The 110,000-nt window shown below is 48.8% G+C and overlaps 1 protein-coding gene across 5 annotated transcripts; it reads left to right on the forward strand.

Moving 5' to 3' along the window:
• Positions 1 to 2,913: 2,913 nt before the first annotated feature.
• Positions 2,914 to 89,744, forward strand: LOC132208377 (pregnancy zone protein-like). Of its 5 annotated transcripts, XM_059643982.1 has the most exons (10): positions 2,914 to 2,983; positions 4,295 to 4,459; positions 8,873 to 8,985; positions 33,316 to 33,386; positions 33,500 to 33,709; positions 54,410 to 54,571; positions 72,683 to 72,819; positions 74,597 to 74,755; positions 81,123 to 81,392; positions 85,501 to 89,744. In XM_059643982.1, the coding sequence occupies exons 4-8, from the start codon at positions 33,369 to 33,371 to the stop codon at positions 74,703 to 74,705; spliced, it is 636 nt and encodes a 211-aa protein (XP_059499965.1). In that variant the 5' UTR covers positions 2,914 to 2,983; positions 4,295 to 4,459; positions 8,873 to 8,985; positions 33,316 to 33,368; the 3' UTR covers positions 74,706 to 74,755; positions 81,123 to 81,392; positions 85,501 to 89,744. The 5 variants fall into 5 exon arrangements, 1 of the variants encoding a protein (XP_059499965.1); XR_009444453.1 differs by lacking the exons at positions 2,914 to 2,983; positions 33,316 to 33,386; positions 33,500 to 33,709; ... (2 more) ...; positions 81,123 to 81,392; positions 85,501 to 89,744 and adding exons at positions 42,840 to 42,976; positions 61,197 to 61,433 and having other exon boundaries at positions 4,306 to 4,459; XR_009444451.1 differs by lacking the exons at positions 2,914 to 2,983; positions 4,295 to 4,459; positions 8,873 to 8,985; ... (3 more) ...; positions 81,123 to 81,392; positions 85,501 to 89,744 and adding exons at positions 41,144 to 41,261; positions 42,840 to 42,976; positions 61,197 to 61,329 and having other exon boundaries at positions 72,683 to 72,783.
• Positions 89,745 to 110,000: the final 20,256 nt, after the last annotated feature.

Here is a 110,000-nt window from a genome sequence, read left to right on the forward strand (position 1 = left end):
ACACACACACACACACACACCACACACACCACACACACACACACACACACCACACCCACACTTCATTGCTCAGGTATTCCATGGTATCTGAATTGTTGATGAATTAACTTTGACTCAGAATGGATTTTCTCCCAAAGTTGTCATGACCAAGAGAGAACCAATTCTGCCCGGGCGAAGAATGGCAAGAGCCACGATGATTAGGGATTATTTAGCTAGCGGAACCGTGCTGTGATATGCATCCAGATAAGATGCTTTCTATGGTACATCAACGGACGTTGTCCTTGTGGACACACCGAATTGCCTTAGCCTCCTGGGAAGTTGAGACATGGGTGTGCTTTTTTTGCCCATTGCGACAATCTGGTGGACAAGATTTTTCACAGGCAGCGGATGTGACTCCAAATGGCGTATTAACCAGGTCAACAATGTTATTGAGGGTATCCTGAAGGAGGAGGTCCGTAAGACACAGCTCGATGTACACCTTGGTAAGATGAGTAATGAGGTCTTGCATCAAGTGTTCCGAGATCTAGGCAGTGGATTACATAGCAGGACCTCTAAAGATGTAATCTCTGATTATTCCTGTTGTCACATGCTGAGAAGACAAGAAAAAGGGGAAGAAAACAGATGAATGCTTGCTCACGTGTTTTGTGTTCAGGGAAGGATTTAGACTCCCGGATCTGAAGGGAAATGTGCGGGGATGGTGTATCCTCTACAAGTGGGCTGTCTGCAGCTGAACCGGAAAGGAGCCAAAATCTTTGCACAAGGGTTTGCTAATGTTGTGAGGAATTTCAGCTATGGACTCCAAGCAGTGGGCAATTGCAGGTAATTCACTGAGAGGTGAGAACTAATAAAATAAAAATTATATCAGGGGATTTCAACAGACGCAACATGAATTGAGATAACATAAAAGGTTGACTTGGGAAATAATTCTTGAAATACATTTGAGAGATTATTTAACATCACACGTAGACGAGCTTGTAAGGGACAGTGCAATGCTGGACCTATTTCTGGGACACAAAGCCAGTGTTCAAGGTGACAGTGGCTAAGTGCTTTAGTGATAGTGACCATGACAACAGACTTTTCAACATACGTTCGGAAAAGGAGAACGTCCGTCTGTTTAAAAAAAAAACCAAGTGTCTTTGGTTTGGGAAAAGGCAATATGTTATTTAAACAAGGCAGGATCTGGGTAAAATATTTTGGGAAGTTACTTGAGGGCGAATCTGCAGCAGAATAGTCGGATACGTCCAGGAAAGGAACTGGGAGAGTAAAGGCCAGTTATATTCCATTTATGGGTGAAATTTATTATCGACAAGCCTGGAAAACCCTGGAGTCTTGAGGAATGTTCAGGACATGTTTACGACAAGTGCGAAGGAAGCAAATGAATGGTTGACTAGTGGCGTATAAAAAGGAAGTGTGGAAGAAACGGTGGTGGCCAATATTGGAGAGAATATCAAGATATTCCACAGGTACATGAAGCAGGAGAATAACCAGGGAAAGAGTAGCTCCAATCAGAAACGGGATGTACACGGGGTGACGGGAGCAATCTGTGTTCAGAACTGAAGGGCATTGATACAGGAGACAAGTCCTCCCATCTGCTCTCCCTTCAAGGAGGAGCATTCACGTCTATAAAGCAGGAAGATGCAGTGTGAAATTGAAATTTTGGCTGGTTTAGAAGTGAACAAATCCCCACGCCCAGATGAGTTGTTTCCAAGACTGCTGTGGGAAAAGAGAAAGAAAATCTCTTCAGAGATAGTAGCAACTGCAGATGCTGGAGAATCTGAGGTAACGAGGTGTCGAGCTGGATGAGCGCAGCAGGCCAAGCAGCATCTCAGGAGCGTAAAAGCTGACGTTTCGGGGCCGAGACCCTTGTCCTCCTGTGTGTTCATCCAGCTCCACACTTTGTTATCTTGGACTCTCATCTGCAGCTCCCATTATCTCCGATACAAATGGAGAGAGATGCCAGGGTTGGCTTGTCAGTAAGAAATGAGGTCTGCGCTGAAGGAACCACAGCTCTTGTGCTTGTTTATTAATGACTTGGAGGAAAGAGGTGCATGTGCTGCGGCTAAATTTGTAGATGACTGAAAAAATATTTAGAAAGACAAGGCATGGCACACAAACAGAGATTTACCAGGATGTTACTTGGATCGGAATGTATGAGCTATAAGAAGGGTTTGGTGAAATGTTGTGTCATGATAAATGTAATGAGATCAACGATGATCTCACCGATGGTGGAGGAAATTCAATGGGCCAAATGACTTTTTTTGTGAGTCTTCTTGTTTGACAACGCATTCATAAAGGTGTTTTTTTTTCTCATGCTTGGATAGATGTGAAAATGAAATGTGTGCCCTTCCTTTTCATCTGGGAATAAATAATTGTTCTGAACGATTTCCATTGACGAATAGCAATCTGACAAGTATCACAACGTAAAGAGATTTTAGCTTCTTTTTAATTGTAAAGGTATTCTTTGGAATGTAATTTGGCATATATTATTTGCATCTCAGGAAGTATGTTCATCACTGCATCTCAAAAAGGTGCTCTGTTGTATGACAACAGCTTTTTAAGATCACTTCAATGGTTGTGATTTTGAGTTGCCATAACACACATTAAATTACCACTGTTGGCCAATCTGTCCATGATTATTTCATTACGTTATGCTTCAAACAGACAAGGAAATATTGGTGATGCAATGAAGAGTTTGACTCTCAAATATAATTGCTGTTTCTAGTTTCCCACTTGGAAGAAAGATTCACATCAAGTTGACTGGTCAAGGAAATGGGACACTGACTGTGAGTACTTTGAATGTTCGAGTTGTTCCGAAAATGAAAGTTATGACCTTGATGATTTCTCTTTGATGCAGATATGAAGAGACTATTTTAAATATCCTCCAGGTTCGTGGTTCAGGCACAAAGTGTTAATGTATATTTATGTATATACATGCACATGCGTAATCTGAAAAGAAAAATGACGAGAAATCACTTGTTGCAAGGTGAGAATGAGTTATCCAGATGGTAAGAACTGCCAATGTTGGTGTCTAAGAGAACACATTGTGGAGCTGGAGGAACACAGCAGGGCAGGCAGCATCAGAGGCTCAAGAAAGGTTGAGGTTTTGGGTCAGGACCCTTCCTCAGAAATGGAGGGTGGAAGGGAGCTCAGAAACAAGGAGCGTGGAGGGGGAGGAGGTGCTGGGGAAGGTAGGTGGGATGGTGATATTTGAGTACTATCCAGATTGGAACAGATTTTCCCCAGAGTGCATTGAATACGAATTCCAATCACTCTCAAAATCTTAGTGACTGTTAACATTCATGTTTTTTGTCTGTGTGTTTCAGTAATTGCATGACAGTTTGAATGGTTCCTTGAGAGTGAGGAACCCTAGTGGACTCTCACACACCAAGATGGAATTTAGTTCCAAGAGTGACTTCAAAATAGTTTGCTTGCTTTTAAAATCTTGACCGTTTTGCTGCCTGTTGAACGAATTTAGCTTCATACTGCTTCAATAGGAATTAGTGTTTAATAGGAACATATTTGTGAAACTTACAGTTCCGCAAGTTTTACCGTAAACTGGTGCAGCCTTTCGGTGCTTGCAAAAAGGCTCACCTCTCCGTTAATACCGAAGGAAAATTGGAGTTTAAAAGTAAGTTCACCCGCTGTCAGGGAATGAAATGTTAATGTTGACTCGAATATAATTTGAAAAAAAGTAATATATTTGTGAAACGCTAAACTCCAATTAAAATTTGGATTTGCCAGTTTTACAGATGGTTGGATATTGGATTCATTTTAAATGAGGGTGAAGATCACTTTAAATCCAGCATAATTGTGAAGAAAGGAAATAGCATGTCAAATAAAATTAACTGCATGACTCTACATAACCCTGTATATAGAATTTCATTCCGAACTATGAGACAGTTATGACCCCATACTACCTCAGTGCTCATGGCAAGAGTAAGACTCCTGTTTGACGTGCTGTGCACTGCATGGAATGGCGGCGACATCAGATTCATTGATGATTGAGAATCAAAAGAATATGACAATAAGATTTAAAATCAAAATCTCATTGAACACTTCAAGGAATGTATTACAGGAAGAGGGGGAAAGCATGTATGACAAAAAGAAGGTGGTGGCGCAGATCAAATAGACCTGTGTGCTAAAACTTATCACAAATTTCGCATTGAATGGAACAGTTTAAACAGGCTGGAGGAAGCAGACATGCCAGCTCAAACTTTTTGAATTTGTGCATTCTGTTCGTAAACATCAGCAAAATTGTGGGAAACATGTTTATTCTTTCTCTTTTATTGCACAGAACCATACAATTAGACTATTTTGATGAGGAATTCAAAGATTACGAGTCCCATCCATTTGACTCACAGTTTGGTACCATGGGTTGGTACGATCTTCGTTCGAGAAGGAAAAGGGATTTTCCAGATACAGAAAATCGTCAAACCATTTACGACAAAGTCCGTTTCTGGTTGGTATTAATTAATGCAGTTAACATTTTTAGATCGACATGATTGCACAATGGAGTCAATAAGAAAATTCCATCTGATATTCCACATAAATTTTAACCGGATGTTAAAGCAGCTCATTTCTTTTTCACGCTGTCTGCTGCTTTTAAGAATGGTTGTCTTATTGTCGAAATGTTTAGCTTTGACTCCATGGCTTCTTCCATTAGCTCACATTGAAACACATGTTTCTTCAGCCAAAAATGTACGGTTACCCGGTGTAGCTTGACCAACCTTTCCCTGCGGTCGTTCCCCTGAAATCTCCTGCGGTCGCTCCCCTGAAAAATAAGTATACCGTTTTGGGTACTGTTCCGGGGGACGACTTATCAGGGGCACGCAGTCGGGTGCAGGTCTCTGGCACAGAGTCTGTCCCTCTTGCACAGAAGGGAAGCAGGGATTGGAAGAGAGTGATAGTCATTGGGGACTCACTCATTAGTTAGAGGGACTGATAGAAGATTTGCCGGGAACGAAAGAGACTGACGATTGGTGTGTTGCCTACCAGGTGCCAGGGTCCGTGATGTCTCGGATCATGTGTTTAGGGTCCTGAGGGGAGAGGTTGACCAGCCCCAAGTCGTGGTCCACGTAGGCACCAACGATGTAGGTAGAAAGAGTGATAGGGATGTCAGGCAGGATTTGAGGGAGCTAGGGTGGAAGCTGAGAGCTAGAACAAACAGCGTGGTCGTCACTGGTTTGTCACCCGTACCACGTGTAGGCGAGGCAAAGAACAGGGAGAGATTTCAGCTGAACACGTGGCTGCAGGGATGGTGCAGGTGGGAGGGCTTCAGGTACATGGACAATTGGGGCTCATTCTGGGGAAGGTGGGACCTGTACAAACAGGACGGTCTCCACTTGAACCAGAGGGGCACGAATATCCTGGGTGGGAAATTGGCTAGTGCCATTTGGGTGGATTTAAACGAGCTCAGAAGGGGGATGGGAAACTGAGGTGTAGTCCTAGTACACAGGAGGATGAGCGTAGGGAGGACATGGTCAGGACCTCACTGTCACAGAAGTGTGCTGGCAGACAGCAAGCTGGATTGAAGTGTGACGACTTTAATGCCGGGAGTGTCCGGAATAATGTAGGTGAGCTTGCAGCTTGGATAGGTACCTGGGACTTCGATGTTGTGGCCATTTCGGAGGCATGGATAGAGCAGGGTCAGGAATAGATGTTGCAGGTTCCATGGTTCAGATCTTTGATTAAGGTCTGGGAAGGTGGTAAAAGAGGGGGAGGTGTGGCTTTGTTGGTCAAGGACAGTATAACGGCGGCTGAAAGAACCTTTGAGGACTTGTCGACTGTGGTGGTATGGGCTGAGGTTGCCAAGGAAGGTTTGTCGACTGAGTCAGTGTGGGTGGAAGTTCGGAACAGCAAGGCAGCAGTCACCTCACTGGGGGTTTTCTACAGACCCCAAATAGCAGTTGGGAGATCGAAGAACTCATTGGCCGGCAGATTGTTGAAAAGTGCAAACGTATCAGGGTTGTTGTTATGGGTGACTTCAACTTTCCCAATATAGTTTGAAACCTCCTTAGTGCAGATGGTTTGGATGGAGCCGTTTTTGTCAGGTGTGTTCAGGAGGGTTTCCTGACTCAGTATGTGGACAGGCCGACGAGGCGGGAGGCCATTTTGGATTTGGTGCTCGGCGATGAGCCAGGACAGGTGTCAGATCTCGTGGTGGGAGAACACTTTGGCGACAGTGACCACAACAGCCTCACATTTACCATAGCCGTGGAAAGGGAAAGGAGCAGTTACCAGGGAAAGATATTTAACTGGGGTAAAGGAAACTATGACGCGATCAGACAGGAGTTGGGAAGTACAGATTGGGAGCAATTGTTCCACAGAAAGGGCGCGGCAGACATGTGGAGGCTGTTCAAGGAGCAGTTGTTGCGAGTGATGTATAAATTTGTTCCTCTGAGACAGGTAAAAAGGGGTAAGATTAAGGAGCCTTGGATGACGGGTACAGAGGTGCTTCTTGTCAAAAAGAAAAAGGCAGCGTAAGGTGGAGGAAGTGAGGGTCTAGCACAGCTTGAGAGTATTACAGGCTTGCTCGGAAGGAGGTCAAAAGATATTGCCTGTACAATTGTTACCTGTTACAACCTTTGCGTCCATGCTTGCTCATTCAATCGTGTCAAGATGCCAGCAGTGCATGTACCTTCTCCATCCCGTAATGCCGTCAGCTCACACAAGACATAGTCCTTACTTAAAATCTTCTGATCAACCAAAGTTCATTGTAATGGACATTTTAGTTATCTGTCATGAAACGAAAACTGATTCTGACTGGCATGACCTGCAGTGCAAATGAATATAATCTGCGAAACAAGATTCCTTATGGGCTTGCATCCACTACAGATAATTGGTTTTCAAAGACGTTGCATACATACATTTTTTTCTCCTATCACCTTAGATTTTTTTTTTGTTTATGCATGTTGTGTGGGTTTCCAGTCAGGCCCATAAACACAGGTTGATGCAGTCACTGTTATAACATGGTATTGAAGGAGAATTTGTGATCTTTGGAGTTTCATTCCAGTGTCTGAAGGAGTGCACCATCAAGCCACTTCAGATCTCTACTGGCGACGAATTGTTGCAAGTTTTCGAGTGTTACCGATCGTCACATAAAATATGGCCTTTTTGTTGTTGCACTATTCATCTTAACTGCATCTTATCTAGTATTTAGGCTTGGAAACTATTTCAATTTTTTTGATTTACTTGTTCAAAATCATTTATGATTGTTGTCATGATATCTACAATATGTTATTTTGATTGGACATAGAGGATTGGATCTGTCTTAATGGAAATAATGTATGCGCTTATAAAACCCCTTCTGGGCAAGGTAGTTGCTCAGTGGTTAGAGCTGCTCATGCACTGGGGAGCCAATTGAAATTCCAGTCTTGGGTAACTATCTGTGTGGAATTGACACGTCCTCCCCGCGTCTGCGAGGGGCTTCTGCCAGGTGCTGCAGTTTCCTCCCATTGTTCAAAGATGTGCAGGTCCTTATATGTGATTTGTGAAGCATTTCTTAAATGTTTCAATCCTGCCAGCATCCAGTGCCTTGGACAAAATAACTGGAGATGAATAAAAGATACTGGGCCTTTTGACACCATTTCCTGCTGGATTTTCATCAATCCTGCTTAATAGCAGTGACAACTTCCATGACCTTTTTGATGCTATGTCTGAATTGACAGTCTAGTTCCAAATATTTGTTGTGCAGTATTTCAAGGTCTCTGTTACAGCATACCCATGAATGTCCATTTCAAAAGATACTTTCATATCATAGAATCCCTACAGTGTGGAAACAAGCCCCTTTTGACCCAAGAAGTCCACAGCCACCCTCCAAAGAGCATCTCACCCTGGCCCATCCCTCGACCCTTTCCTCAGTAACCCTACATTTCCCATGACTAACACACTGAATCTACACATCCCTAAACACAATGGGCAAGTTTGGCATGGCCCATACACCTAGCCTGCACATCTTTGGACTGTGGGAGGAAACCAGAGCACCCAGCAGGAACCCATGCAGGCATGGGCAGAATGTACAAACTCCGCACAGAAGATCGCCCAACGGTGGGATCGAACCTGGGTCCCTGGCGCTGTGAGTCAGCAGTGCTAACCACAGAGCCACCGTGCTGCCCTTGGAGTTAGACAGAGCTTGCTTGTTCCTGGGTGGCCTCAAACTGCCAACCTCCACTTAGTGGCAAAAGTGCTGACCAACTGCACTCATCTTCACTGGTTCTTGCTTTATATCATTGAATTCAATCCTTCAAACTCTATGATAAATATTTAAATTTCCATTGATATTTGAGGGTTGTTTTTAGTACGCAGTATTGGTTTATTATGTTTCATTGGTACATAATGAATATTGTATGTATATGCAAATGGGCAAGTTGGTAACGATGCAGTCCGCAGACCTGGAGGATAATAACACTGTCCTTCAATTGCCCACGATGCCCTCTGCAAATTGGTAGAAAACAAAAATTTCTATAAAATTCATCTCTCCTCCCATCAGTCGATCAAAATTAATTCAGGATTTTGTGCAGGCCAATAGGCGTAAGATTACGTGAGCCTAAACAAAACTACTGGCTCATATTAGTTCAGTAAAGTGAAAGGGCAACAATAGAGGCAGTAGGAACTGCAGATGCTGGAGAATCTGAGATAAGAAGGTGTAAAGCTGGATGAACACAGCAGGCCAAGCAGTATCATCCGGCTCTACACCTTGTTACCTCAGATTCTCCAGCGCCAATTTTCTGAAGTAGGGTCTCGTCCCGAAACATCAGCTTTCTTGCTCCTCTGATGATGCTTGGCCTGCTGTGTTCATCCAGCTCTCCACCTTGGGCAACAATAGAGTATGTTTTAAGTCACTAGATATGTTACGTGGGTTTGTCTTCCTTAGGGTGGAGTTAGTGGAACCGAAAAAGATGTCTCCCTCACAGTGTTTGTGACAAAAGAATTGCATCGTTCCTTGGCGGCCTTTCAACAGAAGAATATTCAGAGATTTCACGAGTGGTAAGAATGTAACTTCTTTTACTTCTCTTTATCTCACTTTTTCCAACAATTGGAAAATAGATTTTAGAAGTAACGTTGAGCTGATGAAGTGTGAAAAGAATAATAATTTCAAGCAGTGGTGGGAGTTGGTCAGTGAGGTGGGAGGAGTGGATTGGTGGGAGAGAAGGCGGACAGGTCATGGAGGCGGGGATGAGGGGAGGAACTAGTCTTGGGATGAGGCTGGCGGGTGGGGAGATTTTGAGGGTGGCAAAGTCCATATTGAGGCGATTGAGTTGGAAGCTCCCGAGGCGGAATAGGAGGTGCTGCTCCTCCAGTTTCTGGGTGGTTTGGTTGTGACACTGGAAGAGGCCCAGGATGGACATGTCGTTCAGGGAGTGAGAGGGGGAGTTGAAGTGATGCAATGATTTGGATATGAAAATAGAAGGTGTGGTTAGTAAGTTTCCCAATGATTGAAGGTATAGTAGCCAGCCAAGAAGGTCACCTCAGAATGCAATGGGACATTGACAAGGGCCAATAAACTGAGGAGTGGCAGATGGTGTTGAGGTTAGATAAATGTGAGGTGCTACATTTTGGAAAGGCAAATCAGGGCAGCACGTATACACTGAAGGTTGTGGGGAGTGTTGCTTAATAAAGAGACGCTGGAGTGCAGTTTCGTAGTTCCATCAAAGTACAGCCACCGGTAAAAAGGATATGAAGGAGACATTTGGTGTGCTCACCTTTATCGGTCAGTGCATTGAGTATAGGAGTTGGGAGATCACTTAGCAGCCATATAGGACGTTGGTTCAGCTGCTTTTGGAATACTGCAATCGCTTTTGGTCTCCTTGCGAGAAGAAGGATGTCGGCGCAACATTGAGGGCCGAAGGGCCTGTTCTGCGCTGGATTGTTGTATGTTGTAAACTTGAAAGGGCTCAGAGAAGATCTACAAGGATGTTACAAGCATCGGAGGTTGGAGGTATACCGTGGGCTTGAACAGGCAGCTATTTCTTGGAACTTTGGAGTTCAGGGCTGACCATATAGAAGTTTCTACAATTACGAGGGATGTGAATAGAGCGAACAGCCAAGATCTTTTCCCCGGGTTGCTGGAATCCAAAACTGGAGGGAATAGGTTAAAAATGAGAGAGGGAAGATTTAAAATAGACCGGATTTTTTTCATAGTGGTGCATGTATGGAATGAGCTGCCAGAGGAAGTGGTGGAGGCTTGTACGTTTAAAAGGCATGTGGATGGGTATGTGAGTAGGATGGGTTGAGAGGAATATGGGCCAAATGCTGGCAAATGGGACTAAATTAATTTCGGATATCTGGTCAACACAGACAAATTGGGCCAAAGGATCTGTTTCCCGACTGTACATCTCTCTGATTCTCAGTTTCTTTTTTCTTAACCACGTGGCCCATAATTAGAAAAACTTGAATCAGGATTTGGGAATGTGACAATTCTAATTGGATCTGTTTGATGAAATTAACTCTGTAGGTAATGGTGGTTGAATTATGATTTATCAAATTTGAGTTTATTGCAGCATCTAATAGAATAGAGGAAACACATGTAATCAAAGTTGAAAATGAAAACATGGTAAAATTTTGCACTGGAAATACATGAGCAGCCATTGGAGGAGATTCATGACCATTGCATTCAGTTGAGAACAAGAAATGCGATTCAGTGACTCAGTGAAACGGGATGCAGTGACTCAGTGAAATTGGATGCAGTGACTGACGAAAGGAGATGCAGTGACGGTGGGAAATGGGACACAGTGACTGAGGACAATGGAACGCAGTGATTGAGGGAAATGGGACGCTCTCAGTGAGTGTAATGTGAAGCATTGAATTCGTGAAATGAGATGCAGTGACTGTGTGAACTGGGATGCAGTGGCCGAATGAACTGGGATGCAGTGGCCGAATGAACTGGGATGCAGTGGCCGAATGAACTGGGATGCAGTGGCCGAATGAACTGGGATGCAGTGGCCGAATGAACTGGGATGCAGTGGCCGAGTGAAATGGGATGCAGTGGCCGAGTGAAATGGGATGCAGTGGCCGAGTGAAATGGGATGCAGTGACTGAGGGGAATGAGATGCAGTGACTGATGGAAATGGGATGCAGTGACTGATGGAAATGGGATGCAGTGACTGATGGAAATGGGATGCAGTGACTGATGGAAATGGGATGCAGTGACTGATGGAAATGGGATGCAGTGACTGATGGAAATGGGATGCAGTGACTCATGGAAATGGGATGCAGTGACTGATGGAAATGGGATGCAGTGACTGAGGGAATGCTGATGAAGTGACTGTTGGAAATGTAATGCTGTGATTGAGGGTAATGGGATGCCGTGTCTGTGTGAAATGGAATGCCGTGTCTGTGTGAAATGGAATGCCGTGTCTGTGTGAAATGGGATGCCGTGTCTGTGTGAAATGGGATGCCGTGTCTGTGTGAAATGGGATGCCGTGTCTGTGTGAAATGGGATGCCGTGTCTGTGTGAAATGGGATGCCGTGACTGTGTGAAATGGGATGCCGTGACTGTGTGAAATGGGATGCCGTGACTGTGTGAAATGGGATGCAGTGACTGTGTGAAATGGGATGCAGTGACTGTGTGAAATGGGATGCAGTGACTGTGTGAAATGGGATGCAGTGACTGTGTGAAATGGGATGCAGTGACTGTGTGAAATGGGATGCAGTGACTGTGTGAAATGGGATGCAGTGACTGTGTGAAATGGGATGCAGTGACTGTGTGAAATGGGATGCAGTGACTGTGTGAAATGGGATGCAGTGACTGTGTGAAATGGGATGCAGTGACTGTGTGAAATGGGATGCAGTGACTGTGTGAAATGGGATGCAGTGACTGTGTGAAATGGGATGCAGTGACTGTGTGAAATGGGATGCAGTGACTGTGTGAAATGGGATGCAGTGACTGTGTGAAATGGGATGCAGTGACTGTGTGAAATGGGATGCAGTGACTGAGTGAAATGGGATGCAGTGACTGTGTGAAATGGGATGCAGTGACAGATGGAAATCTGATGCAGTGACATGGAAAGGAAATGCAGTGACTGTGAATGTGGGATGCTGTGGCCGAGGGAAATGGATGCACTGTCTCAGTTGAATAGGATTCACTGTATCTGTTAAATGGGATGCAGTCCCTGAGTGAAATGGGATGCAGTCCCTGAGTGAAATGGGATGCAGTGACTGATGGAAATGGGATTCACTGACTGAGGCAAAGCAGATGCAGTGCCTGTGGAAACGGGATGCTGTGACTGAGGGTAATGGGTTGCAGTGACTGAGTGAAATGGGATGCAGTGACTGAGTGAAATGGGATGCTGTGACTCAGTGGAATGGGATGCAGCCGCTCAGTGGAATGTGACGCATTGACTGAGGGAAAGGTGATTCAGTGACTGTGGGAAATGGCATGCTGTGACTGTGGGAAATGGGACGCAGTGACGGAGGGTAATGGGACGCAGTGACTGAGTGAAATGGGACGCAGTGACTGAGTGAAATGGGATGCTGTGACTCAGTGGAATGGGATGCAGCCGCTCAGTGGAATGTGACGCATTGACTGAGGGAAAGGTGATTCAGTGACTGTGGGAAATGGCATGCTGTGACTGTGGGAAATGGGACGCAGTGACGGAGGGTAATGGGACGCAGTGACTGAGTGAAATGGGACGCAGTGACTGAGTAAAATGGGACGCAGTGACTGAGTGAAATGGGATGCCGTGGCTGAGTGAAATGGGATGCCGTGGCTGAGTGAAATGGGATGCCGTGGCTGAGTGAAATGGGATGCCGTGGCTGAGTGAAATGGGATGCCGTGGCTGAGTGAAATGGGATGCCGTGGCTGAGTGAAATGGGATGCCGTGGCTGAGTGAAATGGGATGCCGTGCCTGAGTGAAATGGGATGCCGTGCCTGAGTGAAATGGGATGCCGTGCCTGAGTGAAATGGGATGCCGTGCCTGAGTGAAATGGGATGCCGTGCCTGAGTGAAATGGGATGCAGTGCCTGAGTGAAATGGGATGCAGTGCCTGAGTGAAATGGGATGCAGTGCCTGAGTGAAATGGGATGCAGTGCCTGAGTGAAATGGGATGCAGTGCCTGAGTGGAATGGGACGCAGGGACTGAGAGAAATGGGATACTGTTATTGAGGGGAATGAGATGCAGTGACTGAGGGAAAGGAAATGCAGTGACTGAGGGAAAGGAAATGCTGTGACTTAGGGTAATGGGTTGCAGTGACTGAGTGAAATGCAATGCAGTAACTGTGGGAAATGGGACGCACTGACTGAGTGCAATGTGTTGCAGTGAATGATTGAAATATGATGCAGTGACTGCGTGAAATGGGATGCAGTGACTGCGTGAAATGGGATGCAGTGACTGCGTGAAATGGGATGCAGTGACTGCGTGAAATGGGATGCAGTGACTGCGTGAAATGGGATGCAGTGACTGCGTGAAATGGGATGCAGTGACTGCGTGAAATGGGATGCAGTGACTGCGTGAAATGGGATGCAGTGACTGCGTGAAATGGGATGCAGTGACTGCGTGAAATGGGATGCAGTGACTCGGGGATAGGAGATGCAGTGAGTCAATGAAATGGGATGCAGTGAGTCAATGAAATGGGATGCAGTGACTGATGGAAATGGGATGCAGTGACTGAGGGAATGCTGATGAAGTGACTGTTGGAAATGTGATGCTGTGATTGAGGGTAATGGGATGCCGTGTCTGTGTGAAATGGGATGCCGTGTCTGTGTGAAATGGGATGCCGTGTCTGTGTGAAATGGGATGCCGTGTCTGTGTGAAATGGGATGCCGTGTCTGTGTGAAATGGGATGCCGTGTCTGTGTGAAATGGGATGCCGTGTCTGTGTGAAATGGGATGCCGTGTCTGTGTGAAATGGGATGCCGTGTCTGTGTGAAATGGGATGCCGTGGCTGAGTGAAATGGGATGCCGTGGCTGAGTGAAATGGGATGCCGTGGCTGAGTGAAATGGGATGCCGTGCCAGAGGGAAATGGGATGCCGTGCCAGAGGGAAATGGGATGCCGTGCCAGAGGGAAATGGAAATGCAGTGACTGTGGGAAATAGGATGCAGTGCCTGAGTGGAATGGGATGCAGTGCCTGAGTGAAATGGGATGCAGTGCCTGAGTGAAATGGGATGCAGTGCCTGTGGGAAATAGGATGCAGTGACTGAGTGAAATGGGATGCAGGGACTGTGAGAAATGGGATACTGTTACTGAGGGGAATGAGATGCAGTGACTGAGGGAAATAGAATTCAGTCACTGCGTGAAATGGGATGCAGTGACAGTGTGAAATGGGATGCAGTGACTGAGGGAAAGGAAGTGCAGTGCCTGTGGAAACGGGATGCTGCGACTGAGGGTAATGGGTATGCAGTGACTGTGGGAAATGGGATGCAGTGACTGAGTGAAATGGGACGCAGTGGCTGAATGGAATGGGACGCAGTGACTGAGGGAAATGGGACGCAGTGACTGAGGGAAATGGGACGCAGTGATTGAGTGGAATGGGATGCAGTGACTGAGGGAAAGGAGATGCAGTGACTGAGGGAAATGGGTTGCAGTGACTGATGGAAATCGGATGCAGTGACAGGGAAAGGAGATGCAGTGACTGTGCATGTGGGATGCTGTGACTGAGGGAAATGGAAAGCATTGGCTGATGGAAATGGGATGCAGTGGCTGAGTGAAATGGGATGCAGTGGCTGCGTGAACTGGGATGCAGTGGCTGCGTGAACTGGGATGCAGTGGCTGCGTGAACTGGGATGCAGTGGCTGCGTGAACTGGGATGCAGTGGCTGCGTGAACTGGGATGCAGTGGCTGCGTGAACTGGGATGCAGTGGCTGCGTGAACTGGGATGCAGTGGCTGCGTGAACTGGGATGCAGTGGCTGCGTGAACTGGGATGCAGTGGCTGCGTGAACTGGGATGCAGTGGCTGCGTGAACTGGGATGCAGTGGCTGCGTGAACTGGGATGCAGTGGCTGCGTGAACTGGGATGCAGTGGCTGCGTGAACTGGGATGCAGTGGCTGCGTGAACTGGGATGCAGTGACTGCGTGAACTGGGATGCAGTGACTCGGGGATAGGAGATGCAGTGACTGCGTGAAATGGGATGCAGTGACTGCGTGAAATGGGATGCAGTGACTGCGTGAAATGGGATGCAGTGACTGCGTGAAATGGGATGCAGTGACTGCGTGAAATGGGATGCAGTGACTGCGTGAAATGGGATGCAGTGACTGCGTGAAATGGGATGCAGTGACTGCGTGAAATGGGATGCAGTGACTGAGTGAAATGGGATGCAGTGACTGAGTGAAATGGGATGCAGTGACTGAGTGAAATGGGATGCAGTGAGTCAGTGAAATGGGATGCATTGACTGAGGGAAATGGCATGCTGTGACTGAGGAAAGGAGATGCAGTGACTGATGGAAATGGGATGCAGTGACTGAGGGAATGCTGATGAAGTGACTGTTGGAAATGTGATGCTGTGATTGAGGGTAATGGGATGCCGTGTCTGTGTGAAATGGGATGCCGTGTCTGTGTGAAATGGGATGCCGTGTCTGTGTGAAATGGGATGCCGTGTCTGTGTGAAATGGGATGCCGTGTCTGTGTGAAATGGGATGCCGTGTCTGTGTGAAATGGGATGCCGTGTCTGTGTGAAATGGGATGCCGTGTCTGTGTGAAATGGGATGCCGTGTCTGTGTGAAATGGGATGCCGTGTCTGTGTGAAATGGGATGCCGTGTCTGTGTGAAATGGGATGCCGTGGCTGTGTGAAATGGGATGCCGTGGCTGTGTGAAATGGGATGCCGTGGCTGTGTGAAATGGGATGCCGTGGCTGAGTGAAATGGGATGCCGTGGCTGAGTGAAATGGGATGCCGTGGCTGAGTGAAATGGGATGCCGTGGCTGTGTGAAATGGGATGCCGTGGCTGAGTGAAATGGGATGCCGTGGCTGAGTGAAATGGGATGCCGTGGCTGAGTGAAATGGGATGCCGTGCCAGAGGGAAATGGAAATGCAGTGACTGTGGGAAATAGGATGCAGTGGCTGCGTGAAATGGGATGCAGTGACTGAGGAAAATCGGATGCAGTGACTGTGTGAAATGGGATGCAGTCACTGTGGGAAATGGGATGGAGAGACTGAGTGAATTTGGATTCAGTGATTGATTGAAATGGGATTCAGTGTCTGTCAGAAATGGGATACTGTGACGAAGGGAAATGGGAAGCAGTGACTGACGGAAACGGGATGCAGTCGCTGAGTGAAATGGGATGCTGTGACTCAGTGGAATGGGATGCAGTGACTTGTTGGAATGTGACGCATTGACTGAGGGAAAGGTGATTCAGTCACTGTGGGAAATGACATGCTGTGACTGAGGAAAGGAGGTGCAGTGACTGTGGGAAATGGGACGCAGTGACGGAGGGAAATGGGATGCAGTGGCTTAGTAAAATGGGATGCCGTGGCTTAGTAAAATGGGATGCCGTGGCTTAGTAAAATGGGATGCCGTGGTTTAGTGAAATGGGATGCAGTGACTGAGTGAAATGGGATGCAGTGACTGAGTGAAATGGGATGCAGTGACTGAGGGAATGGGACGCAGGGACTGAGAGAAATGGTATACTGTTATTGAGGGGAATGAGATGCAGTGACTGAGGGAAATGGAATTCAATCACTGCGTGAAATGGGATGCAGTGACTGATGGAAATGGGAGGCAGTGACTGAGGGAAAGGAAATACAGTGCCTGTGGAAACAGGATGCTGCGACTGAGGGTAATGGGTATGCAGTGACTGAGTGAAATGGGATGCAGTGACTGAGTGAAATGGGATGCAGTGACTGAGTGAAATGGGATGCAGTGGCTGAATGGAATGGGATTCAGGGACTGAGGGAAATGGGATACTGTTAGTGAGGGTAATGGGTTGCAGTGACTGAGTGAAATGGGGTGCAGTGACTGAGTGGAATGGGATGCAGTGACTGAAGGAAAGGTGATTCAGTGACTGTGGGAAATGGCAAGCTGTGACTGAGGAAAGGTGATGCAGTGACTGTGGGAAATGGGACCCAGTGGCTGAGTGAAATGGGATGCCGTGGCTGAGTGAAATGGGATGCCGTGGCTGAGTGAAATGGGATGCCGTGGCTGAGTGAAATGGGATGCCGTGGCTGAGTGAAATGGGATGCCGTGGCTGAGTGAAATGGGATGCCGTGGCTGAGTGAAATGGGATGCCGTGGCTGAGTGAAATGGGATGCCGTGGCTGAGTGAAATGGGATGCCGTGGCTGAGTGAAATGGGATGCCGTGGCTGAGTGAAATGGGATGCCGTGGCTGAGTGAAATGGGATGCCGTGGCTGAGTGAAATGGGATGCCGTGGCTGAGTGAAATGGGATGCCGTGGCTGAGTGAAATGGGATGCCGTGGCTGAGTGAAATGGGATGCCGTGGCTGAGTGAAATGGGATGCCGTGGCTGAGTGAAATGGGATGCCGTGGCTGAGTGAAATGGGATGCCGTGGCTGAGTGAAATGGGATGCCGTGGCTGAGTGAAATGGGATGCCGTGGCTGAGTGAAATGGGATGCCGTGGCTGAGTGAAATGGGATGCCGTGGCTGAGTGAAATGGGATGCCGTGGCTGAGTGAAATGGGATGCCGTGGCTGAGTGAAATGGGATGCCGTGGCTGAGTGAAATGGGATGCCGTGGCTGAGTGAAATGGGATGCCGTGGCTGAGTGAAATGGGATGCCGTGGCTGAGTGAAATGGGATGCCGTGGCTGAGTGAAATGGGATGCCGTGGCTGAGTGAAATGGGATGCCGTGGCTGAGTGAAATGGGATGCCGTGGCTGAGTGAAATGGGATGCCGTGGCTGAGTGAAATGGGATGCCGTGGCTGAGTGAAATGGAATACTGTTACTGAGCGTAATGGGTTGCAGTGACTGATTGAAATGGGACGCAGTGGCTGTGTGTACTGGGATGCAGTGGCTGTGTGTACTGGGATGCAGTGACTGAGGGAAAAGAGATGCAGTGTCTGTTTGAAATGGGATCCTGCGACTCAAGTTAATCGGATGCAGTGACGAAGGGTAATGGGATGCAGTGTCTGAGGGTAATGGGATGCAGTGACTGAGGGTAATGGGATGCAATGACTGTGGGAAATGGGATGCAGTGACTGATGGAAATGGGACACACTGAGTGAAATGGGATGCAGTGGCTGATGGAAAGGAGATGCAGTGACAGTGGAAATGTGATGCTGTGACTGGGTATAATGGGTTGCAGTGAATGAGTGAAATGGGATGCAGTGACTGAGGGTAATTGGATGCAATGACTGAGGGAAATGGGATGCCGAGACTGAGTGAACTGGGATACAGTGACTGTGGCAAATGGAATACTGTGACTGAGGGTAATGGGATGCTGTGACTGAGGGTAATGGGATGCAGTGAATGATGGAAATGGCATGCAGTGACTGAGTGAAATGAGATGCAGTGACTGTGGGAAATGGGATGCAGTCACTGATGGAAATGGGACGCAGTGACTGAGGGAAAGGAGATGCCGTGACTGATGGAAGTGGGATGCAGTGACTGATGGAAGTGGGATGCTGTGACTGAGGGAGATGGGATGCAGTGACTGAGTGAAGTGGGATGCAGTGACTGAGGGAAATGGGATGCAGTGTCTGAGGGAAATGGGATGCAGAGACTGAGGGTAATGGGATGCAGTGGCTGTGTGAAATGGGATGCTGTGTCTGAGTGAAATGGGATGCTGTGTCTGAGTGAAATGGGATGCAGTGGCTGTGTGAAATGGGATGCAGTGGCTGTGTGAAATGGGATGCAGTGACTGTGTGAAATGGGATGCAGTGACTGTGTGAAATGGGATGCAGTGACTGTGTGAAATGGGATGCAGTGGCTGTGTGAAATGGGATGCAGTGGCTGTGTGAAATGGGATGCAGTGGCTGTGTGAAATGGGATGCAGTGGCTGTGTGAAATGGGATGCAGTGACTGTGGGGAATGGGATGCAATGACTGTGGGGAATGGGATGCAGTGACTGAGTGAAATGAGGTGCAGTGACTCTGTGAAATGGGAGATAGTGACGGAGTGAAATGGGATGCAGTGACTGTGTGAAATGGGATGCAGTGACTGTGGGGAATGGGATGCAATGACTGTGGGGAATGGGATGCAGTGACTGAGTGAAATGAGGTGCAGTGACTCTGTGAAATGGGAGATAGTGACGGAGTGAAATGGGATGCAGTGACTGTGTGAAATGGGATGCAGTGCCTGAGGGAAATGGGATGCAGTGGCTGTGTGAAATGGGATGCAGTGGCTGTGTGAAATGGGATGCAGTGGCTGTGTGAAATGGGATGCAGTGACTGTGTGAAATGGGATGCAGTGTCTGAGGGAAATGGGATGCAGTGTCTGAGGGAAATGGGATGCAGTGACTGTGTGAAATGGGATGCAGTGACTGTGTGAAATGGGATGCAGTGACTGAGGGAAATGGGATGCAGTGAATGAGGGTAATGCGATGCAGTGACCTAGGAAAGGAGTTGCCGTGACTATGGGAAATGAGTTGCAGTGACTGTGGGAAATGGGTTGCAGTGACTGTGGGAATTGGGTTGCACTGACTGAGGGAAATGGGAGGCAGTGACTGAGTGAAATGGGAGGCAGTGACTGAGTGAAATGGGAGGCAGTGACTGAGTGAAATGGGAGGCAGTGACTGAGTGAAATGGGAGGCAGTGACTGAGTGAAATGGGAGGCAGTGACTGAGTGAAATGGGAGGCAGTGACTGAGTGAAATGGGAGGCAGTGACTGAGTGAAATGGGATGCAGTGGCTGAGGTGAAATGGGATGCAGTGACTGTGGGGAATAGGGTGCGGTGACTGAGTGAAAGGGAATGCAGTGACTGATGGTAATGGGATGCAGTGAATGAGGGAAATGCGATGCCATTTCTGAGTGAACTGGGATGCAGTGATTGAGTGAACTGGGATGCAGTGACTGAGGGAAATGGGATGCAGTGACTGAGGGAAATGGGATGCAGTGACTGAGGGAAATGGGATGCAGTGACTGAGGGCAATGGGATGCAGTGACTGAGGGGAATGGGATGCAGTGACTGATGGTAATGGGTTGCGGTGACTGAGGGAAATGGGATGCGGTGACTGAGGGAAATGGGATGCAGTGACAGGGGAATGGGATGCAGAGACTGAGTGAAATGGGGTGCAGTGACTGAGTGAAATGGGATGCAGTGGCTGAGTGAGATGGGATGCAATGACTGCGCGAAATGGGTTGCAGTGACTGCGGGAAATGGGTTGCAGTGACTGATGGAAATGGGATGGAGTGACTGATGGAAATGGGATGGAGTGACTGATGGAAATGGGATGGAGTGACTGATGGAAATGGGATGGAGTGACTGATGGAAATGGGATGGAGTGACTGATGGAAATGGGATGGAGTGACTGATGGAAATGGGATGGAGTGACTGAGGATAGGACGCAGTGACTGAGGGAAATGGGGTGCAGTGACTGAGTGAAGCGGGATGCAGTGACTGAGGATAGGACGCAGTGACTGAGGGAAATGGGGTGCAGTGACTGAATGAAACGGGATGCAGTGACTGAGGATAGGACGCAGTGACTGAGGGAAATGGGGTGCAGTGACTGAATGAAACGGGATGCAGTGGCTGAGTGAAACGGGACGCAGTGACTGAGCGAAATAGGATGCAGTGACTGTGGGGATTAGGGTGCGTTGACTGATGGAAATGGATTCACTGTCTCCGTTAAATGGGATGCAGTGACTGAGTGAAATGGGATGCAGTGACTGAGTGAAATGGGAGGGAGTGACTGAGTGAAATGGGAGGGAGTGACTGAGTGAAATGGGAGGGAGTGACTGAGTGAAATGGGAGGGAGTGACTGAGTGAAATGGGAGGGAGTGACTGAGTGAAATGGGAGGGAGTGACTGAGTGAAATGGGAGGGAGTGACTGAGTGAAATGGGAGGGAGTGACTGAGTGAAATGGGAGGGAGTGACTGAGTGAAATGGGAGGGAGTGACTGAGTGAAATGGGAGGGAGTGACTGAGTGAAATGGGAGGGAGTGACTGACTGAAATGGGATGCAGTCACTGACTGAAATGGGATGCAGTCGCTGAGTGAAATGAGATGCATTGGCTGTGTGATCTGGGATGCAGTCACAGTGTGATCTGGGATGCAGTGACTGAGTGAAATGAGATGCTGTGACTGAGGGAAAGGGGACGCATGGCTGTGTGAACTGGGATGCAGTGACTGTGAGAAATGGTGTGCAGTGACTGAGTGAAATGGTGTGCAGTGACTGAGTGAAATGGGATGCAGTGACTGAGTGAAATGGGCTGCAGTGACTGAGTGAAATGGGCTGCAGTGACTGAGTGAAATGGGCTGCAGTGACTGAGTGAAATGGGCTGCAGTGACTGAGTGAAATGGGCTGCAGTGACTGAGGGAAATGGGCTGCAGTGACTGAGGGAAATGGGACACACTGACTGAGTGGACTGGGACACAGTGGCTGAGTGAAATGGATGCACTGTCTCGGTTAAATGGGATTCACTGTCTCCGTTAATTGGGATGCAGTGACTGACGGAAATGGGATGCAGTGACTGCGGGAAATGAGATGCCGTGACTGAGTGAAATGGGATGCCATGACTGAGTGAAATGGGATGCCATGACTGAGTGAAATGGGATGCAGTGACAGGGAAATTGGCTGCAGGGACTGAGGGAAATGGGCTGCAGTGACTGAGTGAAGTGGGATGCAGTGACTGAGTGAAATGGGATGCAGTGACTGAGTGAAATGGGATGCAGTGTCTGAGTGAAATGGGATGCAGTGTCTGAGTGAAATGGGATGCAGTGGCTGTGTGAAATGGGATGCAGTGACTGTGTGAAATGGGATGCAGTGACTGTGTGAAATGGGATGCAGTGGCTGTGGGGAATGGGATGCAGTGACTGTGGGGAATGGGATGCAGTGACTGTGGGGAATGGGATGCAGTGACTGTGGGGAATGGGATGCAGTGACTGTGGGGAATGGGATGCAGTGACTGTGGGGAATGGGATGCAGTGACGGAGTGAAATGGGATGCAGTGACGGAGTGAAATGGGATGCAGTGACGGAGTGAAATGGGATGCAGTGACTGTGTGAAATGGGATGCAGTGCCTGAGGGAAAGGGGATGCAGTGACTGTGTGAAATGGGATGCAGTGCCTGAGGGAAAGGGGATGCAGTGACTGTGGAAACGGGATGCAGTCACTGAGGGTAATGGGTTCCAGTGACTGAGTGAAATGGAATGCAGCGACTGACTGAGATGGGATGCAGTGACTGTGGAACCGGGATGCAGTGATTGAGGGGAATTGGTCGCAGTGGCTGAGTGAAAGGTGACGCCGTGTCTCTGTGAAATGGGATGCAGTGACTGTGGGGAATGGGATGCAGTGACTGAGTGAAATGGGGTGCAGTGACTCTGTGAAATGGGATGCAGTGACGGAGTGAAATGGGATGCAGTGACTGAGGGAACTGGGATCAAGTCACTGATGGAAGTGGGATGCTGTGACTGAGTGAAATGGGATGCAGAGACTGAGGGAGATGGGATGCAGTGAATGATGGAAATGGCATGCAGTGACTGAGTGAAATGAGATGCAGTGACTTTGGGAAATGGGATGCAGTCACTGATGGAAATGGGACGCAGTGACTGAGGGAAAGGAGATGTCGTGAATGATGGAAGTGGGATGCAGTGACTGATGGAAGTGGGATGCAGTGACTGATGCAAGTGGGATGCTGTGACTGATGGAAGTGGGATGCTGTGACTGAGGGAGATGGGATGCAGAGACTGAGGGTAATGGGATGCAGAGACTGAGGGTAATGGGATGCAGAGACTGAGGGTAATGGGATGCAGAGACTGAGGGTAATGGGATGCAGTGTCTGAGGGTAATGGGATGCAGTGTCTGAGGGTAATGGGATGCAGTGTCTGAGGGAAATGGGATGCTGTGTCTGAGTGAAATGGGATGCTGTGGCTGTGTGAACTGGGATGCAGTGGTTGTGTGAACTGGGATGCAGTGGTTGTGTGAACTGGGATGCAGTGGCTGTGTGAACTGGGATGCAGTGGCTGTGTGAACTGGGATGCAGTGACTGAGGGAAAAGAGATGCAGTGTCTGTTTGAAATGGGATCCTGCGACTGAAGTTAATCGGATGCAGTGACAAAGGGTAATGGGATGCAGTGTCTGAGGGTAATGGGTTGCAGTGACTGAGTATAATGGGTTGCAGTGACTGAGGGAAATGGGATGCAGTGACTGAGTGAGATGGGATGCAGTGACTGAGTGAAATGGGATGCAGTGAATGATGGAAATGGCATGCAGTGACTGAGTGAAATGGGATGCAGTGACTGACGGAAATGGGGTGCAGTGACTCAGAGAAAGGAGATGCAATGACTGCATTAACAGGATACTGTCACTGAGGGTAATGGGTTGCAGTGACTCAGTCAAATGTGATGCATTGACTGAGGGAAAGGAGATTCAGTGACTGTGTGAAATGGTGTGCTGTGACTGTGTGAAATGGGATGCAGTGACTGAGTGAAATGGGATGCAGTGACTGAATGAACTGGGATGTGGTAACTGAATGAACTGGGATGCAGTGACTGAGTGAACTGGGGTGCAGTGACTGAGTGAACTGGGGTGCAGTGACTGAGTGAACTGGGGTGCAGTGACTGAGTGAACTGGGGTGCAGTGACTGAGTGAACTGGGATGCAGTGACTGAGTGAACTGGGATGCAGTGACTGAGTGAACTGGGATGCAGTGACTGAGTGAACTGGGATGCAGTGACTGAGTGAACTGGGATGCAGTGACTGAGTGAACTGGGATGCAGTGACTGAGTGAACTGGGATGCAGTGACTGAGTGAACTGGGATGCAGTGACTGAGTGAACTGGGATGCAGTGACTGAGTGAACTGGGATGCAGTGACTGTCTGAAATGGGATGCAGTGACTGTCTGAAATGGGATGCAGTGACTGTGTCAAATGGGATGCAGTGACTGTGTCAAATGGGATGCAGTGTCTGAGTGAAATGGGATGCAGTGTCTGAGTGAAATGGGATGCAGTGTCTGAGTGAAATGGGATGCAGTGTCTGAGTGAAATGGGATGCAGTGTCTGAGTGAAATGGGATGCAGTGTCTGAGTGAAATGGGATGTAGTGACTAATGGAATTGGAATGCAGTGACCACATCAGATTTGGTACTGGCCATGAGCCTGGCCAGGTGTTAGATTTGGAAGTAGGTGATCACCTTGTTGATAGCGATCACAATTCTGTTATGTTTACTTTAGTGCTGGAAAGGTATAGGTGTATACCACTGGGCAAGAGTTATATCTTGGGGAAAGGCAATTGTGATGACATTAGGATGGGGAAGGAAACTGCAGGGGATGGGCACAATAGAAATGTGGAGCTTATTCAAGGAAAAGCTCCTGTGTGTCCTAGATATGTATGTACCTGGCAGACAGGGAGGAAGCTGTAGAGCGCGGGAGCCGTGGTTTGCGAAGGAGTTGGAATCTCTGGTCAAGAGGAAGCAGAAGGCTTCTGTTACTATAAGATGTGAATGCTCAGTTAGGGTGCTTGAGGGTTACAAGGTAGCCAGGAAAGACTGAAGGAGAGAGCTCAGAAGAGCCAGGAGGAGACATGAGAAGTTGTTGGCGGATAGGATCAGGGTAAACCGTAAGGTTTTCTGTCAGTATTTAAGGAATACAAGAATGACAAAAGTAAGATTAGGCCCAATCAAGGATAGTAGTGGGAAGTTGTGTGTGGAGTCAGATGAGATAGGGGAAGCGCTAAATGAATATTTTTCAACAGTATTCACTCTAGAAAATGACAATGTTGTCGAGGAGAATACAGAGATACAGGCTACTGGACGAGGTGGGATTGAGGTTCACAAGGAAGAGGTATTTGAAATCCTACAGAGGGTGAAGATAGCTATGACCCCTGGGCCGGATGGGATTTATCCTCGGATCCTCTGGGAATCCAGGGAGGAGATTGCCGAGCCTTTGGCATTGATCTTTAACTCGTCATTGTCTGCAGGAATAGTGCCAGATGACTGGAGGAAAGCAAATGTGGTTCCCCTGTTCAAGAAGGGGAGTAGAGACAACCCTGGTAATTATCGGCCAGTGAGCCTTACCTCAGTTGTTGGTAAAGTGTTGGAAAAGGTTCTAAGGGACAGGATTTACAATCATCCAGAAAAGAATAAATTGATTCGGGATAGTCAGCACGGTTTTGTGAAGGGTAGGTCGTGCCTCACAAACCTTATTGAGTTCTTTGAGAAGGTGACCAAACAGAATAATGAGAGTAAACCGGTTGATGTGGAGTATATGGATTTCAGCAAGGCGTTCGATAAGGTTCCCCATAACAGACTATTGTACAAAATGCAGAGGAATGGAATTGTGGGAGATACAGCAGTTTGGATCGGAAATTGGCCTGCTGAAAGAAGACAGAGGGTGGTAGTTGATGGGAAACATTCATCCTGGAGACCGGTTACTGGTGGTGTACCGCAAGGGTGGGTGTTGGGTCCACTGCTGTTTGTCATTTTTATAAATGACCTGGATGAGGGCGTAGAAGGATGGATTAGTAAATTTGCAGACGACACTAAGATAGGTGGAGTTGTGGATAGTGACAAAGGATTGGTTGCAGAGAGACATAGATAAGCTGCAGAGCTGGGCTGAGAGGTGGCAAATGGAGTTTAATGCAGACAAGTGTGAGGTGATGCACTTCAGCAGGAGTAACCAGAAGGCAAAGTACAGGGCTAATTTTAAATTTCTTAGTAGTATAGATGAGCGGAGAGATCTCGGTGTCCATGAACACAGATCCTTGAAAGTTGCCACCCAGGTTGACAGGGGTGTTGAGGTGGCACACAGTGTTTTAGCTTTGATTAATAGAGGGATCGAGTTCCGGAACCAAGAGGTTATGGTGAAGCTGTACAAAACTCTGGTGCGGCCGCACTTGGAGTATTGTATACAGTTCTGGTCACCGCATTATAAGAAGGATGTGGAAGCTTTGGAAAGGGTGCAGAGGAGATTTACTAGGATGCGGCCTGGTATGGAGGGAAGGTCTTACGAGGAATGGCTGAGGGACTTGAGGCTGTTTTCATTAGAGAGAAGAAGGTTGAGGGGTGACTTAATTGAAACATATAAAATAATCAGAGGGTGAGATAGGGTGGATAGGGAGAGCCTTTTTCCGAGGATGGTGACGGCGAGCTCGAGGGGGCAGAGCTTTAAATTGAGGGGTGAAAGATACAGGACAGATGTCAGAGGTAGTTTCTTTACTCAGAGAGTAGTAAGGGAATGGAACGCTTTGCCTGCAACGGGAGGAGATTCGCCAACTTCAGGTACATTTAAGTGGTCATTGGACAAACATGTGGACGTACATGGAATAGTGCAGGTTAGATGGGCTTGAGATCAGCATGACAGGTCAGCACAAGATCGAGGGCCGAAGGGCCTGTATTGTGCTGTAATGTTCTATGTTCGATGGCTAACTCTCCCTGTGCTCCGTGTGATTTAACTTCCCGACTGGACTACTGTGAGGAACCTTCTTGAATGCCTTACTGAAACCCATATATGTCCATGTTTCTGCCTTAATCAATGCTCTTCATTACTACTTTAAAAAACTCATTCAAATTACGAGTTATGATTTCCTGTGCACATGTGTTCTCGGATCCCATGGACTGTTTCCTGTTCTAACAGTCTTCAAATGGGGAATCTTGTCAAAAGCTTTGCTGAAGCCCAAGGAGACGGTATCAAATGCATTGCCCTCATCCACACACCTAGTTAGCTCTTCAGTCATAGATTCATAGAGTCATACAGCACAGAATCAGGACCCTCACTCCTAATCATCTGTACTGATCAGGTGTCCCAAACTTAACCGGTCCCATTTGCCTGTGTTTGGTATCTGTCTAAACCTTTCCTAATTGTGTACCTGTCCAAATGTCTTTTAAATACAGAAATTTTATCTGCCTCTACCACGTCTGTCGGCAGCTCATTGCATTCACGCAGCACCCTCTGAGTGGGAAAAGTTGCCTGTCGGGTCACTTTTAAATCTTTCCCCTTTCACATTTGAACCTACTCCCTTCTAGCTTTGGACTCCCCTACCTTGGTTATTCCCCTTATCAATGCCCATCATGATTTTTTACACCTCTGGAAGTCACCCCTTCGTCTCCGATACTCCAGGGAAAAAGTCCGAGCCTATCCACCATTCCTCATAAACCCTCCAGTCCCGGCAATGACCTTTTGTAATTATTTTTGCACTCTGTATAGTTTAACAGCATTCTTCCTACGGCAGGGTAACCAGAATTCACTGAAGTATTGTGACATAGAACATAGAACATTACAGCGCAGTACAGGCCCTTCGGTCCTCGATGTTGCGCCGACCTGTGAATCCAACCTGAAGCCCATCTAACCGACACTATTCCATTACCATCCATATATTTAGCAATGTTCATTTAAATGCCCTTAAACTTGGCAACCTACTCCTGTTGCAGGCAGGGCATTCCGCACCCATACTACTCTCTGAATAAAGAACCTCCCTCTGACTCCTGTCCCATATCTATCTCCCCTCAATTTAAACCTATCTCCACTCGTGCTCGCCATCACCATCGAGGAAAAAGACTATCGCTGTCCACCCTATCTAATCCTCTGATTATCTTGTATGTCTCTATTAAGTTGCCTCTTCACCTTCTTCTGACAAAAACAGCCTCAAGTCCCGAAGCTTTTCCTCATAAGACCTTCCTTCCACACCAGACAAGATCCTAATAAACCCCCTCCAAATCCTTCCGATAATGTGGCGATCAGAACTGTACGCAATAGTCCAAGCGCGGCCGCACCAGTGTTTTGTACAGCTGCAACATGACCTCGTGGCTCCGAAACTCAATCTCTGTACCAATAAAACCTAACACGCCGTACGCCTTCTGAACAAGCCTATCAATCTGCGTGGCAACTTTCAGGGATCTACGCACATGGACACCGAGATCTCTCTGCTCATCCACACCACCAAGATTCTGGGCAGCACGGTGGCTCAGTGGTTCGCACTGCAGCCTCGGGCAATTGTCTGTGCGAAGTTTGCACGTTCTCCCCGTGTCTGCTTGCATTTCCTCCTGGTGATCCGGTTAAGGCGGATAAGGGAGTGGAGGGGAATATGTGTCTGGTGGCGGCATCCTGCTGGTGGTGGTGGAAATGGTGCCTGAGGTTGGTATGGATGTGGGCATGTGGGTTGATAGGTAAGGTCAAGTGGAACCTTATTGCTATCTTGGGAGGGAAGAGAAAAGGTGAGGGCAGAAGTGCTGGGTTGGACACAGTTGAGGACCCTGTTGACCACGGAGCCGGAGAATCCACAGTTGAGGAAGAAGGTGGACATTTTGGAGGCTCCCTTGTGATGTTGGCCTCATGAGAATATGTTCGATGGAGATGGAGGAAGTGAGAGAAGAGGTTGGAGTCTTTACAGAAAGTGGGGTGTGAGGATATATAGACCAGGTAGCTGTGAGAGTCAGAGAGTTTGTAATGGATATTAGTGCGAAGCCTACCCCCAGGAATGGAAGCAGAAATGTTGAGGAAGGGAAGGGATAGAGCAGGTGAAAGTGAGGGCAGGACGGAAATTGGAGGCTAAGTTGATGAAGTTGATGAAGTTTTCCAATTTCAGACAAGAGAGAGAAGCAGCTGGATGATATCATTGATGTATCGGAGAAAGTGTTGTGTGTGGCAATGTTCCACGTACCCCGTGAAGAGACAGGTATAACTCGGGCCCACGCAGGTGCCCGGAGCTGCTCCTCTTACCCAAAGGAAATGAGAGGAGTTAAAAAACAAGTTGTTGAGGGTGAGGATGAGGTCGACCAAGTGGAGGAGGGTGGTGGTGGGAGGGGAATGTTCAGGTCTTTGCTCCAGGATGAAGAGGACAGCCCTAGGAACCTCCCAGTGGGGAATGGATGTGTAAAGGAATTACACGTTCATGGTAAAGAGGACGCAGCTGGAACCGGCAAACTGTTGTTTCTAAACCTGCGTAAAATGTCAGAGTATTTCTGGATGTACGTGGGCAGGGCTTGGACCAGGGGACAGAAGATTGAGTCAAGGTCGGAAGAGATGAGTTCTGTGGGGCAGGAACAGGCTGAAACAATGGGTCTGCCAGGACAGTCTCATTTGTGGATTTTTAGGGGGACGTAGGAGCAACCTGTGGGGAGCTGTGGCCTTTCAGCTTGGAAACAGAGGGGGAAGATCACCGGATAGACCAAGATCAGTTACAGTAGTAGATACAATGGCCCGGTGCGGTCGTGGTCCAGGAGAAGTCAGAGGAGGTATCTGAGAGCTGGCGCTCAGCCTCTGCAAGGTAGACTTCAGCTCACCAGACCACAACAGCACCACCTTATCGGCAGGCTTAATAACAAAGTCAGGGTGAGATATGAGTGCGTGGAGGGCAGTCAGTTGGGCAGGACGTAGGTTGGGTTTGGTGCGGGGAACAGAGAAATTGAGGTGATATCACGTCGACAGTTCTCAATGAACAGATTGAGTGCACCTGCATCCCCACCTTAACAATTCTGCACTGAGGGGTGCCATGAACTGTATGTTTTTCCGTAATAGTTGATTTCCCAAAGTGGAGCATCTCACATTTAATGGATTAAAATCCACTTGCCGTTTCTGCAACTGATCTGTATCCTTTTATGACGTCTACACTCATCACGATTCTCCCAATCATTCTATTGTCTGCAAACTTGCTAACCCATCCATCTGTATTTTCACCTCAGTCATTTTGTATAGACCACAAACAGCAGAGGTCCCAGCACAGATCTCTGCGGAACACCAATTGTCCTGGATCTGCAGCCTGAAAAGCACCATTCCACCTCTTGCCTCAGTCTTCTCTGGGCAAGCCAGTTGTGAATCCAAGCATCCAAGCCACCATGGACTCGGTGCATCTTAATTTTCTGGATGATCCTACCATGAGGCACCTTGTTGAAAGTATTGCTAAAATCCATGAAAACAATATCCACTACTCTACCTTCATTGATCACATTCGTCACCTCCTCAAAAAATTCAGTCAAGTTAGTCAGACATGACCTGCCCTGCACAAAGCCATGCTGACTGTCCCTAATTAGGCCTTGCTGTTCCAAATACAGATAAACACAATCCCTAAGAATTCTCTCCAATAGCTTCCAATGAACGATGAGAAACTCGCTAGTCTATAGTTTCCTGGATTGACCCTATTTCCCTTCTTGAACAGAAGAAGAACATTTAGCAACTTGCTAATCCACCAGTCCCCCTCCAGTGGTTACCAAGGATACAAAGATATTGCTGAATGCCCCGACAATCTCCTCTCTCACCTCGCTCAAAAAACTTGAGTAGATACCTTTGGGTCCTGAGGACTTATCCACCTTAATGCTCTTTCTTGATTTCAAAATGCTGTTATCACATGAGCATGCTCCACACAAATCCCACTATCCTCCACACCCTTCACCTGAGTGAATAGTGATGCACGGTACTCATTTCGGATCTTGCCCACATCCTCTGATTCCAAACACAAGTTCCCTCCTTTATCCTGAATGGTTGTACCTTCTTGCTATTTATCCCCTTGTTTTAGATGTATGCACAGAATGCCTTGGGATTTCCTTCAACCCTCCTTGCCAAGGTCATTTCATGGCCTTTCTTTTTCTGCTTTCTTTATGTCGGCCCTGTTCGATTTTAGCTTCCGAAACCTGACATATTTTTGTTTTTCCCTTTTGACTAACTTCACAACATCCCCAATTATCCAAGGGTCTTTACCTTGCCATCCTTGTCCTTCCTCCTTCCTGATCCTAAACTCATAAGCAGGCCTGTAAACAATTCCCATATGGCAAATGTGACAGCTCCTCCCAATTAACACTCCCCAGCTCCTACCTAAAATTGATATAATTTACTCTCCGCCAAGGTCCTTACTTATACTTCTTCATAGCAATCTTAAAATCTAAGGAGTTGTGATCACTATTTCCAAAATGCTTTCCCACCCTTCTCACCAGTTACCTGACCAGGACAAAGTCCAGTATGGCCTATCTTCTATCCACATACTGTGTCAAGAAACTCTCTTGGATAGACTGAACAAATTCAGCCTCATTTAAACTCTTGTTGTAAGGGAGTCCCAGTCAATACCGGGGAGGTTAAATTCACTGACTGTGACAACTCTGACTTATTGCATCGTTTCAAAAGCCGCCTACATATTTGTTCCCCAGTGTGTCAGTGGCAACAGGGGAGCAGGCTATTAGTTTAATCTGATCAGAGTGATTGTGTCTATCTTATTTTTGAACGCTACCTCTATTGCCTCAGTGGGCAAGCCCTCCAGAATGCCCTTTCTGGGTGCAGATATAACATTTCCCACAGGTTGGGAGTGCACCTCCTTCTTTTATCTTCCCCTCTATCCTGTCTCAAGCAATGAAACCCTGGAACATTGAGCACCCAGTCCTGTCTCTGTCTCAACCAAGCTTCTGTAATGGCCTCAACATCAGAGTCCCATGTACGGATCCAGGCTCTAAGCTCATCTGCCTTACCTGTAATACTCCTTGCAGTGAAATAAACATATTTCAGCTTGTTCGTGCCATCATGTTCATGTACCTGTCTCTGACTGCCATTCTTTTCTGATTTATTGGTCCTCGCATGTACCTGCCATCAATTCATCTGCTTGCTGACCTGCTGCTCTGGTTCCCAGCTGCCTGCCAGTCTTTAAATCCTCCCAAGTAGCACTAGCAAACCTCCCTGTGAGGGTATTTGTTCCCGTTCAGTTTAGGTGCAACCCATCCCTCTTACACAGGTCACCCCTTGCCCAAGAAGCGGTCACAATTATCCATGAACCTGAAAGCCTGCCCCCAGTACCAGCTCCTTAACCAATGCATTCATCTCACCTATCATTCTCTGACTTAACTCAATAACATGTGGCACTCGTGGCAACCCATAAATTATTACCCTCTAGGTCCTGCCTTTCAGCCTCTTTGCTAACTCCTTGTACACAGTCCGGAGGATCTCATCCCTCTTTCTACCTACGTCATTGGTACCAATGTGCACAATGGCCTCTGGCTGCTCACCCTCCCCCTTAAGAATTTGTTGCAACCACTCAAAGATGTCCTTGACCTTGGTACCAGGGAAGCAACACACAGCCCTGGTATCTCAAATGTGGCTACAGAAACTATGCCCCCAACGAATGAGTCTCCAACCACGATCACTCACTTGGATTTGCCTGACCCTGTCCCACAGCAGGGCGGGTTGTACCACGGACCTGGCTGCTGCTGATTATATAACCGTTCCAGTTTAGTTTTAGATCAGTGTAAACCTTGATTAAGTGGATAGCCAAGCACCTCAGTGGTCTACAATACAGGAGAAATAAATTCTTAAGCTCACTGATTCTGTGAGAGTCAGAGACAAGCACTGAATTGTTCTTACCTCATTTCCAACACCTGGCCCATTGCCCTGCATGGCTTGGATAACACTTGCACGTTTAAAAAAAATGTAAGGATGATGTGAGGGTAAGGACATGGAATTTTTTGATATGGTCATATTTGCTCTTGTTGGAGCTGATTGCTGCTTAGCTCTTGTATGGTGCAAATGTTACTTATCCTTTATCAGGCCAAGCCTGATCGTTGTCCAAGTCTCACTGTATTTTCTCATCGTTGACTTCACTGTTGGAAAAGTCATGAATTCTGCTAGACACCTGGACAATATTCAATGAACATTCATGTCTCCACTTTGGTTCAAATGAAGACATGACTTCAACCAGTGCAGGTATCCAGTGAATGCCACTGACTCAATTTTCCATTCCTCTGCTTCACACCACATTCAATCAGAAGTTGCCTTGGTGGAAATGACAGTTTGCACTTTCCTTCCTTTTCAAGCTGAGGATCTCTGATCATATTTGTGGTAAATCCTGAACGAGGTTACGAGAAGTGTGGCATGACGAAAAGTAAACTGAACCTTAGTGTGCAGCTGTTTGACAGCACTGTCATCCAGATGTTGCATTACTTTGCTGATGATTGAGAATACATTGAGGTCATAATTGGTCAGGACAATTTGTCTGCCGATTGCGTGATAGGTCATCTTTCTCTGAAATGTGAGTGTCACAAGTGTTTAAAAATGTACTGGAAAACATTTACTGTTGGTGTGGTTACCTTGGGGCATATTGTTCCAATACAGTTTGTGGGATGCTGCCAGGTGCCATGGCATTTGCAGTATCCGGAACATTCAGTCATGTCATTGCATGAAATAATTTGAATTGCGTGTAAGTTAAGATCTGTGATGCCTCCTCAGGATGAGGGCAAGAAGATCATCCAGACTGATGCTATGAATGGTTTCATCTGCTCCTACACCTTTTGTTCATAACATCTTGTAATAACTGCCATGTAGCCTGAAGAGAAACTAAAGCTCATCTTGATTCATTTGCATTTGAAGGTGCCTATTTTTCCCAAACAAAAGGACCCATCACTGAGCGGGAAGTATGGAGAATGTTACAGACATCAGTGGTGAGATAATGCTGGATCTTGACCAGCAAAACCATTGTTGTGTTGGTGAAATGCAAACAAAAATCTATATGATGTAAACTTTATTCTCAGCTAATCCCTTTCTCAAATGACAGATTGTGATGTTGGTTCCTGGAAAGCCTCCATTGTTGGAGGACGAGAAGCCGTATCCAATTGAAGCAGCACAGGCTTCTGCGATGACTGTGGAAACCACTGCTTATGCCTTGCTTCAAGCATTGTCAAGGAATGATATTGACTATGCAACACCGATTGCGAGGTGGCCACCGATGCAACAGAACTATGGTGGTGGATTTCACTCGACGCAGGTAAATGCTTGAGATCACAACAACAGGCATTCAGATATTTCCATTGATCATGTTACTAACTGGTGGTTGTTGCAGTTTGCAATCAAACTGGGCACTGCATTTTCATCTGCACGTTTGGTGCATTGGCACAAATTCCAGTTCTTCAATGGTGTTAATCCTTGGTTAAATTCTTACATGCACTTTGCCTGTGCATCACTTTTCCTCTTGGCATTGTCCTTAAACTATCTGTTTCTGTAAACCTTCACTTACTTGTCATAGGATCATTGAGGGACAGCACAATAGAGTGCTATGGCAATGGAACAGACCCTTCAGCAAATTGTATGTGCCCTCACAAGATGCAAGTCCCAAACTATTCTCATCACATTTCCCAGCACTCGACCCAGAGCCTTGTATGCCTTGGCATCGCAAATGCCCAATCAAAGACTTGTTAAATGTTATCACGGTTTCTGCCTCTACCACCCACACAGTCAGTGCGTTCCACATTCTCACCACAGTTTGGGTGCAAAAACAAGTAAGTTTCCTCAAGAGATCGTAGGAACTTGCCAATGCTGGAGAATCTGAGAGAACAAGGTGTAGAACTGGATGAACACAGCGGGCCGAGCAGCATCAGAGAAGCAAGAAAGCTGACGTTTCGGGTCGAGACCCTTCTTCAAAAATGGGGGAGGAGAAGGGGATTCTGAAAAAAATAGGGAGAAGTGGGGAGGCAGATAGAAGATTGGTAAAGGAGAAATTAGGTGAACTGTCCTGTGCTGTCCACTCACTGTCCCCTGCTTCAGAATCATAGAATAAGAGAATTCTCCAGAATTAGACCATAAGGCCATGAGACATAGGAGTGGAGGTAAGGCCATTCGGCCCATCAAGTCCACTCCACCATTTAAATAATTGCTGATGGGCATTTCAACACCACTTCGCTGCACTCTGCGCGTAGCCCTTGATTCCTTTTGAGATCAAGAATTTGTCGATCTCTGCCTTGAAGGCATCCAACATCCCGGCCTGCACTGCACTCTGCGGCAATGAATTCCACAAGCCCACCACTTTCTGCCTGAAGAAATATCGTCTGATTTCAGTTTTAAATTGACCCTCTCGAATTTTAAGGCTGTGCCCACGGGTTCTCGTCTCCCCTGCTAACGGAAACAACCTCCTAGCGTCCACCTCTTCTAAACCATACATTATCTTGTAAGTTTTTATTAGTTCTCCCCTCCACCTTCTCAACTGTAGTGAGTACAATCCCAGGATCCTTAGCCATTCATCATAGGTTAAGCCTACCATTCCAGGGATCATCCGTGTGAATTGAACAAGCACTTGATTCCATTGTGTCTGTAACCACTGAAGCCACACTAAGTTCACATTCGGCTCATGTTTTAGCAACAGGCCCGTTGCCTTGAAGGTTATTTCATTTTAAGTGCTGTACCAACCCTTTTTCTTTAATGTGAAAAGATTATCCACCACCTCAACTAAAGTCCCAGACAATGAATTCCAAACACCCAGCACCTTCTGGGTGTCTTTTCTTTCCTGAAATTCCTTCTGAGCCTTTTAGCTTAAATGTATGTATCTCTTCCCCCCCCCGCCCCCCCGACCTCCCACCCCATGAATGGTCGTTCTGCTTCCCTCGCCTATTCCATGTACGTCCATGTGCTTTTCCAATGACGACTTAAATGTACCGAAAGTTGGCGAATCTACTACCGTTGCAAGCAAAGCGTTCCATTCCCTGACTACTCTCTGAGTAAAGAAACCGCAATGTCCAGTTTAGAATAACAAGCTCACAAGAGAGATGACCTGGTTTTAGATATCATTCGGGACCACAGACTCAGAGACAAAGCAAGACGACTCTGCGATTTGATGTAGAAACTGCTGACACTCCGAAGCCTGCAGCCCTCCTCCAATTCTCAAGTCAGAAGTGTGTCAATGACGGTGCAGATCCAACAACACTGAAAACAATCTTGAGTCGAGGCCAAAGCAGCCCCTTGATTGGCACCGTATCCATTCTCTCTACAGCCAACTCCAAGAGACAATAATGTGTCCCTGCACAAGATGCACTGCCACATTTTTTACCCACTATTCTGACACACACCTTTCCAGACTAAGAAAACTCATCTTCAAGGGCAAGGACATCAGACATGGTAGCACTAACCCCAGTAAAAATCACCTCCAAGCTACTCACAAACTTATTTGGAAATGAATGGTAGTTACTGAGTCAATCTTCGTAATCTCTTTTGGAACAGCATTGTGGGTCTCTGTACAGCAACATGAAGCTGTTCAAGAAGTCAGTTCATGCTGGACAATCAGCAACAGCTATGTCTCATTAAAGAATAAATAAATCGGAAAGAAATCCATCTGAGAGTCACAGGCAAATGCATACTTTCTTTGTTCACTCAGCAGATTGTGGGCTATTACCAATTTTGAAAATGACAAATGAAGCTTTTGTTTGGGTGGGTATTGACAGCAGCTGCCCCCAAAATAAAAAAAAATGGGAACTGCAGATACTGGAGAATCCAAGATAACAAAGTGTGGAGCTGGATGAACACAGCAGGCCAAGCAGCATCTCAGGAACACAAAAGCTGACATTTCGGGCCGAGACCCTTCATCAGAAAAGACGGAGGAGGAGACGGTTCTGAAATAAACAGGGAGAGGGGGAAGGCAGATTGAAGATGGACAGAGGGGAAGATAGGTGCAGAGGAGACAGACGAGCAATAAAGAAGGAGAGGATCAAATATGAAGGTAGGCTAGCTAGTCATATTAGAAATCACAGTGAAAACTTCTTTCAGTACATAAGAAACAAACATGAGGCAAAAGTAGACACTGGGCTGCTCCAAATTGATGCTGGAAGGCTAGTGATGGGAGATAAGTAGCTGAAGGACTTAATAAGTATTTTGTGTCAGTCTTCACAGTGGAAGGCATGAGTAGTATGCCAACACTTGGGGAGAGTCAGGGGGCAAAGTTGAGTACGGTAGGCATTACAAAAGAGAAAGTGCTAGAAAAGCTAAAAGGTCTAAAAGTTGCTAAATCTCCTGGCTCCGAAGGGCTACATGCGAGAGTTCTGAGGAAGGTGGCTGAGGAAATAGCAGAGCCTTTGGATGTGATCTTTCAAAAGTCCCTGGAGTCAGGGTAAGTCCCAGATGATTGGAAAATTGCTGTTGTAACCCCCTTGTTTAAGAAAGGATCAAGGCAAAAGATGGAAAATTACAGGCCGATTAAACTGACCTTGGTAGTTGATAAAATTCTTGAATCATTGTCAAGGATGAGATTTTGAAATTCCTGGAGGTGCAGGGTCAGATTTGAACAAGTCAGCATGGATTTAGTAAGGGGAGGTCGTGCCTGCCAAACCTGTTGGAATTCTTTGAAGAGGTAACAAGTATGTTAGACCAGGGAAACCCAGTGGATGTTATCTATCTCGACTTCCAAAAGGCCTTTCATATGTGTCTCACGGGAGGCTGCTGAGCAAGGTGAGGGCCCATGGTGTTCGAGATGAGCTACTGGCTTGGATTGAGGATTGGCTGTCTGATAGAAGGCAGAGAATTGGGATAAAAGGCTGTTTTTCGGCATGGCAACCGGTGATGATTGGTGTCGCAGGTTTCGGTGTCGGGGCCGCAGCTGTTCACCTTACGTATTGATGATCTGGATGAAGGTACCGGGGTCATTCTGGCGAAGTTTTCCGATGATACGAAGACAGGTGGACAGGCAGGTAGTACTGAGGAGGTGGAGAGGCGGCAGAAAGAGTTAGACAGTTTAGGAGAGTGGTCCAGGAAATGGCTGATGAAATTCAATGTGAGTAAATGTGGGGTTTTGCACTTTGGTAAAAAGAATACGGGCATGGACTATTTTCTAAATGGTGAGAAAATTCGTAAAGCTCAAGTACAAAGGAATCTAGAAGTGTTGGTCCAGGATTCTCTAAAGGTTAACTTGCAGGTAGAGTCCGTAATTAAGAAAGCGAATGTAATGTTGTCCTTTATCGCAAGAGGGTTGGAATATAAAAGCAGCGATGTGCTTCTGAGGCTTTATAAAGCCCTAGTTAGGCCCCATTTAGAATACCGTGTCCCATTTTGAGCCCCACACCTCAGAAAGGACATACTAGCCCTGGAGCGTGTCCAGCGGAGATTCACACGGATGATCCCTGGAGTGGTAGGTTTGACATATGATGAACGGCTAAGGATCCTGGGATTGTACTCATTAGAGCTGAGAAGGTTGAGGGGAGATCTAATAGAAACTTACAACATAATGTCTGCCTTGGAAGGGGTGGACGCTAGGAAGTTGTTTCCGTGAGGCCGGGAGACTAGGACCCGTGGGCACAGCCTTAAAATTAGAGGGGGTAAATTTGAAACGGAAATGAGATGACATTTGTAAAGCCAGAGGGTGGCGGGCTTGTAGAAATCATTGCCACGGAGTGCAGTCGGGGCCAGGACGTTGGATGCCTTCGAGGCAGAGATCGACTAATTCTTGATCTCACGAGGAATCAAGGGCAACGTGGAGAGTTCAGGGAAGTGGAGTTGAAATGCCCCTGAGCCATGATTTAAATGGTGGAGTGGACTTGATGGGCCGAATGGCCCTACTTCCACTCCGATGTCTTCTGGTCTTAAGTTAAAGGGGCAGACATGAAGCCAGTCGAGGTGAGTGTGGGTGTGGAGGTAGGGAGGGGATAGGTCAGTGTGGGGAGGACGGACAGCTCGAGCGGGTGGGAAGAGGTTTGGAGGTCGGGAATGGGGGTTTGGCTTGAGCTGGGAGGAGGGGATCGGGAAGAGGAAGAACAGATTAGGGGACGAGCTGGGCTGGTTTTGGGATGCAGTGGTAGGAGGGGAGATTTTGGAGCTTGTGAAATCCACGTTGATAGCATTGGTCTGCAGAGCTCCCAAGGGTCAGTTAAGGAAGGACAATAAACACTGGTCAGTCAGTCATACATCCAGCAAAAAAAGTTTATTTTTTTTTAAAAAAAGGATGCACCTGTTAATCAAGTGGCAAAGCATTATCGAGTTTTGAGAAGATTTGTAGCTCAGGGTTGAGGTTCTGGATGTCAGATTGCTCACTGAGCTGGAAGGTTAGTTTGCAGACGTTTCGGCACCATTCCGGGTAAAATCATCAGGGAGCATCCGGGGAAGCGCTGGAGTTAGGTCCCGCCTTCTCTTTCAGTGTTCCGGTTTCCTTGGGTTGGTGATGTCATTTCCGGTTCCTTTTCTCAGAGGATGGGAGGGGGATTTGGCGCCAACGTGTTCTCCCGAGTGTAGTCTGTGTGTGGCATGAACTGCCAGAGGAGTGACAGAGGCTGTTATACTCACAGTATTGAGAAGTCACCTGCAGGGACACATGAATAGGAAGGGGCTGGAGGGATATGGGCTCCAGGCTGGCAAACAGAACTAGTCAGTTACGGTGTCTGGTCGGCCTGGAGGAGTTGGACTGAAGGGTCTGTTTCCCTGCTGTACAACTCGACGACTCTGTCTCTCTCTCTCCCATTTTCTCCAAACCCACCCCCCGCCACACACACAATCTCTGTCTCTCCATCTCTCTGAACAAGGGAGTCACGGAGAGAGTGGTCTCTCCGGAAGGCAGACAGGGGTGGGGATGGAAAAATGTCTTGGGTGGTGGGGTCGGATTGTAGATGGCAGAAGTGTCGGAGGATGATGCGTTGTATCCGGAGGTTGGTGGGGTGGTGTGTGAGAACAAGGGGGATCCTCTTTGGGCGGTTGTGGCGGGGGCTGGGTGTGAGGGATGTGTTGCGGGAAATACGGGAGACGCAGTCAAGGGCGTTCTTGATCACTGTGGGGGAAAGTTGCGGTCCTTGAAGAACTTCGACATCTGGGATGTGTGTGAGTGGAATGTCTTATCGTGGGAGCAGATGCGGCGAAGGCGAAGGAATTGGGAATATGGGATGGAATTTTTGCAGGAGGGTGGGTGGGAGGAGGTGTATTCTAGGTAGCTGTGGGAGTCGGTGGGCTTGAAATGGACATCAGTTACAAGCTGGTTGCTTGAGATGGAGACTGAGACATCCAGGAAGGTGAGGGATGTGCTGGAGATGGCCCAGGTGAACTGAAGGTTGGGGTGGAAGGTGTTGGTGAAGTGGATGAACTGTTTGAGCTCCTCTGGGGAGCAAGAGGCAGCGCCGATACAGTCATCAATGTACCGGAGGAAGAGGTGGGGTTTGGGGCCTGTGTAGGTGCGGAAGAGGGGCTGTTCCACGTAACCTACAAAGAGGCAGGCATAGCTGGGGCCCATGCGGGTGCCCATGGCCACCCCCTTAGTCTGTAGGAAGTGGGAGGAGTCAAAAGAGAAGGTGTTGAGGGTGAGGACGAGTTCGGCAAGGCGGATGAGGGTGTCGGTGGAGGGGGACTGGTCGGGCCTGCGGGACAGGAAGAAGTGGAGGGCCTGGACGCCATCTGCATGCGGAATGCAGGTGTATAGGGACTGGACGTCCATGGTGAAGATGAGGTGTTGGGGGCCAGGACATTGGAAGTCCTGGAGGAGGGGGAGGGAGTGGGTGGTGTCACGGATGTAGGTAGGGTGTTCCTGGACCACAGGGGAGAAAATGGAGTCCAGATAGGTGGAGGTGAGTTCGGTGGGGCAGGAACAGGCTGAGACGATGGGTCGACCAGGGCAGGCAGGTTTGTGGATGTTGGGAAGGAGATAGAAACGGGCCAGGCGGGGTTGGGGAACAATGAGGTTGGAGGCGGTGGGTGGGAGGTCCCCTGAGGTGATGAGGTCATGAACGGTGTTGGAGATGATGGTTTGGTGCTCGGGTGTGGGGTCATGATCAAGGGGGCGGTAGGAGGTGGGGTCAGAGAGTTGGTGTCTGCCCTCGGCGATGTAGAGGTCAGTGCGCCATACTACCACTGCGCCACCCTTGTCTGCGGGTTTGAGGGTGAGGTTGGGGTTGGAGCGGAGGGCTGCCCGTACTGCAGGGGAGAGGTTGGAGTGGGTGAGAGGGGTGAAGAGGTTGAGGCGGTTAATGTGTCGATGGCAGTTGGAGATGGAGAGGTCGAGGGAGGGTAGGAGGCCTGGGGGTGGTGTCCAGGAGCAGGACTTGTGTTGGAAGAGGGTGAAGGGGTCAGTGGAGGGAGGGTTAGGCTCCCGGTTGAAGAAGTAGACGTGGAGGCGAAGACGGCGGAAAAACTGCTCTATGTCCAATCGTGACTGGTGTTGGTTGATGTGTGGCGGTAGGGGGACAAAGGTGAGCCCCTCACTGAGGACTGACCGTTCGTCCTCAGTCAGTGGGAGGTCTGGGGAGACTGTGAACATGCGGCAAGGCCGGGTGTGGCTGTCTCCTCTGGGGCTGCTGGCTGTGGGCGGAGCGATGAGGTCGTCGGCCGTGGGCGGGGTTCCGTCGGCCGTGGGCGGGATTCCGTCGGCGTCGGCCGTGGGCGGGGTTCCGTCGGCCATGGGCGGGGTTCCGTCGGCGGTTGGAGGATCGGGGTGGGCGGCAGCGGCTGCGGTGAGGGTGGTGTGGTACCTGGAAGTGGAGGTGGTGACTGCAGCAGCGGTTCCGGAAGTGGTGTGGCCGGCGGAGGTGGATGTGACGTCATCGGTGGGGTCTCCGGCCGTGTTTTCATGGTCAATGGCGGCGGCGCAGGTCCAGACTCGGGATTTGGGAGGCGCAGGAATCCTCTTGTGGGAGGCAGGGGCCCGTGAGTTGGTTGTACTTAGGATTTTTGGTGTCCAGTAAAGCTGAGTGGAACTGGGTGTTCAGTCTGTGGATCCTGCGGAGGATAAAAAACAGCAGCGGTCCTGAGCAGGTCTGGGAGAGGGAGGCTCTGAGCTGGGGCAGGCTGGATTGCAGTGTGTGGAGGTGCCGGCGCATGGCTGCGAGTGTCTGTTTCAGGAGTCGCAGGGAGAAACGCTTCTGAAGGGTCTGAATATTCTGGGTGTAGAGGTGATGTCAGCCTGTCTGCTGTGTTCATCTCCCTTCCCCCCGACCCCCGTCCTGCTCCTTCCCCCCCCCCGTCCTGCTCCTTCCCCCCCCCACCGTCCTGCTCCTTCTCCCCCCCCCCCCGTCCTGCTCCTTCCTCCCCCCGCCGCCTCCAGCCATCCGTTCCTCCCTCCAGCCGTCCGTTCCTCATAATTGGGCTCAGCCAGCAACATCCACATCCCGTGAATATAAAAAGAATCCTCCATGCTACCTGTGCCAATTGGATTCACAGTTTTTTGTAACATCTTTCTTCCAAGATCCGATTACCTCTTGGTCTATAGACTGTATGCTCTCCTGGACTGTATCTTCTGTCAGGGGATGCATGAATCTGAAACTGTCACAGCTGTGACGACTTTCCTTTGGTGTTCATATCTATCCAAACTGTTTGTATATTTTGCCTGGGAGCCAGTTAGCTCAGTTGGCTGGTTTGTAATTCAGAATGATACCAACAGCATGGAATACTACACTGCCTGAAGTTACAATGAAGGAGTCTCCTTCTCAACCTGTCTCCTCATCTGAGGTGTGGCAACCTTCAATTTAAACCCCCTCCAGTTATCTCTCTGTCCACTGTGAGAGCAGTCCTGTGGTCCCGTCTGGGACTATAGTGACTTTGAATCTGCAAACCAAGATAATTTCTCACCAATGTATTGATCTCATCTTCGACTCAATACAAAAAACCAAAAAAAAATCCAATGAGATGAATTTTGGATCAGGAATTATACATGGCATAATTGGACAAAAAATGCACTGGTGTTAAAATAATTAGCAATTCAACCAGAAAGGCCACTAATGTGAATCCTGGATCTGTGTATCATTTGAAATGAGTTAATTGTATAGTTTTAGTATTTGACCACAAGATGGAGAATTCTGTTCAGGTGATGTTGTAGCCAGAAGATAGAAAGATGATAGAAATCTTTGGAGAGATATGGGCCAAGCACAGGCAGGTGTATCTAGTTCAGTTTGGGATTGTGATCAGCATAGACTGGTTGGACCAAAGGATCTTTTTTCATGCTGTACGACTGTATGAAACTCAAGCTTAATTGTTCGAAACTCACATTCAGACATATCTAACCTTTATCATAATCTTACAGAAAGATAGCGACTTTTTCCCTCAGAATTGCAGACTCTTTAATTTTACATCTTCAAAGACATTTAGCAGGGAAAGCGTGGATTATAGAGTGAGTTGAGTAGATTGGTTCATTATTAATTCTTAACTAAATTTGATTTATTTTACATTTTTAGACAACATCAGGTGAAGATGTGCGTGATTTCAGCAAGGTGCTGAAAAATAAGTTCAGATCAAAGAAACACTTGGCCAAACATCCTGGCTTGAGTTATTTACTAGTACAAACAGTTCTAGAAGGCGAGAACCTTGAGAGGTCAGTTTATTGATGTGAGATTTACTAACGTATCAGTGCTCATTTGAGAGTTGACAAATATTGCAGCATGATTCATTCTGCAGCTTTGCAGGAGAGTGAGGTTGTCCATTTGCGCATATGTCAGAAGTACACAATACAAAAACAAGGGGGGCTTAACTGATATCATTGGACCTCTCGCCTTCAAAACAGTGTACTTAGAGAGGACATCTGCTGACGACTGGGCCCCTGCAGTCCTCTCCCGCTCACAGGGACCGGCCCCCGCAGCCCCGACCCGCTCGCAGGGACTGGCCCCCGCAGCCCCGACCCGCTCGCAGGGACTGGCCCCCGCAGCCCCGACCCGCTCGCAGGGACTGGCCCCCGCAGCCCCGACCCGCTCGCAGGGACTGGCCCCCGCAGCCCCGACCCGCTCGCAGGGACTGGCCCCCGCAGCCCCGACCCGCTCGCAGGGACTGGCCCCCGCAGCCCCGACCCGCTCGCAGGGACTGGCCCCCGCAGCCCCGACCCGCTCGCAGGGACTGGCCCCCGCAGCCCCGACCCGCTCGCAGGGACTGGCCCCCGCAGCCCCGACCCGCTCGCAGGGACTGGCCCCCGCAGCCCCGACCCGCTCGCAGGGACTGGCCCCCGCAGCCCCGACCCGCTCGCAGGGACTGGCCCCCGCAGCCCCGACCCGCTCGCAGGGACTGGCCCCCGCAGCCCCGACCCGCTCGCAGGGACTGGCCCCCGCAGCCCCGACCCGCTCGCAGGGACTGGCCCCCGCAGCCCCGACCCGCTCGCAGGGACTGGCCCCCGCAGCCCCGACCCGCTCGCAGGGACTGGCCCCCGCAGCCCCCGACCCGCTCGCAGGGACTGGCCCCCGCAGCCCCGACCCGCTCGCAGGGACTGGCCCCCGCAGCCCCGACCCGCTCGCAGGGACTGGCCCCCGCAGCCCCGACCCGCTCGCAGGGACTGGCCCCCGCAGCCCCGACCCGCTCGCAGGGACTGGCCCCCGCAGCCCCGACCCGATGGCAGGGACTGGCCCCCGCAGCCCCGACCCGCTCGCAGGGACTGGCCCCCGCAGCCCCGACCCGCTCGCAGGGACTCTTCCCCCGCAGCCCTTACCCGCTCACAGGGACTCTTTCCCCCGCAGCCCTGACCCGCTCACAGGGACTCTTCCCCCGCAGCCCTGACCCGCTCACAGGGACTCTTCCCCCGCAGCCCTGACCCGCTCACAGGGACTCTCCCCCGCAGCCCTGACCCGCTCACAGGGACTCTCCCCCGCAGCCCTGACCCGCACACAGGGACTCTCCCCCGCAGCCCTGACCCGCTCACAGGGACTCTTCCCCGCAGCCCTGACCCGCTCACAGGGACTCTTCCCCCGCAGCCCTGAACCGCTCACAGGGTCTTGCCCCCGCACCCTGACCCCCGACCCGCTGACAGCGATTTGCCCCCGCAGCCCTGTCCCGCTCACAGGGACTGGCCCCCGCAGCCCTGACCCCCTGACAGCTAATTGCCACCACACACCTGACCCCGCTGACAGCTATTTGCCTCCGCAGCCCTGACCCGCTCACAGGGACTGGCCCCCGCATCCCTGTTCGCTGACAGCAATTTGCCCCCGCATCCCTGACCTGCTGACATCCAATTGCCACCTCGGCCCTGACCCGCTCACAGGGACTGTCCCCCGCAGCCCTGACCCGCTCACTGGGACTGTCCCCCGCAGCCCTGTCCTGCTCACAGGGACTTGCCCCCTGCAGCCCTGACGCGCTCACAGCGACTTGCCCCTGCTGTCTCGACCCGCTCACAGCGACTTGCCTCCTCGGTCCTGACCTGCTCACAGCGACTGGCCCCTGCAGTCCTGACCCACTCTCAAACACCCCGCCCTCCTCCTCCTCCCCACCCGCCCTCCTCCTCCTCCCCACCCGCCCTCCTCCTCCTCCCCACCCGCCCTCCTCCTCCTCCCCCACCCGCCCTCCTCCTTCTCCCCCCCGACCCTCTTCCTGCATCCTCCCCCCCCAACACTCCTCATCCTTCCACCCCCGCACCCTCCTCCTCCTTCCACCACCACCGCCCACCACCTCCTTCCACCTCCCCACCCTCCTCCTCCTTCCACCCCCCACCCTCCTCCTCCTTCCACCCCCCACCCTCTTCCTCCTTCCACCCCCCACCCTCTTCCTCCTTCCACCCCCCACCCTCCTCCTCCTTCCACCCCCCCACCCTCCTCCTCCTTCCACCCCCCACCCTCCTCCTCCTTCCACCCCCACCCTCCTCCTCCTTCCACCCCCACCCTCCTCCTCCTTCCACCCCCACCCTCCTCCTCCTTCCACCCCCACCCTTCTCCTCCTTTCCCCCCACCCTCCTCTTCCTTTCCCCACCAACCCCCCTCCTTTCTCCCCCCAACGCTCCTCCTTTCCCCCCCAACCCTCCTCCTTTCCCCCCCAACCCTCCTTTCCCTGACCCCCCTCCTCCTTCCACCCCCTACTCCCCTCCTCCTTCCACCCCCTACTCCCTTCCTCCTTCCACCCCCTACTCCCCTCCTCCTTCCACCCCCTATCCTCCTCCTCCTTACACCCCCTACCCTCCTCCTCCTTCCACCCCCTACCCTCCTCCTCATTGCCCCAACCCCCCCCTCCTCCTCCCCCCCCAACCCCCCTCCACCTCCTTCCCCTCCCAACCCCCCTCCTTCCCCCCTACCACCCTCGTCCTTCCACCCCCTACCACCCTCCTCATTCCCCCCCACCCTCTTTTTTCCCCCCCAACCCTTCTCTTGCTCCTCCTTTATTATCACGGAGCAGGAGGAGGGTGGGGTGGAAGGAGGAGTGGTGTGCTGGGGGGGCAATGGAGGAGTTGAGGAGGAGGAGGAGAGATATGGGGAACTGCAGATGCTGGAGAATCCACGTGAACCAAGTGTGGAGCTGGATGAACACAGCAGGCCAAGCAGCATCTCAGGAGCAAAAAACTGACGTTTCAGGCCTCGACCCTTCTTCAGAGACGGGGATGGGGAGAGGGATTTGGAATAAATAGGGAGAGAGGGAGAGGCGGACCGAAGAAGGAGAGAAAACAAGATAGGTATTGAGGAGAGTAGAGGTGAGGTCGGGTGAGGATAGGTCAGTCCAGGGAAGATGGACAGGTCAAGGAGGCAGGATGAGGTAGAGGTAGGAAATGGAGGTGTGGCTTGAGGTGGGACAGAGGGATGGGTGAGAGGAAGAACAGGTTTGGGATGCAGTGGGGGGAGGGGACGAGCTGAGCTGGTTTTGGGATGCAGTGGGGCAAGGGGAGATTTTGAAGCTTGTTTTCTCTCCATCTTCGGTCCGCCTCCCCCTCTCTCCCTCTTTATTCCAGTTCCCCCACCCCATCCCCGTCTGTGATTGAGGGTCTGGGCCCGAAACATCAGCTTTTGTGCTCCTGAGATGCTGCTTGGCCTGTTGTGTTCATCCAGCTCCACACTTTGTTAAACTGGATTCTCCAGCATCTGCATTTCCCATTATCTCTCCCACCGACCACCCTGCTCCTCCTCCTCCTCCTCCTCCTCCTCCTCCTCCTCCTCCTCCTCCTCCTCCTCCTCGACTCCTCCACTCCCCCCATCCTCCTCCTCCTCCTCCTCCTCGACTCCTCCACTCCCCCCATCCTCCTCCTCCTCCTCCTCCTCGACTCCTCCACTCCCCCCATCCTCCTCCTCCTCCTCCTCCTCGACTCCTCCTCCTCCTCCTCCTCCTCGACTCCTCCACTCCCCCCATCCTCCTCCTCCTCCTCCTCCTCCTCGACTCCTCCACTCCCCCCATCCTCCTCCTCCTCCTCCTCCTCCTCCTCGACTCCTCCACTCCCCCATCCTCCTCCTCCTCCTCCTCCTCCTCGACTCCTCCACTCCCCCCATCCTCCTCCTCCTCCTCCTCCTCGACTCCTCCACTCCCCCCATCCTCCTCCTCCTCCTCCTCCTCCTCGACTCCTCCACTCCCCCCATCCTCCTCCTCCTCCTCGACTCCTCCACTCCCCCCATCCTCCTCCTCCTCCTCCCTCCTCCTCGACTCCTCCACTCCCCCCATCCTCCTCCTCCTCTCCTCCTCCTCCTCGACTCCTCCACTCCCCCCACCCTCCTCCTCCTCCTCCTCCTCCTCGACTCCTCCACTCCCCCCATCCTCCTCCTCCTCCTCGACTCCTCCACTCCCCCCACCCTCCTGCTCCTCCTCCTCCTCGACTCCTCCACTCCCCCCACCCTCCTCCTCCTCCTCCTCCTCCACTCACCCCACCCTCCTCCTCCTCCTCCTCCACTCACCCCACCCTCCTCCTCCTCCTCGACTCCTCCTCCTCTTCCTCCACTTCCACTTCCTCCACTCCCCCACCCTCCTCCTCCTCCACTCACCCCTCGACTCCTCCTCCTCTTCCTCCACTTCCACTTCCTCCACTCCCCCATCCTCCTCCTCCTCCACTCCTCACATCCTCCTCCTCCTCCTCCACTCCCCCCACCCTCCTCCTCCTCCCCCCACCATCCTCCCCACTCACCCCCACCCTCTTCCACCCCCTCCTTCCCCCCCCACCCTCTTCCTCCTCCTTCCTGCCCCACCCTCTTGCTCCTTCTTCCCGCCCTTCCCCCCCCAACCCCCCTCCTTTGACCATACCCTTCCTCCTACTCCTCGTTTCCCCCACCCTCCTGCTCCACCTCCTGTTCCCCCCACCCTCTGCCACCCCCCCTCCTCACAGCCTCTTGCCCCCTCCGTCCTCACCCGCACACAGCCACTTGCCCTTTCCGTCCTGACTCGCTCACGGCGACTTGCGCCCTCTCTCCTGACGCACTCAGAGCCAGTTGCCCCCCCAGCCCTGACCCGCTCACAGGGACTGGCCCCCGCAGCCCTGACTCGCTCACAGGGACTGGCCCCCCCAGCCTTGACCGGCTCACAGGGACTGGCCCCCCAGCCCTGTCCCGCTCACAGGGACTGGCTCCCCCGCACCCCTGACCCGCTGACAGCTATTTGCCACCGCAGCCCTGAACCGCTCACAGGGTCTTGCCCCCGCACCCTGACTCCCTGACCCGCTGACAGGGACTTGCCCCCGCAGCCCTGTCCCGCTGACAGCGACTTGCCCCTGCAGCCCTGTCCCGCTGACGGCGACTTGCCCCTGCAGCCCTCTCCCGCTGACAGCGACTTGCCCCTGCGGCCCTGTCCCGCTGACAGCGACTTGCCCCCGCGGCCCTGTCCCGCTGACAGCGACTTGCCCCCGCGGCCCTGTCCCGCTGACAGCGACTTGCCCCCGCGGCCCTGTCCCGCTGACAGCGACTTGCCCCCGCGGCCCTGTCCCGCTGACAGCGACTTGCCCCCGCGGCCCTGTCCCGCTGACAGCGACTTGCCCCCGCGGCCCTGTCCCGCTGACAGCGACTTGCCCCCGCGGCCCTGTCCCGCTGACAGCGACTTGCCCCCGCGGCCCTGTCCCGCTGACAGCGACTTGCCCCCGCGGCCCTGTCCCGCTGACAGCGACTTGCCCCCGCGGCCCTGTCCCGCTGACAGCGACTTGCCCCCGCGGCCCTGTCCCGCTGACAGCGACTTGCCCCCGCGGCCCTGTCCCGCTGACAGCGACTTGCCCCCGCGGCCCTGTCCCGCTGACAGCGACTTGCCCCCGCGGCCCTGTCCCGCTGACAGCGACTTGCCCCCGCGGCCCTGTCCCGCTGACAGCGACTTGCCCCCGCGGCCCTGTCCCGCTGACAGCGACTTGCCCCCGCGGCCCTGTCCCGCTGACAGCGACTTGCCCCCGCGGCCCTGTCCCGCTGACAGCGACTTGCCCCCCGCGGCCCTGTCCCGCTGACAGCGACTTGCCCCCGCGGCCCTGTCCCGCTGACAGCGACTTGCCCCCGCGGCCCTGTCCCGCTGACAGCGACTTGCCCCCGCGGCCCTGTCCCGCTGACAGCGACTTGCCCCCGCGGCCCTGTCCCGCTGACAGCGACTTGCCCCCGCGGCCCTGTCCCGCTGACAGCGACTTGCCCCCGCGGCCCTGTCCCGCTGACAGCGACTTGCCCCCGCGGCCCTGTCCCGCTGACAGCGACTTGCCCCCGCGGCCCTGTCCCGCTGACAGCGACTTGCCCCCGCGGCCCTGTCCCGCTGACAGCGACTTGCCCCCGCGGCCCTGTCCCGCTGACAGCGACTTGCCCCCGCGGCCCTGTCCTGCTCACGGGACTGGCCCCCTGCAGTCCTGAACCGCCCACAGCGATTTGCCCCCGCAGCCCTGACCCACTCACAGGGACTGGCCCCCTGCAGCCAAGTCCCGCTCACAGCGATTTGCCCCCTCAGTCGTGATCTGCTCTCAGCGACTGGCCCCTGCCGCCCTGTCCTGCTGACAGCGACTTGCCCCCGCAGCCCTGTCCCGCTGACAGCGACTTGCCCCCGCAGCCCTGTCCCGCTGACAGCGACTTGCCCCCGCAGCCCTGTCCCGCTGACAGCGACATGCCCCCGCAGCCCTCTCCCGCTGACAGCGACTTGCCCCCGCAGCCCTGTCCCGCTGACAGCCATGTGCCCCCTTAGTCCTGACCGGCTCACAGGTACTGGCCCCCGCAGCCCTGTCCCGCTGACAGCGATTTGCCCCCGCAGCCCTGTCCCGCTGACAGCGATTTGCCCCCGCAGCCCTGTCCCGCTGACAGCGATTTGCCCCCGCAGCCCTGTCCCGCTGACAGCGATTTGCCCCCTCAGTCCTGTCCCGCTGACAGCCATGTGCCCCCTCAGTCCTGTCCCGCTGACAGCCATGTGCCCCCTTAGTCCTGACCGGCTCACAGGTACTGGCCCCCGCAGCCCTGTCCCGCTGACAGCGATTTGCCCCCGCAGCCCTGTCCCGCTGACAGCCATGTGCCCCCTTAGTCCTGACCGGCTCACAGGTACTGGCCCCCGCAGCCCTGTCCCGCTGACACCGATTTGCCCCCCACAGCCCTGTCCCGCTGACAGCGATTTGCCCCCTCAGTCCTGACCGGCTCACGGCTACTGGCCCCCACAGCCCTGTCCCGCTCACAGCAATTTGCCCCCTGCAGTCCTGTCGCGCTCACAGCGACTTGGCCCCCGCAGCCCTGACCCGCTGACAGCGACTTGCCCCCTGCAGTCCTGTCGCGCTCACTGCGGCTGGCCCCCTGCAGCCCAGTCCCGCTGACAGCGACTTGCCCCCGCGGCCCTGTCCCGCTGACAGCGACTTGCCCCCGCGGCCCTGTCCCGCTGACAGCGACTTGCCCCCTTAGTCCTGACCGGCTCACAGCGATTTGCCCCCTGCAGTCCAGACCCGCGAACAGTGACTCCCCCCCGCATCCCTGACCCGCTCACAGGGACTGGCCCCCTGCAGCCCTGTCCTGCTCACGGGACTGGCCCCCTGCAGTCCTGAACCGCCCACAGCGATTTGCCCCCGCAGCCCTGACCCACTCACAGGGACTGGCCCCCTGCAGCCAAGTCCCGCTCACAGCGATTTGCCCCCTCAGTCGTGATCTGCTCTCAGCGACTGGCCCCTGCCGCCCTGTCCTGCTGACAGCGACTTGCCCCCGCAGCCCTGTCCCGCTGACAGCGACTTGCCCCCGCAGCCCTGTCCCGCTGACAGCGACATGCCCCCGCAGCCCTCTCCCGCTGACAGCGACTTGCCCCCGCAGCCCTGTCCCGCTGACAGCCATGTGCCCCCTTAGTCCTGACCGGCTCACAGGTACTGGCCCCCGCAGCCCTGTCCCGCTGACAGCGATTTGCCCCCGCAGCCCTGTCCCGCTGACAGCGATTTGCCCCCTCAGTCCTGTCCCGCTGACAGCCATGTGCCCCCTCAGTCCTGTCCCGCTGACAGCCATGTGCCCCCTTAGTCCTGACCGGCTCACAGGTACTGGCCCCCGCAGCCCTGTCCCGCTGACAGCGATTTGCCCCCGCAGCCCTGTCCCGCTGACAGCCATGTGCCCCCTTAGTCCTGACCGGCTCACAGGTACTGGCCCCCGCAGCCCTGTCCCGCTGACACCGATTTGCCCCCCACAGCCCTGTCCCGCTGACAGCGATTTGCCCCCTCAGTCCTGACCGGCTCACGGCTACTGGCCCCCACAGCCCTGTCCCGCTCACAGCAATTTGCCCCCTGCAGTCCTGTCGCGCTCACAGCGACTTGGCCCCCGCAGCCCTGACCCGCTGACAGCGACTTGCCCCCTGCAGTCCTGTCGCGCTCACTGCGGCTGGCCCCCTGCAGCCCAGTCCCGCTGACAGCGACTTGCCCCTCCTTCCTGACCTCCTCACAGGCACTTGTTCCCTCCGTCGTAACCCGCTCACAACGACTTGTTCCCTCTGTCCTGTCCCGCTCACAGCGTCTTGCCTCCCATCCCTCTTGCACAGGTCACCCCTTGCTCAGAAACGGTCCCAATTATCCATGAGCCGGAAACCCTGCCCCCTGTGCCAGCTCCTTAACCATGCATTCATCTCACCTATCTTTCTATGACAACTCTCTAACATGTGGCACTCGTGGCAACCCATAAATTATTATCCTCTGGGTCCTGCCTTTCAGCCTCTTTGCTAACTCCTTGTCCATAGTCCGCAGGATGTCTTCCCTCTTTGTGCCTATGTCATTGGTACCAACGTGCACGGTGCCCTTGGCTGCTCACCCTCCACCTTAAGAATTTGTTGCAACCACTCAGAGATGTCCTTGACCTTGGCACCAGGGAAGCAACACACAGCCCTGGTGTCTCAAATGTGGCGACAGAATCTACGCCCCCAATGAATGAGTCTCCAACCACGCTCGCTCACTTGGATTTGCCTGACCCTGTCCCACAGCAGGGTGGTTTGTACCATGGACCTGGCTACTGCTGGTTATATAACTGACCCAGTTTAGTTTTAGATCAGTGTTAACCTTGGTTTAGTGGATAGCCAAGCACCTCAGTAGTCAACCATACAGGAGAAATACATTCTTAAGCTCACGGATTCTGTGACAGTCAAGGACAAGCACTGAATTGTGCTAACCTGATTTCCAACACCTGGCCCGTAGCCTTGCATGGCTTGCATAGCACTTGCACATTTAAAAAAAAAATAAATGTAAGGATGATGTGAGTGTAAGGACATGGAATTTTTTTGTTATGGTCATATTCTCTCTTGTTGGAGCTGATTGCTGCTTAGTACTTTTATGGTGCAAATGTAACTTATCCTTTACCAGGCCAAGCCTGATCGTTGTCCAAGTCTCACTGTATTTTCTCATCGTTGACTTCACTGTTGGGTCAAACGAACATTTTGCACATACCCTGCCTATTCTGAAACTCTGTCACTTAATATTAAGTCTAATAAAGACAAGTATCCAGTGTGCCTTCCAAACCACTTCAACGACCTCGTCCATTACATTGGGGGATCAACAGGCATACACATCAAGATCCTGAGATCCCTCTGATCATTGGTGCTTGTGAGGTCCCTATGATTCATCATGGGCTCCAAAATCTGTTTGTGCTGTGTCACCTAATCCTTATCCCATTTGTCCTTACATGAAATAATGTTCTCAAACGCTTCTCAAAAATTCTTCCCAATCCTACTTTTTGGAATCATGATACAAGTGAGCATAAAACTTGGAACACGACAGCAACAGGAATGTGCCCTTTCGCCCACCGTGTTGGGCCAAACATGACGACAACTGAAATAATCCCTTCTGCCTGTCCTTGATCCATAGTCCTCCATTCCTTGCATATTCGTGCACTTAACTAAAAGACCCTTTTAAATGCTTTCATCGTATCTGCATCCACTACCACCCCGGGCAATGTATTCCACACTTTTAACATGCTCAGTGTGAAATATTTGCCCCTCACATCTCTTTTGAACTCTTCCCCCCCCCCCCCCCCGCCCCAGCTTAAATGCATGCCCCTAATAGTGGACACTTCAACGCCGGGGGAGAAATTTTCTGACCGTTAGCTGTATTTATGTATCTCCTAATTTTATAGACTTCTATCAAGCCTGCCCTCGGCTTCTACTGCCCCAGAGAAAACGAAGAGTTTTTCCAGCTCCTCCTTCTCGTTCATACCCTCTATTCCAGTCAGCATGCTGGTAAATCTCTTCTGCACCCTGTCCAAAGCCTGCACGTCCTGAGTGTAATGTGGCGGCCAGAATTGAATGCAATACTCTGTGTGGTCTCAACAAAGTCTTGTAAAGCTGCAATGTGACATCCTGACTCTTGCACTGAGTTTCCCTCAGCATAAAGGCAAGCATGCGATATGCCTTCTTGACCACCCTATCTAGTTGTGTGGCTACTGCCAGGGAGTTATGGTCTAGGACCCCAAGATCCCTCTGGACTTCACTGCTGTTTGGGGTCCTGCCATTAACTGTGTATCCCTTTCCTGAACACTTGGTCTCCGAAAATGCAACACCTCATGCCTGCCCAGATTAAATTCCATCGGCCATTTCTCCGCTCGAGTTTGCAATTGGTCTGTATCTTGCTGTGTCCTTTGACAACCTTCCATGCTGTCCACAAGTCCATTGGTCCTTATATCATCTGCAAACTTACTAATCCCCCGTCTACATTTGCCACCAAGTCATTTACATATATCACAAACAGCAGAAGTCACATCGATGCGGAACACCACTCATCACTGAGCTGTAGCCAGAAAAACAGCTTTCCACCACTGAGACGGCAAGAACTGTAGATGCTGGAATCAGAGATAACCAAGTGTGGAGCTGGAGGAACGCAGCAGGTCAGGCAGCATCAGAGGAACAGGAAAGCTGACATTGTTGATGCTGCCTGGCCTGCTGTGTTCCTCCAGCCCTACACTGTGTTATCTTTGTTAGCCTTCCACCGCTACCGTCTGCCTTATGTGGGCAGGCCAAGTCACCATGGATCTCATGGATCCTAATCTTCTGGATGAGCATACCATGAGGAACCTTGTTGAAAACGTTCGTAAAATCCATGTATATGTTATCAACTGTTCTACCCGAATTGATCACCCTTGTCACCTCCTTGAAAACTTCAACTGACTTGGTAAGACATAACCTGCCCCGCATAATGCCATGCTGGCTGTCCCTTCTTAGCCCATACTTTTGAGACATGAGACACTCACCAGTCTGTAGTTTCCTGGAAAGTCCCTGTTTTCCTGCTTGAACAGAGGAACGACTTTATCCACTCACCAGTCTCCGCAACCCCTCCAGTGCCTGGCAAGGATATCAGATCCTATTGAAAGTAGTGTGTTGATGCATTTGTGTCATGATTGTGTTTTGTTTGAGCCCTAACATTCAAAGCAGTGTAAGAATGTCTTTGTGCAGCAGGCGAGGTGTGATGAGACTGAGCCTTCATACAATTGCAAGATGTTGAAAATTTGCCATTATTTATGAAAACAGTGATAAATTTCCATGATCAACATTTCTGTTACACTGCAATGATTGTCCCGTGGCGTGTAAAATCAGAAAGATACGATAAAATGAGACTGGGTCAGATGCAGGGAGAATGTTTGCCTTTCATGTCTATAGAAGTAGTGAAATATTTCCATGAATCTAAAAGTCACTTTTCCGTTCATTGAAGGACACAATCATCGCCTTGGAAGCTTCATCACGATACTACTTTGCATTTCTGAAGAGGGAAGAAGAAATCAATATGCAAATTCAATTCCATGGTTTTGGAAGTCCCTTTGAGAACACGATTCATTTGCGCCGGCATAATGCTCTGACTGAGAAAGAATTGAAGGTGAGTTTGTAGTTTAGAAGATCGCAGCAATTTATGCATCAACTTCTTCATCGATAACGTTCCATTGCTTTCAGACTGCATTTTCCACTCTGCGAGATAATAACTGTTAGAACAAGCAACAGCATCGGTAGATGGTCTATGGGGAATACAATGTTACAAAACCCGATCCATTCAACAACATATTTCAGATATGTCAACAAATTAAATATTCCAGCACAGGATAAAACAAGGAAGATGAGAGTGAGGAGGCAATAGTTCTGATGACAAAAGAACAGAAATTTACCTTTATCCATTTGAGCAAAAAAGCAGCCACACAAATAAATAATCATCTAACAATGCACATGTGCAACGGAGGCTACAGGGGGACTAAGAATGCCGAATTGTTGTCATGCGTATTGCTGAAAGGATGATTGAAACAGAATCTGTGGTAAATTTGAAGAAATACAGATAATGCATCTCAGGATGTTGGAGAAAGAACATTTATGGACTGAGGCAAATCGTATTGCCCTTTTCAGGAGTTAATAGGTTCATAATGAATTGAAACACTTCCTTCTGTGCTGAAAGCTTTAGTTTAGTTGCAGCTGGATGACAATTTCTGTTCCTGGTAGTATTCAGCAAACTGTTAAAAGTGAATGTCACTGCACAGAATTCCAAACATGACTCCAATCAGTAGAGAAAATATCCAAGGGGTGTGATGAGTTGTATCCTCTCATGTTGAACAATGCAGCTACAGATACAATGGAGGCACTGATGATAATCTTCCAAAAATCCTTAGATTGTGGAAAATTCACAGAGGATTGAAAGATTGTGAACATAACACCATTATTACAAAGATACTTCGACAAAATAGGAAGCAAGTATTGCCAATTTAGGTCAACCTGGGTAGATGTTCATGCCGGCAATGAAAGATGAAATAACAGGGTACTGAGTGTGCTATAACATCCTACAGAGTTAACATCCTTTCATAAAGGGGAAATAATACTTGACAAACTTGCTACAGTGCTTTGAGAAGGAAACAAACATTACTGATGAAGGACCACCAGTTGGTGTAGTACATTGAGATTTCAACAAAGCATTTGATAAGGTACAGCTCATAAGGTGTCTCAAAAGAAAAGAGCCCATGTGTTCAAGGGTAGTACGTTCGGATGGACGGAGGACTGCATCGTAAATAGAAGTAGAGTCGTAGCAGCAGGATTGTAACTTACAAGTCATGTACGGCCACAGAGCGAGTGCTGCGGAGGCCGAACACCTCATGTTGACTGGGTTGATTTCGGAAATGGCGGAGGGGATTGCTATGCTTCGGAAAGTTGGGCTACATTCATTGGAGTTCATAAGATTGGAAAAAAAACTTATTTTTTCGACATTTAAGATTCTGAAGAGGCTTGATAGTGTATATCCGGAGAGATTACTCCCATTTGTGAAAGATTTTACGACCAGAGGCCACATTTTCAAATTGGTTGCCCATGAATTCAGGGAAGAATTGCTTCTTTCAGGTTGTAGCAATTTATTGAACACTTCAACCAAGAGTTCAGGCAGACCCTCTAATAAGAGGCACTTCCTCTGTATTAATTCTCTCGATTTGACAGAAGATCGGCCCTGTGAGAGGGTCAGTACTGAGGTATTGAAGCTTTGTCAGAAGGCGAATAATGAGTGCGGGCACTGAAGAAGTGCCTCATGGACAGGGGTTCAGTCCTGACCCCTGTGAGAGTTCATCATTGTCAGATGGTCAATACTGAGACAATGCTTCCTTGTAAAAGGATCAGCACTAAAGATCTGCCACACATGTTTAGTGTCAGTATTGAGGAAATGCAGCAGTATGAGAGGGTCCGAACTGTGGGAGTGCATTATTGTCAGAAGGTGAAGACTGAGGCAGCACCTCATTCTAAGGTGAGGCAATGCCATACAAATAGAAGGTCAGTCCTGAGATATTGCTACTGTGAGAGGGTCAGAAATAAAGGTGCCTCCTTGTCAGATGGTCAGAACTGAGGGATTGAAGCATTGTCAGAGCTTCAATACTGAGGCCTTGCTTCGTTGTCAAAGGGTCAAATCTGTGGGAGTGCGATATTGTCAGAGGATAATGCTGAGGCAGTGGCTCATAATAATGGTGTGTTTTTGATGACAGCGTGCATCGAAGTGGTTCTTTTGTGATTCTATCAAGTGCAGTTAAAGGAATGCTTGCCAATTTTCTGAAAGATGAACATTTATTGAGGAAATAAAAGATGGAGAAAGAGTAATTAAAAAGAAGAACAAGTAGAGAGTAAAAAAGAATAAGCCTCATGTTCTTGTGGCCGTGAGGGACCCCTCGATCAACGGCTGGCCTGGAGGCTGAGGTTGTTCCTGGCACCGTTCGCGGTCTCATTCCGAGATGACGTCCAGTGCCGAGGAACAAAATGCTCCCTCTGCTCCGGTGTAACAAACGACTTGGCAAAGCAAAAAACCAGTTACAGAAATAAAACTAACTGTAAAACAGGAATGCTGACAGGACTCATTCAAAGTCAACCATTTCTCAAATATCAAGAAATGTTACCCTTCAGCCCATCCTATTCATGGGGTTGGAACTGCTAGTACCACACGAATGCAGCATCACGACTGAGGCAATGCAGCACTGTGCGAGGGTCAGGATTAAGGGTCAGTTTTGAGGCAGTGCCTTGATGTTATGGAGTCAGAACATTATTGCCACATGTTCAATACAGACAGTGTGTTGACCCTCTGTCAATGCTTCAATGCCTCAGTGCCTACCCTCTGATAATGAATCACTCCAACAGTTCTGACCCTATCTTGCAAGACCTCAGTATGACCTTTCTGACCCTATTACAGTGGGCCACTGCTGCAGTATTGACCATCTGATAATGATGCAATCCCTCAGTTCTGATCCTCTGACAGTTATGCAACACCTCAGTCCGCACCCTTTCATCATTCGGCACTTGCTCCATTATGAGCCCTTTGTGAGTTAGTTGTGAGGCAAGACTTCATTGCTGCAGTGTCAGTGCTGAGAGCGGGCCTTTTTATTAGCTCATCAGTACCTAAGGTACTGGCTAATTGTCAGCAGGTCAGTTCTGAGGCAGCGTCTCTTTGCCCGAACCCTGACTCGAAACCCAGCCTCAGCCCTAAACCCATACAAACGCTCACCTCAGGCTAACCCTCACCTCAGCATTAACCCTAACCCTAACCCTATCCTCAGCGTAAACCCTCCCTACCCTCAGCCCTAATGCTGATCCTCAGACCGAACATCTAGTCTCAGCCCTAAAGTGAGCCTCAGCCCTCCCACTCGCAATGGCCTCAGCCCTAAAATGAACCGTAACACACAGCCCCAATTAACGCTTAGCCTCAACCCCAACCCTCGCCTAAGCTCCAAGTCTAACCTCAGCCCTAACCTAACCCCCAATACTTGCCTGCCAGAGAGTTAGTACTGAGGAAGTGCTTTAGTTTCAGAGATTTAGTCCTGAGAATGCGCTTCGTTTTCAGAGTGACCATCTGAAATAGCGTCTCATTGAAATGGGGTCAGAATTGCTGGAATGCTACATGGAATGGTGACAGATTGTAGGACTGTCAGTGGGTCAGATCTGAGGTAGTGCATCAACGGTGGATGGTCAGTCTTGAGGGAGTTCAGAGGATCAACGAAGAGGGAATGCCTCAATGCAATGGCGACAGAACTGAGAGAGGGCCACAGGATTAGAGATATGCCACATGATTGGAGATGGTAGGAAGTGCCTCATTGTCAGCAGGTCCGTTTTGTGGCCGGTCGCCATAGCTGGAGAGTCAGTTCTGAGGCAGTTCGTCTTTGTCAGAGGGTCTGTACTGAAGCAGTGCCTCATTATTCGAGAGGGTTTGGTGTGAGGCAGTATCTGATTGGTGCAAGGTCAGCCCTAAGGGAGTGCCTCTTTGTCAGAGGGTCAATACTGAGTTAGCGACTCATTGTGAGGAGTTCAGAATTGAGGGACTGCCACGTGATGAGAGGGTCAAAACGGAGGTAGTGTGGCTGTATCTGACCGTCCGAAGGGAGTGCCATTGTTAGAAGGTCAGTTCTGAGAAACTGCCTCCGTGTAATGGCATCAGCATTGAAGCTAACCACGTGACGAGCCGATAAAAACTAAGTTATTGCAGTAGCATCAGAGGGCCAGATCTGTAGGAGTGCATTATTTTCAGAGGTGAATACTGAGGCACAGCCTCAGTGTAAGGGGGTCAAAATTAAGGGAGTGCCACACAATTACAGGGCAGTACGGACGTATTACAGCACTGTGTGCTGCGCAGAATCGATGGAGTGCATCATTGTTATACAACCACAAGTGAGGCAGCGCCTCATTGTAATGGATCAGAATAGGGTCAGTACTGAGAGTCAGTACAGAGGTAGTGCAGAACTGTGGAGGTGTCAGAACTGAGGGAGAGCACCATTGTCAGCTGGTCAAAAGTGCCCCATTGTCGTAAGATCAGAACTGAGGGTGTGCCGCACAATGAGAGGGTCAATATAGAGGAAGTGACTCTTTGTCAGTGTTAATACTGAAGTATGACCTCATCTTGAGGGGATCAGGCTTCAGAGAATGCATTGTTGTCAGAGGGTCGGCACTGCAGCAGGGCTATGTTGTAAGGGGGTCAGAATTGAAGGAGTGCCACCCATTTTAGAAGGTCAGTACAGAGGTAATCTAGCACTGTCAGAGGTAAGTCCTGATGGAGTGCCACATTGTCATTGGATCAGTTTTCAGGCAGTACCTCTTTGGCAGAGCGTCAGTACTGACGCAGTGCCTGATTGTAATGGGATCAGAATTCAAGGAGTGCCACTGCCTCACTGAGGTGCTGCAGCTCTATCAGAGGGTCAGTGGCCTATTGTCAGAGGGTCTGTTTGAGCCAGTGCCTACTTGGCAGAGTGTCAGCAATTAGGGAGTTTGCCTTTATCAGAGGGTCAGAACGAGAGAGTGCATTTGTAGCAGAGTGTCAATACTCAGCCTTGTCCGCCCAAGTCCAACACCAGCACCTCCACATCATCCGCCCACCCTGAGGACTGACCCTCCACCAATGAGCTACTGCCTCACACTGGACTGACCAACAATGAGACACTATCCCTCCAGACCCCCTGACAAAGAAGCAGTGCCTCAGTACTGACCGTCAGGCAAGGAAGGCTCTCTGTCAGTACTGACCCTCTCACAAGGAGACACTGCCTCAGATCATGACCCTCTGACAATAATGCACGCCCACAGTTCAGATTCTATGACGCTGTTGCAGTACCTCAGTACTGAGTCTCTGTTAGTGTGGCACTGCTTCAATTCTGACCCTTCTATAATGAGACACTGCCTCAGTATCGACAGTCTGACGGTAGTTCACTCCCACTATTCTGATGCTCTGACAGTGCTGCTATACCTCAGTACTCACTAATTAACAATGAGGGTTAGCGTGAGAGGGTGGCGAGGGTTAGGGTTTGGGTTAGGACCGAGGCTAGGGGTTAGGTGTGAGGATTGGACGAGGTTTTGGATGAGGGTAGAGTTAGGGTGAGGGATGAGACTTGTGTTAGGGTTACTAATGAGGTTAAGTTTGGAGTTCGGGGTAGGGCTCGGGAGAGGTTTTGGGTTAAGGCTGAGGTTAGGCTGAGGGCTGAGTCTATGGTTAGGGTTAGAGCTCAGACCACACTTAGGTTTGGGGCTGAGGCTTCTGCTTAGGTTGAGGGTGAGTGTTAGGCCTGAGGCTAGGCTTAGGCCTGAAGCCGCGGTTAGGTTTGGGGTTGGACTGATTAGACCCACTCTGACCCATTACAATGAGGTACTACCACACAACTGACTCTCTGTCGATAAAGAACATGAGATGCTGTCAGCTTGTCCAATCAGAGGTCCAATATTAAGGAAATAGTGCACTGTTGGAGGGTTGATAAATATAATATAATATAAAGGGAGTGCCGCACTGTCAGAGGGTTAATGACGTGGGAGTGCTGAAATAGCGCAGAATCAGACCTGAGAGAGTGCTGCACGTTCAGAGAGTTAGTACTGAGGGAGTGCTATAATGTCAGAGGATTGATATCAAGAGGCACCGCCGAAGGATCAGTAGCGCAGTACTGTCCGAAGGCCAATATTGAGAGAGTTCTGCTGCGTCAGTGGGGGTCGATATTACAGAATTGTGACACTATCAGTGTATCAATGTCAGACGGTCAGTTCTGAGGGAGGGCTACGCTGTTGGAGGGTTAATATTGAGTGTGTGCGCGACACTCGGATGATCACTTTGTTGGAGTTCTGCTCTGTAACGGAGTGCCACACTGGCAGCGGGTTAATATTAAGGGAGTGCTGCACTGTCAGAGGGTTAAAGATGAGGGAGGGCTTCTCTTTGTTGGGGTGGGTATGAAAGAGAACCTCCCGTTCGGGGATCAATATTAATGTTGTAGAGTCAGTGGAGAGGCATTGCTGCACCGTGGAGGGTCAATAAGAAGCATGTCGCTCCACTGGCAAGGTGCCAATGATGACAGAATGCTGCACTGCCAGAGGATCAGCAATGAGGGAAAACTGTATTGTCAGAGTGTCTTCGTCAAGAAAGTGCCACTCTGTCGGAAGGCCAATATTAAGGGAGTGCTGCACTGTCACAGGATCAATATTAGGGGTGTGCTGCACTAACAGAGGGTCAGTGTTGATTGAATGCTTGACTGTTGCAGAGCCAGGACTGAGGGAATCCTGCATCGTTACGGTGTCATCGTTGAGGGAGTGCTGCACTGTTGAAGGGCCGATAGTAAGGGAGTGTGACACTGTCAGAGTGTCATTACCAAAGGTGGGCTACAGTATCAAAGGGTGAGTAATGAGGGAATGCTGCGCTGTCGGAGGGTCAGCACTGAGGTGGGCTGTACTGTCAGATCGTCAATATAAATAATAATGTTAGGGGAGTGCTGCATTGTGAGTTGGTCCATATTAAGGGAATGCTGAAACTGTCAGTGATGCTCAGGGTGTGCAACACTGTCAGAGGGAGTGATGTACTCCGAGTGTCAGCATGGAGGCTGACCTTCACTGTAATTGTGTCAGAATTAAAAGACCAGTCAGAGGATATAAACTGAGGCATTTCAGAGCCATCAGAAGGTCGAAACTGAGGTGTTTCAGATCAGTTTGAGGGTGCCTCATTTTAATGTGGTCAGACTTGAGCAAGTGCTTCATTGTCAGAGGCTCAGAACCAAGTGAGTGCCTCGTTATCAGACACTGTCCTAAAGAGGGCCTCATGGCTGTGTTGGAAGGCAATTCCTCATTGCTGCAGGATCAGCCTTGAGAGTGTGCCAGTCTGGAAGGAGTGCCTAAAAACTGAGGGAGTGCTACACAATTAGAGATTCAGCGCTGAGTAAGTGCCTCATTGTCACAGAGTTAGTTCTGAGGCAGGGTCACATTGCCTTAGGGTCAATTCTGAGGGTGTATTAGGAGCAGACTGTAAATACTGAGTCAGTAGCTCAGTGCATTGGATTCAGAGTTGATGGAGTACAAGATGATTAGAAGTTCAGTCCTGAAGTATTGCAGCTCTGTCAGAGGGTCAGAACTGAGGGGGCAGTGCTTTACTGTCAGCGGATCAGTTCTGAGGCAGTACCTCATTGCTGGAGGGTCAGATGTGGACGAGTGTCACATTGTCAGAAGGCCAGTTCTGAATAAGTGACTTTTTGTCAGAAGGCCAATACTCAGTCAGTGGCTCATTTTGCGCAGATCAGAATTGAGGGTTTGCAACACTTTTCGAGATTCAGTCTGGAGACATTACTGCTACACGCCTGAATTGAGGGAGTGCTGCAAGATTGGAGGGTGAAAATAAACCCGAAAACAGTGACCCCTTTCATTAACCTGTAAAACACAGGGATCACTGTAAATAATCCCTAAAACGCAGAGGCCTTTGGAGGAGTGCCTCAGTGTAATGTTTTCAGAATTGAGGTAGTGCCACGTGATTACAGATTCACTGCTGATGGAGTAGCTCGTTGTCACAGGGTCAGTTCTGAGGCAGGGCTGCTTTCCTGGAGGGTCACTTCTGAGTGAGTGTATTAGTATCAGCCCCATGTTGTAGGGACTGTACTTTTCCAGGAAGACAGTTGGAATAATCTTTAATTATAAACTAATCTGAAATACTGTTTGACTTGTTGAGGTTACAATACATTCTGAGTCACCTACAGAATACGCACTTGCTCTCCCTGTGTCTCTCGGTAAGCAAAGGTAATTTCTTTCAGACTACTCTCAGAAATAAAGTGCTGCGCTGGTGGTCAGTATTGAAGGAATGCTCTATTGTTGGAGGATCAGTACTGAGGGAGTGCTGGCCTGCCACAGGGCCAAGATTATGGGTGTGCTGTGCTTTCAGAAGGTCACAAGCAAACAAGCACTGCCAGACATAAAAAACAAAAGAACTGCGGATGCTGTAAGTCAGGAACAAAAAGAAAGTTGCCGGAAAATCTCAGCAGGCCTGGCAGCATCTGTGCAGGAGAAAACAGATTCAACGTTTCGAGTCCATTGACCCTTCCTCAGAACTGGGGATCTTCCTCAGAACAGTTCTGAGGAAGGGTCACTGGACCCGAAATGTTAGCTCTGTTTTTGCCTCCACAGATGCTGCCAGACCTGCTGAGCTTTTCCAGCACTGCCAGACAACTGACGCTCTGATTGTGAAACACTCCCTCAGTACTGACCCTCCAACACTGCGTACTCTCTGATGGCTGATTCTCTGACGGTGCATCTCTGCCACAGTATTAACCCTCCGTCATACTGGTGTTCTCTCAGCAATAACACTCTGAGAATGCCATGCTCCCTGACCATTGACACTCTGGCCGTGGGACACCACTTCAAATTTAACCCTTCAGCAGTGCAGCACACACTCATCATTGCCTCTCTGATATTGCAGTGCTGCCTTCATACTGACCCTTTCACAGTGCAGGACACAGTAATATTGAACATCTTCAAGTGCCGCTCTCCCTCAGTGCTGACCCCCCTCTCATTTCTGACCCATTCAGTGTAGCATCCCCTTTATTCTGAACCCCTCAGTGCAGCACTCCCTCAACGCTGACCTGCTTCAGTGCTGACCCCCTTCAGTCCTGATCCCCCTCAGAACAGCACTCCCGCAGTGCTGACCCCACACTGTGCTGCACTCCCTCAGAGCTCACCCACTTATCGCTGACGACCCCCTCACTTCAGCACTCCCTGATCACCTGGTGGTGCATCACTCCCTTTCTCCGACCCCTCGGACGGCGCAGCACTACGTCAGCGCTGACCCGCCAACAAGATAACGTCAGAGAGATGTTCTCCCATCACATTGACCCTCTGAGACTGGAACATTTACTAATGTTGGCCCTCTCACAGTGAAGCTCTCCGTTTAGTCCCTCTGACAGGCCGCATGCCTTTTATTACAGGTCTTTTCACAACGCACTGCCCCGTCATCATTGATTCTCTGACAGTGTAGCCCTCTGTTAATATTGAATTTGTGACAGTGCACAACTCCATTAATATTTGCCCTCTGATAGTGCAGCTCTTCCTCAGTCCTGACTCTCTGACAATGCAGCAGTCCCCTAATTACTGTCAGAGGGTCGATACTGAGAGAATGCTGCACTGTCAGAGTCAGCTGCCCGCAGTCCTATCAGACATTCAGTATTGAAGGTATGGGAGAGGGTGAGTGTCAGTGAATTCTGCACTGCAACAGGGCCAACAGTGTTGTCCCATGGCCAGAGTGTCCATGGTAAGGAAGAACTGCAATGTCAATGTAACAGGGTCAGGACTGAGGTCAGAATTGAGACAGTACTGCAGGATTAGAGAGTCAGTGTTGTGGCTGAGGAGCACTCTGAGGTCCAGTACTGAGGGAAAGCTTCATGATCAATGGGTCAGTTCTAAAGCTGTGCTACTTTGTCAGAGGGCCATACTAATGCAGTGCCTCATTGTAATGGGATAAGAGTTGAGGGAATGTCGCACATGCATCACTAGCTCATCATTGACTGTCTAACAGTGCAGCACACTCTTAGTATTGACCTTCCAACAGTGTAGAGCTCCCGCAGTGATGACACTGACCATGCAACACTCCCTCAGTACTGACTCTCCAACAACGCGGTGCTTCCTCAAGAATGACCCTCCGAGAGTGGCGCACACCCTTATTATTGATCGTCAGATAGTGCGGTACTTCCTTCATATTGGATCCCCCTCGGTGCAAACTCGCCCCTCGTGGCTGAAACCCCCTTCATGGAGCCCTTCCCCAGTGCTGACACCATCCCAGTGCTGAGTACTCCTCAGTGCAGCACTCCCTCAGTGCTAACACCCCATCACTGCCTCAGTGCTGACCACCTCTCAATGCTAACCCGACCTCAGTGCAGCACTCCCTCAGTGCGAACACCCCATCACTGCCTCAGTGCTGACCACCTCTCAATGCTAACCCGACCTCAGTGCAGCACTCCCTCAGTGTTGACCCTGCTCAGTGCAGCACTCTTTCGATGCTGTCCCTCCTCAGTGCAACACTCTCTCATTCTTTTCACCCACACCGCCCTCAGTGTCAACCCCACAATGAGGCACCACATTCGTACGGCCCTCTGACGAAGTAGCACAGCCTCAGAAGTGATCCATTGACAATGAAGCTTTCCCTCGGTACTGACCCTCTGAGTGCTACTGTACCACAGCACTGACACTCTAATCCTGCATAACTGTCTCAATTCTGACCTCAATCCTGACCCTCTGATTGTGAGGCACTCGGCTCTGACCCTGTGACATTGACATTGCAGTTCTTCCTCATTGTTGACCCTCTTGCAGTGCAGAATTCACTGACGCTCACGCACTCCCAATGCGGCATACCTTTAATACTGAACATCTGATAGGACTGCAGGGAGCTGACTCTGACAGTGCAGCATTCTCTCAGTATTGACCCTCTGACAGTATTTCGGGGAGTGCTGCACTGTCAGAGAGTCAGAACTGAGGAAGAGTTGCTCTGTCAGTGGGCAACTATTCATGGATTGCTTGGGTCAATTTTAATGGAGTTGTGCAGTGTGACACATTCAATATTAAGAGAGTACTGCACTGTCAGAGAGTCAATGATGGGAGAGTGCTGTGCTGTGGGAAGGTGTGTACTGAAAGGGAGCCGCCCTGCCAGAGGGCCTATGTTAAGGCAGTGCAGCATTGTGAGAGGGTCGATATTTAGTGCATGCTCCTGTCTCAGAGGGTCAATTTGATGGGACAACATGCCTCTGAAACTAACTTGTTGGAGTGCTGCACCGCCTGAGGGTTCGTCTGAAGGGAGTGATGCCCTGTCAGATGATGAGCTTTCCCTCATCTTTAACCGTCTGACAGTGCAGCACTCCCATAATATTAACCCGCTACCAGTGTGGCACTTGCTTACAATTGAACTTCTGACAGTGCACAAGTCCAACAAAATGATGCTCTTGAGAGTCGCACACACTCAATATTGGCCCTCCAACAGTGCAGCACTCCCTCAGGACTGACCGTCTGACATTGATACGTGGATCGTGTAGCAATCCTGTAATATTGACCCACTGACACAGCAGAACTGCCTCAATATTGTTTTTCTGACAGTATTGCACTACTGATCCTTCGGCAGTGCCCCTTGATATCAATCTTTTCACATTAGACCACTCCCTCAGCACTAACTCTCTGAATGTGCAGCACTTCTCAGGACTGATTCTGTGATATTTCAGCACTCCCACATCATTAACCCTCTGACAGTGCAGCCCTCCCTTTTTCGCAACCCTCCAACAGTGCACTGTTTCCTTAATATTGGACCTCTGATTGTGTGATACTCCCTCAGTGCGAAACTCTGACAATACAGCACTCTCTCTGAAATAGCTCTCTGATTAAGCACTTCCTCTGTGCTAACCCTCTGAAAATGGAGCTTTCTCTCATTACTGACCCTTTGCAGTGCTGCACTGCCTCAGTACTCACTCACCACAAGTGCAGCACTCCATTCAGAGTGATTCTCTGACAGTGTGGCACTCCCCTAATATTGGTCCACTGACTGTGTGGCACTCCCTTAATACTGACCTGCTCGCGGTGCATCACTGCTCTAATATCAAACCTGCAGCTCTATCAGAGGGTCTGTCCTGAGCAAGTGCCCCATCGTCAGCATGTCAATTCTGAGGCAGTGCCTCCAAAGCAGTGAGTCAACATTGAGGTAGCTCCTGACGGTCAGAATTACGGGAGTGCCTCATATTTAGAGGGTCATTAACTGAGGGACAGCCTCATGATCAGCGGGTCAGTCTTTACGGACTGCCTTATAGCCAGTGTGTCAGTTCTGAGGCAGTGCCCTCAGTGTAACAGATTTAGAAATGGGGTAGGGGGCACATGATTAGAAGGTCAGTAGTAAGCTATTGGAACTTTGTCAGAGGGTCAGTACTCAGCGAGTGCCTCATTGACATCGGGTCCATACAGAGGGTTTGCACTGAGGGAATGCTTCCTTGTCAGAGATTCAGAAGTGAGAAAGTGCCTCATTGTCAGAGGCTCATTCCTGAGGCAGTGCCTCATTGTCAGAGTGACATAATCAGATAGCACTCCCTCAATTCTAAACCTTAATACTGACCCTCTGACAATGAAGCACTGCCTCAGGACTGACCCTATGATAATGAAGTGTTCCTCAGGACTGAACCATTGACGATGTGACTCTCCATTCGTGTTGACCTTCTGATAATGGGGTTCTCCTTAAGTACTGACCCTCTGACGGTTGTGCACTGCCTCAGTACTGACCCTCTAAATATCTGCCACTCCGTCAATTCTGACCTCCTTACGATGAGGCATTACCTCAAAACTGACCGGGGTGCAGGTCTCTGGCACAGAGTCTGTCGCTCTTGCAACGAAGGGAAGGGGGTATAGGAGGAGAGTGTTAGTCATTGGGGACTGAATAGTTAGAGGGACAGATAGAAGGCTTGTTTGGAACCGAAGAGACTCACGATTGGTGCGTTGCCTCCAGGTGCTAGGGTCCGTGTTGTCTCGGATAGTGTCTTTGGGGTCCTGAAGGGAGAGGGTGACCAGCCCCAAGCCATGGTCCACACAGGTACCAACGACATAGGTAGAAAGAGGGATAGGGACGTCAGGCAGGATTTCAGGGAGCTCCGCTGGAAGCTGAGAGCTCAAACAAACGGAGTGGTTATCTCTGGTTTGTTACCCGTGCCAAGTGATAGCGAGGCAAAGAACAGGGAGAGATTTCAGCTGAACACGTGGCTGCAGGGATGCTGCAGGTGGGAGGGCTTCAGGTACATGGACAATTGGGGCTCATTCTGGGGAAGGTGGGACCTCGACAAACAGGACGGTATCCACTTGAACCAGAGGGGCACGAATATCCTGGGCGGGAAATTTGCTAGTGCTGTTCGGGTGGGTTGAAACGAGCTTAGCAAGGGGTTGGGAAACTGTGGTGTAGTTTCAGTACACAGGAGAAAGAGAATAGAGAGGACATGGACAGGATCTCAGTGTCACAGGAGTGTGCTGGCAAACAGCAAGCTGAATTGAAGTGTGTCTACTTCACTGCCAGGAGTATCCGGAATAAGCGAGGTGAGCTTGCAGCATGGATAGGTACCTGGGGCTTCGATGTTGTGGCCATTACGGAGACATGGATAGAGCAAGGTCAGGAATGGATGTTGCAGGTTCCAGGGTTCAGATCTTTGAGTAAGATCAGGTAAGGTGGGAAAAGAGGGGGAGGTGTGGCTTTGTTTGTCGAGGACAGTATAACGGAGGCTGAAAAAACTTTTGAGGAGGACTGGTCTACTGAGGTGGGATGGGCTGATGTCAGAAACAGGAGAGGAGAGGCCACACTGTTGGGAGTTTTTTAATAGGCCTCTGCAAAGTTCCAGGGATCTGAAGGAGAGGATTGGCAAAACGATTCTGGGCAGGAGTGAAAGGAACAGGGTGGTCATTATGGGAGACTTTAACTTCCTAAGCATTGACTGGAAATGCTGTAACTCTCGTACGTCGGATGGATGAGTTTTCGTCCAATGCACGCAGGAGCGTTTCCCGACAGGGTACGTCGAAGGGCCGACAAGAGGGGAGGCCACACTGGATCTGGTACTTGACAGTGAACCAGGCCAGGTGTTTGATTTAGTGGTAGATGAGCACTTTGGAGAGAGTGACCTTAATTCGGTTACGTTCAGTTGAGCGATGGAGTGGGAGAGGAACATGCCACAGGGCAAGACTTAGAGATGGGGGAAGGCAATTATAATTGGGCAAGACTTAGGAGGCAAACAATGGGGTAGCAAAATGCAGGGGATGGGGACAATCGAAATGGGGAGCTGGTTTAAGTAACAGATATTGCGCGTCCTTGATAGGTACGTCCCTGTCAGGCAGGGGTCAGTGATAAGGTGGGGGAACCGTGGTTTACTAAAGAAATTGTATCTCGCGTTAAGCAGAAGAGCGAGGCTTATGTGATGTTGAGATGAGATGGTTCAGTTGATGCGATGGAGAGTTACAGATGAGCAAGGAAGGATTTAAAGAGAGTTAAGAAGAGCAAGGAGGGGTCCTGAGCAGTCATTCGCAGGTAGAATAAAGGAGATCCATAAAGTTTTCTCAAGGTATGTGAGGAATATAAGGATGACTGGGGTAGGAATAGGGCCAATCAAAGACAGAAGTGGGAAGTTGTGTGTGGACCGGGTAGAGATCGGAGAGGTGCTAAATGAATATTTCTCATCTGTTTTCACTGAGAAAGAGGACAATATCATCGAGGAGACGACTGAGATACGTGCTATTAGACTTGAAAGGATTCAGGTTAGTAAGGAGGAGATGTTATCAATTCTAGAAGGTGTGAACCTAGATAAATCCCCTGGGCCTGAGAGGATTTTTCTGAGAATTCTCTGGAAAGCTCGGGAGGAGGTGGCGGAGCCCTTGGCTTTGATCTTTGAGTCCTCATTGTCTGCAGGTTTAACACCAGAGGACTGGAGGATTGCAAATGTTGTGCCCTTGTTCAAGAAGGGCAGTAGAGATGAGCCAGGCAATTACAGCCAGTGAGCCTTACGTCTGTTGCAGGAAAAGTTTTGGAAAGGGTTATAAGAGATAGGGTTTATAATCATCTCGGAAGCAACAATTTGATTGGAGATAGTCAACATGGATTTGTCAAGGGCAGGTCGTGTCTCACAAACGTCATGGAGATTTTGAGGAGGTGACCAAGCATGTGGATGAGAGAAGGCCAGTTGACGTAGTGTACATGGACTTCAGTAAAGCCTTTGACAAGGTTCCACATGGTAGGCTATTGGAGAAAATACGGAGCCATGTGATTGAGGGAGATTTAGCAGTTTGGATGAGAAACTGGCTTTCGGTAAAAAGGCAACCAGTGGTGTTTGATGGAAAATGTTGAGCCTGGAGTCCGGTTACTGGTGGTGTGCCTCAAGGATCTGTTTTTGGCCCACTGCTGTTTGTCATTTTTATAAATGACTTGGACGCAGGCATAGGTGGATGGGTTAGTAAGTTTGCAAATGACACTAAAGTCGGTGGAGTGGTGGACAATGTGGAAGAATGTCGCATGTTGCAGGGAGACTTGGATAAAGTGCAAAGTTGGGCGGAAAGGTGGCAAATGGAGTTCAATGTGAGGTGATTCGCTTTGGGAGGAATAATAGGAAGGTACAATACTGGGCCAATGGAAAGATTCTTGGTAGTGTGGATGTGCAGAGGGACCTTGGCGTCCATGTACATATATGTCTGAAAGTTGCCACCCATGTTGATAGTGCTGTGAAGAAGGCATACGGTGTGTTAGACTTTATTGGTAGAGGGATTGAGTTCCAGAGCCGTGATGTCATGCTGCAACTGCACAAAACGCTCGTGCGACCTGTTCTGGTCGCTCCGTTGCGGGACGAATTCGGAAGCATTGGAAAAGGAGCAGAGGAGATTTACCAGGATGTTGCCTGGTCTGGAGTGAAGGTCTTATGAGAGAAGGCTGAGCGACTCGAGTCTGTCCTCATTGGAGAGAAGGCGGCTAAGAGGGCCTTTAATAGAAACATACAAGACGATCAGAGAAAGATGAGTCAGGGTGGACGGTGAGAGTCTTTTTCCTAGGATGATGATGTTGGCTTGTACGAGGGGGCTCAGCTACAAATTGAGGGGTGATGGATTGAAGACAGATGTCAGAGGCAGGTTCTTTACCCAGAGAGTGGTAAGGGCGTGGAATGCCCTGCCTGCCAATGCAGTTAACTCAGCCACATTCAGGGCATTTAAACAGTCCTTGGATAAGCATACAGATGATGATGGGATAGTGTGAGGGAACGGGCTTAGATTAGTTCACAGGTTGGCGCAACATCGAGGGCCGAAGGACCTGTTGTGCACTGTATTTTTCTATGTTCACAGATGACACTAAAATGAGTGAGAGAGTAAAGTCTGAAGAGGACGATGAAAATCTGCGGAAGGATGCAGAAAGTTTAAGTGAATGGACAAGGGTCTAGCAGATGGAGTCCAATGATGGGAGATGTGAGGGTATCCATTTTGGTAGCAATTATGGAAAAATGGAGTCTTGCTTAAATGGTGAAAAATTGTAGCATGCTGCTCCGCAGAGGGAGCTGGGCAGCCTTGTGTCTGAATCAGGTAGTTTGCAGATGCGGCTGGTAATTGAGACAGCAAATGGAATAGTGTCCTTCATTGCGAGAGTGATGCAGTTTAAAAACCAGGAGGGTATGCTACAGTTGTATAGGGTGCTGGTGAAGCTTGGTGTGGAGTAGTTTGTACAGTTTTAGTCTCCTCACTGGAGAAAGGATGTACTGGCACTGGAGGGGGTGCAAAGGAGGTTCACGAGGTTTATTCCAGAACTAAAAATGTTGCTGTATGGGGAGAGATTGAGTCGACTAGGATTGCAGTCACTGGAATTTAGAAGAATGAGGGGGTGATCTAATAGAAACTTTTAAAATTATGAAACAAATGGATCGGAAATTGTTTCCACTGATGGGCGAAATTCCAACTCGGGGGCACAGCCTCAAAATAAGTGTGAACGGATTTAAAACTGAGTTGAGGATGAGCTTCTTCATCCAAAGGGTTGTGAATCTGTGGAATTCTCTGCCCACTGAAACAGTTGAGGTTCCCTTGTTGAATGTTTTGAAAGCCAAAACAGATAGATCTTTGAACAGGAAAGGAATTGAGGGTTATGGTGAATGGGAGGGTAAGTGGAGCTGAGTCCGCAAAAAAGATCAGCGGAACGAGCTGGAAGAGACAGATGGCCTCCTCCTGTTTTATTTCTTATGTCCGTAAGTCCTTAGATTGCCATCCTTGTCATTCCTCCTTCCCTGGAATAGGCCAGTTCTGAACTGAAGAGTAGGTCTTTAAATAACTCCCACGTATCAAATGTTGACTTGTTCAATAAAAGCTCCTCCCAATTAATACTGCTCAGCTCCTACCTAACACTGATGTAATTTTCCCTCCCCCAATTTCGTCCCTTCCCACAAGGTCCTGATTATCCATGGCTGTCTTAAAATGTAAGGAGATGCGATCGCCCATTTAAGAAGCTCCTGGTTCACTGTTTTTCCCAAGTGGGAGTCAGCTACAGGCTTTCTTGTTCCACGATGGGGGAGGAAATGACCTAGCGGTATTATTGCTGGACTGTTAATTCAGAGACTGAGATAACATTCTGGGGACCTGTGTTCAAATCCCAGCACAGCAGATGGTGGAATTTGAATTCAATATAAAAGAAAATCATGAATTAAGAATATAATGATGACCATGAATTCATTGCCAAATGTCAGAAAAAGTCAGCTGGTTCACTGATGTGCTTTAGGGAAGGAAACTGCCACCCTTACATGATCTGGCCTATATGTGACTGCAGACCCACAGCAATATGATTGACTTTGAACTGTCCCCTAGGCAATTAGGGATGGACAATAAACACTGCGTAGCTAGGGATGTCCTCCTCCCATTAACAAATAAATAAAATTGGATTCTACATCTTCCGATCCAAGATCGTTTCTTGCTCTCATAGTAATTTCTTTGCTGACAGTCACTTTCCCTCCTGCCTGTCTTGTTGGAATGTCGTATAGCCCTGCGCACTTAGCTCCAGTGTTGATCTCCTTGTAACCATGTCTTTGTAATAGCTATAAAATCATGCCCGTCAACCTAGAAATGTGCTATTAATTTGTTGATTTTGTTCTGAATACAATGAGCACGCAAGCAAAGAGCCATGAATTTAGCTTTATCACTTGATTTCACCTCTTGACACTATTTACAGCTGTTTTCTGTTTGTACATGCTGTCTTTTCCAGTACCACGCTGAGTATTGTTATCCCGATAGTTCTTTGGTATCAGTCCGTGTGTATTCCTGGGCGAATGTGCTCGTGTGGTCTCAGGAGTTGTGGAGGTCACGGCTCTGGGACAGCCGTTTCATGGCCCTATGCTGCAGGTAAGAAGAAAAGAAAATCTCTTGCTCTGAGCTCTGCAAACCTGGGCAATGTCAAAAGGGAAACAGGGTCAAAAGAATTTCAACAAGAATCTCAAAATTAACTGCTGAATTCATATCAACATTACGGGGATCGCCCAACTTAGTGGCCACAACATCCCACTTTCTATTCTTCACAAACAATCCAAAGGCTGAAGTATCCGTATCCCTCTTAACTTTTATGGTTTTTGAGCTAATTTCTTGTTTCTAACTTGTGCATATTTGTGGTGCCTTATGACTTCTTGCATTTAGCAATTGATAAACTCACTCTCTCACGAGTTCAGGAGAAGCTAGTTTTATAGAATCCCCAGTGTGGAAACAGGCCACTCAGTTCAACAAGCCCACAGCAACCCTCCAAAGAGCGTCCCACCTAGACCCATCCCCATTCCCCTACTCTATCCCTGTCAGCCTGCATTTCCCATGGCTAATGCACCGAACCTACACATCCGTGGGCACTGTGGGTAATTCAGCATTGCCAATCCACCTAACCTGCACATCTCTGGACTGTGGGAGGAAACCAGAGCACCCAGCAGAAACCCACACAGACAAGGGGAGAATGTGCAAACTCCACACAGACAGTCATCGGAGGCTGGAATGGAACTCAGGTCCCTGGTGCTGTGAGGTAGCGTTACTAACTACTGAGTCACCGTGTCACCCTGAGTTATCTTGACTCCTTCTGAAACATAGGAAGGTATCCACAAGACAAAGATCCTTTTTAATCAGCTTAATTCGTACCAACTGAGGTGGATCTAGTTGGGTGTGTAAAAAAGGGGAGTCTTTCACGAGGGAACTTAACAATTTGGGAGACGCAGTCACCGAGGGAGCCTGACCCGAAGACTGGTCAAAACAATAATGATTCGATATGAATTAGTTAGAATGCAGCTGTTAACAGTAATCCTCCATCCCTATGTGGGAGCGAGACTTAACATTCAAAATCAAAACTGAAACTCTTGAACAAGGTAGTTCAAAACAGCCAGTTCTCTGATTGAGGTTGTGAACTTGCTCGCCGAGCTGGCTTCTTCTCATTCAGACGTTTCGTCACCATGATCGGTGACATCATGGGTACAGCCTCCAATGAAACGATGTTATTCTACTCTGTCTGGAATTGACACTGTCCAGTCTGTTACCATGAGTACTGTCATTTCCGGTTTTGATCTGTATGGGTTTGTATGTGGGGGTCCAATTGTATCTGTTTGTTGGTTGCATTATGGATGGAGAATCACGCCTCTCAGAGGACACTGCGACAAAGTAACCGTAGTAGCCCAAGCCAAACATAGACACGCACAGGAATTCCGAGAGGCATGGTTCTGCACCCATTCTCCAGCCTCACATTCTTGGTCTCTTCAGTCTGAATATGATCACTCAACCATATCCTTGATGACAAACAATAGAGTCTTACTCCCCAAAATCTACAAACAGGACTGTCCAGACAGATCCATTTGTTCTCATGATATCATCTTCTGCTGGAGGGATTCCGAAATGTCTGCATTCTTCCTCAACTGAGCATTCCTTGCATTCGTGGTTGACAGAGCTGTCAGCCATGTCCATTGTGCTGCAGGGTTCCCAAGCGGAATATGAGTTGCTGTTCCTGCAACTTTGGGGTGGCATCATTTGTGGCACTGCAGGAGGCCCATGTTCAGTTTGGTTATGACTTTTGAGGAACGGATGGTCCCTTTGAGATGGAAATTGGAGAAAGATTTCAGGATTTTTTCATGTTCTTGTCTTTCTGTTATGCCCCTAGGAAAAAAGCAATGAAAGTGCCGTTAATTTTTTGCACGGCGAGCTGCTGCATACTAACCGGTCTCTCACCATTACCATCACCTTGCCCTTGTGAAGGCAGATATGGATAAGGTTCTCAAAGCTGATAGAAGATTGAAACCACTCTAATCCTGTGACGATGGTAAGTTTCCCTTCTTCAAAAAAAATGCTTGCAGCTGAATTCGCATAATATAGAGCACAGTGGCTCTGGTTAACACCACTGTGTCAATTCCACCCTTTGGTGACTTTCTGTGTGGAGTTTGCACATTCTCCATGTGCCTGCATGGGTTTTCTCGAGTTTGCTCCCACAGTCAAAAGATGTGCAAGGTCGGTGGATTGGCCATGCTAAATTTCCCAAGGTGTTCAATGATGTGTAGGTTAGGTGAGTTACAGGTGGATGGGTCTGGGTGGGATGCTGTGAGGGGCAGTGTGGACATGTTGGGCTGACCGACCTGTTTCCACACTGTAAGGGTTCTCTGATTCATGATTCCATGATTTTACTGAGCGCAAAGGTACAATATTGACTCGTCATATTTGTCTCACCTCTTTACACATTGATAAGAAAGCTTTAATGTCAGTTTCTATGCATTTGCAACTTGTCTGCTGTCTCTGACAAGGCTGACTATATCTCCTTCTCTCATGCACATCTCTTGTCCCCTAACACTGAGAGGTGACACTTGCTTTTCATTTAGTACAATCAATAAAACAATAGCCTCCATATTACATCCAGCGACTTCTCTTAACACTCACACACTGTTCTTTTTTTCCTCCAGGTATTGACCACTCATCATTTCTAATTCCTCATCTCATCTCTCTCTCATGCGCGCTCTCTCTCTCACTCTCCCCCCCCCCTCTCTCTCTCTCTCTCTCTCTCTCTCTCTCTCTCTCTCTCTCTCTCTTTATCTCTCCTCTCCCTGTTCTCCCCCATCACTTCACTCACAGGCACCAACAGAGGTTCACAGTCACACTATGTTGCACATGCATATTCTGTCCCTCATGCACAAACACACTAAACACACACAAAAAAAGAGTCAGGAACACAGTCTCTCACGAACACGCTCTGTCACATTCTCACTCATTCATACTCCATACCGTCACACAGTCGTACACGGTCTTGCACACATTCTGTGGCACACTTGCATGCACTGTCGCAGGAACTTATGCCAATGCTCTTACTCTCAAGTACACACACACGACCACAAATCTCTCCCTCACACACTTAGGTTTGCAAATTCACTTGCTGTCAAGCTCACTCACACTTACAGACACACTCACTCCCTCATGCATGCTGTAACACTCCCTTCTTGTGCTAACTCCCTTTCACACACTCTCAAGCACAGTCACTGGCACACACATTCTATCGTGCGCACACACACACTTTCATGCACTGTCTTTGCACTCTTGAGCACAATCATATGCTCACCTCTCTCTTGCACACAGTCAATTTGATTTGAGTCAGAGACAATGGGAGCTGCAGATGCTGGAGAATCCAAGATAATAAAATGTGAGGCTGGATGAACACAGCAGGCCAAGCAGCATCTCTGATGAAGGGTCTTGGCCCGAAACGTCAGCTTTTGTGCTCCTGAGATGCTGCTTGGCCTGCTGTGTTCATCCAGCCTCACATTTTATTATCTTGATTTGAGTCATCTTTGTCACATGTGCCCAGGTACAGTGAAAAGTTGTCTTCTGCATGCAGTATAGACAGATCATACCATACAAGGCGCATCAGTGAAACGGAACATAGTGACAGCTACAGAGAAGATGCACAGAGAGCAAGATCAAAATTAGATTTAAGCTTTTCAGTGTCCTATTCAGATGTCCAATAACAGCGGTGAAGAAGCTGTTCTTGAATCTTTTCACGCATGTATACAAACTTTTTTTACATCTTCCCTTCAGAAAAAGGGAGAAGAGAGTGTAATTGTGGGGTGAGAAGGGCCTTTGATTATGTCAGTTTCTTTCCCGAGGCAGCGGGAAGTAGAGGTGGAATCACCGAATGGAAGGCTGGTTTGTATGATGGACTATGCTGTGTTCATGACTCTGCAGTTTCTTGTGGTCTTAGGAAGAGCTGTTGCCAAACCATGCTGTGACATGCATCCAGATCGGATGCTTTCTTTGGTACATGAATGAAAGTTGACCTTGCGGACACTCCAAATTACCTTGGCCTGCTGGGGAAATAGAGACATGTGGTGTGCTTTTTTGCCCATTGCGACGATCTGGGTGGACCAGGAGAGATTGTTGGTGATCGACACTCTCAACTATCTCCACCTCAGCAACACCTCACTGTCTGATGCAGGCGCTCACACACTCACATTCTGTCACCTATTCTGTCTGTCTGTCTCTCTCTCGCGCTCGCTCTCTCGCGCTCTCTCTCTCTCGCGCTCTCTCTCTCGCGCGCGCTCTCTCTGTCTCCCTCCCCCACCCCCCCAACCTCTCTGGCTTTGTCTGTCTCTCTCTCTCTCTCTCTCTCTCTCTCTCTCTCTATCTCTCTCTCTCTCTCTCTCTCTCTCTCTCTCTCTCTCTTTCTCACACACCAACTCATTGCTCAGTATTCCATGGTATCTGAATTGTTGGAAGAATTAACTTAGACTAAGCGTGGATTTTCTCCCAAATTAGTTATGACAAAGCAGAACCAATTCTGCCTGGAAGAAGAAAGGCAGGAGCCATAATAATTAGGGATTGTTTTGCTGGAGGAACCGTGCTGTGATATGCATCCAGATAGGATGCTTTCTGTGATACATCAATGAAAGTTGCCCTTGTGGGCACACGGAATTGCCTTAGCCACCTGGGAAGTAGAGACAACGGTGTGCTTTTTTGCTCATTACGATGATGTGGATGGACCAGTGAACTAATCTAAGCCCATCCCCCCGACACGATCCCATTATCATCCATATGCTTATCCAAGGACTGTTGAAATGCCCCTAATGTGGCTGAGCTAACTGCATTGGCAGGCAGGGGGTTCCACATCCTTACCACTCTCGGAGTAAAGAACCTGCCTCTGATATCTATCTCAAATCTATTATCCCTCACTGTTTAGCTGTGCCCCCTCATACAAGCTGACGCCATCATCCTCGGAAAAAGACCCACACTGTCCACCCTGTCTCATCCACTGATCATCTTGTATGTCTCTATTAAATCCCCTCTGAACCAACTTCTCTCCAATGAGTACAGACCCAAGTCCCTCAGCCTTTCTTCAGAAGACCTTCGCTCTGGACCAGGCAACATCTCCTCTGCACCTTTTCCAATGCTTCCACATCCTTCCTGTAATGGGGCGACCAGAACTGTACGCAGTATTCCAAATGAGACCGCACCAGCTTTTTGGACAGTTGCTCTGGATCTCAATCCCACTGCCAATAAAACCTAAAAGACCGTAAGCCTTCTTCACAGCACTATCAACCTGGATGGCAATTTTCAGGGATCGACATAGATGGACACCCTCTGCACAGCAACACTACCAAGAATCTTTCCATTGACCCAATATTCTGCCTTCCTATTATTCATCCCAAAGTGAATCACCTCACATTTATCCGCATTGAACTCCATCTGCCAGCTTTCCGCCCAATTCTGCAGTTCATCCAAGTCTACCTGTCACCTGCAACATTCTTCCACATTGTCCACCACTCCACCGACTTGAGTGTCATCTGCAAACTTACTAACCGATCTACCAATGCCTCCGTCCAAGTCATTTATAAAAATGACAAACAGCAGTGGTCCCAAAACAGATCCTTGAGACAAACCAGTAGTAACCAGACTCCAGGCTGAATATTTTCTATCAACCACCACTGGTTGCCTCCTTAGCCAAAGCCAGTTTCTAATCCAACCTGCTAAATCTCCCTCAATCCCATGTCTCCACGTTTTCTCCAATAGCCTACCATGTGGAACCTTATCGAAGGCTTTACTGAAGTCCATGTCCACCACGTCAACTGCCCGACCCTCATCCACGTGCTTGGTCACCTTCCAAAATTACTCAATGAGGCTTGTGAGACACGACCTGCCCTTGACAAATCCATGTTGACTCTCTCCCATCAAATTGGTGCTTGCTCGACGATTATAAATCCGATCTCTTATAATCCTTTCCAAAACTTTTCCTGCAACAGACGGAAGGCTCACTGGGTTTATAATTACCTGGGTCATCTCTACTGCCCTCTTTGAACAAGGGCACAACATTTGCAACCCTCCAGCCTTCTGGTACTAAACCTGTAGACAATGAGGATTCAAAGATCAAGGACAAAGGCTCCGCCGCCTGTTCCGTAGCCTCCCAGAGAATCTGAAAGTTTCGAAGGATGATGCGTTGTATCCGGAGGTTGGTGGGGTGGTACGTTAGGACGAGGGAGACGTTGTTTTGGTTGTTGTTGCGGGGTGGGGTGAGAGGGATTTGTTGCAGGAAATGCTGGAGACACGGTCGAGGGCGTTATCAACCACAGAGCGGGGCAAGTTGTGGTCCTTGGAAAATGAGGACATCTGAGATATACAGGAATAGAATACCTCATCCTGGGAGTGCAGATGCAGAGGCAAAGGAATGGGGAATAGGGGATGAATTGTTGCAGGAATATGGTGGGAGGAGGTGTAATCTTGGTAGCTGTGGGAATTGGTGGAGTTGAAATGGATATTTGTTTCTCAGTGGTTGGAAATAGAGTGGTCCAGGTAGGAGAGAGAGGTATCAGAGATTGTCCAGGTTAACTTCAAGTTCGGGAGGAAGGTGTTGGTGAAGTGGATGAACTGTTAGAGCCGCTTGTGGGAACACGAGGCGGTGCCGATACAGTCATCAATGTAACGGAGGAAGAGGTGGGGTTGAGGGCCAGTGTAGGTACGGAAGAGGGAGCGTTCCATGTAACCTACAAAGAGGCAGGCATAGCTTGGGCCCATTTGGCTACCCTGGCCACCCTCTTTGTCTGTAGGAAGTGGGAGGAATTGAAAGAGAAACTGTTGAGGGTTGTTCAAGGACCGGAACTTCCCCCTCCTCAGTGGTCAAAAACGCCCTCGACCGTGTCACCCGCGTTTCCCACAACTCATCCCTCACACCCGCACCCCATAATAACGACCAAAACAGTGTCCTCCTCGCCCTCACGTACCACCCCACCAACATCCGGATTCAATGCGTCGTCCTCCGACCCTTCTGCCATCCGCAATCCGACCCCACCACCAAAGACATTTTTCCCACCACCCTTAGGTGACCCCCGCTTATCCGCTCCACACTCCCCTCTAGCACTCCCTACACCCAGCACTTTTCCCTGCATATCCATAAATGTTGTCATCACAACGTTTAAAATTCACTGGTCCCGATACCTCACCCCCATCCCAGGCCCCAGGAAGAATTTCCTCATCAAACAGATGTTTACCTGCACATCTGCTAATGTGGTAGACTGTATCCACTGTTGCCATTGTGGCCCCCTCTACATCGGGGAAACCAAACAGAGGTTTGGGGACCGCTTCACCTGTGCTCAGTTTGCACTAAAGAACTGCACCTCCCAGTCGCGAACTGTTTCGACTCTCCCTACCAATCCTCAGGTAACACGTCCATCCTGGGCCTCCTGCAGTGCCACAACGATGCCACCTGAATGTTGCAGGAGCAGCACCTCATATTGCGCTTGGGAACCCTGCACTCCATGGTATCAATGTGGACTTCACAAGCTTCAAAATCACCCCTCCCCCTCCCGCATCCCAAAACCAGCCCACCTATCCCATCCTGCCACCTCAAACTCCACCCCCATTTCCTACCTCCTAACCTCTTCCCGCCCCGGAGACCTGTTCGTCCTCCCCGGACTGACCTATCCCCTCCCTACCTCCCCACCTACACTCACCTCTGCTGGCTCCATCCCCACCTCTTTAACTTGTTTGTCTCCTCTCCACTTATCTTCTCCTCTATCCATCTTTGATCCGCCTCCCCCTCTCTCACTATTTATTTCAGAACTCTCTCCCCCTCCCCCTTTTCTGATGAAAGGTCTCGGCCCAACATGTCAGCTTTTGTGCTCCTCAGATGCTGCTTGGCCTGCTGTGTTCATCCAGCTGCACACTTTGTTATCTCTACATCTCTTAACAACCTCATTAAGTGAGTTCTAGAGAGAACTATGCAGGGTAGACTTTGGGTTTATCATTCTAACTTGCCAGTCCTGAAAGATGAAAGTTGGTTTGTGTTGGATGTTTGTCTCATAGCTATGAAAGATATCCTGAAAGGATTTTTCAAATCTTTTGTTGAGAATTGTACCCATTTAGTCACTAATCCTTTTCGTTCTTTAAAGTTTCCTTGGTAGTGACAAATTTCAAATATCTGCAGAATTTTATTTGGCTTTGTATTGGTTCTCTGTGATTGTCTGTTAATGGCTCCGCGACCTGCCAGCTAATTACAGAATTTATCATTGATGTGCCTGTACCAAAATCTTTCGTCTTATACTATATATCCCAATTTCAGGAGAAAGTCCATAGAAACCTTTTAAAGGAAAGGGGATGAGAAAGAAAATCTATCGATCAAAATCATGAATAGTTGATAAATTATTTGCATTCCATATTTCCAGAACCTGCCCCGGAAGAGAGAGCCCAGAGAATTGCCAAAGCTGTCCGCAAACAGTCAACAGAGGTGAAGGAAAATTGGGAACAACTGAAAATCCGTGCGAGCAACTGGCAGAAACAGGTGGAAAAGGGCGTTGGAGAAACTTCAAGAACTGCAGAAAGCTCTGGATGATCTTGAGGCTCATGTGAGAACAGCTGAGGGGGTCCACACTGATTGGCAACCTGTGGGTGACCTGCTTATTGACGCATTGCAGGATCACATTGATAAAACCACAGTAAGTGCAATTACATTACACTTCACTTATGAACAGATGTCACCACAATGTTGTATCGAGACGATCAGTAATATGAGTACTTCAGTAATATTGATTGAATGGTTGTTAACTTAATTTGCAAATTAAAACTTAGTTGAGCATGCCTTCTGATGATATCACATGGTTAATATTAGTATAGTTGAGGATTCTATTAGTCAGTGACATCAGCTGTGTTATCTGCTTGTTGCCATGTTATCAGGGTGAAAGGTAAAGTCTTAGCACGCCATTTGGCGACTCCTTAGAGAGAGACAACTGGTTATGATTTAACCTGAAGATCACCATGCGTCAGGGAAGTAGAGGGGTTGAGGCGAAGACCCTTTGTGGTCAGCTCACTGGTATGGCAATTGAGCCCTCTCTGCAGGGCATCAGTCTGCATCACAAACCAACTGAATTTGAATAGAGTTTAGGATTGGAGAGCAATCCATGCAATTTTTTTTTTTAATGAATGTTTCTCACTGGGACTTTCTCACCGGCAAACTTTTTAAAAGCCAGCTCAGCCATACAGGCGAGATCAGTTCCTGATCTCAGCTGAATTTTTTGACGTGGGGTGGGTCAGCGTTAGGAGTTCATTGATTGGAATGAATTCTCAGTAAGTTAGCAAGAGGGATACTACACGTGAATAGATCGATGTTTTGAAAAGAGGATGAGATATGAGCAAAAGTTGAATTGATGTGGAAGACCAGCCACAATCATCATCGACGGTGGAGCAAGCTTGAGCGGCCATGCAACATTGTGCTGCCGCTATTTGACTTGTTCTGTGGAAAGGAAGGAAACTGGTCCAAGTGTCAAAAATGCCGAAGACCACATCATTCTACCACCTCAAAATTTGATTGTGTTCAGCATATGATCACTCCTGGTACCCCTAAATCCTGGTCTATCATCTCAGCAGCTCGACTCTGCCCAAAAGCTGGTTACTTGTGACATTTTTGAGGGATCTTCCCAAGTCTGAAAATCATTTTTGTTTTTGTACAATCAGAGTAGGCCAGTGTGGAAGGAGGTCGTTTGGCATATCGTAGCTCTTTGAAATAACTCCCCAATTCGTTTTCCTCTGCTTGGCAATGACTTCAACCAATAATAAAATCTCTTTAATGGAGGGAAACTTTGAAGGCATCTGATTGGAGTATTAACGATCCCAGAATACAACTGAGCCTTATTAAGTTGTTAGTTCTGATGATCAAGAGCTTGATGAAAGAGGATTGTTTGAAAAAGTGCCTGAAAAGAGGAAATGTACAGAGGCTAAGAGGTGTAGGAAGTTAGCGAGTTTTGAGAGGATTTGTTGCTTGGGTTGAGGTTCTGGATGTGAGTTTGTTCGCTGAAGGTGTCGGAAGTCTCTTCTTGGGTTTGAAGCCGACACAATTAAATGTTTGGCAACTAGTAGTGGGCCGTTTAAAATCAAGAGTGGGCAAGCGGACATAATTAAACGAGTGCAGATATCCTGAAGTATGGTTGGACTGGTGGAGATTACCAAAATAGCAATAGGCATAGCCAAGTAACGATTTGTAAACAAAAATGAGAATTTAATACAATTACTGTTAATAGTATCAGTCAGGTAGAAAGTACAGAGAATAGGAATTGGTTCAAGTTGAGACTCAGGCAGTGGAGTTTTAGACGACCTCAAGTGTTCAATGGACAAATGTGGGTCTCCATCAGGGAATGCATTGGAATTGTCAGGTCCAGAAGTGAAGTAGTTCCAGGTGAAGATTTCACTGCTAATGAGCCGAGACAAAAGACAGGTCGGCAGGATTGAAAAGATGTAAAGAGACAGCTTTAGGGATTGCATGAATGTGTGGTCGGACGTTCATCATGGGATAAACAAGATGCCAAGGTTGTGCTGACACAAGTGTAATATTACATTGTTGCCAAGGCGGAGTAATGCAGTCAGTAGGTCGTGAATAGAGATTGGTGTGGGGACCACAAAGTGGTCTTCCCAGTTTTAAATTGTTATCTCTACATAGTTGCGCAACTTTATGTTCTGTTCAAAAGGCATTACTGACAAGGAAACAGAAGTTAGCCATTTGTTTACTTGTCAATATATCTTGATTTTTCCACCATGTTCTCCAATTATTGACACAACATGTGCAGTGTACGAAGTGAACCGTTCAAACCTTAAAAGGAGATGTTAAAATTGTGGAATATAAAGTTAAATTTATTTTATTGAAAATCTAAATAAATTACATGAAGGTTTGACCAAGACTGCAAGGAATTAGATGGAACACCAGATGAATAAAACAAGCAGTAGTCAGGTGGTATTAGCTGGATGTTCCTGAAGAAAGAGAACGCAGCCAACCTTTCTTCCATCAGGGGGATTAATTGTGTGGTGTCAGACACAGTCGATGAAATCATTCCTTCTGTCTTTACTGTCTGACTAGACTATGGTTGTAATATTTCTTTTTCTAAGCGCTCAAGGTTAGACATACTTCACTTGACATTCTCATTTTATAAATTTTAAGAAGCTGACTTATTGTCAAGTCACGGTAGGATTGAAAACACATTCTATAAGTGTTTGAAGTCAGAAGTCACATGACACCAGCTTGTCGTCCAACAGGTTCATTTGAAATCACACAAGCTTTTGGAGTGCAGCCCCTTCATCAGGTGCAGTTAGTGAGGTGACCACAGAGAGACACAGCTTATCAGCAGAGAGATCAAAAGATCATAGAATTGGCGTGAGTGGAGTGTCAGATAATAACTCTATGCAGGTGACCAAGAGTGTTAGAGGCAAGTAAAGCGTTTATAAAGTCCATGTCAGTGCTGTGTTGTCATGACAATCAGGCAGCGCAACAGGAATGTACAAAAGGTGACATCTCAGGTCAGACTCTGACTTGTAGTTTAGAGGCTTGTGTTCAGAATCTGTCTTAGAGTTTTAACCTTTATTTCAAAAGCAAGAATTTATAAGATACCACACTGACTGTAACTACAAGTTGTGTGTTTCTTCAACAAAATATCTGCAAACAAACAAACATCCTGGATGAAGACTTATTATCTGACACTCCACTCACACCAGTTGTATGATGTTTTGATCTGTCTGCTTATCAATTGTGTGTCTGTGTGTTTACCTCCCTGACCGCACCTGATGAAGGGACAGCACTCCCAAAGCTTGTGTGATTTCAAATAAACCTGTCAGATTATAACCTGATGTCATGTGACTTCTGACTTTGTCTATCCTAGTCCAACACCAGCACCTCCACATTATAACTGTTTGGAACCAAGTCAGTGCAACAGGTACATATCGAACATTTGACTTGGGAAGAATGCCGAGTGCTGAAAAGTTCATTAATAACAAAGGATTTCTTCATTATGCCATCTATCGTAACATGCTGCGTCTCACAGTCATAATGAAAGGATGGCCACTTCAATTTAGCAGGGCCAAGAACAGTTATGGACATTTTTAGCATGGGAGGAGGCCATTCAACCTATTTTAACTGTCCCAGCTCTCTGCCAGCGCAACAAAATTAATCCTTCTCTCGAACTCATTCCACATATTTCACAGAATTGAAATATATAGGTACATACTGAAGAGATTTTAACATCAAGTGAGCAGTTCTTGCACTTCACCTTGTCACTAAAAATGGAAAACGTGACTTACAAAGAGTGGGTCTTTATTTTGTTCTGTTTTGATGATGAAGCAGATGCAAGTCCAAGTGCTGGAACTGGCCTCTTGAACTTAGCAACTGTTCAACGTGTATAAAATGAATTCTGTGCGCATCTACTAAAAGCAGTTTTATGGAAGGAAAAGGTGCCAAAGAAGATTTGGTGTATTGTGCTTGATGCTATTATATGCCAACCTGTGAAAACAGAACTCTACGACTGTGAGTGTTGAGTTCTGAGAGGGGGCTATCTTGTTTGAATTTACATTGCGAAGCCTAGGCCTATTTTCCCAACAGCAAAATTGGTAATCCAGCAAGAAATGGATATTTCTCACATTTGTTGGCTGTAAGTGTCTGTTTAAAGTTTCCTTATATACAGGTGCTTAACCTGCTTTTACAGTTTGAACATTTGTTGTGCCAATGAAAATTTTTTGAATGGTTTCACCTCCAGTTTTCCTCTTTATACATATTTGGTATTTTTTCAGGGGAAGGACTATCTTCAAAATCTGAGATTGGGTTTTGAAAGACAGCAGCCTTTGTTTTGGAGAGATAATGGGAACTGCAGATGCTGGAGAATGCGAGATAACACCGTGTGGAACTGGATGAAGACAGCAGGCCAAGCATCATCTTCGGAGCAAAAAAGCTGATGTTTCGGGCCGAAAACCTTCTTCAGAAAATGGGGAGGGGGTGCGGGTTCTGGAATAAATAGGGAGAGAGGGGGAGGCGGGTGGAAGATGGATGGAGGAGAAGATAGGTGGAGAGGAGAGTATGGGTAGGGAGGCAGGGAGGGGATAGGTCAGTCTGGGGAGGCCGGACAGGTCAAGGGAGCGGCATGAGGTGGGAGGGGGGATGGGTGAGAGGAAGACTAGGTTAGGGAGGCGGGGACGAGCTGGGCTGGTTTTGGGATGCAGTGGCAGGACAGGAGATTTGGAAGCTTGTGAAATCCACACTGATACCATTGGGCTGCAGGGTTCCCAAGCAGAATATGAGTTGCTGTTCCTGCAACCTTGGGGTGGCGTCATTATGGCACTGCAGGAGGCCCAGGTTGGACGTGTCCTCTCAGGAATGGGAGGGGGAGTTGAAATGGTTCGTGACTGGGAGGTGCAGTTGTTTCTTGCAAACTGAGCGCAGGTGTTCTGAAAAGCGGTCCCCAAGCCTCTGCATCGTTACCCCAATGTAGAGGAAGCCACAACGGGGACAGCGGATGTTTTGGATATTTCTTTAGCATTGATTTTCATTCAGAGTTGGTTCGATTTTGCTGAAGCAATAGACATAACTCACTATGACGTAGACAATGTCAGAGTTAATGTTTCGCGTCCTGTGACCCTTCCTCAGATCTCACTCTTCACTGATGCTGCCAGACCTGCTGAGCTTTTCCAGCAACTTCTGCTTTTGTTGCTGATTTATAGTGCCCACAGTTCTTTTGTTTTTTACAACACAGACAAAACTTGATCTCTGCAGGAAGCATGATGCTGCATTCTCCAACTTCCCTGGCCTTTTGTAATATAATACTGTCTTTTTAGGACAGAAGTGGCTTTTTTTTGTTTGTTTTAATTTCTGCACATGCTTTCTATGCAGGTTAAAAGTCTACACCTTTTCAGTTCACTGCAGTGCTGCATAATGAAGACTTGGAACAATTTTTTTATATAAAGTGGAAAATCAGTGTGGTTTGTTTTCCAAAATGTGATGTGTAAGTGCAACACTTAACAGTGTGTTCATCAAACTATTGTTTCCTTTGATCTTTGTGTTGCAGAAATTTCTAGAATCATTTCATATATATTTTTCTTGATATATTTTAGCAGCTTTCCTGGAGCAAGTCTGTTTTCCTTCGGATGAGACGACTTTCAGACATACTCCCTTTATTATGAGATATAATTGGGGTAAAATGAGGATTTTTATTCACTGAGACACACATGACTATATGTTGAAAGCATTGGAAAATGCACTCTGTTAGGACTGTCATGTTATCTGGTGTTTGTACCAGGCTTTCCGATTAAATGCAAGTGATTAAGGATGCTAATGATGCCACATGTTATTACAAGAGGAAATGAACATCCAAGTAAGGATTTTATGCCACATTTATGCATAGCATGGACCACGCAGAATGGATGCCGTGACGGAGTGAAGTGGGATGCAGTGCCTCAGTGAGATGCTCACAGCGAATTGCCCCCTCCATCCTGACCCGCTCACAGCGACTTGCCCCTCCAGTCCAGACCCGCTCTCAGCGACTTGCCCCCTCTGTCCTGACCCGCTCTCAGCGACTTGCCCCCTCTGTCCTGACCCGCTCTCAGCGACTTTCCCCCTCTGTCCTGACCCGCTCTCAGCGACTTTCCCCCTCTGTCCTGACCCGCTCTCAGCGACCTGCCCCTGCAGTCCTGACCCGCTCACAGTGACGAGCCCCTGCAGTCCTGACCCGCTCACAGTGACGAGCCCCTGCAGTCCTGACCTGCTCACAGCGACTTCTCTCTGCAGACCTGACCCACTCAGAGCGAATTACCCCTGCAGTCCTGACCCGCTCACAGCGACTTGCCCCCTCTCTCCTGACCCGCTTGCAGCGAATTGTCCCCTCTGTCCTGACCCGCTCGCAGCGACCTGCCCCTGCAGTCCTGACCCACTCACAGCGACTTCTCTCTGCAGTCCTGACCCGCTCTCTGCGACACGCCCCTTCAGTCCTGTCCCAATCACAGGGACTTGCCCTCTCCGACCTCACTCACTCACAGCGACTTGCCCACCTCAGTCTTGACCCGCTCACAGCCGTCTCCCCCCTCTGTCCTGACCCCCTCACAGCAACCTACCCCTCCTTGCTGACCCGCTCACAGTGACTTGCCCCTGCAGTCCTGACCCCCCTCACAGTGACCTGCCCCCTCACTCCTGACCCGCTCTGCATTGAGGAAACCAAGCGGAGGCTTGGGGACCGCTTTGCAGAACACCTCCGCTCGGTTCGCAACAAACAACTGCACCTCCCAGTCGCGAACCATTTTAACTCCCCCTCCCATTCCTTAGACGACATGCCCATCATGGGCCTCCTGCAGTGCCACACTAATGCCACCCGAAGGTTGCAAGGACAGCAACTCCTCATCCGCTTGTGAACTCTGCAACCCAATGGTATCAATGTGGACTTGACAAGCTTCAAAATCTCCCCCTCCCCAACTGCATCCCAAAACCAGCCCAGTTCTTCCCCTCCCGCTACTGCATCACAAAACCAGCCCAGCCTGTCTCCGCCTCCCTAACCTGTTGTTCCTCTCACCCATCCCTTCCTCCCACCTCAAGCCACACCTCCATTTCCTACCTCCCACCTCATCCTGCCTCCTTGACTTGTCCGTCTTTCCTGGACTGACCTATCCCCTCCCTCCCTCCTCACCTGTACTGTCCTCTCTACCTATCTTGTTTTCTCTCCATCTTTGGTCCGCATCCCCCCCTCTCCCTATTTATTCCACTTCCCTCTCCCATCCCCCTCTCTGATGAAGGGTCTAGGCCTGAAATGTCAGCTTTTGTGCTCCTGAGATGCTGCTTGGCCTGCTGTGTTCATCCAGCTCCACACTTGGTTATTTTGGATTCTCCAGCATCTGCCATTATCAGTGGCCTTTCCTCTTTGTCAAAGTTTGTGCAAAAGCAACACGATATGGGGCGGCACGGTGGCTCAGTGGTTCGCACTGCAGCTTCACAGCACTGGAGGCTCAGGTTCAATTCCAGCCTCAGGCAACTGTTTGTGTGGAATTTGCACCTTGTCCCTGTGTCTGTGTGGGTTTCCTCCAGGTGCTCCGGTCTCCTCCCACAGTCCAAAGAGGTGCACGCTAGGTGGATTGGCCATGCTAAATTGCCCATAGTGTTCAGGGGCATGGGTCTGGGTGGGATGCTCCAAGGTTTGGTGTGCACTTGTTGGGCCAAAGGGCCTGTTTCCACACTGTAGGGAATCTAAACAATCCTGTTCCAACATCTCCATGTTATAACCCTGCTGATCACTGCACACAGAGATGTTTGTTAACAAAAGGATAACAATAATATTCAAACCCAGTGCTGGAGATGTATTTTAAATACACTGAGGCCAGTGTCGATCTCCAATTCAACTTGTATTTACAAATGAACTGTCTTCAACTTTAGCACTGCCTCATTCAGAGATAGTTGCCAGGGTGTCAGCATCTCTGACCCTCACACGACTTATCTGTCAGCCAGGGCTCCCTGATTTGGGCTATTAATATGGACCAATCAGGCAACTCATATTCTGTGATGTTCAACTGGCCGACCTGGTCACAAACCAGTGCGGTGTGTTCGTCGAAAATCAAACATGTACTCGAAAGGTACCATTACATACCAGTGCAAAGGAAGGCATGAGGCTAAACTGGGGAGGGAAGGGAACTGCTTACTGGGGGTGGCCCAGAGAGTGGAAGAAAATCGAATGGGAAGAAGACCATTTGAGACTGAGGGAGAGAGATGTAATTGCCTGAATGAGGCATTCCAATTGCGAAATGGATTTTTGTGTGTACACCATGTTCAGTTTCCCCGATCTTAATCTGTACTCCTCTTTAAATCATTAGTATCTGAAATTTCTGTATCATTTCCAAATGCTCTGTCTCTAATGTTATGCTGTTGGAATTGGTTGAACTGCAGAGATATCATTTATTTGCACAAATGTGTTCAGTGAAATGAGTTGCATGCTATATATGTATTATTCTTCCTGATTCTATTATACGCATACAAATTAAAGTTAGTTCCACTTTTGAACAACAAACTGCTTTTAGATGTATGATGTATCTCATTTGCCTGCCACTTACTCTTGTTGATGAGTTGTGTTTCTGTTTTGTGAAGAAATATGAATGAGCTGGAGCACTAATGGCAATGCCCAATGTGGTGATATTCCAACATTGCAGCTGGAAGGCGGGGAGGGGGATGGGTTTCACAAGAACTATTACAGAGGGAAGTGGAGAGACAGGTGATGTATGTGGCAGCACCGAGACAGTGAGGAGAATGAAATGCAGCCTGGCTGTATTCTCCAAGGCATGGGCTGAATGGAAGAGGACAGAAAGGATTCACTCAGAGGAAGAGTAGATGAGACTGGACTGATTATGAAACAGGCAGTAATCATTGGCAATTACTGATAGGAGGGTGAATCAATCGGGCTCACTTTAAGACTGTTTACAGTTACCATATAGGAGATGTGGACATCAGGCCAGGCTCATACAGAAACGCTTCCCGGAGTAATTAACATGTAGACCCCACTGGGAAAGAGTGAGGGGTTGGCCTTCCTGCTACCACTGATGCACTGAAAGCTTGGGGCACAACTGGGACGATGGGGCTGCTGCTGCCGAGGCACAGTCGGGAAGGACCACTGTCTGAGGTTTTCCTGCTGAAGGTAACTGAGGGTCCATTCAGTTATCGGACCCTCCCCGTGTCTCACATGTATGTAAATATTTTTGTTGTATGTCTAAGAGAGGTCTTTGGTTTGTTGGGTGGAGCCAAAGTCCAATGCTTTATTTGTTTATTTGATATGCAGCTGGACAGAACGCAACTGCAGTTGTGACATTGTACATATACAAAGAGATTTCTTGTGAAAAAGGTGTATTTTTCAAATCAGAAATGTGACTGGGAGGAGTGTGGATGAGCCCAGGCTCACTGTGGGTCTGGTTATGGTCACCATATTGTCACTAAGATGTGTGTATATGAGGCATGGCTGGCTGTGAGACTGTGAAAAATCACTAATTAATAAGAGTTTGTTTCTTCAATTATTTGTTGGATGTGTGTGTCACTGACTGGTCCAGCATTTATTGCCCATCCCGAATTGCCCTGGAGATGTTGGTGGTGAGCTGCCTTCTCGAACTGCTGTAGTTCACCTGCTGTGGGTTGCCCCCACAGTGCCATGAGGGAGGGAATTCCCATCTTTTGAACAGTCGCAGTGAAGTATTCCGGATATATTTCGAAGTCAGAATCACGAGTGGCTTGGAGTGGGATAGAAGGAGGTGTTCCCATGTACTTGATGCCCTTGTCCTTCGAGATGGAAGCTGTCATGGGTTTCGAAGGTACTGCATGAGGAGCTTTGGCGAATTTCTGCCATGCATCTTGTAGATCGTACACAGTGCTGCTGAGGCCGCTCATCATTGGTGGTGGAGGGAGTGGATGATTGTCGATATCGTGTCAATCAACTGGGCTGCTTTGTCCTGGATGGAGTCAAGCTTCTTGCATGTTGTTACAGCTGCGGCCATCCTGGTAAATGGGGAGCGTTCCATCACAGTCCTGACTTATGCCTTGCAGACAGCGGACACATTTTGGGGAATCAGGAGGTGAGTTCATCGCCGCAGCATTCCTCACCTCTGACCTGCTCTTATAGTCACTGTGTTTATGTGGTGAGTCTGGTTCAGTTTTTGTTCAAAGCTCACCCCCACGACGGTGACAGTGTGGGACGCAGTGAATGTAACAAATTGTTTGTCAAGGGGGTGGGGGGGGGTTGTCTCTTGTTGGTGACGGTTATTGCCTGGTATTTCTGTGGTGTGAATGTAACTTCCACTTGTCTGACCAAGCCTGGGTATTGCCCAGATCTAGTTGCATTTGGACAAGGACTGCTTTAGGATCTGAGGAATCATGAATGATGCTGAACATTGTGCAATCATCAGGAACATCCCAACTTCTGGCCTTATGATAAACGCAAGTTCATTGATGAAGCAGCTGAAGATGGTTATATCTCAGACACTGCCACGAGAAACTCCTGCAGGGATCCCCTGGAGCTAAGATATCTGACCTCCAATAAGATCATTCATTTTCCTGCGTGCCAGGTATGACTCCAGCAAGTGGAGAATTTGTCCCCTTATACCCATTGAGTCCAGTTTTGCTCGGGCTTCATGATGCCACACTTGGTCAAATGTAGTCTTGTTGTAAAAGGCTGGAGCTCTCACTTCCCCTCTGGAATGCAGCTGTATTGTCCATGTTTGAACCAAGGCTGTAATGAGGTCAGGAGCTGAGCTGCCCTGGCGTAACCCAAACTGGCCGTCGCTGAGCAGGTGCTGCTTGATAACAATGTGACTGACACCTTCTATCACTTTCCTGATGATTGAGTACAGCCTGATGGGGCAGTATATGGCCAGGTTGGATTTGTCCTATGTTTGCAATACAGCACATACTTGGGCAATTTTCCACATTGTCGGTAGATACCAGTGTTGAAACCGCACTGCAACAGCTTGGCACGGGGAGCGGCACGTTCTGGAGCACAAGTCTTCAGTATTATTGCCAGAATATTGTCAGGCCCTGTGACCTTTGCAGTATCCAGTGTCTCCAAGTGTTTCCTGACATCACGTGGGGTGAATTGAATTTACTGAAGACCGGTATCTGTGATGCTGGCGGAGCCCGAGATGAATCATCCACTTGGCCCTTCTGGCTGAAGATTGCTATGAATACTTCAGCCTTATCTTTTGCACTGATGTGCTGGGCTCTTCCATCATTGAGGATGGGGATATGTGTGGAGTCTTCACGTCCAATCAGTTGTTTAATTGTGCACCACAGTAAATGAAGAGATGTGGCAGGACTGCAGAGCTCAGATTTGATCCATTGATGGTGGGGTCACTTTACTGTATCTATCACTTGCTGGCTATGCTGTTTGGCGGCTTCACCAGGTTTCTTTATTTATTCATTCACAGGACAAGGGCATCATAGAATAGAATCAGAGAATCCCTACAGTGTTTTGGTATTTCCAGGGGGTCCCGGGAGGGGTGGTGTGTCGGTATTTCCGGGGGGTCTCAGGGAGTATGTCAAGATTTACAGTGGGTCGCAGGGAGTTTGTCTGTACAGGGGTCTGGGGCTGTGTGTCAGTATTTGAAGGAGCTCCTGGGGAATGTGTCAGTGTTTAGAGGGGACCCTGGGAAATGTGTCATTATATACAGGGAGTTTCTCAGTACTTTTCGCGGGGACAGGGAATGTGTCAATATTTGCAGCTGGTCCCGGGAAATATATCAATATTTACAAAGGGTCCTGGGGAGTGTGGCAGTATTTTCAGGGGTTCTCTGGGACTTTGCCAGTATTTAAAGGGTGTCTAGGGAATTTGTCAGTATTTAGAGGGCTTCCCGAGGAGTGTGACAGAATTTACAGGGGTCCCGGTGATTGCATCAGTATTTGCAGGGTGTCCCAGGGAGAGTATCGGTATCCGGGGGTGGAGTGTGTCAGTGTTTACGGGAGTTCCGGGCTGTGTATCGGTATTTACAGGGGGAATGGGGAATGTGTAATTATTTCCAGGGTGTCCTGGGAGTTTATCAGTGTTTACGGGGGTTCCGTGGAATGTGTCAGTGTTTAGGTGAAGTCCCAGGGAATGTGTTCGTGTTTAGAGGGGTCCCTGGGAAATGTGTCCGTATTTACATGCAGCCCCAGGGAGTTTCTCAGTATTTACAGCGGATTCCAGGGAATGTGACAGTAGTTACAGTGTGTCGTGAGGTGTGTGTCGGTATTTACGGGATATCCCAGTATTTGTGGTTAGTTGTGTAGAGTGTGTCTATACGTACAAGGGTCCGGGGATGTGTGTCAGTATACAGAGGAGGCCGAGGGAATTTTTCAGTGTATAAAGCGGGCCCTGGGAAATGTGTCAGCGTTTACAGAGGGTCCCTGGGAGTGTGGTGGCATTTTCAGGGATTCTCAGGTACTATGTCAGTATTTACAGGGAGTCCTGCGGAGCGTGTCAGAATTTATAGGGGCTCGGTGCATACTGACACACTCCCCTGGAATCCCTGTAAACACTGGCACACTCCCTGGGACCACCTTGAAATACTGTAGCACTCCCTAACACCCGCTGAAAAAACAAAGTCCACGGGCCCCCCTGTAACTACTGACGCTCTCCCCAAATCTCCCTGTCAATCCTGACACAATCCCTGAGACGCCCTGTAAATACTGACCCTCCATGGGACCGCCTGTAACTACTGACACACTCCCGGGAGCACCTGTAAATAATTACAAATTCCCCGGAACACCCTGTAAATACTGACACTCTCACCAAGAGCCCCTGTCAATACTGACACAGTCCCTGAACCCCTGTAGGTCGCGGGAATTTTTCAGTATTTAAAGGGAGCCCCGGGAAATGCGTCAGTCTTTGCAGAGGGTCCCAGGGACTGTCAGTATTTTCAGGATTTGCTGGGACTGTGTCAATATTTACAGGGGGTCCCACGGAGTGTGTCAGTTTTACAGGTGATTTCAGGGGCTTTGTCAGTATTTCCAGGGGGTCACACAGATGTGTCAATATTCACAGTGTGTCCCCGGGGACTCTGTTGGTCTTGACAGGGGATTACCAGGTCGTGTGTCAATATTTACAGGGTGTCACAGGTTGTGTGTGTGTGTCAATATTTACAGGGTGTCCCTGTGTGTGTGTGTGTGTGTGTGTGTGTGTGTGTGTGTGTGTTTGTGGGTATTTACAAAGAGTCCCTGGGGAGTGTGTCAGTGTTCATTGTGGGTCCAGGAGAGACTGTCAGTATTTATAGGACGTCCAGGGAGACTGTCAGTCTTTACAGGGGGTCGTCAGGAGTTTGTCAGAGGGTGAACGCTGAGGCAGTGCCTCATTATGCAGGTGTCAGAATTCAGATAGTGTCCCTTGATGAGAGGGTTAGTACTGAGGTATTGCAGCTCTGTGAGCAGGTCAGTTCTTAACCAGTGTCTCGTTGTCAAGTGGTCAGTGCTGAGGCAGTGACTCCATGCTGGATGGTCAGTGTTGAGGAAGTGCCTCATTGTTCGAGGAACATTACGGAGGGTAAGTCTCAAGGTAATGGTGACAGAACTGAGACAGAGCCACATGATCAGAGATTCAGGGCTAAGGGATTGACTCAATCACAGCATTGTCTTGAGGCAGTCCCTCTTTGTGAGAGGCTTAGTTCTGATGGAGCGCATTTGTCAGAGGCGATCCATACTGATCCAGTGCCTCATTGTAGTGGGGTCAGACTGAGAGGCTGCTAAACAATTATCAAGTCAGTTGTGACATATTACAGTTCTATCCTGGGGTCAGTCCTGACAGAGTGCCTCATTGCCAGAGTATCAGTACTGAGGTATTGAAGCGCTGTCTGAGCATCAGGGGTGAGGGAGTGCTTCATTGTCTCAGGGTCAGAAATGTGGGAGTGCGTTATTGTCAAAGGGTCAATGCTGAGGGGGTGCTGCCATTTAAGGGAGACAGAATTAAGGAAGTTGCTCACATTTCAAGGGCCAGTACTGAAATAGTTTTGCACTGGGAGGAGTGTGGAGGGAGGGCCTCAGAAGCAGTGGGTCAGTATGACGGTTTCACTTATTGTCAGGGGGGCAGTTCTGAGGCACTGACTCGTTGTCAGAGGGTCAGTACGGAGGTATTGAATCACTGTCAGCGTATCAGAACTGTGGGGCTGTTTTATTGTCACAGCGTCAAAACTGACGCAGTGCCTCATGAAAAACGGGTTAGAATTGCGAGGACCCACACATTACACAATCAGTCATGATGTACTGCAGCATTGTGAGATGGTCAGAATGAGAGAGGGCCTGATTGTCACAAGGTCCGCACTGAGCGATTTCATCATTTTCAGGCACTCAGTAGGGGCAGAGCCTCATTGTGATCGGGTCAGAATTGAGGGAGTGCCACTTGATTACAGGGGCAATACTGAGGTATTGCTGTTCTGTCAGGTGGTCAAATCTGATGGAGCTCCTTATTGTCAGGAGATCAGCACTGAGGTATTGAAACACTGTCAGAGCATAAGGGCTGAGGTGTTCCAGGTCTATGAGAGGTCAGTACTACGAGAGTGCCTCATTATCAGAGGTCCAGTACCGAGGGAGTGCACAATCGTCAGACTGTCAGGACTGAGGGAATGCCTGATTGTTCAAAGGGTCAGGACACAAGGAATGTCTCAATGTAATGTATGATTAGAGATGCAGTGCTGAAGGAGTGCCTCATTCTCAGTGTCAGTTCTGAGGCAGGGTCACATTGCTGGAGGGTTGTTCTGACAGTGCATTAGTAACAGAGGGTCAATACTGAGGCAGTATTTCATTTTAGGGGTTTAGAATTCATGGGTGCTACATAATTAGGAGGTTAGCCCCGAGGTATTGCAGCTCAGGTGCGGTCATAAGTGAGGGGGGAGTGCAACATTGTCAGGGGTCAATTCTGAGGTGTCAGAAAAAGTCCTCCCAGAAACATCAGCAGGACTTGACAAAATCTGTTCAAGTGAAGCAATGCCTGGCCCGTTAAATAAGAGCAGGTTTGTTGGAGCCTATATAAACGATAGACCTCAGTGTAATGGAGGAAGCATTGAGGGAGTCCTGTACTGATAATACAAGATAATAATTCATACATAATTGCAGCATTGTCAGAGGATCAGAACAGCCAGAGTGCATTATTATGAGAGACTGAACACAGAGGAGGAGCTTCATTGGAACGGGTTCAGAATTAATGGTGAGCAACACATTCAGAAGGTCAGTACGGAAGTATTGCATTTCTGTTGGAGGCTCAATACTGAGGAATTACCTCTGTCAGAAGTTCGTACTTTGTCAGTCGTGAGGAATTGTGGCATTGTCACTGTGTTGGTCTGAGAAAGTGCCTCTTTATCAGAGGGTCAGAATTGATGGGAGTGCTACATGATTAGATGCTCAGGACTAACAGATTGCAGGACTGTCGGCGCAGATCTGTGGGAGTGATCATTGTGAGATGGTCGCTGATGTCCAACCCTAAAACATAGAGCGCCCTGTAAATAACTCCTTGAAAAAAAGGCCCCTGTAACTAAACCCGAAAACAGAGCCCCCGTATCTAAGTCCGAACACACAGAACCCACTAAATTACCCCTAAAACACTAAGCTCACTGTGAATAAACCCCAAACACAGATGGCCCTGCAAATGAACACTAAAGAATAGAGCCTCCTAAAACAAACAGCACCCGTGAAATAAAGCCTAAAACACAGGAACCCCAGTGTATAAGCCCTGACATTCAGAGCCCCCTGCAGATAAACACTAAAATAAAGTAAAAACTAAAAGGAACTGTGGATACAGTAAAATCAGGAACAAAACCAAAATTGCTGGAAAAGCTCAGACCTCACGCTAGCCCAATCCGGCACTCACTGGAGCCTCAGGCCCAAACTAAACCAAGCTTCAGCCGCACTCATCGCCCTCACACACGGAGCCGCCTGCACAGAGGCCCTCAAACACCTTTCTATATTCCGTAAAAAGCGGGCTTCACTGTAAATAACACCTAAAACACAGAGTCCTGTTTAAACAAACTTCTACAACATCAACTTCACCCCCTGTAATTATACGCTTAAATACAGAGACCCCTTTAAACGAACACGAACACATATCCCCCAGGAAGTAAAAGGTGAAATACCGGGCTCCTTCCAAACAAAGCCGAAGGCACAGAGCACCTGTCAATACACCCCAACATCGAGCCGACCTGGATATTATCCGTAAAACAGGGCCCCTTACAAATAAACCCTAAAAGACAGAGCTGGCTGTAAGTAAAGAGCCCCTTGTAAATAAATACCAAAACACACAGTAAAAACCGGAAGAACTGCGGATGCTGCAAATCAGGGAAAATATCCAAAGTTGCTGGAAAAGCTCAGCAAGTCTGACAGCATCTGTGAGGGAAAAGAAAGAGTTAACGTTTTGGGTCAGGTGATCCTTCCTCTGAACCTCTGGCTGGCACGTCTTCAGTTATGCAGGGTCAATTGCTTTAAAATATCCTTTTTCTGTGAGGCTCTATAACATTATAATAGAAAAACATCAGAACTAAGCAGGAGTAGGCCATCCGGCCCCTCGAGACTGCCCCGCTGTTCAATAAGATCCTGGCTGATCTTTTTGAGACTCAGCACCACTCGCTCACCATAAACCTAAATTCCTTTCATGTTCGTAACGTGATCTGGTCTTGCCTTAAACACATTCAGCGAGGTAGTTTCAACTGCTTCACTGGGCAGGGTATTCCACAGATTCACAACCCTTTGGGTGAAGAAGTTCCTCCTGTCCTCAGTCTGACATCTGCTTCCTTTTATTTTGAGCTATACCCGCCTCGTCCTCGTTTCACCTGCCAGTGGAAACAACCTCCCTGTCTCCACCTTATCTATTCCCTTCATAATCTTGTATGTTTCTATGAGCTCTCCCCTCATTCTTCTGAATTCCAATGAGTATCATCCCAACCAACTCAGTCTCTCCTCATATTCCAACCCTCTCAAGTCTAGAATCAACCAAGTCAGTCTCCTCTGTGCCCCCTCCAGTGAGAGTATATCCCTTCTCAATTCAGGAGACCAAAACTGCACACAGTAGTCCAGGTGGAGCTTCATCAGGACCCTATACAGCTGCAGCATAGCCTCCCTGTTTTTAAACTCCATCCTTCTCGCAATGACAGACAAAATTCTATTTGCCTTTATAATTACCTGCTACAATATTACTTTGAGCGATTCCTGCACAACGACACCCAAGTCACTTTGCACAGTAACATGCTGCAATTTTTTTACCATTTGAACCATAGCCTACTTTGTTGTTATTCCTATCAAAATGGATGACCTCACATTTATTGACATTGAACTCCATCTGCCAGACAATTGCCCACTCACTGAGACTGTATAACCATCTGCAGGCCTTCAGTTCTTCTGCACACTTTGCTCTACCGCTCATCTTAGTGTCTTCTGCCAATGTTGACACACCACACTTCATCCCCGACTATAAATCATCTGTATCAATTGTAAACAATTGCAGTCCCAACACTGATCCCTGAGACACACTACTAGCCACTGACCGCCAACCAGATAAACACCCATTTACCCCTACTCTTTGTTTTCTGCTCGTCAATCAATCCTCTGTCCATGCCAATACATTACCTGTAATGTCATGCAACTTTATCTCATGTTGCAGCCTTGGCATCTCGTCAAATGCCTTCTTGAAATCCAGATACATGATATCCACAGGTTCCCCATTGTCCACCATGCAAGTATGTCCTCAAAGAATTCCACCAAATTAATTAAACATGACCTTCCCTTCATGAACCCATGCTGGCTGTTCCCAATGAGACAATTTATATCCAGTTGTCTTGCTATTATCTTCCTTAATAATGGATTCACGCATTCTCCCAACAACCGAAATTAAGCTAACTGACCTATATTTACGTGCTTTTTGGAAAACAGCCAATGTGACACCACTGTTTAAAAAGGAAGTTTACAATCTGCGGGAACCAGCCCAGATTCCAGTGAATTTTGGTAAATAATTACTGGTGCAAGCCTCTTTACTATACTGTTGTACTAAAGGTCCTCTTTACCAATGTACCCACAAGCACTACATATTCGCGCTCTCACGCTCTCATTCATTCAGAACTTTACTGACCTCTTACTGGCATAGCTTGTTTAATATTACCGCATTTCATTCAAAAAATTGCCAGCTAGTCATACCTTTCACGATGAAAGGGAGACTGAATTAAAATGCTCCTTCCACCCCATTTACAGCCCTTTCACAGTTTTAATCCTCATGGCTTTATTTTGCTGACAGCTGCAAAACGTGGGTCTACATCAGTGTCTATCCCTGAGTACATGTTAATTTTCTAACCTATTCAGAACAATACCATCGTGTCATCGTTTGAAGAAGCATAATATTAATCAGCCCTCAGCAATCGTCTCCCAGGGCTTGAATAGCTTGCAGGATATCAAACAAGTTTTCTGCATTAGCAGAGATAGTAGGAACAGCAGATGCTGGAGAATCTGAGATAACAAGGTGTAGAGTTGGATGAACACAGCAGATCAAGCATCAGAGGAGCAGGAAGATTGATGTTTCAGGCCTAGATGCTTCTTCAGAAATTGGGAAGGGGAAGGAGGTTCTGAGATAACGAGAGAGAGAGGGGGAGACGGATAGAAGATGCACAGAGGAGAAGGTAGGTGGAGAGGAGACAGGCAAGTCAAAGAGGTGGGGATGGAGCCAGTAAAGGTGAGTGTAGATGGGGATGTTGGAAGGAGCTGGGTCAGTCCAGGGAGGATGGACAGGTCAAGGGAGCGGGATGAGGTTAGTAGGTAGGAGACGGAGGTTGGGGCTTGAGGTAGGAGGAAGGACAAGGGTAGGGAGGCAAGGGCGAGCTGGGCTGGTTTTGGGATGCGGTGGGGGAGGAGAGATTTTGAAGCTTATGAAGCCCACATTGACACCATTGGGCCGCAGGGTTCCCAAGCGGAATATGAGATGCTGTTCCTGCAACCTTCGGGTGACATCGTTGTGGCACTGCAGGAGGCTCAAGATGGACATGTCGTCTGAGGAATGGGAGGGGGTGTTGAAACAGTTTGCGACTGGGAGGCGCAGTTGTTCAGTGCGAACTAAGTGTAGGTATTCTGCAAAGCGGTCCCCAAGCCTCCACTTGGTTTCCCCAATGTAGAGGATGCTACAACGCGAGCAGTGGATGCAGGAGACCACATTGGCAGATGTGCAAGTGAACATCTGCTTGAGGTGGAAAGTGTTTTTAGGGCCTGGGATGGGGAGTGAGGGGAGTGGTGTAGGGGCAGGTGTAACACTTCTTGCAGTTGCAGGGAAAAATGTGCCAGGTGTATTGGCGCTGGAGGGGAGTGCGGAGCAGACAAGGCAGTCACAGAGACAGTGGTCCATCCAGAAAGCAGATAACGAGGGGGAGGGAGATATGCCTTTGGTGGAGTCGGATTGCAGATGATGATTGGAGGATGATACGTTAGATCCAGAGGTTGGTGGTGTGGTACGTGAGGATGAGGAGGATTGTGTTTTGGTTGTTATTGCGGAGAGGGGGCATGAATTACGGGAAATGTGGGAGACGCGGTCAAGGGCGTTCTCGACCACTGTGGGGGTCGGGGGGGAGGACTTGCGGTCCTTGAAATATGAGGAAACCTGAGATGTATTGGAGTGGAATGCCTCATCCTGGGAGCAGGTGTGGTGGAGGTGAAGGAATTGAGAACAGGGGATGTTTTTTTGCAGGAAGGTGGGTGGGAGGAGATGTATTCTAGGTAGCTGTGGGAGTCGGTGAAATAGATATCAGTTTCTAGGTGGTTGCTGGAGATGGAAACAGAGAGGTCCAGGAAGGTGAGACAGGTATTAGAAATAGCCCAGGTGAACAGGTATTAGAAATAGTCCAGGTGAACTTATGGTTGGAGTGGAAGGTGTTGGTGAAGTGGATGAACTGTTCAAGCTCCTGGTGGGAGCACGAGGCGGCGCCGATACAGTCGTTAATGTTATGGAGGAAGAGGTGGGTTTAGGGCCAGTGTAACTACGGAAGAGGGACTGTTCCATGCAACCCACAAAAAGGCAGGCAAAGCTTGGGCCCATGCGATGTTTCTTGTGACTGCAGCCCCCTGGCGGCCCGCCCGTGGTGGTGCTCATCTTTGCTGCGATCTGCCGGCTCGGTCCCCGAAAGGCAGCATCGGTTCCCCATCCCCGCCCTCCCTACAAACCAACCCTTTAAAGGCGGAAGGCACCCATCCCCTTATCATAAAGGTCAGGTTGCGGGGTGGGGGGGCACGGCGAGAGGGTGCCAGAGGCTGCATTTATTTTGGCGCAACCCTAATCTGGGGGTTATCTGGCACCCCCGCGCCCCCAGAAATAGGGATTATGGGTGCACACCGCTAATTTTGGATTCCTCTTTAGAATAAAAAGTAGAGGGGGAGTGTGAATAGGGTTTTGGGATGGGGGATGGGATAGGGTGTGGTTGTGGGAGTGGGAGTGTAGGTCAGGTTGGGGGAGCGGGGGAAGAAGGTGCCCCTCTCCTTCCATTTAAGGGTGCGTACCCACAATTTGGTCCCTTCGGCTCTTTCCTGTTCTGGTTAGGGTTAGGCCGATGGCGAAGGTTAGGGTTTGGGCTGAGGTTAGGGTGAGGGCTGATGCCTGGCACTCCCTCCATACTGACCCTCTAATATGTATGTACACCCTAAAACACAGAGTTTCCGGTAAATATGCCCTAAATCACAGAGTACCGTGTAAATCAGCCCAAAAAAGAGAGGGCCCTGAAGATAAGCCCTGTAACGCTGAGTTCACTGTAAATAAAACCTAAAACACAGATCACTGTAAACAAAGCCAAAGACACAGAAAACCCTGTAAATAAACCATGAAATACAGAAAACCCTGTGAATAAACTCTAAAAACACAGATCTCACTGTAAATAAACCCTAAACACAGATCTCACTACCGACAAACCCTCAATCAGAGAGCTCCCTGTAAATAAACCCTAACACAAAGCTAGCTGTAAATAAACCCTAAAACACAGTGCCCTCTGTAAACAAGCTCTAAATCAGAGCTCACTGTAAATATTCCCGAAAACACGGAGATCACTGCAAAAAAGAAACTCAGAACAAAGAGCCGCTCGTAAATTTTCCTAAAACACAGAGTGCCTTGTAAAAAGCCCGAAAACACAGAACCTCCTGTAAATAAAACCTCGAACACAGAACCTTCTGTAAATAAACTATTAAGCACAGAAACAAAGTTGCTGGAAAAGCTCAGCAGGTCTGACAGCATCTGTGGAGGAGAAAAATGAGTTAACTTTTCGAGCCTGGGTACCCTTCCATTCTGAGGAAGGGTTGCTGGACCTGAAAAGTTAACTCGTTTTTCTCCTCCACAGATGCTGCCAGACTTGCCTAGCTTTTCCAGCAACTTTGTTTTTGTTCCTGATTTACAGCATCCACAGTTCTTTTGGTTCTTATTAAACACAGAACCCACATTCGATAAAACCTAAAGCACAGAGCTCAAGTACATGAAGTACATAACCATAAATGCACAGCCCCCAGTAAATAAGATTTAGGGCTGAGGCTAGGTTTCATGTTTATGCAAGTGTGAACATTAGGGCTGAGGCTAGGCTTAGGTTTAAAGCTGGTGTTATCTCTGAGGGTAGCGTGGAAGAAAGCAGCGTTGCATTCCCAGAGACAGAGCTGAGGGAGAGCATCTGTGTATTCCATAGGAGGCACGGGAACCATTGTAACCTTAACAGATCAAATAATATGACAGATTAGTTTACAATTAAAGATCATTGTGACTGTGGTCACAAGGTGAAGAGCTGGATGAACGCAGCAGGAAAAGCAGCACCAGAGGAGCAGGAAAGCTGACGTTTCGGGCCGAGACCCTTCTTCAGAAATGGGGGAGGGGAAGGGGGTTGTGAAATAAATAGGGAGAGAGGAGAGGCCGATAGAAGACGGATAGAGGAGAAATTAAGTGGGAGGACGGGATAGGTGGGAGGAAGGACAGGTTAGGGAGGCAGGGACCAGCTGGGCTGGTTTTGGAATGCGGTCAGGGGAGGGGAGATTTTGAAGTTTGTCAAGTCCACATTGAGACCATTGGGGTACAGGGTCCCTAACCTGTCATTCCTCCCACCTCAAAACCCAGCCCCATCTCCTACCTACTAACCTCATCCTGCCCCCTTGGCCTGTCCATCCTCCCTGGACTGACCTATCTCCTCCCTAACTCCCACCTACATTCACCTTTACTGGCTCCATCCCTGCCTCTTTGGCTTGTCTGTCTCCTCTCCACCGATCTTCTCCTCTATCCATTTTCTGTCTGCCTCCCCCCTCTCCCTATTTATTTCAGATCCCCCTCCCCCTACCATTTCTGAAGAAGGGTCTCGCCCAAAACGCCAGCCTTCCTGCTCATTTGCTGCTGCTTGGCTTGCTGTGTTTATCCAGCTCTCCACCTTGTTAACCCTGTAAATATGCTCTCAAGCACAGACACCCCTTTAAATAAATCCTAAGAAGGGTCATTCAGGAAATAAAATGTAAAAGAAACCATAAAAGCCAGAGTCCCTGTAAATAAAGTGTAAAACATAGAGCTCCAAGTAAATAAATCCTGAAACACAGTGCCCCCTGCAAATCCTCCCTTAAACGAAGCCTCCTGCAAATAAACTCGCAGAGGCGACTGTAAACAAACCCCAAAACACAGGACCTCCAGTTAATAAAGCCTAAATCAGAAGGCCCACTGTAAATCAACATGAAAAAACACAGCTCCCACTGCAGCACTGCGAATTAGTCGGATTGAGTTAGTACCTCAGTCAGTAAGTCAGTTCTGAGGCAGGGCCTCTTTGTCAAAGAGTCAGATTTGAGGGAGTACCATTGGATGATGGTTATTGCAGCACTGTGAGAGTATTGGAGTGAGAGAGCACCTCACTGTCAGAGGGTCAGTACTGAGGGGGTACTTCACTGTCAGAGAATCAGTACTGAGGGAGTACTTCACTGTCAGACGGTCAGTACTGAGGGAGTACCTCACTGTCAGAGGGTCAGTACTGAGCGAGAACCTCACTGTCAGAGAATCAGTACCAAGGGAGTACCTCACTGTCAGAGGGTCAGCATTGAGGGAGTTCCTCACTGTCAGACAATCAGTACTGAGGGAGTACCTCACTGTCAGAGGGTCAGTACCGAGGCAGTACCTCACTGTCAGAGAATCAGTACCAAGGGAGTACCTCACTGTCAGAGGGTCAGCATTGAGGGAGTTCCTCACTGTCAGACAATCAGTACTGAGGGAGTACCTCACTGTCAGAGGGTCAGTACCGAGGCAGTACCTCACTGTCAGAGAATCAGTACTGAGGGAGTACCTCACTGTCAGAGGGTCACTACTGAGGGAGAACCTCACTGTCAGAGGGTCAGTACTGATGGAGTACCTCACTGTCAGAGAATCAGTACTGTTGTCAGGTTCGTTTTCGGGGACCCTCACGGATTTGTTGCAATAACAAGACACTGACCTGTTTAGAAAAACACGAATCCTTTTATTACCAAGCAAGTACAAGCTGTGGAGAATCACAGTACTTAACCCGGCACAGAGCGCAGTCTCGCAGGTAATTCTCCCCGAGCAGCGGACAGTCCCCGCTCTTCATACTTTACAAAATACATGATACATAAAATAATTACACATTTTACAATGACATGATACATAAAACAATTACTACAACAGACAAAGACAGGATACCAAACAATTATTATATCAAGAACGTAAAAGACCAGGATATAGTCCCGAAGATAATAAAATGTGAGGCTGGATGAACACAGCACATCTCAGGATGCTGCTGGACTTGCTGTGTTCGTCCAGCCTCGCATTTTATTATCTTGGATTCTCCAGCATCTGCAGTTCCCATTTTCACAGGACATAGTATCGATTGCTCTTGAAGTGGCTGCTGATGGCATGAGGCGATTTCAAGTTGTTATCCGGACAGATTGTTCTAGCCAGACACACTGGCAACTTGAAATCACAAATTCAGTGCCCTGGCCCCTTTGTCAGCGACAGAAATTGCATGCTTTAGAAGTTTCACACCTTTACAAATGTTCCCCACCGAACCCTATTTGACACAGTTTAATTCTAATTGTATTCAGTCAGGAAGCTTAAGACAGTGTCTGCATACCGATGTGTGGGAAGACAAAGAGTTACAAAAGTTTTACACTGAATTCCTAGCTGGGCAGGAAGCTTCAGGGCAGTGCCTGCATCCCTGTGCGTAGGCAGATAAAAGACTTTAATTTGTAGAAGTATAGAAATCAATGGGATGTTATACAATAACATCTCATTGTGAGAGTACCTCATGGTCAGAGGGTCAGTACCGTAGACGTGCAGTGTTGTCTGACGGCCAATCGGGTCAGGATTGAGGGCTATTACAGGGACAGGACTGAGATATTTGAAATAGGGCAATGACTGGTGTGGATCCTTTTTATTCTTTTAAAATTAGACGAGACCAGAAAGATTATCAACCCGATGTGATTTGATTGGGCTGACAATCAGTTGATGACAGCAGAAAGGTCAGTGGCCTGATTACCTGATTACCGGACTTGAGATTTCACTATTGCCGACCTTCTCATTCTTCTCGCTCAATTTCACGGAAGAGCTGTTTTGAGAGAGAGTAGGAACTTTCTGAAAGTGATCGCGGGCCCCAGTCAATATGTATCTAACAGAGACGTGGTAAAGCAGAAACTTGTTTGATGTCCCGCCAGCAATTCAAGTCCTGGGAGACGTTTGTTGAGGGCTGATTAATATTATAATTATTCATAGTTTCGGGTGACACGATGGATGGGAAGATATTGTTCTGAATAGATTAGAAAATTAACACAGAGTCAGGGATTGACTCTGATGTAGACACAGGTTTGGACACTGTCAGCAACACGAGTTCAAACTGTGAAAAGGCAGTAATGCGTGGAAGGAACATTTTAATTTATAGTCTCCCTTTATTAGTGAAAAGTATGGCAAGATCGCAATTTTATGAATGAATGAATGAAATGCGTAACAGTAAACAGAGGACCCCAGTGAGTGGTCAGTGAAGTTATGAATGAATGAGAGCGCGATAGTGGTCACATGGAGCGCTGTGGGTCCTTCGGTAAAGAGGACCTTTAGTACAACAGTAAAGAGGCTTATGATATAATGTCACACAAAAACCACACAAAAGGATATTTGAAGGCGATTGGCCCTGTATCACTAAAGACACACCAGCCAGCCTCCGGAAGCCTTGTTAAATGCTAACCGATATGAGTAAACAGGGCAGACCACAGGATATTCAGGGGCAAAGGTTACAAGATTAACAAGTGACCACTTTTCTGAAGAAGGGTCTGGGCCCGAACCGTCAGCTTTCCTGCTGCTTGGCCTGCTGTGTTCGTCCGGCTCGACACCTTGTTCTCTCAGACCACGTGAGCGAACGAGTACGGCGTGTTTGAGTCTGACTGGTAAATATGTGACACACAACCATTTGATGTTACTGACTGCCTGGTGAATTGAAAACTGAAATAACTGCGGATGCTGCAAATCAGGAACAAAAACAAAGTTTCTGGAAAAGCCCAGCAGAACTGAGGGAGGTTCTGTGGAAGGGTCACCGAACCGGAACCGGTTAGCTCTGTTTTTCCGCTGACAAATGCTGCCAGACCTGCTGAGCTTTTGCAGCAACTTTGTATTTGTTTTCTGATTTCCAACATCCGCAGTTTTTTTGGGTTTTTACTCAGTGTTTTAGGGTTTATTTACAGGGCGCTCTTTTTTTATCGCGAGCTCTGTCGTTTAGGGTTTATTTGTGAAGGGCCCTGTCTTACAGATAGTTTACAGGTCGGCTCAGTATTCGGGTGCATGAAGAGGTGCGCTGTGTTTTCGGCTTTATTCAGCCCTGTCTTTTCCTCTCTACTTCCTGGGGGATGTGTGTTAGAGTTCTTTTTAAAGGGGTCTGAGTATTTGAGTGTACAATTGTAGGGGGCTCTGTGTTTTACAGTGTCCTGTATGTTTTTGACTTAATTTACAGGGTAGATCTGTGCTTTCTGGCTTATTTACAGGGGGCTCTGTGTTGCAGTGCTTCTGCACTGGCGGGGTGGGAGTTCTCTGTTTTCGGGTTTATTTACAATGAGGCCTGTGTTTTAGGGTTATTTACAAAGAGCTCTGTGATTTAAGATTTACATAGAAAGGCTGTATTCTAAGGTTTATTTGCAGAAGGCTGTCTGGTTTATTTACAGTGAGCAGTGTCGTTTAGGATTTATTTCCAGTGAGCTCTGGGCTTTAGCATTTATTTACAGGAGGATCTTCATTTCATGGTTTTGTTACGGTTGGGTCTTTGTTTAAAAAAAACCCTGAAACAATGAGCTCCGTGTCTTATGGTTTATTTACAGTGCCATCTGTGTTTTTGAGTTTATTTGCAGAGCATTCTGTGTTTTTGGGTTTATTTCCAGGAGGCTCTCTGTTTTAGGGTTTGTTTGCAGGATCCTCTGTGTTTTAAGATTTAATTTACATGGGTGTTTTTACTGCTTATTTGCATGGGTACTCTCTGTTTGAGGCACTGGCTGAGTACTGACCTTCTGACAATGTGGTACTCATTCAGATCTGATCCTCCAGCAATGAGGTACTGTGTCAGAACTGATCCGCTGACAGTAAAGCACTGCCCCCTCAGTTCTGACCCTCTGACAGAGCTGCAATCGTTCAGGACTGAACTTCTAATCATGTTGTACTCCATCAACTCTGAACCCAATGCATTGAGGTACTGACTCAGTATTTACTGTGTGCAAGTAATATACTCACTCAGAACTAACCCTCTCGCAATGTGAGCCTGCCTCAGAACTTACCCTGTCACAATGAGGCACTGACCTCAGCACCAAATCTCTAATTACTTGGCTCTCCCCAGTTTTGAGGCACTCCTTCCGTACTGACCCACGAACAATGAGGCACACACTCAAGAATGATCCTTCATTGAGGTATCACCTTATAACAGAGCTACTGACATCTTTGGACTGTGTCTGATAATGAGGCACTGACTTGGTTCTGACCCTCTCACAATGAGGCATTCTCTCAAGACTTACTGCATTAAAATGGGGCACGCTCTGACTGATCTGAAATGCCTCAGTTTAAACCCTCTGACTAATCTGAAACACCACTTCTTAGACCCTCTGAATGGCAATCTTTTCATTCTGACAACATAACAGTGAGGGTCTGCCTTGGTGCTGACACTCTGTCAAAGAGACGCTGCCTCAGAACTGAGCTGCTGACAATTAGCCAGTGCCTTAGGTACTGATGAGTGAATAAAAAGGCCCTCTCTCAGCACTGACACTGCAGCAATGAGGTATTGTCACAGAACGAACCCACAAAGGGCTCATAATTGAGGGAGTGCCTACTGATTGAGGGGTGCGGATTGAGGTGTTGCAGAACTGTCAGAGGGTCAGAACTGAGGTATTGCATCATTGTCAGATGGTCCATTCTGACGCAGTGCCTCAGTGTCAGAATTGAGGGTATGCACATGTTTAACTCATCAGGAATGAGCTTTATGCAGGTCTATCAGAGGCTCAGCACTGAGTGCCTGCCTCATTCTCATAGGATCAACACTGATATATTGAAGTACTGTTAGATCTTCAGTGCTGAGTGGGTCAGAACTGAGGGAGTGCATTGCTGTCAGAGGCAGTGCCTCATTATGCAGGTGTCAGAATTCAAGGCATGCCCCATGAATGGAGGGTCAGGACTGAGGTATTGCAGCTCTATTCAGAACCAGTGGCTCGTTGTCAAGCGGTCAATGCTGAGGCAGCGACTCAATTCTGTATGATCAGTCTTGAGGAAGTGCCGCATTATTAGAGGGCCAATACGAAGGGTAAGTCTCAATGTAATTGTGACAGAACTGAGACAGAGGCGCATGATCAGAGATGAGATTACCTACAGTGTGGAAACAGGCCCTTCAGCCCAGTAAGTCCACACCGCCCGTTGAAGCATCCCAGCCAGACCCATCCCCCTCGAACCCACACACCCCTGAACACTACGGGCAATTTAGCATGGCCAATCCACCTAGCCTGCACATCTTTGGTCTGTGGGAGGAAACTGGAGCGCCCACGTAGGAGGAGGCCCACATAGATAGCGGGAACTGCCGATGCTGGGGAATCTGAGATAACAAAGTGTAGAACTGGATGAACACAACAAGGCAAGCAGCATCATCCAGCTCGACACCTGTTATCTCAGATTCTTGAGCGTCCATTTTCTGATGAAAGATCTAGACCAAAAACGTCAGCTTTCCGACTCCTCTGATGCTGCTCGGCCTGCTGTGCTCATTCAGCTCGACCCCTTGTTATCATAGAGACAGCACATGTTGGGTGTCTTTGCTACATCATGTTTTCTCAGTGTCATAAGAACTTAGATGAATGGCTTCAACATACAAGTAATTTTAATGTGAATAAATTTACATTTGGACTCTGATAAAATAAGAAGGAACCTAGACTTGTTTGAAAATTAAATCGACTTACTTAATTCAGCCATGTAATTGGCATAAAAATATAAGAAATTAATCCTACTCACAATCTTGGAGATGTGTTTGTTTGGAATTAGGGTGTTGAAGGTGGAGATGTGGTCAATAAGTAGGAGCTTGACGTAAATGCCCTTGTTATCTGGACATTCCAGAGATGTGTGTAAAGCCAAGGAGAGGGCATCTACCATGGATCTGCTGCATCAGCAGGTGAATTGCAGTGGATCAAGGGAATGTGGGAGGCTGGAGTTGATGTGACCCATGACCAACCTCTCAAAACACTTGATAGTCATAAATATGGATGGAAGAGCCGCTGGGCAGTAGTCATTGAGGCTTCTGGAAAAAATTGCTGACGTTCAGTGCAAGGATCTTAAAGCATTAGCATGAACATCAGAAAA

Source organism: Stegostoma tigrinum, unplaced genomic scaffold (assembly GCF_030684315.1).
Source record: "Stegostoma tigrinum isolate sSteTig4 unplaced genomic scaffold, sSteTig4.hap1 scaffold_371, whole genome shotgun sequence".
NCBI classification, from domain to species: Eukaryota; Metazoa; Chordata; class Chondrichthyes; order Orectolobiformes; family Stegostomatidae; genus Stegostoma; species Stegostoma tigrinum.

What these genes read in the sequence shown, in the direction of transcription:
- LOC132208377 (XM_059643982.1), top strand. An exon ending in GTGGATTTCACTCGACGCAG is followed by an intron (nt 33,710 to 54,409) that starts GTAAATGCTTGA and finishes CGTTCATTGAAG; the next exon opens with GACACAATCATCGCCTTGGA. An exon ending in TTCATGGCCCTATGCTGCAG is followed by an intron (nt 72,820 to 74,596) that starts GTAAGAAGAAAA and finishes TTATGCCCCTAG; the next exon opens with GAAAAAAGCAATGAAAGTGC.